Below are 136296 nucleotides of genomic sequence, written 5' to 3' on the forward strand. Positions count from 1 at the left end.
CCACCACAACTCCACAGTATATTTACCTTTTTAAGAAGCTGCCAAACTGTTTCCCAAAGTGGTTATACCATTTTACAACCTCACCAGCAGTGTATGAGCATTCCACTTGCTCAGCATCCTCACCAACACCTGCTAAGGTCAGTCTTTTTCACTTGGACCATTCTAGCAAGTGTGTAGTGGCATCTCACTGTGGTTAGTTAATTAGTTAATTTAGGGGTGCCAGGAACAAAGATCACCAGCTGCCCAAATACCAAAAGGTTATACTTCCAAAATCTCTTGAGGTTGATTCCACACGCAGAACAATCCAGTTGTCCCTTTTCCATTGTTTCTTAATTTGTATTTTACTAATAACTATGACGTTGAGCATTCATGTGCTAATTAACCTTCTACAAATCTTTGATGAAATAACTGTTAACATCTTTTGGTCATTTAAAATGTATTGGTCTTGTTATGGAGTTGTAAGAGCTCTTTATGTGTTATGGATACAAGTGCTTTATCAGATAGAAGTTTTAGAAATACTATACCACAGTCTGTGGCTTGCCTTTTAATTAACAGTGTCTTCTTGAAGAGCATCAAATTTATTGTTTCTTTTTCATGTTTTTTTCTCTATTTTCACTTTTTTTTCTAGTTTTATCATTCTACCTCTCACATTTAAGTCTTCTGAGTTAATTTTGTATATGATATGAGGTAAGGGTCAGTTTTTTGTTTGTTTTGGCATATGGCTATCCAACTGTTCCAACACCATTTATCTAAAAGATTATCCTTTCCCCAGCGAGTTTCCTTAGCAACATTAATTGATCATATATGTATGAATCTATACATGCACTCTATCCTTTCCCATTGATCTACAGATCAATCTGCTAATATCATTACTTGTAGCTTTAAAGTAAGTCTTGAAAGCAGAGCATAAGTTCTTTTGTTCATTTTCAAAATTATTTTGGGCTATTCTAGGTCCTTTGCTCTTCCTTTGCTCTTAGAATTAGCTTGTCAATTACTAAAGAAAAAAAATCTGTTGGCACTTTGATTGGGATTGCATTCAATCTATAGATTCTCTCTTTGCAGGAGGTTTTTTTTTTCCCAGAAGGTTTTTTTTCTCAATTAGCTGCTGGTTATTTCAGGAGTGTGTTCAACTCACCACTAGGCCCATCTTAACAACCTAGAACAAGACAAGTTTCATGGCAGTGCATGGGAGTTGCTACTCTTTACAGACCTTGTGAACTTACACACCTCTGGCCTTTGCTCACCTCCTTCCCTACTTAGGTCTCCTGGGCTCACCCTCAGCTCAAATGTTACCCCTTCTCTGAAGCCATTTCTAATTCATCCCAGATCCTGACTGAATCATTGACTTGTCTGGGACTCACGCTACTCTGTCCTCATCTCCCTCCCAGACACACAGAACTTTAAATAACCATCTCACTTTGGGTAGTCATTACTGTTTATGCCTCTCTCCCTGATAGAACTCTTCCAGGGAAGGAACATGTTTTATCTTGGCACTCCTTTTTAAAATTAAACTTACTTTGAGATAACTACAGATTCATATGCAGTTTTAAGAAATAATACAGACATCTCATGTACCCTTTGCCCAGTTTCCACCAATGGTAATATGTTAAAAAAAAAAAAAAACGTCAGTGCAATATCACAAGCAGAAAATAGACACTGATACAATCCATGGATCTTACATTTCCCCAGTTTTACCTGTACGCATGTGTGTAGTTGGGTGTAGCTAAGGATGTCTCTTTACTACTCAGACCTTAACAGTGATTTTCTTTTCTTAGCTTCTACTATGTATACAAGGTTAATACTCTGGAGGTCACAATGTCATTGGTGTTGGAAACTGACGTTCTGACTGTAAGGTAGTAAATGCGGGGTGTTTATTAGAACCTAGAAGAACCTACTCCAGTTTTTTTTGGCTGGAGGGATGGGGAGAGTAGGGGAATGGGGAAGGGTGTAGGGAAAGGCTTTGATGAGGTGAGGACCTGCCACTCGCAGGTGCTCACTCAATGTATTAAACTTAAGGTTGAAGCCAGCGTTATTTTCCACGTAGCCTTATGCAAATCCTCACATCCTGAACGATTATCTTGACGTTCACTTGGCAGACGGAAAATTTAAGGCTTAGAGCCCTTAAATTTTGGTCATGCAGTTCGTTAGTGTACACAGCCCAAATACTATGACTCCAAAGCCCAGTGCTCTCTCCCTCTGATGGTGGTACACGTGCACAGATCCTTGCCACGTATGCCTTATCCCTATTTGGAATTCTGCCCGCAAACTTCTTTCTGTTTTCCTGGCTGTAAATTCTGACTAGACGACACAGCTGAGCTCAGCCCACTTACGACCGCCAAGCACCCGGGGGCCTAGCGCTCGTCACGCTCCGCCCCCGAGCGCGGCTGCAAGGGCGCATGCGCACACTGGCAGCGGTTGTGCGCAGGACTCAGCCCCATATGCGAGGGGCGGGGCCGGAAGTAATTCTACCGTCTCCGGTTGCTAAGAGACGGAGCTTCCACAAGCCAGACGGGTTCTCAGGCTTCTTTTCCTCCCTTTCTCCGTTTCATCGTCTCCGAATCCTGTCATTATGGCGGACTCAGAAACTGACGGCCTGCGGAGCACCTTTCCCTCTTACATGGCGGAGGGCGAGCGGCTCTATCTATGCGGGGAGTTCGCTAAAGCCGCCCATAGCTTCAGCAACGTGAGTCGTGCTCTGAACCTGTCAGCGACCCATCACTGAGGTCCTGATGATGCCTGGACGACCCTATTGTTTCCATTATTCTATTGTTACTACTTGATGCACTACTGTCACAGATAAGCCCCTATTTGGCCGTTTTCTACCAATTCCCACTTGTGTTCTGCCTGGTTGTTAACCATCCTCTGAGTTAACAGTGACCTCCTCTTCTACATTTTTTTCTGAGCTTCAGAAAGATTTAATTTTCTCATATAAAAGACTTTCCTGGTCAGATATCAGGGAAGGATAAAGGCTGGTCATGCCTCAAAACCTCATCTCCTGCTTTTTTACTTGAATGTTCCATGATTGACTTGCCTCCTTCCACAAAGCGGCCTGTTTCCCATCGCTGGCCGGGAGACTGGCTGTGAGGCTGCTTTCAGAAGTGAAGTCTCTGGTTCACAGTTGCTTATGGAAGGTGGTCGATCAGTAAATAACTAACATTATAAAATGTAACCTCAGTACAAATCCTAAGGGGAATGAGTGCTGTTTTAGGATACCAGGCATTCTGCCAACTATGGAGGAGGTACTGTTACTACTGTTACTGTTATTACCACTTTATAGATAAGAAAACTGATATAGAAGTTAAATAATGTGAACTAGCAAGTGGCAGAGGAAGGATTCAAACCTGGGCACTGAGACTCCAGTGCTGTGGTGCTGACCACCATACACTACTGTTCTCTCCCAAGTAAGCTATTAGATGTTTTTATAATGATTTCTTTTACAACAGATAGCCCACTTCTTATTACAAATGGGGTGGTGGGATAGCCCTCCAACCAGTCCCAAGACTCCCTCTAAAGTCAAGCTTCTCAACTGCTACCTAGAGTCTTTTGTCCCTTTCAATCACCAACCACACCCTAAAACCAGAAATAATTGATCAGATTGGCCAACAATTAAATTCAGGAGCGCTTCACCCCCCCCCCCCCCCATTCTCCTCTTTCTGCATCAAGTTCCATCCTGGGGAAGCTCAGGTAGAGAGAAAAGAACACCCCGAAGGAATACAGCTTTGAGTGAGAGGTGGCCTTTCTCTATGAAAGAAAGTAGGAAGGTCTTTGACAGGGACAGGTACAGTCTGATGCTTCAGACAATACACTGCAGACTATAGTAATAATCTCCAGCTGAGGAAGAGAGGACATGCGGCAGGGGAAGCATTCTGCTCCCACTTTAGGGCCAAAATCTCAGTTTCAGTTTTCCTGGCATTTTCATCTTAATCCCCTGAAATAGTGATTCATTCTCAATAACTATGTAAAAAGAAAGGGCAAGTGGACCAGATAATGCATTTTGCAGAATGTCCCTAAATCCATTTGGTTAGCCTTTGGAATGCTTAGCCTTTGAGTAGTATTTTGAGTGTGTTGTGCAGCCATTTCAGGTTCATGGTTGAATTTGTTCTGTACCCAACAGCCTAAGATTCTGAGTGCCTGGAGGAATCCCAGACACTCAAGGAAATTCTCACATCTCAACCAATGGCTTCTACAATAGCTTGTGATTTGACCTTGTTGGAGATGAGCCATATGCAGACAGCCTGGTTGACTGAGCAGAGATTGGTGTTGTGCTGCGTTTGGTCTGAAAAGACCCAAAGACCTGTCTGCTGGCCTGCAGAGTCCCCCTGAAACTCTGGCAGAAGGGTTTGGGCTGCTGTGTCCCGTCCTGCTTTGTACCTTGTCCTACCTGATGCCTGTTGACCTGAGTGGTTCCTTTTTCAGGCTCTTCACCTTCAGAATGGAGATAAGAACTGCTTGGTTGCCCGATCCAAGTGCTTTCTCAAGATGGGGGAGTTGGAGAAATCCCTGGCGGATGCTGAGGCTTCACTCCAGGGTGACCCGACTTTCTGCAAGGTGACGTATGGGTGGGGGGACTCACTCTTGCTTTCATCACTGCCATTGCCTGCAGCCGCCTCTGTTTTGCAGTGGTTGAAGACCCAGCCAGGCTGCCTGGAGTTGACTGCCGTTTTCTCTTCATAGGTTACTTGGCTACCTCTCTGCTGCTGTATCCCACTGTTGACCTTCAACCCAGGAACCGACCCTTCTGTTCCCCCACACCTGAGTCCTCTAAGGCCTTGTCTGTTCTCCTCCTTGATTTGACTTCCTTTGATTTCAGGGGATTTTACAAAAGGCTGAGACCCTGTACACCATGGGAGACTTTGAATTTGCCTTGGTGTTCTATCATCGAGGCTACAAGCTGAGGCCTGATCGGGAATTCAAAGTGGGAATTCAGAAAGCCCAGGAAGCCATCAACAACTCAGTGGGAAGTGAGTGACCAGGGGGCCTGTGCCCTTCTCCAGGAAGGCTCTTGGAATCCGTAGGTTTGGAGGAAGGCCTGAGGTCCACTGGGTGAGCAGCCACCACCAGCACTGTAGGGAGTCTTGTGCTGGGATTTGGCTGCTGCCGATTTGGTGGTGGATTAGGAACTGTCCACTGGGAGGACGAGTCTCTGATCCACTGTACTGAGCCCTGCAGCATCCGGTTCTCTTCAAAGCCAGATGAGAAGTGCTGTTTCACTCCCCCTCAAACCAGATGAGTAGGCCTCTTTTTGGCCTGGTGTTGTAGGGTAGAATACAGTCCTGACTCCAGCCTTCCCTGGTCCCTGGCTTCCTTACCATATACACCCCAAGGGCTGGCTCTGCCCATCAGCTTAGTAGTAGGGGTTGGGGTGTGAGATTGGGGAGAGCTTGCCACTGTGGGCAGCGGAGTGTGGAAATGGAGGGGCCCCTGGTGCCCAAGGCCTTCCCTTGTTTGGAAGTCTGGCTGCCATGGCCTTGGGCTGGTGGGGGCTGCTTACCTCCTAGGAGAGCATTGAACCAAACACCCTGTACAATTTGCTTACTAGGCTGGTGCCGAGTCAGCTTTGCTACAACCTCCATGGTCCTCCTGCCAAAGGCAACCATCTGTAATAAAAATATTTGATAGGTTGTGCCTGGGGATCCAGCCGACCTGAGCCCCAGGTTCTGTCTTTGCAGGTCCCTCCTCTATTAAGCTGGAGAACAAAGGAGACTTGTTCTTCTTAAGCAAGCAGGCTGAGGTAAGGGCCTTGGCTCTGACTCCACTTCCCTTGGAGAGCAGAGGCCATACATGCCTGAAGAGCACAGGTCTTAGTGGCCCTCCTGCCCAAGAGCAATGAGCTCCTGCCCAGCACGGACAGTCACGGGATTCTGCCCCAATAGCCGTTCCCAGACCAGACACACTCTGTGGTTCTCAGCCCACAGAAGTCCTGGAGGAGGAGTGTGGGAGCACAGGCTTGGGAGCCTTGAGTGGGTGCTCTGGACTCCTTGTTGAGGCTCTGTTGGGTATTGCTCCACCTTTGCAGCGTATGCAAGCCCAGCAGAAGCCACATCCCGTGAGACAGCTCTTACACCACCCCAAGACAAAGTCCAAGCGGAAGAGTTCACTTAAGAGTGAGAAGATTGTCTGCCAGCTCCTGGGCGAGCTCTACGTGGACAAGGAGTATCTGGAGAAGCTCTTGTTGGATGAAGGTTTCAGATACTTTGTTTGCCTCAGGGAACTTGGGGCAAAGGAAATCTGGGTGGATGCTTAATGCATGAGCCAGAGGCAAAGCCTTTCATGATACGATGTTGACAATAGGTTTTGCTAGCATTCTTATTTTATAGATGAGGAAACCGAGGCACAGAGGTTAAGTAACCCAGTGACATGGCTCTCAGATTTGAATCCAGGAGCTCCAGTTTCAGAAAGAGTGCTCTTAAGTGCTGTAGTACCCTGGGAGGGAATGCCAGAAATCTGGGTTTCTTTACCACCGTGGTCCCCAAAGGAGCATCCCCTGAGCCTTCAACCTGTACAGAGGGCAATGGAATCCAGCTTGGAGGTGCTAGAAGGGGAATCCTAGGATAGTAGAACTAGAAAGAGAAATGGGGAGGGTATAGCTCAGTGGTAGAGCGCGTGCTTAGCATGCATGAGGTCCTGGGTTCAATCCCCAGTTCCTCCATTAAAAAAAAAATTTTAAATAAACCTAGTTACCTCCCCCCCCCCAATTTTTTTTTAAATTACAAAATAAAAATAAAGAGAGACCCTGAATGGGGAGTAACTTGTCCAAGGTGATGAGCGAGTTGGTGGTAGAGTTGACAGCAGAGCCTAGGCCTCCTAACCTCCAGTCCAACATGGGTGATGGGGGTATTGCCATTAGCTCTTAAGCCTGAGCAGGGATCCCCCTCGAATCAAATGCCTTTTCTCCAGTACTTGACTTCCCAAAGCCATCTGCATGGTTCCCCCCTGGTCTGTGTCTCAGGAGTGATTTCACTGCTGTCAAGTCTCCTCCGTAACAGGCCTGAGCACTTCCCTCCCTGCAGAGGAGCTTCTGTAGAGAGAAGAGGTGGCCTGAATATTACCCATGTGGCCTTGCAGCTTTGCTCCAGCTCTAACCCCTGGTGGAGTGGGCAAGCAGAGCTCAGGCACGCCCCTCCGACTCCGAGCCTACACTGGCCCACTTGGCACCTGGGGAATCACTTGGCACTGGCAACCTGAACCAGGTTGTGCACACTCAGTCTCCTCTGAGGACACAGCTTGAAACAAGGGAGACTGAAGGGCTGGAGACTTTTCAGAAAGCTGCCCCTTCTGCTAGCTCCTCATGTCTTGCCGTAAGGGGCCTCTGCACTAAGTGCCTGAAAGAGGGGCTCTGGCCTCATCTGGACCCAGATAGACCCACTCTCCCACCCACGTGCTCTTGCTTTCATCACTGTTTCCGCAATTCCAGGCAGAGGTCCCCATAGGGGGACCCCGAGCCAAGAGGAGGCGACCCTTAGATGCCTGTTTTGGTTGGTTCTTCCCCACACTTTTCCCCACAGACCTGATCAAAGGCACCATCAAGCGTGGCCTGACTGTGGAGGACTTCATCATGATGGGCATCAACTACCTGGACATGCGCAGTGACTTCTGGAGGCAGCAGAAGCCCATCTACGCCAGGGAGCGGGACCGGAAGCTGATGCAAGAGAAGTGGTTGCGGGACCACAAACGCCGTCCGTCGCAGACAGCCCGCTACATCCTGAAGAGCCTGGAGGACATTGACGTGTGTAGGTGGTGGTCTCAAGAGAACGGAGCCGTGGCCAGGTGGGGACGAAGCCACGTAGTAGCCTGAGCCCCTGGCTTCGCTGGACTGGGGACAGTCTCTTGGGGGGGCAGTAGGCTCACCTGTTAGCCAGGAGGAGGCTGCACTCACCTCCACATCCCTTCTTTCGCCTTCCCAGTGCTGACCAGCGGCAGTGCTGAAGGCAGCCTTCAAAAAGCTGAGAAAGTGCTGAAGAAGGTGCTGGAATGGAACAAAGAAGAGGTGCCCAACAAGGATGAGCTGGTGGGAAACTTGTACAGCTGCATTGGGAATGCCCAGATTGAGATGGGGCAGATGGTGGCAGCCCTGCAGAGCCACAAGAAGGACCTGGAGATCGCCAAGGAACAGTGAGTGCCTTCAAGTGCTTGCAAGGCCAAGCAGCCAAGGCCCGTGGGCCTCCAGAGGCCAGGGGCTGGGGCTTCATCTCCACCTTTTGCCAGGGCTGCTGGTGGCTGAACTCCCATTTTCTGCCCTGAGTGTCTGAGGTGGATTCCCCTGCAGGGAGGAACCACCTGCCCAGGACAAGGGCAAACCTAGGCTGTCAGCTTTTTTGCCACGAAGAGAAAGGTAGTGGCCCCAGACGCCAAAAAGCTCCCAGTGGTTTGGCTCTTAGGGATATTGTTTTTTGAACAACTTTTCTGTGGTATAATTTTTATACAGTACACTACACATATTTCAAATATACAATTTGATGAATTTTCATAAATGTATACATCTATGAAACCACTACCAAAATCAAGATAGCTAACATTTCCATCATTCTCCAAGAGGTGTAAATTTCAAAATCCCAATTTATCCTTCCTACCCCCTTAACCCCCTGGTAACCATAAGTTTGTTTTCTATGTCTGTGAGTCTATTTCTGTTTTGTAAATAAGTTTATAATGTGTCTTTTTTTTTTTTTTTGGAGTGATGTCTATTTAGGTCTTCTGAACATTTTTTGACTGAGTTGTTTTTTTTTTTATATTAAGCTGTATGAGCCATTTGTATATTTTGGAAATTAGTCCCTTGTCAGTCGCATCATTTGCAAATATTTTCTCCCATTTTGTAGGTTGTCTTTTTGTTTTGTTGATGGTATCCCTAGCTGTGCAAAAGCTTTTAAGTTTAATTAGGTCCCATTTGTTTACTTTTGCTTTTATTTCCATTACTCTAGGAGCTGGTTTGAAAAAAATATTTTTATATTGATACAACATTGTAAACTGACTATAACTCAATAAAAAAGAAGAAAAAATATTTTTATGGTTTATGTCAAAGAGTGTTCTGCCTGTTTTCCTCTAGGAGTTTTATAGTATCTGGTCTTACATTTAGGTCTTTAATCCATTTTGAGTTTATTTTTGTATATGGTGTTAGAGAATGTTCTAATTTCAGTCTTTAATAGGTAGCTGTCCAGTTTTCCCAGCACCACTTATTGAAGAGACTGTCTTCTCTCCATTGTATAATCTTGCTTCCTTTATTGTAGATTAATTTACCATAAGTGCATGGGTTTATTTCTGGACTTCCTATCCTGTTCCATTGATCTATGTGTCTGTTTTTGTGCCAGTACCATATTGTTTTGATTACTGTAGCTTTGTAGTACAGTCTGAAGTCAGGGAGCATGATTCCCCTGGCTCTGTTCTTCTTTTTCAAGATTGTTTTGGCTATTCAGGGTCTTTTGTGTTTCCATACAAATTTTAATATTTTTTGTTCCAGCTCTGTGAAAAATGTCGTTGGTAATTTGATAGAGACTGTGTTGAATCCATATATTGCCTTGGGTAGTATGGCCATTTTAACAATATTGATTCTTCCAATCCAAGAACATGGTGTATCTTTCCATCTGTTTATGTCATTTTCAACGTCTTTCATCAGTGTCTTATACTTTTCAGAGTACAGGTCTTTTGCCTCCTTGGGTAGGTTTATTCCTAGGTATTTTATTCTTTTTGGTGCAATGGTAAATTAGATTGTTTCCTTAATTTCTTTTTCTGCTATTTTGTTGTTAGTGTATAGAAATGCAGCTGGTTTCTGTGTATTAATTTTGTATCCTGCAACTTTATCAAATTCATTGATTAGCTCTAGTAGTTTTCTGGTAGCTTCTTTAGGGTTTTCTATGTATAGTATCGTGTCATCTGCAAAAAATGACAGTTTTATTTCTTCGTTTCCAATTTGGATTCCTTTTATTTCTTTTTCTTCTCTGATTGCTATGGCTAGGACTTCCGAAACTGTGTTGAATAAAAGTGGCAAGAGTGGGCATCCTTGTCTTGTTCCTGATCTTAGAAGAAATACTTTCAGCTTTTCACCATTGAGTGATGTTTTCTGTGGGGTTGTCATATATGATCTTTATTATGTTAAGGTATGTTCCATCTATGTCCATTTTCTGGAGAGTTTTTTTTTAATCATAAATGGATGTTGAATTTTATCAAAAGCTTTTTCTGCATCTATTGAGATGATCATGTGGTTTTTATTCTTCAATTTGTTAATGTGGTGTATCACATCGATTGATTTGCAGATGCTGAAAAAATCCTTGCATCCCTGGGATAAATCCCACTTGATCATGGTGTTTGATCCTTGTAATGCATTGTTGGAATTGATTTCTAGTATTTTGTTGAGGATTTTTGCATCTATATTCATAAGTGATATTGGCCTATAATTTTTTGGTGTGATATCTTTGTCTGATTTTGGTATCAGGGTGATGGTGGCCTCATAGAGTTAGGAAGTGTTCCTTCATCTGAAATTTCTTGAAATAGTTTTTGAAGGATAGGTGTTAACTCTTCTCTGAATATTTGGTAGAGTTTACCTGTGAATCTGTCTGGTCCTGGACTTTTGTTTGTGGAGAGTTTTTAAGCTACTGGTGCAATTTCAGTACTGGTAATTGGTCTATTCATAGTTTCTATTTCTTCCTAATTCAGTCTTGGCAAATTGTACCTTTCTAAGAAATTGTCCATTTCTTCTAGGTTGTCCTTTACATTGGCCTATAGTTGCTCCTAGTAGCCTCTTATGATCCCTTGTATTTCTGTGGTGTCAGTTGTAACTTCTCCTTTTTCACTTTCAGATTTTATTCATTTGGGCCCTCTCCCTTTTTTTCTTGATGAGTCTGACTAAAAGTTTATCAATTTTGTTTATCTTTTCAAAGAACCAGCTTTTAGTTTCATTGATCTTTTCTGTTGTTTTCTTAGTCTCTATTTCATTTATTTCTGCTTTAATCTTTATGATTTCTTTTATTCTACTAACTGTGGGTTTTGTTTATTTCTCTAGTTGCTTTAAGTGTAAGGTTAGGTTGTTTATTTGAGATTTTTCTTGTTTCCTGAGGTAAGCTTGTATTACTGTAAACTTCCCTCTTAGAACTGCTTTTGCTGTGTCCCAGAGGTTTGGGATTGTTGTGTTTTCATTTTCATTTGTCTCAAAGTATTTTTTGATTTCTTCTTTGATTTCTTCAGTGATCCGTTGACTGTTTAATAGCATATTGTTTATATTTTCTCCTATTCTGTAGATTGTCTTTTTTGTTTTGCTTATGGTTTCCTTTGCTGTGCAAAAGCTTGTGTTTAACTAGGTCCCATTTGTTTATTTTTGCTTTTATTTCTATTGCCTGGGTAGACTGCCCTAGGAGAACTTTGCTAAGATTTATGTCAGATAATATTTTGCCTATGCTTTCCTCTAAGAGGTTTTTGGTGTCTTGTCTTATGTTTAAGTCATTAACCATTTTGAGTTTATTTTTGTGTATGGTGTGAAAGAGTGTTCTAAATACATTGATTTACATGTGGCTGTCCAGCTTTCCCAGCACCACTGGTCAAAGAGACTGTCTTTTCTCCATTGTATATTCTTGCCTCCTTTGTTGAAGATCAATTGACCATAGGTGTGTGAGTTGATTGCTTGACTCTGTATTTTGTTCCATTGGTCTATATGTCTGTTTTTGTGCCAATACCATACTGTTTTGATTACTGTAGCTTTGTAGTATTATCTGAAGTCTGGTTTTGTTCTGTTTCCTTAGGATTGCTCTGGCAATTCTGGATCTTTTGTGATTCCATATAAATTTTAGGATCATTTTTCTAGTTCTGTGGAAAAATATCCTGGGTAATTTGATAGGGATTGCATTAAATCTATAGATTGCTTTGGGCAGTATGGCCATTTTAACAATATTAATTCTTCCAATCCAAGAACATGGGAGATTTCTCCTTTTATGTCTGTTAACAGTTGTCATATATATTGAAGTGCTTCTATGTTGGGTGCATATATATTTACAGTTGTTATATCTTTTTCTTGGATTGATCCCTTGAGCATTATGTACTGTTCTTCTTTGTCTCTTGTAACAGTCTTTATTTAAAATCTATTTTGTGTGATATAACTATTGCTACTACAGCTTTCTTTTGGTTTCTGTTTGCATGGAATATCTTTTTTCCATCCCTTCACTTTCATCTTGTATGTGTCTTTAGCTCTGAAGTGTGACTCTTGTAGACAGCATGTAATGGGTCTTGTTTTTGTATACATTCAGCCAGTCTATGACTTTTGGTTGGAGCATTTAATCCATTTACATTTAAGGTAATCATCAATGTATATGTTCTTATTGCCATTTTGTTAATTATTTTGGGTTTGTTTTTGTAAGTCTTTTCTCTCTCTCTCTCTCTCTCTCTCTCTCTTTTGATTCTCTTTTGGTTTGATGACTGTATAGTTACACTGATTTGTGGTAACCATGAGGTTTTTGTGTAGAAGTCTATGTATATATACACACACACACATACATACATAATTTAAGTTGCTGATCTCTTAATTTCAGATGCTTTGTAGATACCCTTCATTTGTACTCTCCTCCTCTCACGATTACTTTTCTTGTTTCTATTTGTGGCCTTTTATTTTTATACCTAGAGAAGTTCTTTTAATTTGTTGTAAAGCTGTTTTGGTGGTGTTGAATTCTTTTAGCTTTCGTTTATCTGTGAAGCTTTTGATTTCTCCATCAAATCTGAATGAGAGCCTTGCTGGATAGAGTATTCTTGGTTATAAATTTTTCCCTTTCATCACTTTAAATATATCGTGCCACTCTCTTCTGGCCTTTAGAGTTTCTGTTGAAAAATCAGCTAATAACCTTATGGGAGTTCCCTTATAAGCTTGTTGCTTTTCTCTTGCTGATTTTAATATTTCTCCTTATTTTTAATTTTTGTTATTTTGATTACTGTGTGCCTTGGTGTGTTCCTCTTTGGGTTAATCCTATGTGGAACTCTGCACTTCCTGGACTTCAGTGACTGTTTCCTTTCCCAAGTTAGGGAAGTTTTCAGCTATTATCTCTTCAAATATTTTCTCAGGTCCTTTCTTTCTCTCTTCTCTTTCTGGGACCCCTATAATGCAAATATTAGCGTGCTTCATGTTGTCCCAGTGGTCTTTTAAACTATCCTCATTTCTTTTTCTTTTCATTCTTTTTTCTGTTATGCAGTAGTGATTTCCACTACTCTGCCTTCTAGCTCACTGATCCATTGTTCTGCCTCATTTAGTGTATTCTTGGTTCCTTCTAGTGTTATTATTCATTTCAGTGATTTTATTCTTCAACTCTGTTTGGGTATTTATATTTTCCAACTCTTTGCTTAAAACTTCACTCTGTGCATCTATGATCCTACTGAGTTTCTCAACATCTTTAGAATCATTACTCTAAACTCTTTCTTGGATAGATTGCCTCTCTCCTCATCACTTATTTCTTCTTTTGGGATTTTATATTGTGCCTTTGCCTGGAATATATTCTTCTTCTGGCTCATATTGTCTAAATTTCTGTTTGTATTTTTAGGTAGGTTAGTTATGTTTCTCGACCTTGGAGAAGTATCCCTGTATAGGAGACGTCATACACATCCCAGCCGTGTGCTCCTCTCTTGTCACCAAAGAGCCAGGGTCCAGCCTGTCCCAGGGTAGAGTCTGGCCTGTGTTTGTGGATTCCTTCCACAGGCTTTGGGATTATTGTTTTCTTACTTCTGATATCTGCTCCCTGGTGAATGAGGCTGATCTAGAGTCTTGTGCAGGTTTCCTGGCAGGAGGAGTTGGTGCCTGCCCACTGCTGGGTGGAACTTAGTCCTGGCCCTCTGGTTGGTAAGGCCTTGTCTAGCGGCATATCTAGAGGTGGCTTTGGGCTCAGGAAGTCTGTTGATGGGTGAGGCTGCATTCCTTCCCCAGTATGTTGTTTGGCCTGAGGCTTCCCAGCACTTAAGCCTACAGGCTGTTGGGTGGGGCTAGACCTTGGTGCTAATAACCCAAGCAAGATGTCAGCCTCCAGGAAAGCTCATGTAGATGAACATTCCTGGAATGTCTGAATGTCCGCCACCAGCTTTTATGTCTCCAGGGTAAGCCACAGCTGCCCCCTACCTCCCTAGAAGACCTTCCAAAACCAGCAGGCAGATCTGGCCCAGGTTCCTATGAAATCACTGCCTCTGTCCTTGGACCTGGCACATGCAAGATTCTGTGTGCACTTCCCAGGAGAGTGAAGTCTCTGTTTCCTCTAGTCCTGTGGGGCTCCTGGAGCTAAGCCCAGCTGGCTTTCAAACCAGATGTTCTGGAGTCTCCTCCTCCTAATGTCGGAACCCCAGGCTAGGGAGCCTGATGTGGGGCTCAGAACTCTCACTCCAGTGGGAGGGCCTCTGCAACTTAAATTTTTAAGTTCTGGGGGTATGGGGCCTGGTTATATCATGAGCACACCCCTCCTACTGTCTCGCTCTGGTTCCCTCTTTATGTTTCCAGTTGAAGATCTTTTTTGCTAGGTTCCAGTCTTATTTTTTCCAATGGTTATTTAGCAGTCGGTTGCAGTTTTGCAGTCATGAGGGGAAGTGAGCTCATGGTCCTATTCCTCCTCCATCTTAACCAGAATTTGGGATGTTTTTATTCTTATATCATCTGAACAAACATTTATCAGCCCCAGACATGCCAGATGCTGCTAGCATTGGGAACATGATAGTGACCAGACACAAGGCTCCTTTCCCTGCAGATGGGAAACAAAAAGGGACATGGCTAATAAGTCACAACTGTGATAAGTGAGGAGAAAGTACAGGACCCGGTGCTGTGAGAAGTGTATTCCAGGAGGACTTGACTGGGTGTTGAGGGACACACTTGGCCTGTGGGAGGGCTGTGAGGTGGGCAGCAGGAAGTTTAAGGCTGGAAAAAATATTTTCAGGGGAAGAATGGCCAAGAGGAGGCTGGCCAAGTGGGTAGGGGGTTGGATCCCCTCAGACACCATGGTGCTGACCAAGAGCATGGGCCTTGGAATTGTACCTCCCAGCTGTGGGGCCTTAGGCAAAACACTTAACCACTCTCAGCTTCAGTGTCTTCTCTGTCAAATGGGCATCACAATAGCCCCTGCCCAACAGAGTGGAAGGGAGGATGATGTACAGAAATACATATAAATAAATACAAATAAATACATATTACTATTGTAATATCAACTCTCACAGGAACCAACTCTTCCCAAGACTCAATGGTCCCTCTCAGAGGTACCATCACTTTCTGGGCACCCTGGTTCTAACCTTTGGGGTCATTCCTGACTTTCTCTTGTCTGTTCTACTCACCCCACTGTTCTGAGCCCCACCAGTCCCCAATCATCCCATTTCCCCTCACAGGTCAGCACTTGCCTCTCCCTGCCTCCAGCTGCTCCCATACATCACCTCCAGAGACACGCTGCTTTTCACCTGTCAACTCTCCTACCCCTGCTGACACACAGGCCTTGGCCCTTCATTGCCTGCAGGTTAAAACCAAATGCCTTTGCTTGACACTCAAGGCTGTCTCTGAACCCACTTCTACACAGCCCTCTGATGTCAGTCTGCCACTTACGTCGAACTGTATTTCCTGAACACGCCTGCCTTTTGTGCTCTCCTCCTCCCTCTTCTGAGCCTTACAAGCTGTCCATTCCCAGTTCATTTCCCAACCTGCCTCCACCGTGCTGAGTAGGAGTCTCACATACTGGCCGTTCAGAAGTAGAAAACAAACAACTGGCTTTGGAGACCAGACCTGACTTTGATTCCTGGCTTTGGCACTTAGAAGCTGTGTGGATTTAAGTTGCTCACCTACTCAGTTTCCTGATGTCTAAAGAAGGTGTAATACTGACTTATGGGGCTTTTGAGGATTAAGTAAGATATGTCTTCATAGTACTTTAAATCCAACCATCTCCCATGCCTAAAAGACATATAAGGCTTTACTTCTTGCAGAACTCCCTTCCAAGCTCCAGACCTGCATACCAATAGATTCCAAGGCATTTCCACTTGAATGTCCCACAGGAACCCCAAATTTAACATGTCCAGAATGGATTCCCTTATCTTCCTTCTGAACCTCTTGCTTCAGAGTTCCCTATGTGTGAAGATGGCACTGTTGGCCACTCAGTCCCCAAGGAGGAGCCCAGGTGGCTTACCAGACACCTCCCTTCCCTCACTGCTCATGCCAGCCTGCCGTGTCCTGTCCCTGCCTCCTCCTACCTGTCTCCTAGAGTACCTTCCCTTCTCTGCGTCCCTCCCACAGCTCAGTCCACACCTTCCTCACTTTTTGCCTGTTTCCTGCAGCCTGGTTTTCCTGCTGCCCAGCTGGCCTTTCTGTGCAAAACAAATCCAGTGATTGGGTTATAGTTCCAGCACCTGGGACTGGCTTTCTTGGGCCCTTGGGCATCCTGTGCCCTGGCCAATACCTCGCGGCTCTGCCCCTGCCTCGCCTTTTCTTTTGCCAGCTCTTTCTTCATCAGTTCCCTCCTACACATCCATCAAAACTTAAGTGCTTTTCTTGGAGGAAGGCTTCCATGTGTCCCAGAGTGATTTAGCCATCCCTCATCCTTGCCCCCTCCCCGCACTCCACGCTTATCTTGTCGGACCTGTTAGGTTTATTAACTTTTAGACTCTTTCCCTTCCCAGCACCTACCACATAATAGGCATGAAATGAATGTGTGCTAAGTTGGTGTTAAGTAAACAGAGGTGTCCCTTAAACCACGTTAGTTCCTTTTTAACATCCACAAATGAGTCTCCAGTGTTACCTGTGAGTTCAGCGGGCCCCATGTGATCCCTCAATGGAATCAGCCCCGCCCTGCCCGCCCCGCATCCCAAAGCCTACCATCCTTCAAGGTGCGGGTCAAATTCCGACTTGTCTGAATAGCTTCTCCAGTGACCCCAGCCCTCATTCCTTTCTCGGAATGTGCTACAGGTGATTTGATTGCATGCTTTCTCAGTCCCATTTTTGTTACCTTAGTACATATTATGGTTATGAATACATTAACATATTTCAGCTTGTTTATTCACACCATAACAGGGGCAGCAGACAGCAGAGCAGCAAGTGCAAAGTATGGCCAAGGAGCCAAAGAGAGAGGAGCTGAGGGGGCCTCAGAAAGGAGGGGGAGACAAAGGGACTAGGGACTGGAAGAGCTGCAGGCAGTGTGGCAAGACCCGGGCCAGGACCTGTGGGGAGTGGGAGGACAGGAGGCCATGCTGAGGACAGACTGTAGCCTGGAAGTGATGAGGGCCAGTGAGGAGTTTGCTTTCACATAAGTCTACAGTGTTGTACTTGATCCAGAGCTGTGTGGTGCTGAGAGCTGAACTTGACCTTCTCCCCCCACCTTCCCCCACCACCAATACCACACCCCCCTCACTCCCCTGGGGCCATGTTGAGCTGTGTCCTCCTGGCCCCTTTTCAATGGATTTACCTACCTATATATGTACATATACACATACATAGGATTTTTTAAACAAAAGCAGCTCATTTCTGGGTTTTGTTGTTGTCTTTTTTAAAGGCTGTGTTTTGGAAAGCAATGTCTCCCTCTTTGAATGGTTTTGTAGAAAGGTATTTCAGCATGCACTGTAGCTGATGTTTGCCATCACACACAGAGCTGTGGTGAGACTCAGCAGATGTGTATGATTTTTCCTGGGGGTAGAGGAATGGCTGGGTCAGATTTGCATTTTAGAAAGGCAGGTCCGGCCAGTGTGGGGAGAATGAATCAGGAGAACTTCATGGAAACCACAGAAGTGTGCCGCAGGGTTACTGGGGCTGCTGGGCAAAGAGGAAATGGGGAAGGTTGCCTGGGGAGGGAGAATGAGGGGGACGCTGGTGGAGGGAGCTGGGGGTTGGGGAGGGTTTTCTTGTTTTACTTGTTGGGAAGATTTTTTTTTTTAAGCAGAGATCAGAATGTGTGTGTGGTGGAGGTAGAGAACTGGTATGGGGGAGCAGTTGTTTTTTCTTTATGGAAATATCTTGATCTCTTTTCTGATGACATAAATAGTGAAAAAAAATTTAAGTAATATAGATAAATTAAAAGTGTCCCTCCTACTCTCATTTTCCTTGGGTAATCATTGTTACTAGTTAGACTTAACCTTCTTTATTTCTTTTAAAAATGCCCACTTATATTATTTTTTTGGTGGTTTAAAACAACATATTTATTCTCTTACAGCTCTGAGGGTTGGCAGTCAGAAGGCAATTTCACTATCAAGGTATCGGTAGGGCCACACTTTCTCCAGAGGCTCAGGGGAATCTGTTTCCTTGTCTTCTCCAAATTCTAGCACTGCATTTATTGCTCCCCTGGGCCCATGGCCCCTTCCTCCGTCGTCAAAGCTTTGCACACAGCTTCCTGCTTCAGGCTTGCGTATTCACCTTTTTTTTTAAATTGAGGTGTAGTCAGTTTACAATGTTGTGTCAGTTTCTGGGGTACAGTATAATGTTTCCGTCATACAAATACACACATACATTCTTTTTCATTATAGGTTACTACAAGACACTGAATATAGTTCCCTGTGCTGTACAGCAGAAACGTTGTTAATGCTGGAGAAGGTGTGGAGAAAAGGGAACCCTCCTACACTGTTGGTGGGAATGTAGTTTGCTGCAGCCGTTATGGAAAACACTATGGAGATTCCTCAAAAAACTAAAACTAAACGTACCATGTGATTCAGCAATCCCAATCCTGGGCATATATCTGGAGGGAACTCTAATTAAAAAGGATACATGCACCCCAGTGTTCATAGCAGCACTATATACAATAGCCACATATTCACTTTTACCACAAATAGGGCAATAGACATCGTATGTGCTCCCATAATCTGACTTTTTAACTTAATATATCAGGGGTTTTTGCCGTACACAAAAATTGCACTGATAACTTTCAGATTGTTTCCACCGTTATAAACAGCACTTTAATGAGTGTTCTTGTCACATTATCTTCTGGCAGTAAATTCTTAGAAAGGGAGTTGGTGGACCAAAGGGGTTATCTTTGCAAGCTGTTGCCTGTTTGCCCCCGAGAAAGGTCCCAAGAATGTCCGTTTCTGGCCACAGGGCACAAGAGGGCCTGTGTACCACAGCCTTGCCAGCCTGGGCATCGTCCCTCCACCTGGCCCCTGTCTTTGCATTCTTTCCAGTTTCCATGGTGCCTAGAATGGCCTTGTCTTGCTTCTTCCCCACAGTGATCTTCCTGATGCCAAGTCGAGGGCCCTGGACAACATTGGCAGGGTTTTTGCCCGAGTTGGGAAATTCCAGCAAGCCATTGACACGTAAGTGACCTGGTACAGCTCCTTCCCCACCCTGGGGCCAGGACATCCCACCCTCCCACTGGACTCCCAGCCTGGGGCCTGGATGCCAGGCAAAGAGGCAGAGAAGACTCCAGTTTGGCTCCTGGCTCTGCTGGGTGGCCATGGACCAGCCACTTCATAAACCCTGGGGCTCATCATTTAGAGTAACTAATAGAATACCTGGGGCTCTTGCTGGGTGGATGAATTACGGAGCCTGTCTCCTGGAAATTCTCACTCTGCAGGTTTGGGTTGGAGCTCAGGAATCTGTTTTGTTTTGTTTTAATTTTATTTAATTTTTTGTTGTTGTTGTTACTGAGGGGAGGTAATTAGATCTACTTATTTATTTATCTTTAGAGGAGGTACTGGGGATCGAACCCAGGACCACGTGCACGCTAAGCATGAGCTCTACCACTGAGCTATACCTTCCCCCTCAGGAATCTGTTTTTTAACAGGTGCTCCAGGTGATCCTTACCTTTGGGCAAGTTCAGGAGTGGGTGGCCCATTGACTTCTGGGAGCTCCTCTGAGGTTCTTCTGTGATTCTGTGCAGTCATGTCAGGTTACTGGGAATGGAGACTGAGCTCTCCGGATGGCTTAACCTCTGGACTTTTAATAGCTAGCTCTGGGGCTGGTGACTTGCTCCAGAGTGATGATTCAGCCCCAGGGAAACTCTGGGGAGGGGTTGGTCCGGAGACTGGACTGCAATGGACACAGCCAGCTCCTTGGGCCCACTGGCTTAGCGCACAGAGAAATTGTTCTGCAGGCCTCGTTGCTTGATTGAAATAGACTTGTTCGCCACAACCTTCTGCTCCATGTCATTTGGCTTCCCAAATGGCTCCTGGTATCTATGTGCCAAAAGGCAGAGGAGTGTGAGAGTTCACCTACCCACTCGTATCTTCTTATAATAGAATGTATTACAATAAACATGTGTTCCATGAAAAAAATGTTAATCTGGAAAATACAGAAAAGTAGAAGAGTCTTCAGTCCCACCACCTAAAGACAAATACTAATTCTAATCTCACTCTTATTTTCATTGGTATTTTGTTTTATCATTCCAATCTTTCTTCGGTGTTGATGTTCTCTTATATGTGCTCAACAGTATTCTTGGTTTGTTTGTTTGCTTTGTGTAGGACTTTATACACAAGCATCTTAATTGAACTGCAGAATAATTATAAAAGTAGAAATAATTGGTATTTTCTCTATTTTGCAAATGAGGAAATTGAAACTCAGAATTGCTTAGCAATACTCTTAAACGTTATTTTTATGTGATTTCAAATGCTATTTTTAAAATTTTGATGTGTAGTTGATTTACAGTGTTAGTTTCAGGTGTACAGCAAAGGGATTCAGTTAGACATATGCATACATATTTTTTTTTCAGATTCTTTTCCATTATATGTTATTACAAGAAATTGAATACAGTTCCCTGTGCTATACAGTAGGTCCTTGTTGTTTTTCTATTTTATATATACTAATGTGTATCTATTAATCCCCTAACTCCTAATTTATCTCTCCCCTCCCCTGTCTTTCCCCTTTGGCAACCATAGTTTGTTTTCTATGTCCATGAGTCTATTTCTGGTTTGTAAGTAAAAAGTATGTCATTTTTTTTAGATTCCACATATAAATTATTTCATATGCTATTTGTCTTTCTATATCTGACTTACTTCACTTAATATGATCATCTGTAGGTCCATCCATGTTGCTGCAAATGACATTATTTCATTTTTTAAGGCTGAGTAATATTCCATGGTATATTCAAGTGCTGTTTTATAAACATTATTTTCAACTGTTGTATCAAAGCCAGTCCCATAGATGTACCAGAATAGCTTTGGTTAATAGTTTAAAAATACATTAATGTGGGTTATCGCCACCCCTGAATCTTAAAGAACTGGTAGTTGGAGAACAGTTTTGATTCTGCACCCAGTAGGAAGCCAGGCCTCCTGTGGCCCAGGGCAGGGGCTGAGTGGAAGAAGCTGAGCCTGGTATGTCATGTCTTCAGGTGGGAAGAGAAGATCCCTCTGGCCAAAACCACCCTGGAGAAGACCTGGCTGTTCCATGAGATTGGCCGTTGCTACTTGGAGCTGGACCAGGCCTGGCAGGCCCAGAATTATGGCGAGAAGTCCCAGCAGTATGCCGAGGAAGAAGGGGACATCGAGTGGCAGCTGAACGCCAGCATTCTGGTGGCACAGGCACAAGGTATGGGCTCAGTGAGTCCCACCCTACCTTCATCCTATGGGCTAAACTTACCTCCCAAGGTGTCCTTGCCCAGATGAATTCTGATTCTGAGGGGTTAAACCCCCGCATTTTGACCAGTGCAAAATAGTGCCTACTTTAAGCTAAGCTAAGTTAGGGCTTGGGGGTCCCCAAGAGCTGCCCTGCCCTTGAGGATCTTGGCCACAGACCAGCACAGCATAGTGTTGTCATCAAAACATCTCTACCACTCTGGCCTTGGTACACTATGCGCATGCTGGCATTTCATCACTATGCCAGGCAATGATGTAGGCATTATTGTCCCCATTTTCTAGAAGGGAAAAACTGAGGCTCTGAGTGATTCAGCAGATTGCCCCAGGTCACCTGAGGGAACTTTTTAGAGTGATGGAAATGTTCTAAAACGGGGTTGTGGTGATCACTAAAATCACTGAATTGTATACCTACAAATGGGTGCCTTTTATACTGTGAATTACATCTCAATGAAGTTGTTAAAAAAAAATAAAACAGCAAGGGGCAGTGGGTGAGGAGAAACAGATGGAACAGGATTGGTGATATTTTGGTAACTGTTGAAGCTGGGTGATGAGTAATGGAGTTTCTTGATACTGTTCTTTCTATTGTTCTGTGTATTTGAAATAGTCCATGATACAAAGTTAAGAAAGAAATGGCTCCAGGTCACAATAACAGGTAAGCAGTGGAGCTGGGATTAGAACCCAGATCTGTCTGACTCTGGAGCTTGGGCTTGGGCTCACTGTACTAAGCTGCCCGCCGCAGGCATAGGCTGTCCCCAGTCAGGGAGGAAGTGTGACAGGTGCTCTAATCAGGGGCCTCACCTTTTTTTTTTCATTTGGGGGGAGATAATTAGGTTTTGTTTAGGTACTAGGGACTGAACCCGGGACCTTGTGCATGCTAGGCACGCACTCTACCACTGAGCTGTACCCATCATCCCCGCAGGGGCCTCACCATTCATTCACTTATTCACACCACAGATGCTTACTTGGCAATTTCCAGGCACCAAGTTGGATGTACAGCAGGGAGCAAAACTGATAACTATTTCCTGCGCTCACATCTGAGGGAGAACTTTGAAGCAGAAACTTTTACTTATTTTAGTTTTTTAAACACCTTTATTGTGGTATGTTTCCTGTACAGTAAAATACACATATTTCAGATGTACAATTTGATGAATTTTGATAGGTATATACACCCATGAAACCACCACCACAATCAAGATAGCTAACATTTCTTTCACTCCCCTGGAGGTGCAATTTTCAGATTCCTAATTTATCCTTTCCCACCCTGTTTAACCCCTGGTAACCATAAGTTTGTTCTGTGTCTGTGGGTCTGTTTCTGTTTTGTAGATAAGTTCATTTGTATCCTTTTTTTATAGATTCCACATATAAGCAATATCATATGGCACTTTTCTTTCTTTCTGACTTACTTCACTTAGAATGATGATCTCCAGGTACATCCGTGTTGCTGCAAATGGCATTATTTTGTCCTTTTTTATGGCTGTGTGGCATTCCATTTTGTCTGAGTGAGTGTGTGTGTGTATGTGTGAGTGTATGTGTACACCAAATCTTCTTTATCTTGTCATCTGTCCAGGGACATTTGGGTTGTTTACATGTCTTGGTTATTATAAATAGTGCTGCTGTGAACATTGGGGTGCATGTATGTTTTTTAATTATATTTTTCTCTGGATATATGCCCAGGAATGGGATTGCTGGATAATATGGTAAGTCTGTTTTTAGTTTTTTTAAGGAACCTCTGTACTGTTTTCCATAGTGGCTGCACCAATTTACATTCCCACCAACAGTGTAGGAGGGTTCCTTTTTCTCCACACCCTCTCCAGCATTTATTGTTCGTGGCTTTTTAATGATGGCTATTCTGACTGGTGTGAGGTGATATCTCATTGTAGTTTTGATTTGCATTTCTCTAACAATTAATGATGTTGAGCATCTTTTCATGTTCTTGTTGGCCATCTGGATGTTTTTTTGAGAGATGTCTATTTAAGTCTTCTGCCCATTTTTGATTGAATTACTTGGTTTTTTTATATTAAGGTGTGTGAGCTGTTTGTATATTTTGGAAATTAATCCCTTGTCGGTCGCATCATCTGCAAATATTTTCTCCCATTCTGTAGGTTGTCATCTTGTTTTGATGATGGTATCCTTAGCTTTGCAAAAACTTTTAAGTTCAATTTCATCCCATTTGTTGATTTTTGCTTTCATTTCCATTACTCTAGGAGCTGGTTCAAAAAATATATTGCTGTGATTTATGTCCAAGAGTGTTCTGCCTGTTTTCCTCTAGGAGTTTTATAGTATCTGGCTTTACATTAGGTCTTTAATCCATTTTGAGTTTATTTTTGTATATGGTGTTAGAGAATGTTCTAATTTCAGTCTTTAATAGGTAGCTGTCCAGTTTTCCCAGCACCACTTATTGAAGAGACTGTCTTCTCTCCATTGTATAATCTTGCCTCCTTTGTCATAGATTAATTGATCATACATGCATGGGTTTATTTCTGGACTTTCTATCCTGTTCCATTGATCTATGTGTCTGTATTTGTGCCAGTACCATATTGTTTTGATTACTGTAGCTTTGTAGTACAGTCTGAAGTCAGGGAGCACAATTCTCTTTGTTCTGTTCTTTTTTTTCAAGATTGTTTTGGCTATTCAGGGTCTTTTGTGTTTCCCTACAAATTTTAACATTTTTTGTTCCAGCTCTGTGAAAAATGTCATTGGTAATTTGATAGGAATTGCATTGAATCTGTATATTGCCTTAGGTAGTATGGCCATTTTAACAATATTGATTATTCCAATCTAAGAACATGGTATTTCTTTTCATTTGTTTATTCAATTTCTTTCATCAGTGTCTTACACTTTTCACAGTGCAGGACTTTTGCCTTCTTGGGTAGGTTTATTTTTAGGTATTTTATTCTTTTTGGTGTGATGGTAAATTAGATTGTTTCCTTAATTTCTTTTTCTGCTATTTTGTTGTTAGTGTATAAAAATGCAACTTATTTCTGTGTATTAATTTTGTATCCTGCAACTTTACCAAATTCATTGATGAACTATAGTAGTTTTCTGGTAGCTTCTTTAGGGTTTTCTACGTATAGTATCATGTCATCTGCAAACAGTGACAATTTTACTTCTTCGCGTCCAATTTGGATTCCTTTTATTTCTTTCTTTGATTGCTATGGCTGGGACTTCCAAAGCTATATTGAAATAAAAGTGGCAAGAGTGGGCATCCTTGTCTTGTTCCTGATCTTAAAGGAAATGCTTTCAGCTGAAGTAGAAACTTTCAGACTGTGAAGGCACTAGCTGTTCCAAGAGCTGAGGGCAGAACTTTCCAACCAAAGGAGCCACGTTTAGGGAGGTGGGCAGGAGTCTGGCTGATTTAAGAAGCTGAAGGAGACCTGTGTGAGCTGGAGCTCCTGGGGGCAGGAAAGTCTGGAAGGAGAAGGCTAGTGAGGAGTCAGGCCCACAGGGCCTCAGGGGCCTAGTTAGAAATCATAGATTCTTTCCTAAAAACCTACAGAAACCCCCTTGAAAGCTTCAAAGTGGGGAAGACGTGGTTACTGTAGCTTTTCCCAGAACTCTTTTCCATTCTTAGGAAGGTAATCCTAGAAGTTGAAGGAGAGGCGTTTGGTACGTCTCAGCATTGATGCTGTCCTGAGTCTTCTCAGGTCCTGAGGGCCCCTAGAGAACCAGGCCATTCACTGCCCATCTCAGTTTTCCCACTCTAGGGTGGGAAAATCCAACGTGGCACTGGGGAACCACTTGCTTCTAGAGCCAGCACAGCAAAGCAGGCAGATCTTGGGCTCTGTGCCCTCCTAGCAAGTGCCACTCTGAGCCTCAGTTTCATCCTCTGTAAATAGGGAAGATTATAGTATGTCCCTAGAGGTTTGGTGTGAAGAAGGTAATACCTAAGTGTGTCAGCACTTAGAACAGGAAGTAGTATATAGTGAGTGCTCCAGAAATGCTCATTTCTTCCTTCCTGCCCCCTCATCAACTTCCCATAAGTGTTTCTAACAATGATAAGAAACAATTCCTTGGAAAAGCCAATTTATGGCTCAACAAAAATGTGGAAGTAAATGAGTGGATTTGTGGATGCAGAGGGAAGAAAGAAGAGGAAAGCAGCTCCCAGAAAGAAGATAACTTGGAGGTTACGGATTCAGTTAAAAACGAAAGGAATGATCTTTAACGTTTCCCTTGAATCAGTGTTATAACTCCTCTGCAGACCTGCAGTGTCAGAATGACAACAACTGACGTTTGTTCAAGGTGGTCTCTGAGTGAACACTGTGACTCTCCTTTTCAAATGTATATTTGAAAAAAAATGTATATTGATCTCATTTACTGTTACTCCACATACTTTCAGGAACAGGTAGAATTACTTTTTGCATTTTTGTATTTATTTTTATTGAGGTATAGTCAGTTATGTGTCAATTTCTTGTGTACAGCATAATGTTTCAGTCATACATATATATACATATGTTCGTTTTCATATTCTTTTTCATTGTACGTCACTACAAGATACTGAATATAGTTCCCTTTGCTACATAGAAGAAATTTGTTTTTTAGCTTTTTGCAGTTTGACTTACAGACACTTTCCCCAGGGATCCCAGAGCAGTTCTTGGGAGGGAGTGGATCTTGGGGTACTCAGTTGTAAGAGGGAGCAGCGGTGTGAGGAATGGGGTGTATGGGGTTTCCAGCCCCTGGCAAGAGAGCACTTCCTCCTTCCTTCCTGAAATGAAGCTCTTTTCAAAGGCAGGCGGTCAGTCCATCAGGCCAGCATCCCTGGCCCAGCCCCAGCAGTAAACAGTCGGTTGGGTGAGTGAGCACAGACTGTGTTCAGATTGTGCCAATGTGGGCACTGATGTCCCAGCCGCTGGCCCACAGTCACATCCAGCCCTACAATATTTTGTTTGGTCTCCGTGGTATTCTTAAGAAATCCGAGTGAATACTTAAGAAATATGGATTTCCTCTTCTGGAACAATCTAAAGATGGGGTGGGAGGGAGTTGATGTTGGCACAGGCCCCTCGCCTAGACCCCCTTCCTTCCCTGACCCCTTTGCACCTGAAGTCTAAGGCTCAGTTTCCCTGGTGCTGGTCCTTGGTGGAGAGACAGCCCAGGAATGTCTAGAAGTGGCGATGCTGGGCAGCCCAGTGATGCCACCCAAGGCCCAGGGATGCTCCGGAGGATCCCCTGGTACCTGCAGGGTGGCCTATCATACAACACAGTGTTACAATCTACCTGTGCTGTGTCCCCCCCACCGCTCTTCAGTGAAGCTGAGAGACTTCGAGTCAGCCGTGAACAACTTCGAGAAGGCCCTGGAGAGAGCGAAGCTGGTTCATAACAACGAGGCGCAGCAGGCCATCATCAGTGTGAGCCTCCCCTCCCCCACTCCACCCCCACCATCACCGCTCTGCTCAGCCATCTATGGGCGGAGGTGGGGGGGCCTGGGCCCCTCAGCCAGGGGCTTTTATCACCTCCAGCCGCAGGGCACAGTCTATGTACGGCAGTGGCTTTCCAATGTCTGTTACTGCCAGCAGTTTATAGAGCAAACCAATACACATATTTTTATTTAAAATAGACAAAAAAAGGTTTTACAAAGCATATTTACCTCTACGATGTACACCGATATTTCCTATTCTATTCTATTTTCTGTTTTATTTCATGCTGGCTGAGATCTCCCCGATTAATTTTAGGACTTAGAGTTTGAAAATTGCCAGCACCTCCTTAGGAGACAACATGAAATCTGTGTGGTTGCCTCTCACTTGCCCAGAACTGGGTCAGTCAGCTGCTAGCCACCTGGGGTTAGAGTAAAAGGAATAGTGAAAGGAGTTAAAAGTAAGTAAAATATACAGGGCAGTTCCTCAGTCACCCTAGCCAATGTTCAAGTGCTCAATAGCCATGGGTGGCCTCTGGGTACCACGTGGTGCAGATCCAGAGTCTTCTATCACTGTCCCAAAGGTGACGACTGTGGTCCTGGCTCTCAGGAAACCTGGTGTCAGCAGGAAGTTTAAACACAAGCCCCTTGTTCACAACCAGTGCTATGGGGACTAGGGGAGCCAGAGTGAGAACCCCAGTGGGCAGCAGGGCAGGGCCGTTCTCATCCAGGAGGGTTTGAGGTCACCTTGGAGGCTGGGCAGAGTTTTGAAAGTTGGAGGCAGAGAGAAGTGCCTGTCAGGCCATACGGTCCCACAGCCCTGAGTGGCTTCTCATGGGACCAGGTCCCTGACATTTCATCCTCCTGGCTTATCATCTCCAGGCTGGAAGGTGTACAGGGCTCAGAGACACTGCACAAGAACATCTGGGCCCAGTGGTCCAGACCCAGCAGATGGTTCCCAAGGCCAGTGGTGCCCTGCCCCGTGCAAGTCGTGGGGAGGGCTGCTATGAAGAGGTCAGGGTTGCTCTCAGGATGCTCACGGGCTGAGTTCCAGATCCCCGGGGACCCTGCAGACACCCTGGCAGCCCCTCTGAAGGCGAGCCAGCCCCGAGCCCCATCCACACCTGTGGTGTGTGGCTGAGTCCCCTCCATGGCTTGCTGCCTGGCTGAGGGTTTAGGGGCTTGCTTTGTCTCTTTACATTGGCTGAAGCCAAGAGGAGCTTTAGGTAGAAAGGTGGGAATCAGTAGACAGACACAAATCCCTATACCTGCCTGAACCCGAGGGAAATGAGTTTGAGTTACCTGCAGCTGTGTATCTCTCATACCACTTAGTGTGTGAATTCCAAGTCCATAGTGTCAGTTAACCTCAGGGCAGGAGTCTTCAGAGGAACCAGGAGAAAGAGGAGGGGCGAGCAGGGGGTGGGAGGCACAGAGCCCGGCCTCCTGGGGTTGGGGCTTGGGTGAGGAAAGGACAGGTATGGATGTCACCCAGGGTTAAGCGAGTTCACTAGCTCCTCTGCCACTCACAGGCCTTGGACGATGCCAACAAGGGCATCATCGAAGAGCTGAAGAAAACCGACTACAAGGAGATACTCAAATATAAGGAGAAAGGTGAGTTCCTGGAGCCCCGAAGACGGCAGCTTCACAATCTATCTTCTGCTCCCCTCCCGTCTGTCCTCGCAGCACTTTCCTTGGCTCCTCGCACCGAACGTTCTGATTACTGTGCCGCCAGCAGCTCCAGCCTTTCCCGCAGTCAGGAGAGAGAGGCTGTCCACCCGTGGTGGGGTCAGAACCCACGCAGCCTGCCCTGAGAGCCTCCTCCCATATTTCTTCAATCGGTTCGTCAGATACTTGTTGAGCGCTTGTCACGCGCCAGGAGTGTGTGAGATCTGAGGGAGCCAGAAGCTTGGCCCCTGCCCTGGAGAAGTCCACAGCCCAGGGGGAAGGCCAGACAATTAGAATTGCCAGGACCCGGGTCTCCTGCACCCGCGCCTGCTGAGCAGGGGGTGGCGCTCTGCCGCGAGGGCCCACACGGGGGCGTTCCCAGTTCTCTGGGGAGGTAGGGAACCCTTCAGAGAGGGACAGTCATCTGCTTTCGGCCCCAGAAGATGCCCAAGTGTTTCCCAAGTATGAGGTGGAAGGTGGAGGGCATTTCCAGCGAGGATTAGCAGGAGCAAAGACGGAGGCAGTGTGACAGTAGCTTACCCAGGGAGGGGCACTTAACGGCTTGCCAGACACTGGGTTAAGCATCAGACAGGATAACCTCACTCGATCCTCACCACCATCGGAGGTAGGTACTGTTTGGCAGGGGGGCCCTGAAGCCCTATTGATCTGCCCAGGTCACACAGACTCGAGCCACACCCTCCCAGGCTCCAGGCTGCTGCTCTTTGGGGCCAGCGGTGGGGCGCTTCGGGGCGGGGGCAGAGGGCCTGGAGATGGGCTAAGCCACAGAGGCGGCTCTCTCACAGCTGTGCTCTTGCTGGCCAGTCTAGCCTTACCACCTTCTTTCTCCCAATGGATCCAAGGAGTAAAGAGGAGTTTGATCCTTCCCTGGCTCTAGGCTGTCTGACTGGCTCCTGTGAAAGGAATGAGGAAGAGGAAGTAGCTGAGATCCCGGGCCCCAGAGGGGTGGGGGTGTCGAGAGAAACTGATCTCCATTCAGTGCTTCCTGTGTGCCATGCACTCTTCTAAGCTTTATAGGTACCGACTCATCTGATCCCTCCAAGAGCACTATGAAATAAGTATTATATGCTGGACTTTAAGGCAGTTGGAGGCAGAGGGGTTAAAGGCTCACTCACAGTGGTTTTCAGTCTCTGGAACTCATGCTTTCCCCCTGGTTCTACACTGTTTCTCTCTGCCCCCTCCGTGGGGGCCCTCACTCCAGCCATATCACAGTGAAGGGGAGCTAGGGCTGGGGCTCCGGGCTCCTGGGAGGACAGAACCTCTTCCAGGCACCAAGGCTGAAGCCCTCTTGGATCCAGGCACAGACGGAATCTGGGTGTGGGACTCCTGGGCTCCTCAGCAGCCAGGTGACAGCCCTTTATTATGCAGTTCCTACCTGTGTGGTGGCTGGATCCCCTAAGAGATCTGTCTCTGCCCCCACATGCCCTTGGAGCTGCTCTCGGAAGCCACAGGAGCAATAATGTGAAGAGACATAGCAGGGAAACAGGAAATGGCAGATGCTCCAAGCAGCCTCCCTCCCTTGGCTGTGCTGGGCACTTCCCTAGCCTGACAGCAGGTGGCAGCATTGCATGTGTCTTCACGGCCAAGTGGTGGCCTTTCCCTGCTCTGAACCCAGAGCCCTGGTACAGGTCTTAGAAACAAGGGCTTCCAGGAAGACAACGTGGGGGAGACCCAGGAGGGGATTGGTAACTTCTCTCTGTAGCTGGTAAAAATAAGGAGCAAGGATCCCTTGGGTTGTAAAATAGCTCTCCATCTGAACTTCCAGGTAACAAGTCTGCTCACGTTTTTACAGGGAAACTCCCAATAGATGATGAATGTGTTTCCCAGGGACAAGGAGAAATGCAGAATGAGGATGCTGGAGAAGAGAAACCCCTGTCCTTTCCCAGCACCTGTGCTAGTTCTTGTAGGGAAAAAGAAAGCATGTGGTCTGGGGGCTGACTGGGTTCAGATCCTGGCTCTGTCAATTATTTACTTGCAGTGTGACCATTGTGTGTGATTTCTCTTTTAAGATTCTCAGATCCCTGGACTGCAAACTCAAATCATTAACACTATGCAATTTTATGACGACTGAATGGTATAATCTATGCCGCTCACACGGTGCTGGGAACACGGCTGGCACTCACTAAATGATGATTCCCTTTCTCTTTTTGGAAAGGCATGCTGTCTCTTAGAAGCACAGGCCCCCACAGGCTGGGGTTCCCCAGGCCCAGAGACAAACTTTTACCTTTCTTCCCTCCTTTCCCTTGTTTTTCAGAAGATGCCACTGTGTTGGATAGTACAGCAGTGATGGCAAAGGAGAAAGAAACAACGAGGGTGAAAGATGAACCTGAAAAGGTGATGAAGCAGTGGGAAGCAGAGCAAATCGAGAGTGAGAAAGAGATCGAAGATGACTTGTCTAAGGAAACTCTGGGGATCACAGCTGGTAGACAAGAAGAAGATAGGCAGAGAGGAGAAACAGAAAAAGCCAGCTCCTTAAGGAGAACAGAAGAGGCAATGATGGGGAGACATTCAGGAGACATTGCCAAAAGACAGCCTGGAGAAGTAGGTGTAAGATTGGGAGAAGGAGGCAAGAAACTATCAGAAGTGAGCAGAAGGGAATCAGGAGATATTTGTAGGAGGCCTTCAGAACTGGACCAAAAGCCCTCAGAAGAATTAAGCACAAACGAATCGGAAGGACTTGAGAAGAGACTTTCAGAAACCGGCAGAAGAGAGTCAGAAGAACTTGGGAAAACAGAATCGGGAGAAATAGGAGAAATGGAAAAAACAGAAAATACTGAAAAAATGGAAAAAGATGAAAGGGAAGGTGAATGAAGCCATCATTACTAAGCATTAGGATCAGGGGGCTGGTGTTCACAGGGACCATGGAGAGATCTTATTAAACTGGAACTTCAAGCTGAGATTTGTCTCCAAAAGGAAGAAATGTGGACTGGGCCCCACAGATCGATCTCCATCTCTATTACTGTTTTCCCTTTAAATATGCATCTTTCAGTCTTACAAACACTGAGTCTGTCATTTTGCCTCCTCACCCCCATCCATTCTTAGAAGAGGCTTAGAGAATGAATGAGCAGGCATGGGGTACTACTTTCCAAGCAGAACTCTGCCCTTACTCTGATTCGGTGAGAAGCACGCAGACCCCCAAACAAAGCCTGACCTAGAGTGTGACCAAAGTGGTTCTCTCCCCCAGGCCTTGTCCAAGGTCCTCATGAAAGAAATGAGCATGGTGCTAAGAGGAAAGGGTTTGAGGAGACTGAAGAAACAGGTGAGCTCCAAAGAACCCAGAAAGCTTAAAGCGGGGAGGAAAGAGAAGGAAAGAAGCCTGGGAGTAGAGGTATGTGTGTCCAGCTGCTGGCCATTGGTTCGTCCTGCTGAGTACCTGCTGTGTGCAGGGCACTGTGGGAGGCTGTCTGGAAGAAATAAAGATGGTTCGGCCTCAGCCATCACACAGTGAGGGAGACCTACTTGTAAACCCTTAAGCCTTGAAAGCAGAATGAAGTGTATGCAGTCCCTGGTGGAACTCTAGGAGCCCGGAGGGAGATGTCTGCCCAAGAACGGAGCAGCCGGGAGTAGGAGCTGCGGCTGGACACCCCTGCGCCACAGTGGAGCCGTACAGTCAAGTAAACCAGGCTCCCCAAGCTTGTTTCCTCCTTGGTATAAGGAGTACCTGCCTCAGGGATTGATGTGAGGATTATATGGGTGCTTAGCACAGCACCTGGTACACAGGAAGCTCCAGAAAATCCGCCCCAGCTTTTAGTGTCCTCACTGAGGAGGCGACTGAGCAGCTGCCTCAGTGGATGAGTTAGGATTTTACTACATTATTCATCCGCCCTTTGGCCATTGCCATCCTAGTCCCATCTCCATAATTCCTAGAAGGGTTGAGACTGGTGGAACAGAGTCTGACTTTAGGCTGGGACTGGGCTGAACTAGAGGGAGGCAAATGAGGTATTTCTGGTGCAACCTTTAACGAACGCAGGGCCAAAAACTCAGTAAGCAAGAGAAACAATACTTTAATGCGATATTGTAAAAAATAAAAAAATTAATGCAAAGACATGATGAGTAAAATATCAAACCTTAGATTTCAACTTTGCACTTGCATGCCTCTCGCCTCAACCTAGTCTCCGCGCAGGTCTGGGGAAGGGTGGCTGCCTTCCTCTTTAAGGCGTTCATTATTAACTCATACAAGAAAAATGAAGCCGCACAAGCCCTCCTCTTCATAACCCCGAGCCCTGGCCGTCGCACAGATGCTTCGAAAGACAGGCGGACGCACCTGCGGGACGCACGGCGGCTCCCTCCCCTCGCTAAGGCAGTTTCGGGTTTCGATCCGCCGCGCCTGCGCAGAGGGTACCCACGCACCCACCCGCGCGCGCTCCGCCCCCGGCCTATGTAAAGCGGCCCCGTGAGGGTTCGCGCCACCGCTAGGCTCCGTGTCCCTCCGCGCAGGCGGGCGGCCCCGGAGAGCTAGTGCTGCGAAGGCGGCGACGGCGGCGCCCCCTCCTCATCATGGTGAGCAGGCGCTGGAAGGCGGGAGGGGAGGTAGCGGACCGGGCCCCGGGTAGCACCTTAATAGAAAACGGCAGTACTGCGGGGTTTGGGGGGAGGAAGTGGCATGCAAATGAGGACCCGAGGGTCCGGAGTGGAGTTGGGGCTTTCTTGGCAGTCCGGCCCTGTCCTGAGGTAGGAGTAACGCGGGGAGAGTGGGGACGGCACTAGAGGAAGGGAACTGGGCTGCAGAAGCTGCTGTCTCGGGGCAGACCCCGGTAGCAAGTGGGTCGGGGCAGCGCACTATGGGCCCCGCGCTGGGCGAGCATTCGACGCCCTCCTCCTCCCAGGGCCTACTCTGAGAAAACTACAGCTGAGCTCTCAGAGTGCTAGAGGGAGGTGGAGCTTCTCGGTTAGCGAAGGCAGTTTACAGTAAAAACTGTTATTGCTTGTGGCTTTTAGCAGGCAGGAAGACGACTGGCTCAGAGAGGTGCTGCTGACACACAGCAAAGAGGTGGGCAGAGCTACAGTCTGGACGCAGGTGCCCTGTATCGCCAGGTCCTGGGGCAGGCACAAAGACCACGACTTTGTGGGGGGCCTGGGACAGAGGAGGAGGTGGCAGGCATGGTGAATGAGCCCTTTGTTTGGCGCTCTCCTGCCCTGCCCCCCAACAGCCCTTCTGTGGGACCATTGTCCCCCCATCCCAGACAAGAGAGTATTATCTGTTGCTGGCATTGTTGGGGGAAGGGAGGCTTTGGGTAACCCTTCTCTACCCCCACCTTCCTCTGCACACTCAGAGCCAGGGCAGCTGTGGCTTTGCCCAGACACAGAGCCCCCCACCTCCAAAGGGATCATTCTTAATAGGTGACAGGAATATAAAGTTAGGATCTGCCCCTAGGACTGCAGGCTTCAGGCCCTCCTCTGCCTCACTTCCAGCACAGTTTCCCTTTCAAGGGGGCAGTAGTGGGTGATCCTTGAGGTTACAGCTCTCACTAGAGGAAAGAAAGCGTTTAGAGCAGCTCAGACCAGCATCCCTCTCCATCCTGCACAACTAGAAGCTGTCAGGTCACAAGGACCAAGAAGAGGAGGTCCAGCACTCCACAGCTTGGGAAGACACCCACAGCACTGGGGGTACCTGTAACTCAGAGCCAAGTGCCCCGAGCAGGGGTTCCTGGTTAGAACGAGGCCTGAGACAAGGGGGCAAGGCTGGCAGGGTGGCCCAGAGGGACCTGGCTGACATCTGTCTTCCCCTCCCCACACAGAATAGAGGCTTCTCCCGAAAGAGCCAAACGTTCCTGCCCAAGATCTTCTTCCGAAAAATGTCATCCTCAGGGGCCAAGGACAAGCCAGAGCTGCAGTTTCCCTTCCTGCAGGACGAGGAGACGGTGGCCACACTGCAGGAGTGCAAGACACTCTTCATCCTGCGTGGCCTGCCTGGGAGTGGCAAGTCCACGCTGGCCCGGGTCATCGTGGACAGGTACCGGGATGGCACCAAGATGGTGTCGGCCGACGCTTACAAGATCACTCCCGGCTCTCGGGCAGCCTTCTCTGAGGAGTACAAGCAGCTGGACGAGGACCTGGCTGCCTACTGCCGCCGGGACATCCGAGTCCTCGTGCTGGATGACACCAACCATGAGCGGGAGCGGCTGGAGCAGCTCTTTGAAATGGCTGACCAGTACCAGTACCAGGTGGTGCTGGTGGAGCCCAAGACAGCGTGGCGGCTGGACTGTGCCCAGCTCAAGGAGAAGAACCAGTGGCAGCTGTCGGCCGACGACCTGAAGAAGCTGAAGCCTGGGCTGGAGAAGGACTTCCTGCCACTCTACTTCGGCTGGTTCCTGACCAAGAAGAGTTCTGAGAGTCTCCGCAAAGCCGGCCAAACCTTCCTGGAAGAGCTGGGCAACCATAAGGCCTTCAAGAAGGAGCTACGACACTGTAGGTGGTGGGCTGGGGGCAGTTAGCCTGGTTCATAAGCTCCCCTTGCTGGGCATAGGGTGATGCATGCACAGGGCCATTGTTCTTAAGGCACTGAGGGGCGGGCAGGTGAGGCTCACCTGGTCCCTCCCAGCAGAGGCAGCCTTGGCTGGTGACACTCAGTGGGAAATGGGAGAAGCGTTTGCCAGGTACCTTCCCTCTCACTGCACCCTTCCTTCTGCCCTCCTCTCCCCACTGCCCTCTCCCAGCCTGGATCTAAACCACTGACCCCGTCTTAGCAGTGGGAAAAACAAATCACGTAGCATCATCACCATTTCATGGAACCTTGGAGGGAGAACCTGACCCAATATTTTCAAACTCATTTTTAGCAGCAGAAGTCATTTTCTAAAATAAAATGTGCTGTGGGATCCTAAGCTGCAAAACAGTTGTAACTAGGACTGTTGTGACACCACTGGGGATGGTTCCCAGGCCTGGGGCTACCCAGCGCACCTCCTGTGGCATCCCACAGCTCCAGAGAACAGTCTCGCCGTCCAGCCCCTCGTTTTGCAGATGGAAAAACGCCCAGGAGGGGTGTGGGGTTTTCCCAAAGCCGTAGTGAGAGCCCTGGGCTCTGTCACCTCTAGCAGGGGTTTCCCATGTTGGGCTGGACCAGAGTTCTTTCCTGGCAAGGGCGGCTTGCTCCAGTGAGAGGTTAGGTTTGGGGTAGGGAAGGACCCTGGTGACCCTTGTTCTCCAGTGGTCTGTTGGGGATGTTATCACTCACTAACCCATTCATTCTTTTAACCCATTCCTAGTTCCCCCTGATTTTAGACTGTCTTTATAGTTGAAATATCCCCATCTGTGTCTTTGTGTTGTTTGGAGGTAATTTGTGCCTATGTTAGAGAACTATTTTCTCAGCTCCTAAAACTTGGATGCTGGGATCCAGAGAACCGTTGTGCCTGCCTGGGAGGCAGGTGTGAGCCTTCTACCTATGACAGAAGCACCCGAGGCAGGGCTCCTGGTTAGAGCTGGTTCTGCCCTGGAGAGTGACGGCCTCTTGAAGCTGCTTTTACCATTAAAAACTGGAACCTTTCTGCCCAGGATACAGTGAGAGAAATGTAATGGGCCGTGAACAAGGGCTGCCTTGAGTAGAGGTCTCCCTCCCCTGTGGAGGGTGAGACATCCTCACAGGGACTCAACTCTGGGAGTAAACAGGAAAAACCCAGTGATTCTGAAGCTAGCCACAAGGCTTGGAGTGTGGAAATTGAAATTGCAGATACCCCAAGTCTCGTCGAAACTACCAGCCACCTAATATCATCCCATTATCTCCCAAGACCCTTCCTGCACCAGGCCCATCATGGCTCTCATTCACCAAGCCTGCAAGATACCTACGAATACAGTGACCAGGTAGCTTCTTGTCCAAGTGGCCTAAGCAAAATGGGACATGATGAATAGTTTACCTGGGTGGTCCTGGGAAAACTGGGGTGTGTGGTCACCCTACTTGTTTGATTGACAGATAAGGGTCAATCACTTGCCCCAGGTCACATGGCTTGGAAGTGGGCTGGATGTTAATTACGCTCTTTCTGGCTCCTTCCATTTTACCACATAGTTTCCCACTTCTTCTTTCTACCCCATTTTTCATGACCTGCTTCTCCTTTTTTCGGATGTGTTGCTGGTGAAGTACAGATTTCCTTGGCTTATACTGCCTACTGTTAAAAGTGCCTTAGTTTTCAGGTCTGGGGAAGAAATGTAAAAATCTGCAGAACATAAAGCAGGGAATTTAAACAAACACCTTTTTATAGCTCCACAGTTGCTATTAGTTTGATCAACGAATGAATGGTAGTGGGTTCCTCAATTGTAGTGGATTGCAAATGTATGCTTGGTGTCCACTTTTTTCCTCTGGCTCTCCAGTGGTCTTGGTGATAGATGTTGCAATGTCCTCTTCTGCCCTGACTGCCCCACTCTCTCTCCCTGCAGTTGTCTCTGGAGATGAGCCCAGGGAGAAGATTGAACTCGTCACCTACTTTGGGAAGAGACCCCCGGGTGTGCTGCACTGCACAACCAAGTTCTGTGACTACGGGAAGGCCGCTGGGGCAGACGAGTACACCCAGCAGGATGTGAGTGCTCCCAAGGGACACCTGACTGAGGTGGGGAGAGGACGGGGTCTTCTGGAGATGGTACCGGCAGAAACTAGACAGCCTCAGGAAAAACAGCATCTCTTGGCCAGCTCGTGCTTCTGCAGGCTTAGTGGTACAGACCTCAGCTGCCCTCTCCGGGCCGCCTGGCAGTGCCGCCAGCCTTCAGTCATCACCAGGCCCCGCCCACCAATGCCTTTTCCTTCTGCAGATTTGTGGAGAATGTTGGTGGGCAGCAGCTCCTACTCTGGTTTCTCTAAGCCTGTTCCAAAGGCTAGGAGTTCCTTGCTCCAGGGGGCCTGGTGATCTGAGGACCCTCTTCCCAGTCTGAGGCCTTGGCCTTGCCCTGGAGTGGGAAATGTCGAGGGACAAGGGAGGCTTATTGGCTTTGAAGGTCCCAGATCTTCCCCTGCCACACAGCCCTTGTCTTCTCATAGCCTCTGACATGGGATCATTAACCACCAGGCCTGGTGCCCCGGTGGGCCTGGCTGACTCCAGCCTCCTTCAGGTCACCTTCTTAGCAAAGCTGTCCCTGACCCTCCACCTCCCCAACTTCTGTGCCTAGGTTAATGCAGCCATTTTACTTGTTTGTTCACTGGTCTCCTTTCACGTGAAAGGAAGCTACCGGAGGGCAGCAGTTTTTACCAGCAGTATCCCTAGCACCCGCCACAGCTGCCTGAATGAATACACTGACGCTTTGCTTTCACTACCAGCTCTAACCACACATCACTTAGCAATACTTATTAAGCACCTGTTATGCGCTAGGCAGTCTGTGTTGGGACAAGGAGTTGTGAACAAAATAGCTTTTGCTTTTATGAGCTTTTATGGTTTGATGGGAGAGATGGGCTTTCTCAGAGAATCGGGTATGATGTGAGCCAAAGTGTATGGAGCAGATTTGGACCAAAGGCATTTATCTCTGACCTCAACCACCCTCCAGGATATTGCCTGGATACCAAGGTGGCTTTTACCAGGTGAGCCGAGTAGCAGTGACAAAACAGCACTTGCCAGGCGCCTGTCGCTTTTCTAAACTGTTCTGCTGGGCCCTCCTTTAGCCCTTGTGCTGAGGTAAGTTCTGGCATCAGCCCCATCTTCCAGGTGAATAAGCCCTGCAGCTAGTGGGTGGGGAGCCCGGTCCTGAGCTCAGGAAGCCTGGCATCTCACCCCTGCTGTCTGGTCTCTTTGGCATCTTCACTTTTTCAAGTAGCCTGGTCAGTGTCAGTGGAAGGATGTCCTCCAAGCACCTGCCCATGGGTTGTGCATGTTTGCAAGCTCTGCCTGGTGGCAGTTGCTGTCCCTCTCAACATTGCCACCTCTAGCTGAGTCCTCTCGTCCTCTCTCTGTAGGTGGTGAAGAAGTCTTATAGCAAGGCCTTCACATTGACCATCTCTGCCCTTTTCGTGACACCCAAGACGACAGGAGCCCGAGTGGAGCTGAGTGAGCAGGAGCTGGCCTTGTGGCCAAACGACGTGGACAAGCTGTCCCCTTCTGACAGCCTGCCGCGGGGCAGCCGTGCGCACATCACCCTGGGCTGCTCGGGTGACGTGGAGGCTGTGCAGACGGGCATTGACCTGCTAGAGATTGTGCGGCAGGAGAAGGGGGGCAACCGTGGTGAGGAGGTGGGCGAGCTAAGCCGGGGCAAGCTCTACTCCTTGGGCAGCGGGCGCTGGCTGCTGAGCCTGGCTAAAAAGATGGAGGTCAGGGCCATCTTCACTGGATACTACGGGAAGGGCAAGGCTGTACCCACACGCGGTGGCCGCAAGGGTGGCGCCTTTCAGTCCTGCACCATCATCTGAGTGTCTGGGTAGCTGAGTGCCCCTCACTCTTTATAAGGGAAGGGGGAGGAAAGGGAAGCACCCCTCTGCTTGATCTTTGTTTCATGATTTTTTTTTTTACTCAAAGTTAACCTTCCTGTAACTTTTTAAAAACTTGTAAAAATAACTGCTCCTCTTTCCCTGCCCACACTCTTCCCCTCTTAATGCTCAAGCTCGCAACACAAGGGGGTGGTAGGTGCCCTTCAGGAACCAGGACCAAAGCTGACGAGGCTGGGCCTGGAACAGAGCCACGACCCCGAGCCCCACTTCCATTACCACTCCCCCAGGCCCACCGCCCTGCGCAGAGCTGACTAGTGCAGGGAGACACCGCGGTACTGCATGTTATGCACAGGGTGGTCACCATGGCCATGGAAGACTAGTGATGCATTTGAGAGGGGAGGATCCCTGGGCTTAGAGCCCATTTCCTAAATCAGTGTAGCCCCAGGAAGCCTACAGCTGTTTACCAGGGTACAAAAGGGGTTTACCTCTCACCTTTGGTCCTAAGTGCCTGTCCCCACCTCCTCACACTGTAACTAGGTAACAGTTTGGTAACTAGGGAGGAAAACAATAAGCAGCAGCCACATCCCAGGCTGGCTACAGGTCTCACCCCAGGAAGGGCCTGGGCTGCCATCCTTGCAGCGGTGCAGCTCTGCTGTGTGGATGGGGAGATCAAGGCCAGAGACAGTGCCTCGGTGGGAAAGCTTCAGTCTCGCTGTCTGCCCAGCCCCTTGCCTCCTTGGTACCGCTAGAGGACTCTGTGCCTCTGCTAAAGGGGGCTGGTAGGTACTAAGAGTCAATGCAGTAGACCCTGGCTGTTATGGGCCAAGCCCCACCCGGTGCCTCTGGGAAGGGTTTTTAACATTGCTACATGTGCTGTGGTTCCTGGGGTGCCCTCCACTGCCCTCTGCTCAGTAACAGGGCCTTGCTAATCGGGTTGTCACTCGACAGAAGTGCCTGGGATTTAAGTCACTATCCTGGCTTTGCCCAACCTCGGCAACTTGTAAGACTGATAATGAAATAAATCATGTTAATCCTAGCTGTGTGCAGTCTCTCTCACCCTTCTGTGCCCAGCTCAGTCTTCCCTGGGGCGAGGGCAGGGTGCATTAGGACTGCCTTTGTCCCCCAGCTTGGGGCCATCGGTCCTGTCTCCCCTCTGCGGGCTGGGCACAGCTGTGGTGAGGTTGGGCAGCTGAACAGTGTTGGCTTTCATAAGGAGGCAGAAGGGAGAGAGGCTGGTCTTAGATGCACACAGACAGTGGGGGTTGGCTGGGAATGAGGCACAGGGAGCACAAAGCCTGTCATCCCCCAAGAACTGGCCACAGGCCCACAGGTGTGCCCAGCCCAATCCAATCAGACTTCTCGGCAAGACCCCGAGTTCTCTAGGGAAGGCCACCTTCAGGTCAGTGCCGCTTTGAACACAAGGTTAGAGCTGATACTTAAGAATCTCTTCAGGCCAACAGGGGCTTGGACAGCTACATGGGGAACTTCCCAGGCCTAACACAGTCAGCATTTCACCATGGCCTTGGCACTAAAGGGGGAAGACTGGAAAGAAAGGGGCGGGAACTCAGAAGGAAGAGAAATAGTCATCTATTTGGGCCAAGGTTTTCCCCACCCACCTCTACTTACCGAAGCACCAAGTATGCGCTGCAGCTAAAGCCTCAAGTGTCTCTGCCTGGAACTCCTGAGGTCATTCACCACAAACACAAAGCTTGATCTGAATAGCATGACATATGCCACTGCTTCCTGGCCCAGCTTGCCTCCCATGCAGAAAGGGACACCAGTGGAAGAGGCAAGGGGCATTTGCTAAGAGTAGTGTTTCCAACTAAGTAAGCCGGTGTCAGTGCCCAGATCCCTGGGCCCCAGGGGCTGCCTGTCCCACTTGGAAAGCGTCCAAAGGTCTGGGAGGCAGGATTTTGTCCTCAGCTTCATCTCTCTCAAGCAGTGGGAACTGTGGGAACCTGTCTAAACCTCTGAGTTAGCCCAGCCTGACACGTGGGACCCACACATGCCCTGTTAGCTTGGACACATGCAGCTTCCAGTGATTTCTGGTGGCCCCTACTGTAAAATAAGTGTGTTCTCTGAACTCTCTGCCCCATGACTGGCATCAGGCTGGGCCTGGGAGCATCCCCAGGGCCTGCTCAGCACTCAAAAGCTAAACAGGCTGGGGGAGCCAACCAGCCCCAGGTGCCCACACCCATCACGGGGTGTCAGCTACATGCTGGGGGCTCAGCTCTGGCCCACTGACTCTGGAGTGACACAAAGCAGCTGCCAGAGCAAAGTGCCAGAAAGGGTCAAAACATTTTATTCTCTTAATTTTTTTTTCTTTTTTAATAAAGTTAAACAGTAAAACAAGAATTCACAAGCTGCCCGTCCACCCGCTGCCTCCCTCCCCTACCCGCAGTCTTCAGCGCTGGCTCCCTTTCCTTCACCCCACTCACACAGACACAGGGTATCCAACTGAGAAAATGAAACTGCTCTAAGTATGTGGAGACATGATGATGGGAGGAGGTGAACTGTGTCCACATTCGAGGTTAAACTGAGCAAGTCTGCATTTTCTGGGTTCTGGATGGTTTCCTTTCATTAGCCAAATTGAAAAAAGAAATTCCCTGGACCAGATGCTGTAGGGAAAAGAAGGGCTTGTTAGCTGGCTCTCTAAGTTTTCTAGGGACGATCACTTTACCCTGATTATGGAAAGTCTTCAAGGGCTACTTCCAACTCAAACAGAAAAACCTCTAATGGTACCATATAGGCTGGTGGGCCCTTGGCTGTAGAAGGAAGCACGTGAGCAGGCTGTATTTGTGTAGTTCTAACACCTTCACTCTTGCAGAGCAGCTCTGGTACTAGGCAGCCTGGAGACGCCTCCCTAACACTGTGCAGATGTGGCACTAATGTTCCCAAGGCCAGGTGTGCCTGGAAACCTCCCCGTCTCCATCCCCAGCAGCACCTGAGTGGACAGATGTCCTGCTAGACGAGAATTCTGCTGCTTCCACTCATGGGCCCCTCTGACTCCCAAAGTGCTGCCTAACTGGGGAGTCACTGTATTGGCTTATGGTCTGGGAACTAAGGCACACTCACCTTCAAAGCTGAAGCCCCCAGGACCGCCAAAGAAAGCCTTGAAGATATTGTTTGCATCAAAATCTGTGGAGCAAAGTGAGAAGCAGAGAAGGCAGAAAAAGGTGAAAAAATCAGAAGTGTATGAAGAACTTATCAGTGAATATAGGTCTCCTAAGCTTTCCCAGATAGTTATCACGTCCTTCCTTCCCACAAACTTCACAGACGACGGGTGATCCCAACTCCTAGGATGTGTTCTCCTCTTTCCAAGCCTGGTCCCAAAGGAAAGCTTTCTTTGCCTCAACCCACTTCGCTGGGCCGCCTTCTCAACAACTGGAAATGCCATTTGCACTTTATGACATGACTTTCTCCACACTCTGTCTCCCTGTAATGCTGGGGCTGCTATTGAAAAGGCTAAAATTTATCACTTAAATGCTACCAAGACTGTAGGTAAGAATAAGACTTATGGTTTACTGCATCTGTTTGATGCCATGCTCTGTCTACACTGTATCCCAGAAAAAAAGCCATGGTTTATTAAGCATCTTCCAGGTGCCAATCATGGTGCTGGGTACTCTGCATACATTGTATCATTCCCACTTTATACTCAACAAAACCTAAGCAGGGAGCTCAAGTAACTTGCCCAAGATCCCGTGACCAGTGAAAGCAACAGAACCAAACATTCCAACTCCTGTCTGCCTCCAGCGCCGCAGGTCTCATGTCCCCAGCCCAGCCTACCTCCCAAGCTGCATAGAAGGATTTATCTGCACCAGCCGATCCCATAGGCACATGGTGTCAAAAAGTGAATTCTTTGCCTGTGGGTCTGCTCATCTTCCTGGGTCTCCTAGTTCAGTGAATGGCCCTAGCGAGTCAGCTATGCCAAAGCCTCTCAGCTTAGTCCTTTCCCTCTTGCAACACATTCAGCAACCAACTCCTGCTGATTCTAAAACTATCTCCCAATTATGCCTGCCCATCCTCTCCTAGTTACTGTGTCTTCCCTCCTCTCTTCACCCTTTCCAAACCAGCTCTCCCCAATGCCATCGCAAATATATTTCTAGAGCCTAAATTTGGTCCGTAGCTCCCCTACTTAACTCCCTTCAACAGCTATTTATAGCTCTTCTCAACTGCTGGGCAGAGCAATGTTTATTACTGGTAAACCTAGGTTTTTAAAACACACACGTACATCCCCTGAACTGGAGAGGTCAGAATTATCTATATAGCATCATCAATCTTATTTTAAATTCCAACAGATTTTCTCAGTGGAAGAGAAAAGGCAGGCATTAGAGGCAGTGGTCTGAGAACTGTGCATAGTTCGGGGCTTCTTTTATTTCCAACTGAGCTCACAGCAAGCAATGCTCACAGCTGTGCTTCATGTCACTCTAAATCTTCTGGGGAAACTGAAGCCTGTGAGGGCTTACAGGAATGTCTGAGATGCATAAATAATCACTCAGCAAACACTTTGCAGTGGGAGAAAAAAGAACTTCCAGCCAAAAGGAAAACCTTCTATTCCTTCCTCTAGCCACTAAGGCCTGCCAAGGTCTGACCCAGCAACTGTGTGGCCCTCACCACCCCGTGCCTGGAGCACCCTCTTTCCTCCTAGCCTGTGCCCCTTGTAACTCCTCAAAGGTGCTATGCTTTCCTGCACATCCAAGCCCTTGTTAGCACGTGCCTCCTTGGCCCCCACTCTGCACCCTGGGCACCTGCTATGCTTAATTGCCCTCGTTGGACTCTGTATCTATTAGACCATGGGTCAGATTTGGCCTGTGGGCTAGAGTTTGCAAACCCCTGGACTGCGGGTTCCTGGAGGTCAGGGAACCTGTCTGATTCATGTTTGTTATTTTCTGCACCTATCACAGTACCTCACATTTCAAGGCACTCATCAAGGTGCACTCTACAAATTGCTGTACATCATACACTGGCTGATCACGTAAAACTCCTTGTGGAGTGTCTTTAGAAAAAAAAATGCCAACATTTCACAGCTGTCGGATTCACCCCAGGCTGCCACTACTTGCTGCCAACTCACCACCCATGTTCATGCCCTCTTCATCCAGGTCCTGTCCACTGTCATAGCGAGTCTTTTTCTTGGGGTCAGAGAGAATGGTAAAAGCTTCTCCGACTTCTTTGAACTTTTTCTCCTCTTCCTTCTGAACTTCAGCACTAGCTCCACTGTGCCGATCTAGAGGGAGTACAGGAAGAATTCTGTCTCAAGAAAACCTTACATCTGATTTCAGAATTTGGTACTTCCCCAAATTTGGAAGGTACAGAACTTAGCAACACCTTATTCCAGCTGAAGAGCCTCTCTGAGGCCTTCACACTAGACTGAGCTTGGCAGCTCTACCTGGCTTATCTCCCCACCTGGATGGTGCATCAAGGCCCGTTTCCGATAAGCTTTCTTGATCTCGTCCTCAGAGGCATTCTTGTCTACTCCAAGAATCTTGTAGTAATCTTTCCTCTTACTCTTCTTCAGTTCCATCTGTGCATTTTTTAGGAGCTGTTTGTGTTCTAGAGGAAGATATCTAGTGTCAATGAACAAGTCTGATTCTGGCTTCCCCTACCAGGTCCCAGCCCTGAAGCCCTGAAGTTAGAAGCCTTGTTAACCGTATCAGGGGCTTTTATGGTGTTTTCTTCTGGAGGTTAAAAAAAAATCTACTCATACTTAGGCTCTTCACATCAGCCTCATCACACAGAAGAAGTGAAAGTGACAGGGAGGATGAAGGACCAGAAAACAGGTGCCTTGTCACACACTCGAGATCTCTGTTCACTTCTTCCTGGCTGGTGATCAAATAAGCTCCAGGTACATCCCTGAACCAAACTACTCCTGTGTCTAGTTTTAGGACTTACAAGTCAGACCACACGGTTCCCTGAGAAACATGCTCTCAAACTTCGTTACCTTTTGTTTTCTCCGTCTGATATACTTTTTCATAGTCCCGTACTGCTTCTTCATACTGTTCTGTGTCCATGTAACTGAGAAGGAAATACAGGTGGTACAGTGACATAAACACCAACGGCTTCAGTATCACTCCAGGGGAAGAAGCATGGCTCAAGCAAGAGACACACTTTTGGTTGAGATGCTTCATGAAACAGGAGTCCTTAAGCTAGCAGTGACAAAAATTAACCTCCAGTTTCTCAGGAAAAAAGAAACAGGTCTCATGCCACTTGCACCTAACCAGCAAAGCGATACTCTGCTCTGAGTAGAAAGCAATCAAAGGGAGAAAAAGCTCCTTCTGATTTCACTCAGAGCCATCGAGAGGCATCTGGACTGCCTTAGGAGAGACGATGTGAAGGCACCTACTTGATTACTTGTGATTACAACACAGGAGAAAAATTATGAAGTTAGATCAATGGATACGGAAGAGCTTTGAAAGCCAGAGTGCAATCAACATGCTGGGCTAGCTCCAACCCAGAAGAGAAGTGGGATCAGTGAGCCACTAGAAGGATCAAGTTCAAGGCGGTGGCTGCTGGCAAATGCTTTCATTAAGACTAATCAATCTGAGAGATGTGGGTTAGTGAGACAGAAAAGGAGATTCTAAACAGAGGCTTGCTCCTATTTCCATAGCACAGAAGAGAGAGGTCCCGGCCCAAGAAGAGAGGAAACCAGTGTGACAGGCTGATCGCCAACCTTTTAAGTGTCTCTTCCACAGAAGTAAAGTGGCATTTTCCTGATAGTATCACTGGCTCCAAGACTGGCCTACAGATTAAACAGACTGTGGTAGCGGTTCCAGAGACAAGCCACCATCAGCTGGGGATGGGAAACGACCACAAAGTGCAGCCAGCCCCTGCACAACAGAATTCAGTTTACTACGCTGCTGCTACACAAGCCCACCTTTGCAAACGTCACAGAGCCCCACCAGGCTTAGAGGCCAGGGCAAGGCGAGTGTTACTGATACGGCTGGCAAAAGAGAAGCCCAACATTATAGGTATCTCTGCTTTTCTGGCCACATCTTGATTTATGACTTTAAAAAATGGTGGCAAATCAATGCTGCATATACAGAGCACAAGTGCTACTCTAGGAGCGCAGAGAACCCATTTACAGGATGGAATATAACATAAACAGAAGTAAAACTGATGGCTATGGGTGTAGAATGATCTGACAACCAACCAACCTCGATGGACCTCCAGGCCTTTACAATTAATGTATCAAACAAGCCTGTATTACAGTGATTTGCATTTTTATCTCACACTTTTAAAATTCAAGAACACCCTTACATTAAAATAATTTTTTTAAATTGAAGAAGTAGAAAAGTAAGTAGAGCTTTAGAGAAAATGGGAAACTCCAGTCCATGATGAGAGATGTAGCAAAAGTCTGGCCCCTCCCCACCTTTCGGGGTAAGCTGAGGCAGACTAGGGCAGCAGTCAGCCTCTGGTAAGGCTTTGGCTTGAACTAATCTCCAGGACGTCTTGCCAATCCCAGGTGCTTGAGTGGCCTGTTGCCAAGTCCTCAGCCAACTGTGCCAAACAGTGCATGCTGTCCCCTGTGGCAGGATCTCATGGCAGAGCCACTCAGAGGACAGTTCTGTTTCAGCCACAAAGATAAGTAGTTGTCTGATCAAAGCAATTCATGATTATTGTTTATTGCACACACATGAAAAATATAATACTCCAACGCATTACCCTCCTAACAAATGAAGGATTTTTTGTTTTCTCCCCACTCCGTTTAAACACTGCTGTGTTCCAATAAGCTGATATAGTATCATGTATCTAGCCACCACGTCCCCACTAGACATTCAGGTGATTCTTTTTTGTTATTAAAGATAACACCGCAGTAAACACATACAGCATTTTGTGTCTGTTAATATAAGCCTTTAGCTGGGTCAAAGGGTACTCTTTTGTCTTCTAAAGCTTCCGTGTTTGTCTGCAAGTGGTTTGCAAAGAGATGACTGACAGCTGGTCTCAAAGAATCTGTAGTATCATTCTACATAGTTTCTGTTTGACAGACTTAGTCATCTACGTAGAAATTCACTTGAAAAAAATAAAAGCACTAGACACGGGTAGTTTTCCTACTTTTTTAAAAACATGGATAATTTTGGGAAAACTAAATGGGAGGTGGACTATGCTCTGGACCACTGATGAGACTAGGGAGCTGAAGGAACTACGGGCTCATCAGGTGTCACCATAGCACCTGCTCTTTGGCTGTAAGGTTTCCCGACAAGGAATGGAATGGGTGCTGGAGAACCGGTATCATACTTTAGGAACTTTAAAGACAAGATGTTCTTCTTTGTCTGGGAAATAATCTGAAATAAGAAAAAATGCATTTTGGAGAGAGGTCTTTCCTAGCCCTTGCTAAGGTTCCTGTCTGGAGAAAAGTGGTAGGTTCAAGAGTAAGATGAACAAGTGCGCTGGGGAGCACCTGACTCGGAAAGCAAATCTGAGCACTAGATCTAGGCAGGCATGTCCTGGCTCATGCATCACCTGTCAGACAAGGATACTTCAAAAGGGGCTTCCTCATACTGCTGGGAGGCTGAGCCAGATTAAATCTCTTCCTACCGTAAGACTGTCTTCCCTAAACCAGAAAAACAGGATAAGCACAACTCTCAACTATCTCCAAGAGATACTTTTACTTTTTCCTCTTCCAAGCACCATATATTCATTCAACAAAACACTAAGTGAGTACCTACTGTGTGCCAAGCACTGTGCCAAGTTAGAGCAAAAGTGTACAATACAAAATAAAATCTCCAAAGGAAATGGATTTAAACTTTAACAAATGGAATTTGGGTCAGGCATCAGAGGAAACTTACTGACCGTGAGGGCCGTAAGACACAGGCATGGGAGACTGAGGGAGCTTGTGCAATCTCCTCCGCTGGAGGTCTATAAAGATAGCCTAGGGCTGGAACAATCCCACCTAGAGGCAGGGGGAAGGACCAAATGACCTCACAACATCCCTGGGTCTGCTCCATCATCTATAATGCAATTCCCCTGGTAGGCCAGCAGCAACTCCCTCTTCCCCCCACCTACAAGAGGCACTTACCACTGAGCTCTTCTCAAGTAGGCTTTTATGTAAGTGTCATCGAGCTTCACTGCATTTGTGCAGTCTTCTATTGCATCATCTAGTTTCCTAAGCTTCAGGAGAGAGAGAGCAGTCATACTTCACATCTTGGGTGATTGAGGGAGCCCAGAAGCTGTGGGCATGGCTTCAAAATTCTGAGAGGATGAGTCATGCTGGACCCCTAACTACCACACTCATTCTTAGTCCTGGGAAAGCCAGTATCTCCAAATTCAAAACTGACTTATTTTCTAGTTTTTTTTGGGGGGGGGGTTAATTAGGTTTATTTATTTATTTAGTGGAGGTATTGGGGACTGGACCCAGGATCGCCTGCATGTTAAGCATGCACTCTTCTACTGAGCTATACCCTTTCCTCTATTTTCTAATGATGGAAGCCAGGCACACTTATTTGCAAAAATAAACTACCTCTACCATTCCAGGTTAGTGCCTAACCAAGACATGGAAGTAGTAAGGGTGGTTCTTATCCTCTGTTCTTCTAGAGGCCAACTAGAGGGATCAGAATTATTGTGACTTTTTTTTAACTACTATGGCTCTGCAAGAGCAAGGAGCCTATTCTTGTTTCTTATGGTTGTGGAGGACAGCAGTGGGCACTCAGGACATTTTCAACTGAGCGTGGTGACCATGAGTTATGCTGGAGACAGAAACTAAGTTTGCCTCATACTCTAATTTCCTCCAAATCACTCCTTAAAAAAAAAACAAAAACAAACAAACAAACAAAAAAAACACGCACATAGGCAAAAAGTAGCAATACTTAAAATGCTTTAAAAATTGTCCCAAAGCCTCTAGCCATTCTCTTACTGGAAGAAAGGATCTTGAGGAAGAACAGGTGGGAATGTCCTTCCAAATTGTCCCTCAAGTGCCCCTAAATTGCAGAGAAAAATAAAAGCTTGTCTCTCAGAGGGAAGTTCCTAAAAAGCTGAAATATCAACTGTTTCTCTTCTCATCTGGTTTACTCTCACTGGGCAAATTTCCCAAGACCTCTTTGTTGTCCCTTAAACATATCTCCATAGGCCCCAAGACCCAGACCAAGTGCTTACCTTGGAATTAACCGTACCCCGATTACAGTAGAGTTTAGCATTTGTTTTTATATTGTTGGGGTCTATCCTCAGGGCTTCTGTGTACAGTTCATATGCTAGCTTGTAATTTCCTTCTTTAAATGCTTTATTCCCATCTTCTTTCTTTGCTTTAAGTGCTTTGGCATTCTACAGAGAAAAGCAGGCAGAGGTCAGTTCACATCCAGAAAGCCTCAGACAACTACACAGAGAGGCCAAAGTCTATTTTCAACTTCTTAGATCCCAGTAGTTTAGCATCACATAGCCCCTACCCTGCCCAACCCCACCACCTGGGCTATTTGTTGCTCGCTGGTGCTTCCTACAGAGTGGACAGGGGAAACCAAGACTTACAAAGGAATACCAATGAGACTTATGTTACCCAAGGTTTACCTTCACTCCCCAGGATAAGCATTACTATCTTTTCTTCACTGAAGGAAGGAAAAAATAAAAAACACACTCAGATGTTAAAGGATCTGACTCTACGTGATCACAGTTACCGTTAGGCATATAAAAATTGTCCTGAAATAATTTCTAATGAAAGGACCAAACATCCTGACAAAGCGGGAAGAAGTGCTATCGCATTCCTTGTGATTCCAAAACCTTCCACCCTAACTCTCTTTAAGGCTCAAAAAAGCAGCTTTCTTTCCTTCCCAGATCTGGCACCTAGAACTTACTCTGCAAGCAACGCAGGCCTTCTCGTGGTCAGGAGCCATCCTGAGAGCCTGTACAAAAAACTGAACCGCCTTCTCAATACAATCTTCATAATAAAGGCAAAGACCTCGTACATACAGAGCATCTGCATTGGTGGAATCCATTCGTAAAATGTCACTGCAACAGCCAGAAAGGGGCACATTCAGCTATGGTTTGAATCTCCCCACCATTACTATCATTTAGCCAGTTTTTTTCTTGACCACGTGCCTAATATGGAAAGTATCCAAAGGAAGACAGATTTCTAAGAGCTCTTCCCAGCCCATCCCTGAATAAATCACTTTTATTTATTTTTACACACTTCTTGTGCCATGCAATCTTTATTAGAATAGGGGTTGGTAAATACAGCCCACAGGGCCAAATCCTACCTGCTGCTGGTTTTTGTAAATAAAGTGTTATTGAAACTCAACCATCCCGTTCATTTATCTATAATCTATGGCTGCTTTTACACTATAGTGACAGAGTTGAATTACTGTTAATGGGGACCATATGGCCCGTAAAGCCCAAAATTTTGTATCCAGCCCTTTATAGTTTGCAAACCCCTTGGGTACAGAGAAAACAATACTTAAAAAACAAAAAACAAAAAATTCATGTATCTGTTCCTTCACATACAGCTCAAGTACCTACTGTATTACTGTATGTACCCTTGGGTTTTGGACCTGGTCTAACCTTTGGCTTTAAGTCCCAAGAAAGTCTGATCACCCTGGATGGCCTACCTACAGGACTATGTGGCAACTCCTGTTGTAGAGAGCTGCCAGACAGCATTCGTCCAGTGGTATCCAGAATTTAATGAAGAACTAGCCTGACTTCATACCTGGCCACAGACTGTGCTTCTGGATAACGACCCAGCATTGCTAAACATTCTGCTTTGAGGATTTTGAAGCGATGGCAGGCAGGGGCAAATTCTAGGGCACGGTCCATGCAGAAAACAACCTAAGTGGGAAAAAAAGAAAGCAAATAAGGGTTTTTGTTTTTTTTTCTTGCTGCTCTAGGTACCAATTTTTTTTTTTAAATTGAAGTACAGCTGATTTAAAAGCAAATAAAGTTCTTTATCCTGGTCTTCGCTTTAGTCTGGTCACAGGCAACAGGCAGATTGAAAGTAATATCAGAGTTTAAGACTATACCTAATTCATTTGATTAAACCACTGAAATGAAACCAGCTGATCCAGATAATAATGACAGCAAACACTTCATGAATACTTTATACATTAATCTATTTAATGCTTATAACAATTTTATTAAGTAGGTAGTATCACTACCCTTATTTTACTGATAAGAAAACTAGAGATTAAGTAACTTGTTCAAGGTCACCAAAGCCAGCAAGTGGTAGAAACAGGATTCGATATTGTTCAATTCAATCTAAGACTCCAGAGCCCATAACCTTAATCACAATGGTAAGGTGCCTCCACAGGGAATCACACCAATAGTGAATGTGATCAAAACTCACATTCTTCTAGTACAAATACTATCATTTTCTACTTTGCATAATCCATCATGCTAAGCCTAGTAAGACAAGGAATACCAAAAAGAACCCAATAAAGAATCACTGCTCCCAATATTACTGAAATTGCTCACAGTTCCCTCCTACCCATGAAGCTCATGTCTCACTGAGTACCTTGGTAATCACTCTTCCATTTCCATTTCAGTATAAAAATATACCAATAAAATAGTTCATTTTCAATGGTCCCAAACTATATAAACCAAAAAGCAAGTCACACACACACATACACACACATGGCTGGGATTATTTCAATCTTTCAGCTTCATAAAGGCTCTCCATATATTCCTGTTTTTTCTGAGTTGTTCTCTGAACTTTCACTTTTGGTTTATCTGCTATCCCTCGGAGATTCTTCCTGAACCATATTCTCCTCCAAGAATAACAGACCCAACTTCAAAATCTGGAGTTAAGGGACACCCGTTCCTTCTTGAGAATCTAGCCATGGGGATTAGGAAGAGATGAAGTCTGAAAACTTGGAAGCAGAAATAACTCAAAGTTCATCCACAGAAGACTAGTTAGGTAATGTAGACATTCATATGATGGAATCCTATGTGGATCTAAAATGGAATGAAGACACTCTCCATACACTAATATGAAAAACTTGTAAGGCCTATTGAGTGAAAAAGCACAAGGTATAGAACTTTGTATAGTGTATTACCTTTCATGCAAAAAGAAAATTAAGCATCCACATTTGTATATGCTTATTTATGTAGAACAAAACTGTGGCAGGAAATGGAAGAAATGAGGACAGTGGTTACCCTAGGGGGCAGAGAGAAGACAAGTTTAGGGAAGCACTTATCACTATTTGTTTATACTTATTAGCTTTTGAGGCAAGAATAGCACCTATTCAAAATTTAAATTTAAAATTTAAGAATATGGGGAAGCAGGTTAACACCACGAAGTGTTGCACTGGGAAGACCTTCCACAATATCAAGATTAGTGGTGGGGACGCCTCTCCTTTAATGGCACAGGTTACTGCCCTGGAAGTTCTAGAGCAATATGAAAATTCAGGTGTTGTGTAGGGTAGCCATGGTGCTAACTTTTCCCCCCAGTTAGAAAGAAAAGTAATTGGGTGGTGAGCAGTCAGTTAAAATGTCAGCAGCCACACCCTGCTGCCTTCACAAGGTTCTGTATGGAGATGGTTCGGCTCATGGTGGGGAGTGTCAGTTGGAACCTTAGTGCTTCACTTCCCGCCCCCCACCTCCCCATGACTATGGACAGCTGCAGGCAAAGAAGATCTTTGTTTCCTCCAAGTTCATCTGTTTCCCTTGCCAGGATCATAATTCTTCATTTGTGACATCACCATGTACTACAGTGGGGAGGGGCTGGGATGTCACAAACAGAGGATTCAGTCACAAACTGGGGATTCTGGCTCCAGAATGGGCAAGAAAGAAAAGAAATCCAAAAGACCACCTTTCAAGACAAAGCTTTTGCCTATGTAAACCTCAGAAAACGTGACAGGACACAGAAGTGCTTTTCAAACACACATACATAAAAACAAAGCAAAACAAAACTTATGAATCACACTACAAAGCCACTGTGGTTATTAAAACCAATGGACAGAGGAGGGATGCTAATAAGTTAATGCTGGGACTCTACATAAGCTAATCAGATATATTTATTACCAAATAAAAGACCATTACAGTATGGGACCTAAGAATGATACTTAACTGTACCCTCTTATCAAACATTTGAGTATCTGCTACAGAAAGCACTGAGCAAATTCCCACATACGAAGTGACAACTCCATTCCTTGACTGATACACTTATTTTAAGTGATCCTGAAAACTGATCCTTATCAGTGGGCCAGTGACACCCCCTTTTGAAACTCTAGTGAAAGCTACTTCCTACTTCCCAGTACCATCTAAAGAAGGGAATCAGGAATTACACAGACGAGGAGTAACCACTACAAAGATCTAGAAAGATATATGGAACTTTTATACCTTTCCCATGTTTCACACAGGCCAATCCCTTTGGCACGTACATTTCCCACGTACTATCGCACAGCTCCATAGAGGACAGTAGTGTGCTTTTGTAGCAAGGCCTAATGTCAAAACGGTAGTGATGAAAGGTTATGTACACTATCCAAAAATGTAAAAGAGGTCTCTTTCTTTTTTTGATTTATCGCTCCATCCAGTTCACACAAAGCAGGAGTTAAAGCTAATTCTCATTATTCTAATAAAAACAGGTTAGCCAAATCTAACATTTAATTCCAACTGGCTTTTTCCTTCTACTACTACTACTAACCCCACACTTTGAGGCTACCACCTTGTATCAGAAACAGGAACTAACTCAAATAACAAACTTGTATTTGTTTTTCATTATAAAGTGAAATATAATTAAGAAAAAAAGCACCTTAGCAAAAAAAAAAAAATTAATGCTGTTGATGATGTGGAGCAACAGGAATGCTCGTTCATTGATGGTGGGAATACAAAATGATACAGCCACTGTGGGAGACGGTTCAGTCGTTTCTTGCAAAATGTAACATACTTTTACCATACAATCAAGCAATTGCACTTCTTGGTGTTAACCTCAAAGAGTTCAAATTTATGTCCACACAAAAACCTGCAAGTGGATGTTTACAGCAGCTTTATAATTACCCAAAACTTGATTTTAACAAATGTACCTCTGGTGGGGGAACGCTGATAATGGGGGAGGCCATGCATGTGTGAGGCAGGGGACATATGGGAAATCTACCTCCCTCTCAATTTTGCTGTGAAACTAAAACTATTTAGAAAACAAAAACAAAACCAAATAAAAGTCTTAAAAAAAAAAAGTAAAAGAAAAAGTCAAAGCCAAATAAAAGTGATAATTTACTATTCTAGCTCTTCTGTACCACACTATTCTTCTAATCATTTCAAACACACACACACACACACACACACACACACACACACGGAACTTTGTGAGAAAGGACAGATGAAATTTCCTCATAGCTGTACTTTACCTTCCGAAAATCCCGCTTCTCAAAATCCGTTTCTGCTATTTTCTCATATTCTATGACTGCATTAGCATTCTTGAACTATACCAGAAAATCAGATAAGAGAAAGTTTTAATGAAGTTGTAGATTCAACAACCACAAAAACCAACAAGGCCTTGTGAATTTGCTGTATCAAAAAAATCAGAGCCACAGACTTTTCACACATCAAGTTGGTGAAGATGTAGCTGAGACTCCTTAGCAGAAATCAACCTTCACCCTCAATTTGAACTTAAAGTCAGAAACATACAAGTCACAACTCGATATACAAAGTAAAAGGCACCGTTAGGGGTTGAGCAGAAGTTCTGAGATTCTCACTAAAACTCATCCAGGAGTAAATTGGGTATATGTAAAGATGGAACTAAATTTGAACTAAATCTGAATTTACTCAACATTTTTAACCTCACTCAAATCAGTTCTTTGACACATCTGCTCATCTCAGAAACCCTCCAGTTTTTGCAGATTTCCAAAGCTGTAAATCATATTCAAAACTCCTTTTACAGATAAGGAAGCTGAGTTTCAGAGAGACTATGAGACTTGCATACAGTCACCCAGGTGTGACTGACGGTAGAAGTGAGACAAGATCTCAGTTCTGACTCTCAAGTCCCTATTCCTCTCAAATATACCACAGACTCTTTCAATACAGCCAGGACCAGACCCATACCTCCTGCTGTGCCTGAGCATTTTTGTGATCCAGCTCTAGGGCCCTCTGGAAACTACGACATGCTGCCATGGCATTCCCTAGAGATAGGTGGCATTTGCCTTCTCTTAGATGTCCCTAGAGGAAACACAAAGAGGGAAGAAAAGGAGCATGATTGGCCAAGCAGAGAGAAATCAACAACAGCAACAAATACCCACACAAAACCAGCAAAGGATGCAAATGGCCAGAGCAGCAGTTCTCAACCAGGGGTGATTCTGTCCTCCATGGGACACTTAGCAATGTTAGAGATAATTTTGGTTGTCACAACTGGGAAGGGAGGGGGTGCTACTCCAATCTAATGGTTAAAGGCCAGGGATGCTGCTAAAAATGTCCTACAATACATAGGACAGCCCCCTGCAATAAAGAAGTATCTGGCCCACAAAGTTAACTGTGTCAAGATTGAGAAACCTTGGGCTAGAAGCACTCAACTACAGCAACTCAATGCACCCCTCCGCCTCCAAGAGCCCCATCACATACCCGGACAAAACTGTCATCCAACCTCACTGACTGCTGTGCGTCTCCAAGAGCTTCCCGGAACCTTCCAAGCATCATCAAAGTGGCTGCTCGATTCCCATAATAGCTAGCATTTTTAGGACATTTATCTACAGGAAAGGCAGAATAATGTAAAAGTTTAGCATGGGTCACCACTTCAAAACCACAGGGGCCAACTCCCTCAGAACTATATCAAAGCACTCAAACGTTAATAGGAATGATGACATACTCTCTGTAAAAGGCCATGGCCAAATGTTTGACTACTTGCACAAATGGACAGGAGCAATGGTGCAACCAATTTAAAGAGAAAAGTTATTTAAAAATAACTCATACTCAGCTTTAAGGTGCACTGATTATCTTTTGAGGGGTCAGCATATTTATCTTCTTAATGATTTGTGTTTTATGTAATAAGATATGAAAATGAATTTGCATTTGTTGAGTTAGGGGTAGGGAGCCTGTAAGCGAGTTAGGTGAGAAAAATGCTGACACAGGATTAAAATATGCTGGCAGATCATGAGCACGGAGGTAGCTAAAATTTGTTAATATCTACAGACTATTTTCTAAGACAGTAAGTGAAGTGGCGATGACTGAGATGCATTTACATGGGTATCTTTTTGCCGCATTATCTGGAATTTCTGGAATTGCCTTTAACTTGCCAAATGAAGAACCACCTGCTTGAGCTAGAAAAAGTTATCGCTCATGAGGTCATTAAGCCCAAAAGAGTTCACACAGTAAGTTATTAACCCACTAAGCAAAAAGATACTTCTTACAAAGGAGCTAATTATAATAGTATTTGGCAAATTATTTTCCAGCATATTACTTCTCACCTATGGCTTTTGTATAATAGTTATAAGCTTCATTGTAATCTTTCTTGGCATAGTATGCATTTCCTTGTTCCTTGAAAGACTCTGCTTCTCTGAAAAGGAAAGAGAAAGAGAAAGAGAAAGTTACCATACCTAGGGAATAACCTCTGTAATCTCATGGGAGCAATCTCTGGTCTAGAGCTCCCGTATACTGAGCTGAAAGTTAATGTGATACCTGAAGGGATTTATAGATTTGTTCGATGGGCTGATGGACCAAAAGGAAGTGCTAATGAAAGAATCCACATTCTTCAGATGCTATTTTTTGTCACTTAGATACATTCAAACTAAATCACGAAACTTCTCTCATGTTGCCTGACTTTCCTCACTTCTCCCACCTGTGGTCATTCCCCATAGGATAGGCACATTTAGACATTCTCTCACAGAGACGGAATTTTTGTATTTATTTTCTTTCCACTGTGTCACAACTTCAGCCTCTTTAGCAAACTTACAAAAAAAAAAATCAGTTAAAGGTAATTCCATTCAAGGGCAATTGATTTCTCAACATGAAATGAGTCATATTCTTGGAGTTTTAATGATTTATTCTCTTGAAAACTGGGTACTGCATTTGTCACTGGAAGGACAAGCACAGCAGAAGCAGGTGGCAAAGGTGTTAAAAGCACAGCACACTGGTGTTTAAGACAGAGGATGGAGCTGAGTGACAGCAGAGACAAGAACTTAGATGACAGGGACATACAAGATACAGGTTGCCAGTGCCATGCTCTAAGAAGTACCCATCTACTGGTGCTTTCTCTGCCCATCACATCTATGTGGATACTTGTTGCCCCCTCTACCATCCTTCTAGTACCCTGTATAACCACCAAATGGGTAATATCAAGAATTATTTTTTTTTGCCCTACCCCAAAATTCATTTTTTGAAGCTATGCCATGAGACAAACTGTACTTTCCAAAAGGAACAATGTTATATAATTGGGAATTATATTGCTGAACAAGGAACTAGAATCAAATCAGGTATGACCAACAATGTCTTAAAGAACAACAAGCTTATATAACCTCTATCAAAGATACCCCCAAATCAGTCTAACGACCAATTTGAGTGAAAAAGATGAATCCTTTACCCAAATGATTACTGCAACAAAATTAAGTATCTGAGTACTTCTGTTTTAAGGAATAATCTTTCTTTTTCTGTCCTCTACACATGCTAAAAAGAACCTAGTTCAAGGGCTGCATGGAGTGGGGACAAAGGTGCACAGTTCCTAACTTTGGTGATGGTCTAGGAATTTACAGCTTGATTCCATGGATACTGGCACTGGGGAAATTTGTGATGTTATTTACTTAATGTATTTTAAACTACAAACTGGCAAAGCTGCCCTCCTTTTCTTAAGGCAAGCTCCCTTTCCATTCTTCTCCATCACTGTCCTGGCAAGCTCTACTAACATGAAAAGTCTGCTGGCAGAAAGGAGAAGGAAGATAGGAATGACCTATAAATGTTGACAGATTTGAATAATTTTATACCAACTATCATAATGTTGTAAAGAGACCCTCTGCTATTAAAAGTTCTCAAGAAGGAAAAAAAATTCTCAAGAATCCCCCAACTGCAAGACTTATAAGACCAAGTGCAATCTTTCTACAAGGTGAACACCATCTTGTAACCCTAAATTAAGCCAAGCACTATAAAAACTATGAAGAACCTACCCTTTAAGAGGAGAGATGCCAGAAGATTTAAAGAAAGGGCTTCCTCAACCTGGATGTCAAAGGCTGAGTCAAACCACAATGAAGAAACAGAGGAGTAAGTTCAAAGGAAACATTAGGTCCAAATTGTACCCAAGAAAATCAAGTCTTCTCTTCAGTCGGCTAGTGACCAAGACCACACAAATCCTTGAGGAAAACCGAAGGCATCGAGGCACCTGGACAGATGTTGTGCCAGCAATATAAAGCTTGTTAGTCAAGGTAAAACATTCTGTAGAGCTACAGAAAGGTACACTATCTTATCATGTGCCTGTTTTTCAAAGAGGAAATTAAGGCTTAAAGGTTAAAAACTCGCCTGAGATCAGGATGTCGACCCATACCTGTGAGATCCCAGAGCTGCACACTGTCTACTAAGTTAAGCTCCACCTCTAAGGCTCACCTCTATTTTCTAAGACTTTAAGAATTAATCTGTACTGCTAACAACAGAATCCGGCAATGAATATGAACTTCTTTCAACTAAGACACAAAATAGCTCCAGGGTATAAATTCCAACTCCAGAACCACATTCTGGATTTAATCAAGCCAAATGGCATTCCTAACAATCAGTCTTAGAGAGAGCAGGGCTCCTTTCTCTTTAAGATCCAAGACCTAGTGAACTGGACTTTGCCTCCCCCAAGAAATGCATTTCATTTTAGTAAATGGTGAGTAGATTCCATTCTAGAGCAAACAAAGCGAGTAATGTAGAGTCAGCCCACAGCAGAAAGAACAAGAAGAATTGTGTTGTGACAAGTTACCATGTTTTTAACTTCACACTGCACAGCATCAGGCCAGAATTAGCTATTCCCACACAACTGCCTCATGAAAAGGACTTATTTTCATAGAAACATGGTTGATTAACAGCTGCCTAAACAATAGGCACTTAGTGCTTTTAGACTGAATGCTTTTTTTTTTTTTTTTTGCCTCCAGGTCCAATGCCCAAAGTGGAGTCCCTCCTTCATTTTCAACCTCCCCACCAAATACACGACAAGCTTTAACCAATGGGCCTGACCCTGCGAGACCAGCCGAGGAAAGAGTGGATCTTTGGAATCCAGCATGGCAGCAGCAAGAACTGAACAAGGCTGCATCAGGAACAATTCCAGGGTCAAATCCATTCAAGTCCTGCCTGGGAGTCTGAGAAAGGGCTGAAGCTTGTTCAAGTTGCCTTTACAGCAAAGGGAGTGAAGGATGAGATGTCAAAGGCGTGGGACTGGAAAAGAAGGAGAAGAGCTGGTTAACACTGGAGTTGAGGGCAATCTGGCAGTGGCATCTGTCACTCCACTCACTGCTAGGGTCAATTCATTTAAGAACCAAGTGAGGTTACAACATGTATCTAAAACACATCAGTACTGAGAAAGGAAGAATTAGGATTAATTGGATTCTCCTGGACCAGTTGAAAAAGGAAAGCATTCCAAAAGGAACTAAATTAAACTACAGATTATTTTCTATGGCCACAAAAAAAATTCAGACTAGACCCTGAAATATAATACCCCATCAAAACATAGACTTGGCTGTAACTGACCTGATGGTGCTATTAACAGGTACACTGTACCTCTAGGACATTTTCAAAATTTCAGAACACTTGCAAAGATCTTCACAACCTTCTGAAGTTATGATGGTAATATCACGTGTCCTCCAACAGAGGAACATTAGTGAGGCACCCAAGATAGCTGCACAGGTTTCCTCACCCCATGTTTTTTCCACTAGATTCTGTTAATAGTAAGGTTTTTAGATTAAAACCAATTTATCTAGTTCTCCACCCAAATCTTGCATAACTCCAAGCAGAATAAGCTTCCCCTCTCTGATTCACCAAGAGATGGTGGGAATGACTCTACCTCCACCTTTCTAGTCCTTTCACCTTAATAGCCAGCAACAAATTCTTGTGAAAACAGCTACTGAACAGTTTTCCAAAAACTCTGCCCTCTTTGTATGTATGATGGGAGGGTCATTATACATACATCATGTCCCACAATAGGATCAGCGCTAGAGGGCCAGGCCGGCCTTCCCTCTGACAGACGTAGGTAAGGAGAGCACATCCTCTTGCTCTGCTTTGCTATTTTAAAATGTATTTATTTTTCAGAAATAATCTCATCAATTACAAAGCTGCAGTATGAAAGCCTGCTCTTCTAACATTACATGTGTGTTAAAACTCTGCATATCCTCTGATCAAGCAGTTTTATTCTCTCTCCCAATTTGGCATTCGTTCATCACAGATGCTAATTACACCAACAAATGCTGCCTAGGGACTCATTTGGTATCACACAGGTCTCAGCAGGGCTCAGCATCATGTGATCAAATCAGACAACTCGGGCTTATGATCTCTAGCCAACTCTGCACATTTACAGCTCAGCTAAATTGAAAACACATTAAAACACCATGAGTGACATCGCAACATGCCCCAAATTAGATGCTCTACATAAAAACTTCCATTTTTCTCTTAAATACTTTCAAGTTGAATATTTAGGCAGTATCTTTGCCTTAGGGCAACTAGTCTATCTTCTAGCAATTAAAGAGGTATTTAGAAACTTTAGTCAGCTTTCACTAATGCAGGATTCACTGGGGGGTAGTTTTTTAATACATCTCAACATGACTGGGTTCCCTCTGGAATTACTTCACAAACATATTTGTAAAATACCATTTTTAGATTTATTCTACCTCAGTGCATGAAAAATAAAGACTAACATGGTTTCATCTTTCTACATTTTCAACCTAGGAAATACTAATTAGATTTCTGAATGACCAGGGGAAAAAAAAAACAGTGGTTTTATTTCAAGCATTTGGCTAGAATAATGTATTTTTAATAAAGCTCAGCTCTTCCAATAGCCATTAATAATAGTTTAAATCAAAACAGATGTAGCAGTTTGAATGAGGTCTTCTCCCCGCTTTTTCTTTGCATTTTCTTGATGTATTTTGCTACTCCAGAAGTGGGAGAAAAATCTAGCTTTGCTAAAATTACAACGCAGGACTAAATGATTTCTTCTGTTAGAGTAGATGAGTGTTTGGGGCCTCGGATGTGGAGACTTTTTATTGGCAGGAAGAACCTTAGAGAAAGATATCTTTCCTTTTTCTACTCTCAGGCTTTTAATAATAATACTTCATACTGCCAATGAGTATTCTTTATACATTCCTATTATATTTACTATTCCAAAACGTCACCCTTACTCTCTTGTATTCAGTCAAATTTACTAGCTGCTTGTTGATCTAGAAATGTCCTCCACCCTTCAGAATTTACGGGATCTTTGCCAGTCTTAGAGTAGAAATTCCTTCCTCCTTCCCACAGTCCGAAACCACTTGTCCCCAAAGGCATGTCATAGGGCCTGTTTCATGTTGTACTCTCTCTGACCTTCATGAGAGTAAAGTAAAAGGAACCCAGGAGCCTTTTATTCCATCTTACCAAATGCATACTATTCTGTTTCTTTCTTTTTTATCCTCCAACCAATCTAACAATTTAAGTTTCACATGACCTGGAACAATTCCACAGATAGTGTGCTTGTTAAATGCAAGGTGCTATATGCTTAGCACAAATAAAGGCTTCATAATGGTCCACAGGAAACGGAGGGTGGGCTCTATCCAGCTGCTACCTGTTGGTAACGGTGGGCTACTCAGCTTCCTTTACCCAATTTTCTATAGAACAGACAGCTGCTTTCATTTAAAAGCCCAATTAAAACACCTGCCCTCTCTGCAAAAAGAGGAGATGAAGATGAAGAAAATACATCAGTTCAAATTGTTCTCTGCTGGGACATTCAGGGGGAAGCCTCAATGGAGGCAGAGCCAGAAGAGACGAAGAGGTGCCAAGCGGAGTCACGGATACCAACTGCACAAGGCAGTAGCACTCTCTGCTGCTCGAGTAGGGAAGGACACCAGGCATCACACTGGAGTTGGCTGTCTTATTCAGTGGGGGAAAAAAAAGCAAGCAACCAATCAGTCCAGATGAAAATTCCAGCATTGCAGGCAGGAGGATATTCACACGGAAATACTGGCTTCAACTATTAAAAACTTACACTAACTTAATTTACACTTGAGTGGGAGATGGTACAATCTGTGGCATCTACCTAACCTTCATTTACCCCTGGGGAGAGGAGACCCAACCATAAAGTTGCTTCTGAGAAATAAGCTTCTCAGAGGCCACTCTGAGGACACAAGTCACTGGCTTTTCAGCATTAGCCATAGGCTTGTTTTCATAATATGTCCCCAAACCCACCATTTTCTATCCCTTGGTTTCTTATTCTGTGACAACTCCCACTATGCTCATGGGGACACCAGCACTCATCAAAAATCTAAAATTGAGGAACTGTAGTTAAGAAAAAGGCTGCTTTCTGAGTTGGGTTTTTTTTTTTTTGGCGGCGGGGACCAGAGTCAGGAGTTTACTATCAACTGTTATTTTGCTTCTGAAGTTCTCCTGGTTCCCCAGTTCACCAGGGGGTCGACATCTCAGAGCAAACTGCCTGAGGAAGAACTCTCAGGACAGAAATTCGAACAATAAAGAGAGGGTCCTGCTTGTGTCACACACCATCCCCCAAGAGCTTAATATTAAATTACAATCAGAAGAGATAGTTGACACTTACATTTCACAATCTGTCTTCCCCACACAAAGTCATGCACCGACAGAATATTAGATCTCAGAATCAGACTTTAAAATTCAAATATCCCTCCTCATGTTACCATTCTCTCATGTTCCTGTTCTTACTGCTGAAATTCAGACAGTTTAAAAGAATACCTGGAACGACCTCTAAGTAACTTCCACATCACTCAGCACTGCAGAAAGGGAGAACATTAGTGGAGTAAGGGAGAAATGGGCTCTCAGAGGGACTTTGCATCAGACCACAAGGCACCTAGGCAGCCGCCGACCACTGTTCTCCAATCTTCTAAAGTCCTAGAGAAAGAAAGCAAAGGCAAGTGCCCAGTACTCAGCTTTTAAAAACTTGAAATACTAGCTTCAATAACTAAACCAATCCCTGATTGGCTGGAATGTACAATAAGGCTGGGCTTTAAGCCAATCAGAGTTCTGGTCGTTGGAAATGAACTAGACACTAGAGAAACTGCCATTTCATTCAAACTGCTCAATTTACCTGGCTTTGGTTAATACGTGGATGTGTACTAAAGCAGCAAGGAACAGAGAGATCCTTTCTCTGTACTCTACTTTTGCTCCAGCAATGATTACTTAATAATTTTTCCCCTTGTTACTGTCAGGGTTCAATCAATTAATTTGCTGGTATTCAAGACTGTATTCCTAGGTTTATCCCTTCCTTAATCATGATGTTTTTTGTCCCACGTCCCATTTCTTCATCTCTGAGCCAACACTTAAAGTACACCAAAATGAAAATGAAAATGAAACCTGAGAGCAGTGTTTATCACTGACTTGGGTTCAAGATCAAAAATAAATTCCCATTCAGCTTGCAGGCTTTCTCTAGCTGCCTGCCCTGGAACTTCAAGAGAAAGTTTAGGAAAATGACACAACATTGTAAACTGACTATAACTCAATTTAAAAAAAAAAGAGAGAAAGTTTAGGGGGTCAAATGCCTAAGAATTTGAAACAGGGTGGGGAAGAAGAGGGGAGGAAAGGCATCCATACCCACAAGCTCTTCAGTTAAGACCACAAACTCCAAAATGTCCTGAGAAGCTGTATTAAACGGAACTACAGCAGACCCTGGGATATGGATTCAGGGTTCAGTGCTTCCCACCAAGAATACAGACAGAGAAATAAAAGGCAAAATCCACAAAGAGTTTACAATACCTAAGGACTAAGAAAGGGTCTAATAATAATTGTTCTTACTTGCGTCCATCAGGAAAACAGATACTGAGAAGTTAAGACTATCAGCTCAAGGCATCAGGTAAGGATGTTCTGGCTCCTAAGTTGATGGCTCAGGTTGGTTTACAGCTCACTGTCCAGTCATGCCAGGTATATATGCTGAGCCACAGAAGTGCTTCCTCTACTGATGAGCAACTTGAAACCCTTCGATTTTACCATCATAAAGACCACCTACGAAGACCAAACTGTTCCCGAACCCAGGAAATGGGACCAGAGAGCCTGCACTCAAGACAGGCATTCATGTATTAGGCAAAGCAATCAGCAACTTCCCAGGAAAATGTAAGGCCTTAAACAAGCTGTAATGTAAAAACCTCTGAAATTTAGCTCTCTGGCTCCCCAAGCAGTTTTATCTATTCTGGTGAGCAAAGAGAAATAATAATATTCATGTACAGAAGAACCCTGATCTATTTTGGAGTGCCAACCGATACATCTTTTATTTTAGCCTCTCAGCTGCTATGAGGGAAAAAGAACTTTGTCAGAGTGAAAGGCAAAAAAACTGAAGTCCACTTCTTTCTCTCTAGAGATGCCTTGAAAGCTCCTCTCATTTTGCCCCCAGTGGGACTGTAATAGTTCAGCAGCAGCAGCAGCAGCAGCAGCAGCAGCAGCAGGATGCCTGCCTTTGCGCCAAGATGCAAGGAAGGACTCCTTGCTTGCCTTCACAAAAACAACCCAAGAGACCCATCAACTCCCGTGTCCCCAAGTGAACTGGTAGCAGCACTGTAACGAGAGACACAAACTTAGCCAAATGACTAACCAAGTCAGATAGTAAAGGGCAAATATGCCTATCCCTGCCCTCTGCTGGGGCTACACTGGAGGATTCCGGAATATCTGAAAAATGTATAACCACCTTCCTCCAAAACTTCTAAATCACCACCCAATTTTCAGCATTGGAAAGCTACACATAAACAAGGCTTTTTCTTATTAACAGAGCCCAATGTTTACCTTCCTAAGGACGCCTTATATGGCAGGAAGTCAAACTGTGACTTTTTTTTATTTCACTATATTTTCTTTTTGATTTGTTCACATAACTACTACATAATAAGCATTTGTTTAATGATGTCTAAAAGAAACCTATATAAATATATTTAGTATATAAGTATTTTATAAGATGGATTTTTCATAGTTAAATTTGTAGGTTTTTTTCTCCTTAGTGGTAGATAAAACAACCATGCATTTTACAATCAATGACATCATAAATTCCATGAAATAAGGCAATTAACGTAAGTCAATATCCTCCCTTGAATATTCTGTTATACTGCTACTAAATATCATGTTTTTGTGTGACTGTGTGATGTGCTCACCTGTTTTATGTTTTTTATGACAGAATATCCTCTAAGGCTGTGAGGTTTTTTTTAAGGAAAAGGATTTACTTTATATAGGGGCTCTGAAATGAAACTCAAATTAGGGACAGTCCCTATGTCAGAGATTTATACCGAGTAGAGTGAGTTTATTTCAAATTACAAATAGCCCCGGTCCCTATTTATAGCACAAAGAACCACTTGCACTCCTTCCAAACACAGGTAAAGTAAATCCTTACAACTAATTTAGGCTCTGTCTGCATTGGGAGGAGTTTTACTTCCCATTTTGCAGTTCCTTAATAATGCTGATGATGCTTACTTCTATATACCTGGACAGAACTAGTTTGTGAAAACTCAAAACTAAGAACAGATTTTGACTCTGGTTTCTTGCCTTCTCTGATATCCCAGGACCTACTACACTTTGTCAGCCAATGGCAAGAACGTGGGACACTAGCTGCAGTAACTACCCTTAAGCTTGACAACTATTATTTCTGCACCCACTGAGTACCTCGTTTCAAACTCGGATGGTAAACAAAAACAAGAACAAAAACAAACCCTCAGGATCCTGATTTTAGATCTCATGAACTAATCACCACCTCAAATCACCCAGACTGAAGCCACAGTGGGCTTGGTATAAAGACATGAAATACGTGGGATGGAGACTGAGGGAACTGTAGTCAATTAACCTGCAGTTGATACAGAAAGGGCTGCAAACTTCCAGAACCGTTTCGTTAATTCGCTTCAGGATTAGGACAAGTATGACTACCTACAACTGTGTTCCAATCCCACTTCCAATAACCTGCCTTAGCTGTAGCCAGAATCCAGAGTGTTCTCGAAAACCACTCACTCAGCAGCTCCCTTGGCTAGTCCAGACTGGCAATCTCGAGCCACTGCGGCTGCCCAGCAGCGTCAACAACGCCCAAGCAGCTGTCCTCCTCCTTGCTGCTTAACTTAAACAGTCCTGGGGAAAATGAGGATCTTAGGAAGGATGGAAGGAGAGCGTCTGACGTATAGAGCACAAGACAAGCCCCTCACCCTTCTTTCTCTATCATCTTCGACTTCTGGGGTAACCGGGGGAGGGGGGACATGACCAGGTCAATAATGAAAACATAACAATCACCTCAGATTCAGACTAATGCCCGCTGGGGTATAATGATGGAGAAAAAGGGGTGAGGAGAGCAAGGGCTTTGGAGACGCAAAGTGCTAACAGACAACACTGTACAGAAGTTAACAAGAGAAGGAGGGGGTCGGGGGCGATGTAAGAAGCCGTCATCATCGCCGCGCCGCCTCCCCCACCCCGCAACAGGCCTCCGAGATCCCCTCAGAGACCCGGCCTCTACAATAAGGACGACCTTCCTCTCTGCTGGTGAACAAGGCAGTGCCTCAGCTCCACAGTCAGGCGGAAGCGGCAGGGGAGGGCCGACCTCCGAGAGCGCCCCTTCAGGGGGTCCATCCGGACTCGATCTCAGCTGGTGTGTGTTGGGGGGGGGGGGGCTCGGAGGGCGGGGCATCCCCTCAACAGGGCTGCACAACAGCAAGAACAGCGTTCCCGGAGCCACAGAGCTGAAGCTCGCCCCTTCTCCCACCCTGCTACTCAGTTACCTCTTCGCTTCCTCGTCGTCCAGCAGCTGTGGCTCGGTCGCCGCCATTACCACATCGCACTCCGCGGCAGCCGCCATCTTACCGCCGGGACCAGAGAGCCGGGTGGGAGGCCGGCCGCGAAGAGCACTTCCGGTCGGAGCATCGAGCAGTTCGGCGGCACTGCGCCCAGAGGGGCTCCCTCGGGCCCGCCTACCAGCGAGAGGCTCTGCTTGAGGCCAGAGCGGCCTCCCGGCCCCGGAGGTCCACAGAGGTCTCAGTGCCGGGGCGGGGGCCCAGGGACGGTTCCTGTGCGTAGGGGGCGCCACTTTACCCGTGGGTCGAAAGGAGGGGTGTAGGAGGGTGTCGCCGCTCTAGTCTTTGGCTTGCCTCAGTATTTTGAGAGCCTCGTTGCCATAACAACTTTCAAATCCTAAAAAGTCTCCTGTGAGGCTCAGGGGAGGGTGAGTTGGCCAGAGACTCGATGACCCAGGACTCTAGAGGGGAAGAGCTCCCCCACTGCTACCTTCCCGACCTTGGAGTGTGTCTACAGCTTCCTCCCACGAAAGGCAAGAAGAGACACTTTAAGTCCAGTTTCCCCAGCATTCATCGGCACCTGGAAGCCCTGCCCAACCAAGCCAGGGGAACGCAGGGCGTCTTCACACTGTACCTTTCATCCCCTCTGGATCTCCAAGCACCATCTGGTTCATCACCCTAATGACGCTGACCCTTTTATGAGACTGCTTTCATGTCAGCCGCCCGGGAGTGCCATCTCAGCATTAAGCCTAGGAAGGGTGGCACGGGGCCCCAGACCCTGCCCTGAAGTTTATAAGGCAGCTCGCAGGGTGAGGTCCCTGCTCCATAGTGTCCCCAATGCTGCCAACCCTCATATAAACTCCCTGCTCAGCACGCTTGTCTTGCAGAATGTAGTCTGCATTGGGAACTCAGGAGAGGGCAAGGACACAGCCTAATCATCTTCGTTGTATTTCCGTTCACCTGAACAAATCATATTTGTGGATTTAAATTAAATTGGTGTTTTCTGAGGTTAAATTTTTACAGTCAAAAGGTACTGAAATAAGTAGGGACTTTAAAAAGAATTTACCCCCCTTCTCTGGTAAAACAGTTTGTGCCATTGTCCACTGGCTGCTTGCATGGTCCCTGCTTATCACAGTGCTGAGGGAGCTGAAACCACACCTACCACCAGGTAGCAGAGGATGGGAGAGGCTCGGAGGTTGGAAGAGAAAAGTCATTCATTCAGCCAGTCATTCAACACCCTCTCCAAAGTGCCTACTCTGTGCTAGGTTGGGAAGGGACAGACTCAGACCATCTGCCCTGCCTGCCAGTGGCTCACAGTCTACAGTCTAATGCAGGAGGTGCACCTGTCTTTGACTATCCTCCCACTTCATGTTCTCTGCATCTAAGACTCCCTGCATCACCAAGTCTTGCTGATTCGCCTACCAAATGTCTTCCAAATCTGTCTCCTTTCCACCCCAATTTAGGCTCTCGTTTTTTAACTAATACTACTATAGTCTCCTAACTAACTCCAAGTTTCATCTCTCTCCAATCTTCACTCTTCTACCAGAGTGACCTTCTTAAAAGCAAAAACTGATCATGTCACTTCGCTGGCATAAAACCAACCAATGGCTTTCCACTGCTGTTAGGATACAGTTTGATCTCTTTGGCCTACACACGACCTTTGATTATTTGGCTCCTTTCTACCATCAACACTGAACCCAAATACTTGTAGTTCCAGAAAATACCATGACTCTTGCTGTCTCTCCTCCACCCTTTCCTCCCATACCCTTCAAACCTCAACACTGACATGATGTGCTCCAGAAAGGTTCCACGGAGAACGTGATGCCCACTGCCCCCAAGTTAAATGCCCGTTGGTTGTGCTCCTATAGCACCTCTGTAATAGCTCTCACCATGTTGTACTGTAATCGTTGGTGTAGATGTCTAGCTCCTCTACTTGGTGACGTTCTAATGGGCAGCTACCGAGTCTAGTTCGTCCGCTGTTTCTCTGCACGTGGTCCTGCACCTGGCACAGAGTAGGCGCCCAGAAGACATTGGATGAATAAAAGATTGAATAAATTGTTACTGTACAGTAGTAGCCTTTAGAGAAAGAAAATTTGGGCATCTGAGACACCAGAACAGCTCCCAGCACGTCCGGGAGCCTAGAACCCTGTGCCCTGGCAACCAACCAGCCTACGTCCCGGCCGTCATCTCCCGCCGGCCTCTGGGGGCGCTGTGCGACCGGCGCCCGCCCTCCGCCGCCGGAACTGGTCTTGCGAGATGGAAGCTGCGGGGCGGGGCCAGACGGAGCCTGGACGGACCCCGAGGAAGATCCACCCGCGGTCCTGGCGCGCCTCTAGGAGCCCGGCCGGGCTATTGCGAGAGCCCCGGGAGGTACGGAGCTGGGAGGCCTGGAGCGACCACTGTGTCCGGGACGCTTTATGTGGCAGGATTCTGATTCCCTCTGGGGAGCCCATTTGTGGGAAATCTGTGCCGGAGGCCGGTCTGGCACCCTCTTGGGGTATCGCTTAATTGCGGGGCTCGCTATATGGGGCCCTTCGCGGGGAGGGTTTCTGTACCAAAAGTTTCCTCTGGAGAGGCTTCTGTTTGGGATCCCTTTGGGGCGTGATCTCTGCTCTCTGGGGAATCTTTGGGGCTCCCTCTGGAAAGCCTGTGTTTGGGGTGCGTTCGAGGAGGTCTCTGGGACCTCTTTGGAGAAGGGGTTTCTGTGCCTGCTCATCTGGGTCTGTCAGTCCAAAGGCAGCCAAAATCTTCTCTTTTCCAAAGCATTTTTCTCTTAGATTCTTTCACTTTCTTGTATGATGTTCTTCATTTTAGCCATAGACTTCACTGGGAACTGGAGGGAACTAGTTGTCCAGATAAGCCATACAGAAAAGTAAAATTTCCTTAACTGCTCAGTCTCCCCAAGAAGAGTGGCATAAGACAAGAGTCACACAAAATAACATTCCTGCTTATCTCCATGGGGTCATGGTCAAAGAGAGGAAGCTGAACCAGAGCTCCCTTCAGCAACTGGTCCTCCACATCCTGGGCACAGAAAGGAACCTGGCGAGTGGTTCCTTTAAACCAGCAACTCTCTTTCTCCTTTACAGCAACATGTCCTGAGCCCCTGCCCTGTGCCAGTTACTGGCCGTGTACTGGGAATAAGATGAAGAAGAGATGGCTCACTGTCCGGTAGTAGGCATAAACGTATCACTTCAGTACACCCTGACTAGGGTAGGGGACCGTGCTGAATTGTTGAAGCTTACGCATTCAGTTCAGAACCTGGGCCCTCAGTTAAGGGAAGTCTCCCTTCTGCTTTGATTCCTCCTCACCCATTGTGCTTCTGTTCTTCAAGGTTGAAGCCTAAGCATGGGGAAGAGCTGCAAGGTGGTCGTGTGTGGCCAGGCATCTGTGGGCAAAACGTCAATTCTGGAGCAGCTTCTATACGGAAACCATGTAGTGGGTGAGTGTTGCTGGGGGTGGGGCATGGTGGAAGAAATTGAAGAATGAGGGAAAGATTTGATCACAACACGAAAAGACTAAAAGCTGCTCCTAGTGGTTATTACACTCCAAAGAGTCAAGTTAACTTCGTGATCTCAATCCTACAGCACTGAAGAAATCTGGACAGAGGCAACCCAATATCTGAGATAGGAAGGAAAAACTCCCAAGTCACACTGGGCTTAGCATGGTATCTGTGTGGGGTTAAATCTGTTCCCCAAATCATTCTAGTCCTGCTGGACTCGCAGTCTCTGGGCCCCTCATCTCAACCCTGACATTCCATTCTCCCTATCTGGTTAGCCTGTTAGAATATACTCAGTCACTCATACTTCCCATCTCCTTCCTCCCCAGAAACAAGTGTTCTCATTCTGTCCTAGGTTCTGAGATGATTGAAACTCAGGAGGACATCTATGTGGGCTCCATTGAGACCGACCGGGGGGTGCGGGAGCAGGTGCGTTTCTACGACACCCGGGGGCTCCGAGATGGGGCCGAGTTGCCCCGGCACTGCTTTTCCTGCACTGATGGCTATGTCCTGGTCTACAGCACGGACAGCCGAGAGTCCTTTCAGCGGGTGGAGCTGCTTAAGAAGGAGATTGACAAATCCAAGGACAAGAAGGAGGTGTGTGTGTGTGTGCGTGAACCCCGGTAATAAGAGAAAGTGGGCCCTGGGCTGGCTTGGGGAGGCCTGCAACGGCTCTGGTTTTCGCTCATTTGCTAGGAGGTAGATTTGGGGATGGAGGGCACTGGAGGCAGCTCAAGAGGCTTAGTTTAAGAGGTCCCTGACCTAACATATGAAGTCCCCACTAGTCTTTCTCTGTAACTGTTCTGTGCTCTTGGCTGTGAAGATTCTTCTGTTCTCAGATCCCCCTTGAAGCTGCAGGCATTCTGAGAGTGCTTCCTTGCCAGTTACTTAGCCAGCAATTAACTGATTGCTAGTAAGGCTCAGACATGGGTGACACAGGCCCTGTAATGGAACTCCTGGAGGGGAGCCAGATGGAGGCCAGAATTTGAACAGAGGAAGGAGAGGAAAAAGCACCCATCTCCCTCTCCCCCATGCACAGTTTCTGATACAGGAAGAGATGAGACATCAGCCATCAAGGCTTTCCCTCTCCCAGGACTCCAGGGTGGTCCTGTGATGGCCCTCACACCCATTCCTGAGGTCTCTGATACAGCCAGAGGCCTCGACTCTCTCTCTTCCCCAGGTCACCATCGTGGTCCTCGGCAACAAGTGTGACCTACAGGAGCAGCGACGTGTAGACCCTGATGTGGCTCAGCACTGGGCCAAGTCAGAGAAGGTGAAGCTGTGGGAGGTGTCAGTGGCTGACCGCCGCTCCCTGCTGGAGCCTTTCATCTACTTGGCCAGCAAGATGACCCAGCCCCAGAGCAAGTCGGCCTTCCCACTCAGCCGCAAGAACAAGGGCAGCGGCTCCTTGGATGGCTGAAGAGCTGCCAGCCCTGGAAGATGGGCTGAGAGGAAAGGGGGGGTGAGGCAAGCTGTCCTCAGTCTTGGGGGGAGCCCCCCACTCGGCCAGGCAGCTGGGCTGTCCCAGGCTCAAGTCACTTTTCCCTCTCAACCCCAGGAAGTGCAAATAGTCTAGGTTAGCGCCCTGCACCCCCCACCAAGCTCCCATCATAGCTGCCCTGCTGTGATGGGGGCGATTGTGGGTCACTGTCCCTGCCACCTGCCCTGGACAGGAAGCAGAGCTACTATGCAGGGGTGCCCAGTCGAGGGTCTTGTTCCTGTCACAGGGCTCCCACACCTCTGGGAGCCAGTCTCACACACACATACACACTCACTCACTCACACACTCAGTCACCAGCCTGGACTCTAGAGGAAGGGCATCAGGTATCCTGTGTGTGCGCGTGTAGATGTGCACATGTGCACGTGTGTGCGTGCTGGCGTTGGGGCCGCCTCCTCACCCAACACCGTGACCTCTCTCCCATCCTGTCCTTGGCCTGAAGAAGCTGGCCTCCTGGGAAGTGTGATTTTCTGTTTGAACTCTTCCCCTAGTTGTTTTGCTTCCTCTTCCTGCTCAGAGAGCATTTCATTGGTTGAGGCGGAATAGGATGATGACTGGGCTGGGAGTCACCAGCTGGCTTTGTGACACTGTGAGGCCTTGCCCCTCTCGGGGCTTCAGTTTTCTCATCTGTCAGGCGACAGCAGTTGCTTAGATGACCTACATCCTCTCCAGCCCTGTGGTTGTATAATGCCCACAGTCGGGCGCTGCAACTGTACCCTTAGCTTCTCCCTCTTCAAGGTGCTACACCTCCAGCCCTGGAGGCTGGGACACTGCTCTCCCTCAACCACCAGGGGGCAGGAGTGCACTCCCCGCCCTCGTTGCCAGAGTGACCGGCTGCCCAGTGCCCCATCAGCAGACCTCACAGCCCCGGGGACTGGTCTTCACCCCTTCCTGTGGTTGTTTTCAGCGGATAGCTGGACTTCTATTTATAAATTACCTGTTTATATGCCTGCTGCCATAGTGAAGGCTGGACAAGGTGCTCTTCCAGCCCTTCCTTCTTACCTCAGATGCCTGAACAGAACAAGGCAAAACAGTAGCGGCTTCTCAGGAGCTGACAGATGTGTCTGGGTTCAGAAGGGTGGTTACACTTTCAACACGCTATCAGGTGAGCTTGTAACCCACAACTTCCTGTGCCCACTTCATGCTTCTAATGTGCACACCTAGCATAGGTGAGACACTATACCCAGGTGCCCTCTAGCACATGCCCCTTCTCCCTGAGACAGGAGAGGTGAGCAGGGGCAGGTGGTCCAGGCTGGGCAAGCTGAGTTAGGGCACATACACAGGCTTGGGCTTAAATTCATTTATTGATGCGTTGGACACAATAAAACCACAACTGTTATCAAAAAGTACCCCCCTTTTTGTTGTTCTCCCATTGGAAATATCTTAGAAAAAAGATACACGTGGATACTGGCAAAGTCCCATATTGTTGAGTGAGGGCAGCACTGCTGGGGTGGGATGGAGGTGGTGACATCGACAGCATGAAAATGGGTCTTGAGTGGATCCAACTGGATCCCAACACTCGGCTTCACAGTGAGGGGGCCTGGGGTGCTGGTTGTGGGGGAAGCTGAATTGAGTGCTAGGGGCCAGTTTGGGGCGAGGAGCTGGAGGAGAAAGCTCTCCCTTTGGGAGTCCTAGGGAGATTGGGTGTTTGCTAGGTCCATGGGAGGGAGACCCAGGGCCACCCCCTTTCTGCCCCCTATCCCCCCCGCTGCTGAGAGCCAGAGTTCAGGAGGAATCCATGAGAGGCTAACAAAGGAGAACTTTTGTGGGACTGTTCATTTCTTCTGCTGAAACTGGGCCCAGCCAGAACATGACTGTCACCTACCTCTATGCTAGCCCCTTCCTGTCAGAGCAAATGAAACCCCCAGAAGCTTTTGACCCCAGCCCCCTGCCTTGGCTTTGCCCACTTAATGCTGCTCCCTTTCTCCTCCACGGTCTCCTCCACGTCCCCATGGTCACCTTGTCCAGGCAGCCTTCAACCCACTCCAGCTTGAGACCCCTCCCTCATCTCCAGTGATTCCCTGGAGATTCCAGTGATTGGGAGGGCCTCCCCAACAGGGTAGGGGAATAGAGGTCACAGACTTGTCCTCAGGAGAGAAGATTCCTTGGGCCTCTGGCCCTGTAGGTAATAGGTCTTGAGTTGGGAGGTGAGAGCACCATGGGGCTGGGGCTAGGATTTTGCATAGCTCTTTGGATTTCTCAGTTTGCTCCCCCTAAGTCAGAATAAGAAGTACAGGGGAGCCCAGGACTAGCCCTAGAAGCCTGGGGGAGGGAGGGTGAGGATGGATGGTCCTTGGGCCAGGGGCATATTAGGTCAATCCCGGGTACAGACGGAGTGAAGGGCAGCTGCTCTTAGTATTAGCCCAGCTCCGCCTAGATTGGGCAGGATTCCCTAGGCTGTGAAAGGTAGTCTCCTGTGGGATGTAGGGAACCGAGGTGTTTCAGGGAGGTGGGGGAGAACGATGGCTGGGAAATCAGCCCTGGGCTCCCCAGGGTGGCTAGTAGGGGGCAAAGACGATGGGTCCTGTGGCAGGGCGGATAGCTCCTGCTGGGGTGCGAAACAGAGCTGGGCCCAGGATCGGAGTTGGGAAGAGGGTGGTGGCTGCTGTGGGGGCAGGCCGGAGAGCAAGGGGCCCTGGCAGGGCACAGATGGCCGCTGCCGCTGCGGTAGGGATTGGGCTGGGCAGGAAGCGGGCTGCCAGTGTCTTGGTGAGTTGCTTCTGCAAGGCCAGCTTAGACTGCAAAGAAAAGAGAGGAATGGACACAGTCTCTGACCCCAGGAAAATCCCAATCCCTCCCTGGGCCCCATCCTTGGGCTTTCTGCTGTAGGAAAAACGTGACTTTCAGGATTCCAAATCTAAATCCTCCTCCCTTCCCACCCCCAAACATTCATTCCAAAGGGCTTTCTCCACCACCTGTCTTCCTGCCCCCGAGGGAGGAGAATCTTAGGATGGGCAAAGTTCGGAGGCTGTGGGGAGTGGGGGTGGAGATGGTCTCTAGGAGATGCATGCCCACCCTTTGCCCTTGCCCCTGAGATAACCACCTGGGCCCACCTCCCCGGAAATTTTTCTGGGCAGATCCCAAAAACCCAACCCCAGCTCTTTTCCTGCCCAGGCAGCCTCGAAGAGGGGTGGCTTCCTTCCTGCCCCGCCTCCCAGCCCCCCAGCTGGCCCTCCCTTCCAGCCTCCCCTTGCCCCACTGGACCTGGATCCCAGCTCTGTTGTCTGGAGACAGATACCTTGAGGATACTCACAGCCAGCGCTGCATGCTTATGCAGCTTGCTGTGCTGGCTGGAGGGCTTGGGGGGCTTCCCGGCCAGGCGGTCCTTGTGCCTCCTGCTGCTCAGGTGCTAATGGACAGACAGACAGACTGGGAAGGAGATGAGGAACCCAAGGACCCCCAAACTACCCTGTCATCCTCACCTAGCTCACCTTTCCTCTACCCACAATTCACACACTGAATGCACATCACCCCAGAGTGAGACCTGGCCTTTGCCCTCCAGAAGCCCACTGTCCCTCTAGCCTTGTGCCTCCTGCTCCATCTGCTCCCCGCTCTGCTCCACCCACCTTCTCCCCTCAGGCTCCCTCCTCCTTGCCTGGCACCGGGCCCACCCCTGGCCCCTGCTCCAACCCCAATCCCGGCCTTACTGGTCCCACCTGCTTGAGTTGGGTCTCTGAATTGACCTGGAGCTGACAGAGATCACAGTGAAAAGGGGGTTTCGGACCCTGCCGTCCCCCCTGGCCACCCGTCACTCTCTTAGTCTTGTGTCCAGCTCCTCCCCGGGGCACTGCACGGCCCCGGCTCCTGCGGGGAGTGCCCCGCTGACCTTCCACCATCCACCGGTGCTTGGCTCCTGGAGGGAGGAAGGAAGACAGCTTGTCAGCACCAAAGAGGGGCCACAAGGGCCACAGAGACCCCCGTCAAACCAGGTCAGTTCGGCTGTCTCTGTAAGCCTCCAGGCTGCTCTGTACATACACCCACTCCAGCCACAAGAGGTTTCTCTTTCCCGCAGAAAGGTCTTCCCAGCTGCTCTCATTTCATGCCAGGTTTCTCCAAGGAAGGCCTCCTTGCAAAGCAGCTGATTGGCTTCCCTTTGGCTCTCATCCCAATCCCTTCCCTCCAGGTCTGACCCAAGGAGAGATGGAGGGGGTGTCTCCTGTCTTCTGTGGTGACTCTCCAGTTTTTGCTGCCTCAGACTTCTCTTCCCGATTCTCCCTCCACAAGTGTTAGCAGAAAGACCCGAAACGCCCAATCACAGCTGAGCAAGCGCCTCTGTCACCAAGCCCTGGAGCCAAGTGCCCAAAAGCTCTAGCCTGCCTACATCTGGTGAGGGGCACCCCCTCCCCTGGATGGCAGCTGGTGCGGCGCTAACCTGTGTTGTGAGCCTGCAGCTGGGAGGCGGAGTTCACTGTCACCTTACACGTGGGGCAGTACAGGCGCCCCTTCTCGCTCCTGCCTTCCCCACTCACACCGCTTCCCACCGCAGCCGCCGCCGGTTCAGGCCCTGGCGCCTCTCTCCCAGGCTCTGGGGAGCAGGGTGGGCAAGAGGAAGAGGAGGAAGAGGAGGCAGCATCCAAGAGGTCTGAGTGGGCCAGCTCTTCCCCGGGCGTGGGGTATGGACTCAGGGGTGGCTGGAGTTCGGGGCCAGGAGGAGAGGCTGCAGGAACTGCTGGGGAGATAGAAGGCATCGGGGAAGAGCGTGAGGCCCAAGATGCTTCTCAAGACCATGATATGAAGCACAGACACACTGGGGGTGGCATTGCAAAGTAGAAGGGTCCCTGGTGTAGGGATGATCAGCACTGAATTCCAGACTCCACTCTCCCACCAATTCACTTGGGCCTAATCTAAGTTTTTCCACCTGAAATCATAAAGTTGGACAGTGGTCTCAGAGAGCCCACCCAGCCCTGCTAATCTGTAGTTATTAGCTAACTATTAAATAAGTAGAAGTCACCAGAAAGATGAACAAGAATATTCATGGAGCATTATTCATAATAGCATAAAACTGGAAACTGTCCAAAATGTTCACCAACAGGAGACTAATAAAAAGAGTTAAAGGGTCATGCAATGGTGTACTATGCAGCAATGAAGAAGGACAAAGTACTTCTACATGCAAAAAACGAGGGAGAAGTCAGATGCAAAACCTGTATACTACAGATCAACTTAACAACAGGGTTACATTCCAATAAACCCATTATGAGTTGAAAATATCCTAAGTTGAAAATGCATGTAATACACCTAACCTAAACAAGAACAAAAAACAAATAAAAGAAAAATAATTTTTTAATTAAAAAAAATACACCTAAGTGGGAGAGGGTATAGCTCAATTGGTAGAGTGCATGCTTAGCATGCACGAGGTTGTGGGTTCAATCCCCAGTACCTCCATTAAGAAAATAAATAAATAAACCTAAATACCTCCCCCCTCAAAAAAATTTTTTTAAAATCTCAATTAACCATAAAAAAATACTCCTAACTGAACATCAGAGCTTGGCCCAGCCTACCTTAAATGTGCTCAGAACACCAAAGTTAGCCCACAGTTGAGCAAAATCATCCAATGCAAAGGCTATTTATTATAATAAAGTACTGTATATTTCATGTCATGTATTGAGTACTGTGCCGAAAGGGAAGAACAGATTGGTTGCATGGGTACAGAATGGTTGTAAGTAGGTCAGTCCTTTACCCTTGTGGTCATGTGGCTGCCACTGCCCAGCATCACAAAAGAGTATGCACCATAAGTTGCTAGCCCAGAAAGATAAAAATTCAGAGGGGAGAGTATAGCTCAGTGGTAGGGTGCATGCCTAGCATGCACAAGGTCCCGGGTTCAATCCTCAGTATCTCCATTAAAAATAAATAAATAAACCTAATTACCTCCCTTCTCCCCAACTAAAATAAAAAAAGGAAAGGTCAAAATTCAAAAGTGAAGTACAGTTTTTACCGAATGTTAAGTTAGGGACCATCTGTATATCGTTAACCAAAATCAGGTGAAACTGATCTCTGGCGAGAAAAGTCATTATCATGGTTACTCTGGGGGAGGGGTATAGGTGGTTGAAGGGTGTCACCCCAAACTCACATCCATCTGGAACCTCCGAATGTGATCTTATTTGGAAATAGGGTCTTTGCTGATGTATTTAGTTAAGATGGGATCATACTGGCCTAGGGTGGGCACCAATCCAATGACTGGCATCCTTGTAAGATGATTCTGTGAAGACCCAGAGACACTAGGGAATGTGACATGAAGGTGGAGACGGAGATTGGAGTGATGAATGTCAGGGATCAAGGATCGCCAGCAACTGCAAGAAGCTAGGAGAGCAGAATGGAACAGATTCTTCCTCTGCACCCTCAGAAGGAAACAACCCCTTAACACCTTGTTTCAAACTTCTGACATCCAGAACTGTGAGAAAATACATTTCTGTTGTTTTCAGCCATCCAGTTTGTGGTCATTAATTATGGCAGCCCTAGGAAGCTAACACAACAAGGTAGTGACAGGAGTAGGGGCAAGAAGGGGCTTATGGAGTGATGGTGACATATTTCTTCAACTCGGCAGGCTTCAGACTGGAAAATCCATGGAGCACTATACTTGTGACATGTGCCTTTTTCTGTACGTAAGGAATACTCCAACACAAACAAGAATAATAATCAGGAGAAATCGCTCAACCCCTTGTCGGAAACCAGATTTGGAGTTGGGCCGGGGAGAAAAGTTCAGGACTGACCTTTGCTCTGTGGCTCCTCAGGGGCTCCATTGGCTGGAGTCGGGGTTGGGGACACCAGTGTCCCATCTTGGGCCAGGGTTTGTGGCCTCTGCTTGCTCTTGGCGGCTTCAACAGCCTTGAGTTTTCTGGCATGTTTGTGGCCTTTGTAATGTGCTTCAGCCTGGTTCTGGGGAGGGGAGGGCATGGGGTCGTCATTCATCTGCTGTATACCTGCCCTATCCATGAGCTGGCACTGGGCAGGGAGCAGGTCAGAGTGAGGCAGGCCTCCGGCCACACAGGGTGAATCCTTGTCATTTACCATCGTCATCACAGCATGTGCGTGGCCCCGAGGTTTACAGAAGGTGTTCTCATACATGAACTCCCAGGCAAGCAGCCTCTGTCTTCAAATTCTGCCTCAGTCGTTTGTTAGCTGTGCATCTTTGAGCAAGTCACCTCACCTCTCTGAGCCTCAGTCCCCTCACTCGTAAACTTTGGGATGATTATACTGACTTCACAGGATTGTGAGAATCAAAATGAGACCATGAATGACAAGGGCCTTGTACAAACAGTAGGTGCTCAGTGAACGTTAGTTGCCAAGTTCATAAATGCACAAGTGGAAAAACAGAGCAGCCCACACTTTAGGGATCATGCCTCCCAGATCGTTCATCCCTTTGTACGTTTTATTCAACAATAGTCATGGAGCATTTGCTATTTGTCAGGCACTGTGCTGGGCCCAGCATATGAAAGATGATATGGTTCCTCCCTCAGAGTGAAATCTCTCTATCCATCCAGCTCTGGCACAACTCAGGTTACCCGAAAATCTGGAGGAAACCCCCAAATCTGGCCTGTCCACTAGGGGTCCCTGCTTGTTTCCAAATGTAGGAAAAACAGGCCCCTGTGGCCCCTCCCTGGACCCTTTGACCAGAGCAGGTCTGCTGAGATCATCTCCCCAACTCCAGAGTTGCCTGGACAGAAGGTAAACCTTCCCTAGGAGATCAGAATGAGGCTCCTCCAATCTCTGGCGGCAGGCCGTGGTAGAAAGTTTGAGGACTGTGGGGTCAGCCAGGCCTGGGTTCAAATCCCAGCTCTGCTACTTACCAGCTGTGTGGCCTTAGGCAAGTTGCTTAACCTGTGAGGCTCAGTTTCCTTATCTGAAAAGTGAGGATGATGATAGCACTTCTATCCATCTCACAGATGTATCATAAGAGCTAATTAAGAGGATGGGCGTGAACACATTCTGTAAACTCTCAGGTACATTAAGAACTCAGCTCCAGACCAGGAGCTGATGGTGGCTTCTGGGACCCAGAGAAGGGAGGACAGCCTTCTCCCTTGAAGAAGGGTCCCAAACACAGGAGAGAGGCAGAGGGGAGGGCAATGGAATCCCAGGGGGATGGGACGGGACAGGGCGGAGGAATCTGGAGAGAGAAGAGGATGAGATGGATAAAGGACCAGTAGCGGTTCTTCTGCAACCAGAGACAGAAAATATGGAGCGCAGGCCCTTTCCCTCCAGGAAAGACCCGGGAAGCCCAGTCTCCAGCCTACTCCCTGCCCAGCCTCCCAACGAGCCTGTCCCCACTACACCCTCTCACCGCTGAGTTGAACCTCAGGTGACAGATGTTACAGGAAATGAAGAGCTTCTTCTTCAGAGGGGAGGGGACCCCAAATGTGTGGCTGATGACAGCTTTCTGGACCGGGTCCATCTGTGAAGGGGGTGGGAGGGCACAGTAACTTTGGGGCCAGCTCAGTACAAACTGCCAAAAACTAAAGACTATTGAGGAGGGCGGAGGTCAGCCCACATGAAGAAATGTCCCATCTCTGTGGACCTTAGACACAGAAAAAGAAACTGCCTCTTTCCTAGCCAGGAACTTTCTCTGTCAGCCTGGGCTTCTGCTTGAAGGCAGGGGGATGGCCAGGGTGACCTCTGTGATCTTAAGAAACAGACCCATGTCCTGGTGATCACATTGGCATCTCTTGCTGCCCCTCTTGGTTTTTTTTTTTCCCCCTCATTCACAAGAATCACAACTATTGGGGCAGAGCTGGGGACAGGGAGAAGCAGGGAAGGGACAAAAAGTCCCTCTGTTGGAATTTCCCCTCCCATAATCCATCCTCATGTTGGACCTGTGGGCTGGAGGAGATAAAGCTTATCTTATCAGCTCTGCCACTGTCTCAGGGCCTGAGAGGGAGAGGGAGAGTCATGGCCAGGGCAGGGTGGAGGCCAGGAAGGGGCAAGTGGCAGCAAGTGGATGCCAGAGGGTTCCCTGAGAAGTAGGGTCATTTCTCTGGAATATTAATTCATATGATTTTTTCTTTTCCTCATTTTAAATAAGTTTTTTTTTTCTTCTATCAAACCAAGCCTTTATGTTCCCTTTTCTCAGGGGTTGGGTTGTTGGGCCCAAAGCAGAAGCTGTCTGGGCTTGCTTGTCAAGAGGAACTTTCCAAGCCTTCCTGAGAGGAGAGAACAGAGGCTTTGAGATGAAAGCATGGTTTCAGAAACTCCCCTGAGAACAGAAAGAGGTTCTAACCCTCACAACACCCAGGGCTGGGGGCTGGGGTGGGCAGGGCGAGTGGAAGACAGGACTTCAGAGGAGGACGGCCTGCAGGGCCCCCAGAGAGGAGGACAACAGCGGGCTGACCTGCTCTTGAGGGACTCTGTGCCTGAGCAGTGAGCTTGTTAGCAAGTGACAGCAGGGACCGAAGACCAGAGGACCCTCTCCAAATGTCTCAGGCTCCTCAGACCTCTTTACAACACCGGAGGGTAGGAAGGAAGGAAGGGGCTCCCCAGGGTGACTGAGATGGAACTTACTGCCATCCTGTCAGGATGGGGTGGAGCACCTCGATGGTTACACTTGATTTTTTTAACTTTTTAAGAAGGGGGACATACTTTACAGCTCACATAGTGAAGTAAAATTCATGCTTACTTCACTTATTCACAAACACACACACACACACACACACACACACACGGAAATGCATGTTTCCATGTCTACAGACTAGTCGGCAGACACACAGCACATAAGCTTACAAGCAGTTACAAATGACAGAGACAAGCAGAAAGATCCACGCTCCCATGCACACCAGTGGCACATGTCCACAGACAAACTGACAGTCACACAAAGCACACAACACACTCACTCAGAGGCCAGATACACACCAAACAAGTACACAGTCAACACAGAGACACAAAAAACCTCTCAGATACACAGGCACAGACACTAATTACAGACTCTTACCCAAGCACAAAGAGTTTACAGACACACATGCAAACTCACATCCACAAATGACACGCAAAGTCCTACAGAGACACAAACTAAAACAGAAAGACACACCCAAGTACACACAGACACACACAGATCACCCACAGACATCCCTATACAAAAACCTCATGTGAAGCCTGCAGTTCACAGGCCCTCCAGGCCCAGCAGTTGTTACGGGGGCTGGGGGTGGGGGACACCATCCTCCAACCCTGGCCTGAGGGAGATCTGAGCCCAGGGGTCCCCATTTGGGGAGCACCTAGTCACTCTGAGGGATGTTGCTTCTGAGAGCCAGCCCCTCTGATCCCATTTTCCACTTTCCCTGCCCACCCCCCCAAGCTTGGCTGCATGCCCCCACTCGCCAGTCCGGCCATACCGTGCTGAAGTTGGGGAAGAGACTGAGCGGGGCGGCGCCATTGAAGTGGAAGGCGAGCAAGTGCTTGAAGTCCAGCGGGGGCTGCAGAGGCCTGGTGGGCAGGGGCAGGGAGGCCAGCAGGGGGCTGGGGGCACCGGAGGCTGGGCCTGCTGCAGGAGAAGAAGGGCAGGGTCTGAAATGGGGAGCCACAGGGCTCACTCCTCCCTCCACAGCCAAAACAAGAGGCTGCTGGGCTTCTTGGATGTGGAGCCAGGGCAGGAACTTCTGTCTCCCTCATGACAAAGGAGTCCTGGCCAAGCCCAGGGCGATGACAGCCCATTTCTGTGCCTCTTCTCTCCACAACTGGGGAAGCAGAAGCATGGAGTCCACAGTTCCAGGCTCCCAGCCCAGAAGGATGCCCCTCCCTCCGCAACTAAAGGGCAGCATAACAGCCCAAATGAACCCGAGGGGAGTCAGGCCAATGGAGTCAGGGTGGGGCCCTGACACACACACCACCATGGAGACTGCACGATGCACTGGGATTCCACTTTATTGCAAATTAAACCCAAATGCAGGCCTGGGGAAAGACCAGCCCCGTCCTCTCTCACTAAATATCCCCCTCCAGATCTCCACATCATTCACAGTGAGGGCTAACAGAGGGGAGAGGAAACCCACTGGAATCTGAAGGGGTGTGTCCCCCAGCTCTGGTGAGGCCCCAACTGCTTCCCCCAGGAGGCCAAGTGCCCTCCAACATCCCTGGGTCAGGCCTGAGGCAGGTCCTGGGAGTCTGCTGGTCCAGCCCTGTGGTTTTACAGTCTTTGGTCTTAAAGGTCTGAGGCAAGGGCAGGGGAAGGCTAGGAACTTGTGAGGAAGAAAAGAATTAGAAATAAATTCAGTCCGTTTAGGACTTTTTTAGACCCCGACATTGCAAAACCAAAATCCTTTTAGATTTTGTGTGTTAACACTATGAAAGATAGGACAAACCTATTTTACATTTATAGACATATGTGTCTATATCCAAGGCCATATACAGAAAAGCCTCAGGAAGCCTGTTGGTGGGGAGGGCACCACTACTTCCCTTGAATTGTTAGCTTGTGCACAGAGAGGGTGTTGTGCTGTGTGTGAAAAACAAGGCAGTCACCTGCTTTTCAGCCATACCTGAAGAGAAGCTGCTAGGAGGGCGGCTAACAGCCAAGGACCCATTCTCCTTTCCCTTAACCCCTCAATTGCGGAGACCCAGTCTTTCTCCCTCCTGCCAAGACCCCTCAGCTTTTCTAGGGCCAAAACTTGAGCTGAGTTCAGAAAGGAAAGGGTGAGCTACTCCCCACCAAACTCTGGACAGGTCAGGAATGATATTTAGGGTGCCCCAGAACCTAGCATCTCTGCCCACTGGCCCTAGTCCCCAGGCCTGGGCCCTCCTCCACAGCCCACGGGGTTGGGTTAGTACTCAGCGTGGGGCAGAGGAAGCTCAGGGAAGGTGGGTGGGAGGCTACAGTTAGCAGGTCAGCTTGGGTGCAGCCTGATCAAGTCAGGTTTGGCCTTTAGAGTGCCCAGGGCCCTGGGCTGGCTTGGGGGAGGAGAGGAGGCCGCCCTCACGTAAGCTGCGACCCCAGCAACCCCTCGCCCCACCCACTCTCTAGGAGCTCCACCGCCAGCGCAAAGTCAAACTCGTGCAGCGGAGGCCCATCCACCGCGATCTTCACCGCGGGGCCGCCCCGGCCTTCTCCGGCCCCGCCCGGCCCCCACCACCGCAGCTCCCGGCTGCGGCCGACCTTGTCCAGGAGGCCAGCACCAGCAGGCAGCGCCAAGGCCAGGGCGGCGAGGGCGGCGAAGTCGGGGAAGAGCTCGTGCAGTTCCGAGCGCGCGCAGGCCAGCTTGGCGCACAGGGCCCGCGGGCCGAGCCGCCCCAGGCTGCACACCACGCGCTTGAAGAGCACAAAGTCGCCCAGCGCCCGCTGGCGGACCACGGCCGGGGCGAAGGCGCGCAGCAGGACGCGCAGCGCCCCCTCGCCGTGCGCGCCCAGCTCCTCGGGCGCCTGCGGGTAGCGGCGGGGGTCGAAGATCACCGCGAAGGCGGCCACGGCTTCCAGCGATGGCCCAGGGTAGGAGTCCCGCAGCCCTCTCCGCATGGAGTCCAGGAAGGCCCCCCGCAGCCGCTCCAAGCCCTGGACTGCAGCCTCGGAGTAGCCGACCAGCTCCACGCCGCGGTAGGTGCAGCGCCCACGGCTCAAGTCGGGGCTGGAGGACGCCAGTTCCTGCAGGAAGCCCTGGAGGCGCGCCCCGCCCGAGTGGCGCTGCGCTTGGAGGGAGGCTGCAGCTGCCATCACCAGAGGCTGTAGCAAGGCCAAGTCCGGCTCTTCTGGCTGCAGGACAAGGTTGAGCTTCTGCATGGAGGGCAGAGCATCCAGCAGGAGGTGGGTGAAGGCCACGAAGGTGAACTGGCGCAGGGCAAGAGCCAGTGCCCTGGCTGTAGGCGAGGCTGGGGCAGAGGCCTCCAGTGTGGGCACCAGACAAGGCCAAGCCTCAGCCACTGCTTCCACCACAGGCAGCAGGGAGGCCCAGGGAACTGGCCGTGGTCCTGCCAAGTCGATAGCTGCAAGGTCCAGTGCTGCCCGGAGCTCAGGGACCACGTGGGAACTGGGGCCACCGTGGAGGCGGAATAGGGCATCCAGGACACTTTCATATTCACCTAGGTAGGCAGGGGGCTTGGGATCTGTTCGGCCGGGAAGGCAGTGTAGCTCAGTGAGCAGTGGGCAGGTGGCCCGGAGCTGTGGGCTCACACTCCCCAGGCAGTCACTGGGGAGGCTTGAATTGAGCCAGGCCAGCTTGGATGTAGACACACCAAAAGCCTGCAGGATGTCCAGGAGTTGGCCAGCAGTGGCCTCGCCTTCCTGTAGCTCCACACTGCCCAGGAAGGTGGTGGCAGGCAGACCATCACAGGGGGACACTGAAGTGGCAAACAAGGCCAGACTGTGGGACTCAGGCCAGTCCTTGGTCTCGTCCAACACCAGCCCCACATATGGGGATGCCTTCAGGCGCTGGCAGGCCTCTGTGTGCAAGACACTGGCCATGGCCACCTGGGACAGCCAGGGAGAGAAAGGGAGGGAGGACAGAGTTAGGCTTGTCCTGAGAAGGGGAGGCAGGCAGGATGGGGTGATAGAGCACAGGCCTTGGGGTCAGAAAGATTTAGGGACTAATCCTAGCTTTGCCACTTACTGGCTGTGTGATCTTGGGCAAATCATTTCACCTCTCTGTTCATATCTATTTCTTCAACTCTCAAACCAGGTTAATATCTGCCCACAATCTCCCCAAAAGGTTGCTGTGGATGATCGATGTAATTTTTTGTTGTTGTGCTTATAAATGTAAAAATGCTTTAGAAATCATAAAGATTCTACAGCATTGTGTGTGTGTGTGTGTGTGTGTGTGTTTCTACAGCATTGCCCAGTCTTCCTTATTCCTGGGGGGGCGGGGGGGGGTCTCCCTCCACTCTGCTGCCCAGGGATTAACTGATATAGACACGTTCACTCCTGACTCCTGACCCATTACACAGGGCCCCAGCTGTGTGCTATTCGTCTGTTTGCCATCTCTCTAGGATGAGATCCAACTCCCCCACCGCCACCCCAGCTCCCAAGACTCATACAGCCAGTTCCTAAGACAGAGCTGTAAAGTGCCTGCCCCTAGGGGCCACATAGGGGATATTGAGCTTGCAGTGGGCCAGGGATAAAGGGAATGGGGAAGCCCCTGCCCGGCTCTCCAAATCCAACACTTTATGACCTTGCTTTTCAGTAGAAGGCAAAAATCCACATTTTTATATGTAATCTCTTGTAGTTTTTTTAACTTCGAGACTAATTTTTCAAAATCACTGTGAAAATCAACAAAACACATCTGTGGGCCAATCAAGCCCGCAGGCCACCAGTTTGCCACCTCTGGCCTAGGTATTGAGGGGAGTGTCCCTGAGCCTCCTCACTGTTGGGCGCACAGCAGCTGGCCCGGGGCCTGATACTAGTATGCCCTCAGTGAAGGCTCTGATGGGTGAAGGTGTGAATGAAGTGCTTTGGCCACTGCCCGGGGGCCTGGCATGCTGGTGCTGTGCCCATATGGCTCCATGTCCTCCCTCCCCAAGCCCTCCCCCACACCCCTGGCTGCCACCCACCTGCATGTCCCTCACCCTCCTGGGGCTGTAGTAATCACCGTGCTCCGTGCCCAGCAGCGCCTGGCACAGGTTGAACCTCTGTAGCTCAAGCAGGGCAGAGCAGCGGTCGTCCGGCACGTCCTCCTTGGCCATGCAGTACACTGTGGTCAGCACGGCCACTTTGGCAGGATCCACTTCCACCTTGATGCCCTTGGAGGTGGGGGTGGGTGCCAGGCCTGGGCAGGCCCCTCCGCCCTCAGCCGGGCCCTCGAAAGTGGGCTGGCCCTGGTTGACGGCCAGAGCCTGGCGGTGAGCCCCCGAGGTCACATGGCGCAGCAGGGCGTGGCGCTGGAAGTTGTCGGTGCCCACGGTGAACGCATTCTCGGCTTTGCCGTGCTTGTTCCGCACCAGGGCCTGGCGGCACTCAAGGCAAAACATCAGCTTCCGCTCGTAGTCAAAGTCCAGCCATGGGAACTCCTCTTTCCAGTGCTCATTGAAGTAACGCTTGCACTTCTTGTTGGAGTTGGAAGCCTCTCCGGCTGGTTTCTTCCCTGGGGGCACCATTCCTGCTGGAGGAATGGCAGGGCACCACCAAACCCCACCCAAATGCTCTTGCCCCCAGCCTCCCCTACACACCGAGTCACCTCCTTTGACAAAGGGAGTTGGTGGGGAGGCAGGACGAGGGCAGCCCACCAGGCTAATGGGGACCATCCATCTAACTTAGCCAGGAAAGTTTATTTCTGCTCCGCCGGTGGGAGACTGGGGATGAAAGAGACAAGGGAGAGGTGTTAGGGGGCCACTGGGGGTTCACACTGCCCACAGAGCATACCCTGGACGAGGGATGGACTGAAACCAATGCAGAAGGGCTACTGGGAGTGGGCCATAGAGTGCTATCCAAAGTTGGGATATTTGGGAGCCCCAGCCCCCTCTAAGGGTCTCCCTCCATCTGGGACAAGCCATCAATTGCTTTGATTGCTGAAGCACATCAGAACTCAGAGCTGGAAAGACGGCACCTCCACATTTTATAGGTGGGGGGATCTGTCCTGGAAACAGATAGTGGTTCTCAGGGCTCATGAAGAACTCGTGGCTGAGCCAGGACTAATTCTCAGACCTCCTGACTCCTCTCTCAAAGGATAACCGGTCCCACCAGGCCATAGTCATTTGTGTCATCAGAAGGAAGTTAGCACAAAGCTGAGGTCCTGGAGCCACAGGACTGAGGAATGAAATTTGTCTTCTGTGGAGCTCCCTTCCCTAAACACAGGCATGGGCACACTCACTCACACACCAGCTGTGTGGTTCTGGGAAGGGTAGCCCAGAGGTGGGGGCTGGGTTCCAGGCTGAAGGCAGCCAGCTGGTTGCCTCCACTTCTCTCACTTGGCCACCACACCAGGCGCGAGGTGAGGATGAGCAGGTCAGGACCACGCCACGTCCAGCTGATGGCCAAGGCCTGCCAGCTCTGCCTCCTAATCATCTCTCACACCTGTCCCTTCCTCTTGGTGCTTACCGACAACAACAGCGGGAACTGCCATTTATTTACTGCGCTTGAACTGAACCAGGCCCTGCGCTAAGTACTGCAGTGACTCCATTAGGAGACTGAGATTATACTTGCAAGTCCCCTTGGAGGGGGCTATCGTCCTCAGTTTGGACAGGAGGAAACTGAATCTCAGGGACTTGCCCAAGGTTTCCCAAGCGATAAGTGGCTGAGGCAGAATTAGAACCCAAGTCCTCCTGACCCCGTGGGCCATGCTGAGACCCTGGCCTGCACCATTTCACTTGGATCATGTAGTGGTCTCTACCCCTGTAGTCATTCCCCGGAATTTGTCCCTCGCTCAGCAACCAGAGAAAGACCACACACAGATCCAACTATGCCCCTCCCTTGCTTCCACTTCTTCAGTGGTGTCCTGTTGCCTAAGTCTATATACCTCACCATGAGACAGCAGGGCCCCCAACCCCAGCCTCTGGATATCTCCAGAGCCTCCCCACTCCTGTCTGCTCAGCCAACTCCGAGGGCTTACCATGCCCCACCCACATTACTGTTGTTTTTGCTCCTACCTCCATCCTCCGTGCCTGGGACTTCCTCTCCCTCCTCTTTCCCTCATCATTTCCCATTCATTCCTGGAGAGCTGCTCAGGCATCCCCTCTGCCACCCTGATCCCCCACAACCTGGGCTGGTACCTGTCCTCTAGTCTCCCATAATTCCCTGTGTATGAGTCTTCATAATATGACATGGTGAATGCAGGGGTGCTCTAGGTATCTCTGCACTTGGTTCCTGGAAGGCCAAGATCACATTTGTTCATTTTTATACCTCTAAGTCCCTGTACAGAGCTGGGCACACAAATGGCTCTCAGCAAAAGCTGCTTATTTAAAAGAATGAAAGATTCATCTTGGCTATATGAAAGAACTTCCTGTTTCTGAGGCTGTTGGTTTAGATGATTCTAGACTGTCTGTCTCGCTGTCTCTCCCACCTGATACCACATTCAGCACCCTGTGCGGAACCTGGCACTTCGTGCAAGGTAAAACAAAGGCAGATGAGTAGAATTCCAGGGGCAGCCCATTCAGGCTAAGGAAAAGCACTCCATGTTGCTGGATGTGGGTGCAACTCGTTGGTCCTCTTCCCCTGGACTCTAAGTGGCAATTGATAATGCTCATCACACCCTCCTGAAACACACATTTCTCTTGCCTTCCAAGACCCCACATCCTCTGGTTTTCCTTGCCCTCATCAGTCACTCCTCTGATGTCATCTCATCCTCTTCTTCCCACTCTCAAACTGTCCAAAGAGTTCAAAACCATCTCTGCTGGCCACTCCTCTGGGGACCACACCTCTCCATCCAACTGCCTTCCTGGCTTGTCTAAACAGATCTCTTTTGGATCTGTCCCTACAAAATATGCTCCTCTTCCAGTCTCCCTGGTTCCAGAAACAGCCCATCCTCCCACCTAGGTGCTCTGGCCAGAAACCTGCCCCTCCAACCCCCACTCTTTTCCGCATCCAGGACCTGATCCATCCACAGGTCCTGTTGATTCTACCTCCACAATGTACCTCTAACTCATCCCTTCTCTCCATGCCACTGCCACCATCCTTGTCCAGGTCACCTTCATAATCTTGCTTAGACTATGGCAGTTGCTTCCTGATGGCATTCTGGGTCTCCACTCTAACCCCTCTCTTGGGTAAGAGACCTCCAATAGCTGGAGGGGGCTTTTTAAAACATACTGCTTAAAATCCCTCTATGATGGCCCATTGCACCGAGGCCAGTGCCAGAATCCCTGGACTGCCAAGTGCCCAGGCACTGCTGACCTCTCTGGGAGCCACTTGCTCCTCCCTCCCCTTCCAGCGACTCTGGCCTTTTCTGTTCCTCCACAGTGCCAGGTTCCCATCCCCAGGATCTCTGCACATGCTGTACCTTCTAGAATGTACCTATCCTCCCTCCCAACACTTTGCCTATTCCACTTCCCCTCTGGTCTTAGCATAGCAGTCCCCTCTTCAGGGGAGGCTTCTCCAATTATCCTTTTCCAGCAAGTCCCCTTCTTTTTTCTGTCATTACTCCTTGTTTGGGCTCTCCATCGCACTCCCCACAATTTACAAATCTGCAGATCTATTGCTTGTACGCACCCTCTCCCTCTTTCTCACACACATGCAAATTCCCTGATGGCAGGAAAGGTAACTTATTCCTATCTGGGCCCCAGAGACCCTTCAGCCTGGCACCCAGCAGGTGCTCCACAAAATATGAGAAGTAAATGAGTAAGGAAACATGAGTTCTCAGGCAGAGAGAGCAGTGGAGTGGGCCCCTGGGCACCCGCTGGGTGGCTAAAACAGCTGCCTTTGACATCCTTTCCTCCCAAGATCCCAAGATTCTGTGACCCAAAGGATCTTAGAATGGAGAGGAGGTGCAAAGCCAAGGGAATACCCTTCTGGAAGTCTGTCAGATCCTTTCCCGTCCCTGGAACCTGCCCCAATCTGTGTAGGGATAAAATGACTATGAGACGTAGGATGTTTTTGAGAAAAGAACAAAAGAGTAGGCAGGGAGGAGGCACGGGAAGATGGAGATTCTGAAACTGCACTGTCCGCTAGTGTGTGCAGTTAATTTAAAACATGAAGCTGTTTAAAATTAATCAGAATTTTAAAAATTCGTAAAATCGTTTCCTCAGTCACACTAGCCACATTTAAAAGTTCTCAGTGATCACGTGTAGCTAGTGGCTACTGTATTAGACCGCCCAGACAGGGAATATATACATTATCCCAGAAAGTTCTATTGAACAGCCTGCTCTAAAAGACCCGGCAAAAGCTACTGACGTTCCTCCACCTGAACCTGAGGGAACCAGGCTGGGTGGGGCGGGATATAAGTAAGACATGACTAAATGACCAAGGCTGACCAGGAGGCTGTACCTGTTGCAGACCTAGGTGCCTCATATCTCCACACCCCAGCGGGCTGGATGGGAGCCAGGACAACTTGAGGGGCCCCTGGGGCGATTGTGCCTTGGTTCGCCATCCTCACTCCACCCCTGCACCTGAGCCTTAAACAGAGTATTTATTTGGTCTCAGGATGTGGTCCTCAGTCCTCTCACCAGGCTCCTTTGGGCTCCTTTCTTTCAGGACCCCATTAAGAGGAGTCCAAGTTCCAGGCAGGGTAGGGGCAGGTGCCTCCCTCCCCTGGCAGCCTGGGGAGGTCGTGGTTCCCTCCACACTCCCGCCCATCTTCCCGCGGCCAGGATGCGGAGCGCTGGGGAACTTCCTTGAGGGGCGAGTGGTGGAGGAGCCCTCGGGTGAGTCCAGTGGGTCCCGCCCGCCTGGTGCCCCCAACCCCCATAGCGGGCCCCCTGCCCGGAGCCTCCGGGAGGGGGCGCCCCGCCCGGCCCGGGTACCCGCCCCGCCCGCACACACTCACGGAGACTCGGGAGCCACCATCTTGAGCGGTGGACGCTCTGGCCGCAGTCTCCTTGGGCTCCACTGAGCGACAGCAGCCACTAGCGGTAACCGGGACGAAAAGGCACCAGCGGCGGCGCGGGCCGGGGTAGCGGACCGGCCGCGCCCACCTGACACCCCGCTCCGGCCCAGCGGGCGCTCAGCCTGGTGTCGTCACTCTCACCCTCCCTGCCCCATGCACTGCAGCAGGAGCGACTCAGGTTAGACCACAGGAAGGCTGCTCCCGGCCAGCGGGAGGGACAGGAGTCATTCATCACCACGAGTTCCTAGAGGAGCTCACAGGTGAGAGACAAACAGGTGGAGCGCTATGGAGGCTCCACTCTGGGAAGTGCTCCAAGAGTGACGAACAAAATGCTCTGGGATCACAGGGGAGCTGGCTTTTAGCTGAAGGTCATCAGCTGGAGAGACAATTAGGTTTCACAAAAGGGTCAGTGAAATTTTAGCAGGGATTGGGCATGCCAGCAGGGGGAATGGCAGAGCTATTGGCAACCATCATGAAGTTCAGAATCAATGCAGGTTCTCGACGGTCAAGACAGAGCAGAGGCATGGAAGGCTCTACAGTGAATGCTGGGGATTTGGACCCTCTGACCTAGTGGGGAACCTCAGGAGGTGGCTGAGCTGGGAAGTCCATGTTTTCATCAAATGAGTAACGGAGATGACATAAACGGGGTGGGCAGTAGGAATGACCTCTTCCTAGAACTCTCAGATGCACAGGAGACCCTCACACCTGTGTGGGTTCCCTGCAGGAGAAATGTGGGGTTTTGGTACCTGCGCCCTCCCAGACCTGGATGCCTGCAGTGGAGCTCCAGTGACATTGAACTCTGAGGCCTTGAGCTGAACACTCAGCCTCAGTTTCCTCACCTGTGAAGTAGGAATTACAGGCAGGTGAGGAGGAAAGGGCAGGACAGGAGTGGGTCTGAGGACCAAAGGAGGTGCTCGGTGTGGAGGCCGTTTGAAGAGGGGGAGCCAGGGCACTTGGTGGCCCAGTCTCCCCTTCCAGTCAGCACAGAGCCACCCAGAAATGCCTTCCAGCCCTTGCACGATTGGGTATACTCCTCCCCCACTCCAGGCCTAGGGCACACGTTGAGGTCAGGGACTCTCCAGTGGCTGCCGGGAGCTCCCTCCCAACACCCTTCACACAGCTGGCTCTGTGCTGCCCACCATCTGCCTCCGACATTCTCTGTGAACCCTGGCCCCCAGGGCCGAGGAGATGATACATGAGTCCCCGCACATGCACACACGTGTGGCTGCTTGGCTTGTGAGTACACTCAAATGAAGGGAGACACCGCAGCCCCCACACCTACCCTAGGATGGCATCACCCAGCCTGACAGGTCTAGAATCCGCACCCACAAAAGGGTCAGATGTGTGTGTGGGGGGTCTTCTCTGATGACATCTTGTAGCAGAACAGCCACACTAGCTGATATCTCAGAGCAATCCCTCCCCACCCCTGGCCAGGGGTCTACAGCTGGGACCCACAGCTCATTGGATGGATGCCTCCAGAGGGTGAGTTGTGGCTCTGATCAAACAGGAACACACAGACGGAGTGTCAAGAAGCTACCCACAGGGGTCCAACCGAGACTGAGGCAGGGGCACAGAGCAGGTGTCTCATGAAATCACATCACCCTGCCTACCGCCCAAGAGAGAAAATCTGGAGAAACTACGTCCTGTTTGTTTTGCCATCACTGGGAAAGACACGCATGGAGGATTACAGGGACACACACCCTGAGGTCCACAGGCACTCACACAGATAGTGACAGGCACAGACGCCAAGGCACACACTTAGACGCATCTCCCCATGGTGAGACTCTCACACTGACGTGTGCGTGTATGGAGGTGGTACCCATGTGGAGACAGATACCCCTGCTGGCCAAGCGGTGGGCACAGAGGCCACGCACGCGCATGCACGTACACAGACAGGCAAGATCAACAAAGACACCCTCAGATCATACATACCCAGAGGGACAGACACGTGAGGACAGGCGGACTCCTGCAGATACTGACAATACCAAACAACAGGCATGCAGCGGCACACACTACCACAAAGACAGGTGCAGATACACAAAAACCCACGTACAGAAACGCACACCCCTTACACAATTAAGTGCATCTGGCATACACACAAGCTCATGGAGCCAAACCCAGAGTCCCCCACCCTGGGCCGCCCGCCACAAGTCATAGGGGCAGATGGCAGGGTCCTGCCCGGGGCATGTGTGCGTGCACACACACACCTCAAATAGTGAAGTTGCCATTTCTATCACAGATAAAACTGTGAAGAAAGCAGGAGTCCAAGAGGGAGAGAGAGCCAAAGGCAGGGAATGAGAGGTTGAACCAAGACCCTAGCTTGCCCACCACCCAGTAGGCTGAGGATCCCTCCCCATATTCTCCAGCGCCCCTAACCACTTCTGGGCTGGCCAGCACCATGTGGGAGACTCTTGCCCTCCCCGTGCCAGAGGGAGACCCCCAAGCACAGTCACTAGAGAAACTGCATCCAGCCCCACTGACTCCAGCCTTTGCCTCTGTGGAGAGGAATCCCCCAAATACTTAAAGGGTAATGATTGTTTCCCTCAAAAAGGACCAGGCAACTCCTGTGTGGGGAGGTGCACCAGGAGACCATGAATAAAGCACGGGGAGGGGGGGCATCAATGTTGACCCCAGTGCAGCGGCTGAACCTCAGCAGGAGCCTCCCTGCCCCTGCAATCTGCTTGGCCCTCTCTTTTTCTCTGCGGCATTAAGAACTCCTTCTTCAGCCCTCTCCCCTGCTCCTCCAGGCAGCCCCTTAGAGGCAGTTGAAGATATGATTTGATAAAAGGAACCTTTGTAGCAGGCTCCGCCGATGACGCACACCTGCCCCAAATTGCAGCTGCCTCCTTCCTGCAGGGTGGACCTCCAGATCCCCAACCATTCCTGCCACCATGGCCCCACCTGGTTCCCAGCCAGAGTGGGGGCTCCCCCTGCCCAGCCCTGGACTTGGGAAAAGGTACCAAGAGGCAGCTGGCTACTAGAGCCTCTAAACAGACAACTTTGGGGGGCCGACAACAGGAGGGAAAGGATAGGGCAGGGGAGAGGGGAGAAGCCCACCCTTATCTTTAAGCCCCCTCCCCACCCCCCAGCTCAGGCGTCCTCAGCACTCACCCAAGAGCATCCTCTGCCTTTGGAGGCACCGCTGAGCGCAGAGTGAGGAGCAAATGAAACCCAGCCAGAGAGTGACAGAGGGAAGGGGTGGGGGATGCGAGGGACACGAGGGGAGGGCGCGAGGGAGGGACTCCTGCTTCTGCTGGAAAACTGAGGTTCCTGGGCCCTGTCTCCCCTCACCAGGAAGGAGCTGCTTGTTCCCTGGTTTCCCCATCCCAACCACCAGTGGAAAGAACAGGGCACTTCATTCCGCATGTCAGGGGACATACACACAAAAGGGGACAGAGGGAGGGTGTCAGGGGGCCTAGTGCCTCTTCTACTGAAGCGAAGAGTTGACCCTGCCCACAGAGGCCTCCAGGAAAGGAGGTGCTTCCAGTCCCTTCCCTTCCTGCCAGAAAGTTCTTGCTGCTGAACTTTGAAGCCCTTCCTCAGGGCTGGCTGCTGCAGGAGCCCCCGTTCTCCTGTCCGGCCTGACTTACCCTCTGCCCACACTCATCTCCTTTTATTTCCCTCCTTTCGCTGCAGGGGAAATTGAGGCTCAGAGAGGCATTACCAGTTCATCCCAGAATGTTGGCCATGGTGATGGGGGAGGGGAGCCCAGGCGGCTTGCTGCCGCTCAGTTCAGTACCTGGACGGTTGGACCTGCTACCTGGGCACTGCCAGGAACAGGGTGGGGGCAGTGTCTTCTGATCAGCTAGAACTTCTGACATCCCTCGCCTTCCCACACCCTTCCTTCCCCTCCCCACTCATCTTTTCTCTCCTCATTTTGCTCCTTCCTCCCCCTCCTCTTCCTGAAACCTGCCCCCCACAACTCACCTGAGCACCTGGTGCCTGCGGTGGGGGGTGGAATGCAGGGGAGGAGACAGCCAACCTACAGCTGGATCCAGTCTCGTATTCCAAGCCAGGTCCCAGCGCTAGCCCCCCACCCCCTCAGCATCCTGTCTCCATCAGACAATAACCTGTAATCTCTGGAGCAGCCAGGACTCAAGCTGCAAAGAAGGTCTGTCTGGGGAGGGGCTGGCAGCAGCAGCAGCTCCTGAAAACAGGTTTGTTAGGAAGAGGCTCTAGGGGGAAGGACTAGCTGGTATGGGGAGAGGAAGGAAACACAAGCCCAGAGCTAATTAACCCACCCAGAGACACAGACGAAATCTTTGTCCTCTGTGGGGGCAGGGATCTGAGCTAAACCCCCTAATTCTCCACCTAGACGGCCTTGCCTTTCCCAGGTGGTCCCTGTGGGGAGGTGCTGACAGTCAGGTTCACACCTGGGGGAGGGGGGATGTGATGGCTGTCCAGGGAGAGTGAGGGCATTTCCTTCAGCTGCCACCAAAGGAGAACAGCAGCAAAAACTTCTCAGTGGTCTTGGGGCATCCAAGGTGAAACAGGCACCCAAAGGCCTCAGGATGGGTTTAAGGGGAGCACTGAGGAGGAACTAGCAACCCAGGGAGATACTGAAGCCATGGGGGGACAGGCTGGAGGGCTTCCAGGGCCTCCTGGTGGGACTGAAATTAATCCATCTGCGGGGAGTGGGGGGTGAGGAGCTCATCAAGCCAGTGACTCAGGCATGACCCAAGCTCAAGGTCTTTGATCTCTGGGGCTCAGAATGCAGCCAGAGGCTTCCGCAGTCAAAGCCTTAGAGAGAAGACGGAGGGACTGATCAAACAGGGGCTTGGGGACGTCTGAGGGCGCAGGGCAGGGACCGCCTCCACTTGCCACTCTGATGTCTTCCTGTCCCCAAAGGCATGTGGATGTCTGGTCTTGCCCTGAAATCCATTACAGTCTGACTCCATCTCTGTTTTTCTGTCCCCCTTGGTGTCTACCTTGCACTCCCCACCCCAAGGCCCCTCTGGCCATGTTGGTAAGCCAGAAATTAAGTTATTCCTGAAATCCCCTTTTCTCCCCTCTGGTGTCATGTTGCAGTGATGGGGGATGGGGGTGAGCCCTGAACTGGATGGCTGGATCAGTCCTGCCAAGAGACAGGGGGTGGAACCAGCTGGATTTAGGGAGCTCCCCTCCTGGTACCTAGCCAGCCTAGGCCTAGCAGGAGATGGCTGGCATCTCCCCATTTTTCACTTGAGGACATCAAGGGATGGGTGCTGAGCACTTGAGTTGTCTGTCCTGGGAGCTGGTCTGCCTCCTCTGGGCCATCTCTCCTCCCCATTCCTAAAACATTAAGGCTCGATCTCTATTCATGTATGCTGCTCTCCTCAGCAGCAAGTCAGGAGGGCATGTAAGGTAAGACTTAGAGTCAGAAATGCTGGGATCTGAACCCAGCTGTGTGGCCTTAGGTCTGTTACTTACACTCCCTGAGCTCCAGTATCTCAGTTTCTACAGTGAGAGCTGAATGCCAATCATCTACACCCTGGGCTGGCTGAGTGAGGAGGGGATGCTGTGCTGCGCGTGGAAGTGCTTTGCAAACAGTTCATCTCCTAAGCTCATGCTCAACTTGGCACTGGGGGTAGGTAGGTCATGGCTATTTGCCCCTCAAGATCGAGGTCCAGGTGTCGCCCAAGCCCTGTGCTAGTTCAACATCCTCACTAGAGGTTGGAGGTAGGAGGGTTGAGCCAGCAAACCTTTCTCTCTGCAGATGTTCAAGAACTTCCTAAAACTGCTTAGTGGTGTATGTGTGTGGGGAGTGCACATGCATGATGGTCAATAGGGTCATTGATTTCAGCCATATTGGAGCGGGGGTTCCTTGTGCCCACCCCCCACCGTGGGAGGAGAAGGCGGGGGGAGGGGTGAAAGATGGCTCGAGACATTCCTGAGATGAAAGGGCCTGCAGGAGGGGATGGGGAAGGATGGGTTCCTGCTGTTGTCCCATCCTGCACCCCTTCCCAGGTGTTCCAGGCTCACTCAGGGTGGGGAGCTGGGTGAGGCTGAGTAAGGAGGCCTCTGACCCAGGCATTGGCTTGGCGAGGAAGCTCAGAGCAGGGAGAGTCCCACCCCCATAGCTCCCTCCCATGGACAGATCCTCCAGAGAGGATCCCGCCTCACTGCCTAGGAGCGCCTGTCACTGTGCAAGGCACCAGCCCCACAGACCTTTAATCAGAGTGACAGCTCCAGGAGGGAGAGAGGAGCCTCGAACGGGCGTGACTGGGCTGCCCCACCCCCACCCGTCAGCACCCTCCCAGGGAACGGGGGCCCTCCTGGCTGATCTCAGGGGTCCAGGAACAAAGCAGTGTGTTAAGGGCTCCTCACACTTCACCTCAAGCCTCCTGAAAGTAGGTGACTCTCTCCATTGCTGGTGGCTGGAGGCTGCCCTAGTCAGCCACCCCCTCAGGGCTTTCTGCTCCAGCCCGGTCCCCTCCACAGCTGATAGAGGCCTACAGCATGGCTGAGGTCCCCACCCCCCACCCCCAGGCAGTGGCTAGCATCTTCCTGCTGTGGGCTGCTTCTCCCGCCCTCAGCTCTCAGACAGCCAAGGAGACAAGAGGAGGAGGGTAGGTGCTGAGGGTGGGGGTCATGGCCTGAAGTAGTTTTAAAGATAACCAGGCCAAAGATGGAACACAGGTTCTCCCCTGAAGCCCCAGGATTCCAGGGTTCCCAGAAATCAGCCCTGCTCTAGCCACAGCCATCACTCCCCTGTGCTCCCACAATGCCGCCCACTCCTCTTACTTAGCATGGCGATGGGAAAAGTCTGGCCCTGTGACTGTCTGCTCCTTTAGATTGTGAGTGCCCAGCACTACTCATTTGCAGAATCCTGGCATCCTGTGCGGCGCCAGCACAGGGCTAGAGGTGGGGTGATGGATGGACCAATGGTTGGAGGGACCATGACTTATCAGGTCCTGGTTAACACTCTGAAGAGGAGCACTAGGCATCATGTCTCCTGGTGACCCCCAAACCTACCCGTACTCGGGGGATGAGGACTGCGAGAAAAGGGAAGCTGAGTGAAGGAGGACCTCCATCCCCATCCCTCTGGGCAGCCTGTCTCTGGCCACTGGCATCTGGTGCTGTGGTCTTTTTTCTCACCCCATCTGCTCTCGCCACACTGAGATGGTGGGTGGGGAAAGAAAGAAGAGGGCTTGTACCACAGACTCACCACCCAGAAGGAGGGCCTGAAGAGGCCATGGTAGAGGGGAGCGGGGGTGGGCCAGCACCCTCTGGCCATAGGAATGGCCTTCGCCACCCATCACTGCCCTCCAGCCCTGCTTCCCTCTCAGTGTCCCCTTTCTGATAATGGAACCGCCCATCACAGCATCCCCTAAGCTAGAGTAATCCTTGGGACCTCCCTCCCCATCGGCCCCCATATCCCACCAGTCACCAAGCCCTGCCGGTTCTGCTATAGAAAAGGCCCCAGAATCCATTTACCCCATCCCACCCACTTCCTTCACATGTACCCCTAAGTCTTACCCTTCCCCCTCACCCAAGACCTCTAAAATACTAATACTCCTGCTCAAAACACTTCAGGGATGCCCATCACCTTTCAGGACAAAGGCCAGACACCCAGCCTGGCTTCGAGGACCTTAAAGGCAGCTCCACACCTGCCACACGCCCATTCCCACCCTCTGCTCCGGGAAAGGCTTGACTTCAGACCTTGGTGCATTTGCTCTAGCGGGGATTCCCTCTCCCTCACCAAGAGCTAACTTCAGTGTCACTTCTCTGAAACGTTCCCTGACTTCTGTCAATTCACCTCTCCCTCTGACTTCTCAAAGCGCCCTGGCCCCACCTCTGCAAAGTCCGTCGCTACCTTGGACAAACCCGCCTGCGTGTAGCTATTTAGACAGCTCTTCCCTAACAGGCAGCTCTGCTGCTTTTTAAAAACACAAATTCCCAGACAAATGCTGTATGTTCTCACTCATATGCAGAATCTGAAAAAAGCAGAACTCATAGAAACAGCGAGTAGAGTGGTGGATGCCAGGGGCTGGGAGATGGGGGAAGTGGGGAGACATTGGTCAGAGGGTACAAACTCCTAGATACGTAAGACCTAGGGATCTAACGCATGGCTTGGTGACTGTAATTAACAATACTGCATTATATACTTGAAAGTTGTTAGGAGAGTAGATCTTAACTATCATCACTACACACACACAAAATCGTCATTATGTGAGGGGATGGAAGTATTAACTACCTTTACTGTGGTAATCATTCTGCAGTATATCCGTGTATCGAATCATTGCATTGTACACCTTAAACTTGCATTTCTTAAATGTCAGTAAGATCTTAATAAAGCGCAATAAAGAAAAAATAAAAATACAAATCCCCAAAACAGCAGCTTGCACATAGTAAGTTGTCTATAAGTATTTGATGAATTCATGAGTGATTTTTGAACTCAGACACACACACACACACACACACACACACACACTCCAGAAACATCCACACAGTCCCATATGCTCTTATTCAGAGTCACACCCTGGGGTCCAGCCCCGAGGGCTCAGGTTGGGGAGGTGGTACCGGCTAATGCATCCCCTGTTTTGCTCATGCAGTGACCTCTGACTGCCATGTCCCTTCTCCTCTCACTCCTGTTCCAAAGCTCAGTGCGCCCCGTCCCTCAGGAGGCCTTTTGTGTCCCTAGGTAGAATCGCCCTTCCTCCTTTGTACTCCTGGAGACATGTCCCACGTGGCACCCATGGCACTTATCTGCTCCTTTCATGTGTATCTCAGCCTTAAAGACCGATTCAATCTCAAGGGATGGGGTAGTGAGGAGTAAGGCTGGAACTTACTGGTCTCCAGGCCCCAGTACAGGTGGGTCAGGGGGAAACAGAGAGTGCCCAGTGAACATTTGCTAAAACAAGAGGCAGCCCTCAAGAGCTCAGAGTGGGTGGAGGGTACAGCTCAGTGGTAGAATGCATGTTTAGCATGCACGAGGTCCTGGGTTCAAGCCCCAGTACCTCCATTAGAAACAAAAAATATCTAATTACCTCCCCCTCAAAAAATCAAAGGAAAAAAAAAAAAAGAGTTCAGAGTCTGACCTTCTGGCAAAGCTACCAACCTGGGCTGCAGGATGTGATTCTGGTGGCCGCCCCCAGGAACCAGGCGGAAGTTCCGGCCCTTTCCACCTCCCACCCCGGGCCTGGCTCTGAACCTGTTTCCCCCGCCAACCAGCAGCCTGCCTTATCCGCAGCTTTCCCATGATCCTATGTGCCTGTCGGCTGGAATCATCCTCACGAATCCATTCACCCACTTCTCTAGAGATCTGCCTGGCAGCCAGCGTGCCCCTTCAATGCTTGCAGCCAAACCTCTACAGAGTCACCCCAGCCAGGGAGAGGCCGAAATCCTGGCCAGGAGTCCAGCAGCTAAAGAGAGGGGGGCTTCCCTCCTCTTCCCCTGACCATCTCTGAGCCCTCAGTGGGAGCATGTATACTTAGCTGACCCTGGACTTCAGAGACCAGAGCAGGAGCCCAGGACCCTCTGCAGGCCAGGCCCTTATCTAAAAGATTATCTCTGTCAGGGGACTCCAAGCTGGAGAAATGCTGCTTAGGGGTCCTGGTCCCAAAATACCCCACAGCGGGGAGCCCCAGATCCAAAAAGACCTCAGACCCTGAGAGACTCCATAGAAGGTTGTCCCAGATGCAAAGCAAAACTTGACAGAATTTGGGGGACTTCTGACCCTAAGATCCCAGTGAGGGTACCCCAGACCCAAAGACCCCCACGGAGAGCAGCCACAGGCCTGGAGCCCCTCTCCAGGGCCCAGAACCAAGTTTGTGGGAGCAGTGCCCCTCCACACTGACCTGGCCCTGCAGGCGTCTTCCCCAGGCTGAGCTGCCGCAGCCGCCTCTGGTGGGCCCGCCCCCCGCAGTGCACTTGGGCCTGGGCCGCGGAGTTCAGCTGGATGTTGCAGACGTCACAGAGGGTGTACGAGGGCCGTTTTCTTTCCCTCTTGGGCTTCGGGGGTTCTGGGGGCCGAGGTGGGCACTCAGCAGCTCCAGATACCGGGGGCTCCTTCTCAGCAGGGGGAGATGGGCTCAGTGGTCGCTTCATACCTGAGGGAAACAGTAAAAAAAGGCCAGTGTGGAGAGGACATAGAAAGGAGAAAGGGCCTGGGCCAGAGATGCCGGGGCCTGTATTCCGGCTGAAACTCCCCAGCTTTCTGAAAGCCCCAACCCGAAAGGGACCAAAAGGGAGCATAATGGGGGTCTATTTCAGACAAAGCAGCTTTAAAATGTGGAAATATCTGGAAGAATGGCAGAGGTGTCTACACACTGGGAGGCCAACGCCTGAGGACTCAGAGCAGAGCGCTCAGAGGGAGGGGACTGGGGTCTTGGAGACTAGGGGGGCGCTGAGGGAGGGGCAGCAGCAAGGTTAGTGGAGTCACATTTGAGGGGAGCCAGAGCCCTGTTCTCAGCCCCAAGGCAGGTGCTGACCATCCTGGGACAGGCAGGCTTGTGGTGCCTGCTGGAGACACAGTAGCCTCTGGCTAGAGAGGTGATTGCAGAGACCCAACCTCCCTGTGCCCAGGGCCAGTGACATTCACAAAGGGTGACAGTGTGTGAAGCCATCCCCACCCCTGCCCCACATGACTCCAGATGCCCCCTGCTGTGTTGGCCACCCAGGCTACAACACTTCATGTTTTCAGGAGAAACCTGGGCCCTGCTGCCTGAGTTGCTGAACACAGCCCACTTCACACACACACACACACACACACACACACACACACACACACACACACCACCCTGGCCCTGCAGAGCATGCACATCACCCCTTCAGGCCCCTCCCCTTCTCCTTCCTGACTCACTCCTCTGAGCCTTTCCCACCTGACTTCTCTGGTTCTATTCTGCCCAATGACCTTTCTCAGGCTGAACTCTGTTCATTTTCACTTCCTTCCTGAATCTATGTGCATGCTTCCTGTCTCTGCTTCAGACTGGGGACTTCCTGTGTCCCCATCACCAGGACAGAGAATTCTTCAGGTCAGGGATTGTGTCTCTCATTCAGACTGAGGGAGCCTCAAGGCTAGGGCCTGAGTGAGGTGTGACTGAATCTGTTTGTCTTGTTACGGGCTGAATTGTGTCCCCCCCCAAATTCATATGTTGAAGTCCTAACTCCTGGTACCTCAGAATGTGATTGTATTTGGAGAGAGGCTCTTTAAAGAGGTAATTAAGTTAAAACAAAGCCATTAGGGTGGGCCCCAATCTAATATGATTGATATCCTTAAAAGAAGAGGGAATTTTAGTGGGGGGAGGGTATAGCTCACTGGTAGAGCATATGCTTAGCAAGCACAAGGTCCTGGGCTCAATCTCCAGGACCTCCATTGAAAACAAACAAACAGACAAACAAACCTAATCCTCCCCCCCAAAAAACAACAACATAAGAAGAGAAAATTTGGCCACAGCTACAGAGAGAAGCCACACGTGAGAAGATACAGGGAGAAGACGTCCACCTATAAACAAAGGAACAAGGCCTCAGGGGAAACGAACCTTCCCAACTCCTGGAGCCCAAGCGACTCTCCTCCAGCATTGTGAGAAAGCACATTTCCAGTGTTTAAGCCACTCAGTCTGTGGTACTTTGTTATGATAACCCAAGCAAATCCAAGACATTTCCTGTGTCTTCAGACTTGTGTTCATTTTGTAAATTACACCATAACGTTCCCATATGGCCACACATCTAGTAATGGAGCCCCTATCTGAATAAGGAGAATTAATTTCTCAAGTTCACTCTCAAGAGTCCTGCCTGTAGTCCCTGGACCCCGCCCCCTGCTGTCAGCTGCTTATTGTTTTTGTGGGCAATGGTCCCCTATAAGGGCCTGTCATTATGTGTGTGGAGACTGCGCATGAAGGAATACAGGGGCACTGTGATCAAGAGCACAGGCTCTATACTGACTCACACTTGGCTTCAAATCTCAGCTCTGCCACTGACCGACCTGAGCCTCAGTCCCCTCATCTGTAGATCTGTAAAATGGGGGTGATGAGTAACAGTTCCCAAGTCATAAGTACACGGTGAGGATGAGACAATCTATATAAAACACCACTCAGGGGCCTATAAAAGGCAGCTATTATTAGTCCAGGGTGTGTCTGTGTTTGTGAGTGGAGTCACCCTGTCTGTCACCCTGTGTGTCTGTCCTGGTGAACCTGGGTCACTGTGAGTGTCGCAGTTACCCCATAGTTTGCTGAGGTGACTCTGTGTGCAGGTCACAGTGTGGCTGTCATGGCGGGGGGTGTCACTGTGCCCATCTCATGAAATGAGATTGTCCCAGAACATCTGAGACTTGATGTGTGTTATGAGTTGAACTGTGTCCCCTCCTCCCAAAAGTCATATGTTGAAATCCTAACCCCCAGCAGTTCAGCATATGAAATGCAACCTTATTTGGAAATAAGGCCATTGTAGGTGCTATTAGTTAGGTTAAGATGAGGCCATGCTGGAGTAGGGTGGGCCCCTAGTCCTACACGACTGGCATTCTTATAAAAGGGGAATATTTGGACAGAATCGTGAACCCAGGGAGAACAACATGTGAAGATGAAGGCGAGATAAGGGGCTGCTTCTATAGGCCAAGGAATGCTAAAGATTGCCGGCAAACCACCAGAAGTTACGGGAGAGGCCTGGAACAGACCTCCCCACAGCCCTCAGAAGGAACTAACCCTGATGACAGCTTGATCTTGAACTTCTAGCCTCCATAACTGTGAGACAATACATTTCTGGTTTTTGGCCATCTGGTTTGTAGTACTTTGTTAGGGCAGCCCTCGAAAGCGAATATGCCGAGGGACTGACCCTTGTGCAGTCCTAGGAGACTAGTGATTTGAAGGCCCAGCACTCGGCCCAGTTTGGCTGCAATGCAGTACCAGAGGTAGCCTCCAGACGGCGCAGAGAGCATCTAGTGGGAAGATAAGAGGTGGAACTCAGTACCCCATCCACCCAGAGGACCCCACTCCTCCACTCTCCTGAGGCAACTTGGCTTCCCCTCTGAGCCATGCCAAGCTCCTGGGCCCCATTTCTGGGGCCCAGGGGACAGCTCTGCCACAGAGGAACAGTGGAAAGTCACTCCATCAACTTCTGAGGTTCTGCACGCTCTCACCTCTAGATGGAGGTCATCACGCTATTCTCCTGCCTTTACAAGTCCCCCCACTCTCCCAGCAGGAAAGAGGAGCAGGAAGAAAGTACCAGGTACACGTTTTGGAGGGGCTCCCGGGGCCAGGGGGAAAAGGCTTCGGGGGAATGGGATTTTCCTGGCCGTGCCAAGGAGGGCTGCCTGCCCCACCAGCAAGGGGACCGGGGTATTTTGAGATCTCAGTGCAATGTATGACAGGCAGGCCCAGGACATGGCTCAAGAGAGCAGACAAATATCTGCCACAGGGCTAATTAAACCCCCATGATATACAGCCTCTGGGCTCACAGGGCCTGCCTGGATTCCAGGGCTAATTGTGTCCCCTGAGCCAGGGTGCTGGGCCTGCTGCAGCCTGTCCTCCCTAATCTAGCCTGCCAGCTGTCCTCTCCGGGGCTACACCACTCCAACTCAGCTACGGCTCCCAGCCAGGAAATGTGGAGGGGTGGGCAAGTTTTAGGGCACAGACAGGTTGGTCTAACCCCTGCTGTGAGCATCAAGAGGTCAGCACACCCTGTGCTGGCCCCTATTCAGAACCAGCATGACTCACCCTCTCTGGACCTACATTTGGACGGGACATGCTCTCTTCTCTCCACAGAACAGGAATTGATTCCTGGAGCAGAGGAGAGGACTTGCTTCAAAGTACATGGAAGGACAGTGCAAGAGCTGCTTCTGGACGCTTCCCTGCCTTCCTCTCTACCACCCAGCTGCCCAGGCCACCTCTTCTCTGTAATGACAACCCTGTTTCCTGAGAGCTTACTGTGTGCCAGGTACTTTACATACTGGAGGTAGGCACCAGCATTCACCTTTTATCCCACTTCATAGATTAGAGAACAAGCCTTGGGAGGTTTCGTGGCCGGACCTAAACTTACACTTGTCTGTCCCTGCAGCCCAAGTCCTTAATCACTGCCCTGCCCCCCTTCTCCTTAAAGCCTGCTGAGCCCTGATTTGAACTGCTGGGTGGGATAGGGAGCTACAGATGCAGAGAAAGTCTCCTGGGGAGGCTCAGGGCTGCCTGACCCCTATCAGTCCCTAATGCCAGGCAGGGAGGTGCCACACCCTGGGTAGGAAGAGTGGGGGCCAAAGCCAGAGAGGCTGGGAAGAAGTGTGACAAAAGGGGGAGAACTGAGCTAAACATGGGAAAAGACCAGGTGGAAGCATAGAAAAAGAACATGCCTGTACCCAGGTGTCTGTGATTTACACGGGAAGCAGGTAAGGCTCTCTCTGGTCTCACCTTCCCTGAGAGATGGGCGGAGGCTGCAGCAGGGAGGGCAGGGCTGGGCCTGGGAGGGAGCCACCCATTTGAAGACAGGCTCACCCCAGCACTGGAGAACTGATGGAAGCCAGGGTTGTTGTCTGCCTGTCTGTGTGTCTGTTCATGTGGAGCTAGATGGGGTTGGAGAGAGGGAGCCCTCAGGTGGGGTCCCGGGGCCTATTTCCACCCCTTTTTTGCTGAGTGACAATGGACTTTGGGGTCCTGGCTTTCAGTGGAGTCCCTGGGCACTGCAGTGGGGTGAGAGTCTCTAGAATGGATAGAAAGAACTTTGGAGGCCACAAGTGCAGAGCCGGGAGTTGTTTCAGCTGCAGCCTGGGGAAGGGGGTCCTCAGAAAAGAGCTGCTTTTGCCAAAGAGTTAACAGGAGAGAAAGGTTCTAGCTAGGCCTGTCCCAAGCCTTTGGCAGGGAATGAAGGGCTCCCTCACCAAATCCTTAATGAGCCCAATTACACTCTGGTATTTTCCCCCAGGTCTGCCAACTTCTACCCTGCTGCCTCCCAGAGCCAGGTCCCAGGTCCTGCCTCTGAGAAGGGAGCCTGGCTGGCTGGCCAACCTTGGGCCAGTCCCTGCCCCTCTGGGCTTCAGTTTCCTATCTTTAAAGAGAGGGGTTGGGCTAATCTCTTCGGTCCTTTGCAGGTGGTGTTGCAGTGGCAACACAGAGCAGCTGCCTCTAAGATTGGGGTGGGAGGGGAAGCCAAACTGTATTTGTCTGTTTCACCCATGGGAGGAAGGTGGGCTGGGGATAGAGAACTGCCCTGTGCCGAGCGCCCGTTGCCTTCTGGGCACTGTACAAATATTGCCTCCCATAACCCTTATGACAACCCTGTGAGACTTTACAAATGAGGAAACTGAGGCTCAGAGCTGAAAAGAGAGGCAGGTGAGAAGGGCCAGTTCTGTCCCATCCTATGATGCACAAGGGTGGGGGATGGGGCACTTCTTGTCACTCACAGGCTCATGAGCAGGAGTGTGGGATCGTGTCTGGAAGAAGAGAAGCCTCATCTGTTCTTGTCCTAATGGAATGTGAGCCTTCCTGGGCCTGGCTGTCCCCTCAATGTCCCCAAGGAGCCACCACCAAGCATTTTAGTCTCTCTCCCCTGCCACCTCCCATCTCCCAAGGCTGACACTTTGCAGGTCAAGGAAGTGCAACAACCCCATTCAGTGAGTGGCCACCACAGAGTGGCACCCCTCCCCCAGCCATCCTGTAGCTCAGAGAGCCAGACTCCCCAGAGGAGTCAGAGACCCCCACCTAGAGGAGTGGGATGGCCTGAGTGGGGACAGGCATGCCAACCTCCAGCCCACACATGCCTGCTTTGCCGGAGTAGGAGGCCCTGGGGCTGGGCAACAGCTGGTCCAGGTATCAGGTGCTGGGTGGAGTGTCCACTGGGCAAACCAAGGCAGCCATGTCTATTTTCCCATCCAAAGTGGTGACAGAGGAAGTCACCTTTCCCTGGGGACTGCTAGGTGCTGGGGATTTCAGGAGTGAGCTGGCTGAGAGGTGCTAAAAGTCAACACTCCATCTCCAAGGAAGGGAGAGAGAGGGCATGGGAGGTGAGGGAGAGCAATGGTCCAGGGATGAGGTCACCATCCCCCACCGCTTCTCCTCCCCTAGTCTGTCCTCACCTGCTATTGGTTGGGAGTCCCAGAGGGCCTCCTTCCCTCCTGACACTCCCAAAGATAAGGGCTGCCTCTCCTGGACACTGAGACTCCCCTGAAAAACCCTCAGGCCACCCTCAGGAAGGAAGTCCTTCTTGCTATCTAGGCCGCATCCCTCCTCGCAGGGTCCACAGTGGCAACACAGAGCAGCTGCCCCTAAGGTGGTGGTAGTGGGGTGTTAACCTCAGTATCCCCTGTCCTAGCTTCTGCTGCCACACAAGGCCTAGGAACCTGCCTTGTTGTGCAGGAGACCCCCACACACACCCTGCCCAGGACCCTGGCATAGTTCAGCCTCACCCACAGCCTGTTCTCCCAGCCCCACTCCCCATAAGACTGAACAGTAGCTCCCCCATAGCATGAAGCCATTCTCCCCATCATGATGGCCCCACCATCAGGACTTCCAAGCTGGAGTGGAGCAAATGAGTCCTGGAGGCCAGAGGGAGGAGGGTTGAGAGGTCCTGGAACTGTTTAGAGTTGTGGATGGGAGACAGAATGCTGCCTCCCTCTCAGGCCAAGACGGCCAACTTCTGCCCATGAGGAGAGAGGAGGCATTCTGCTCAAAGGGGGAGGGGCAGGCAAGAAGGCCTCCAGTGACTGAATGACAGAGATGGGGCCAGGGTGGCAAGTGTATTCTTTGCACCCCCCAAAAAGACAACAGAGCTCCCATTCCCCGCACCTTCCATTCTATTTTATCCCAGAGGCTGGTGGGAGTGGTGGGGGTTGATTTTTGGAGTCTCTAAACAACTTAGACAAAGAAGGTGGGTTATTTGGTCGAGTCCCCTGTCTGCAGAGAATGGTCCCCTCCTTAAGATGGGAGACTCACCGTCTCTGCCCCGTGGTCCCCAGCCTCCCGTCTCCTACCTACTGGGAGCTGGAAGTTCTTCTGGCCATCACCCTTGTTGTCCCCCCTCCCAATCTCGGTTTCCGGTTAAGTTGCCATTCTTGTCTCCCATCTTCCCCCAGCACAAGGCGGGGCAGGGTCCTCGCCGCTGTCCCCAGCCTTACAGAGCCACCTATACCCTACCCCCGCGCTGGCCCCCTCGGGCGCTCAGCCACAGCGGCGCATCGGTCTGGGATGGGGAGCCAGGAGTGCGGTCCCACAGCCGGCGCCCGCGCCTACCTGAAGGGCGCTCCCGACCGGAGCGTGGCCGCATCCAGCCCCCCGCGGCCACGCGGAGCGATCCGGATTCTCGGCTCCGGGTGGTGCGCGGTGGGTGAGTCCCCGGCCCGCGCGTCCCGGGGCAGCCGCCGCGTCTCTGGAGCCCGCCCCTGGGCGGCCCGCGGGGAGCAGGTGCCAGGAGCCGCGCCGCCCTGAGCGGAGCGCAGGCGAGCGGTCTGGGAGAGGCGCTGCGCCCTGGGATCCCTGGGAAGGAGCTGAGGGAAGATCCGTGGGCTCTCCTGGCGGCAGGGCTGGGCCTATCGGTGAGTATCCTCCTTACCCCTGGCCGACCAGTCCTGAGTGCCCTTTCCCTCCAAGGGGTCCCAAAGCTCAGGAGAGGGGACCCCCAAAGTGGCCACCTCCCACTGGCCTGCTGTGACCTTCCTTATCCCTTTGTAAACTGGCCTTTCTTTGGTGGGAGAAACTCAGGAAGAAGGAGGAAGCTGATATTCACCGAGCACCTACTCGGTACTAGGAAGGATGGCATTCAATCCTCTTTTCAGCTCAGCCCAAACTGGTTTGATTCCCATTTTACAGACCAGGATGTGAAAGACTGGGGTGTTAAGTAACTGGTCCAAAGTCACTCGGGAGGTGAGCACCAAATGGGAGACTTCAAGTTGTCCTGAGGTCAGGGGGTCAAACCAGGCCAACGGGCCTGCTGGCGGAACATCACTGGTGTGTGTGGCTGGGGGTCATTCCTGATTCCTCCCAGGAATGTGCAGTAGGGGCACAAAGCAGGAGCATGAAGCCAAACAGAGGAGGGCAGGAGGCAGGGGCTGGTAGCATGGCTTCCTAATGGCACCTGTCAGCTTTCCATTACTGGGGAGTCCCAAAGAAAGGAGATAGAAATGGCTCTTGTCTCCAAAGAAGATGTATCAGTGCTGTTCACCCCACCTTATGCTCCAGGCAGACTTCATGTCCTTCCAGAGAGGAGGTCCCACCATGGGGAGCCCCGGCAATGCCTCACCTGCTCCCTCCCAGTACTTCTTGGTTCTCACACCTACCAACTCACTCCCTTCTTGTCTCTGCCTCTGATGTTCCCTCATGCTGGAACTCTCCCCTCATCTTCCTCATTTCCTTGTCGCTCAGGCCTCAGCTCCATTGTCACCTTCCCAGACCCCATCTCCTCAGCCCCATTATTCTTTATCCCAGCCCCTGGTTAATCTCCTTGTTAGCACATCTCCCAAGATGTGACGCCTTTGCCTGGGCACTTACCTGTCTCCACCATGGGGGCAGGGCCTTTATTTCCCACGTATCGGAAGCACCAGCACAAAGCTTGATGCATACCTAATAAATGCTTGATAAAGAGTTGTTGAATGAATGTATGAATTCATTTCCACTCTAAGAGTAAATCCACATTAAAGCATGTACTTTAAATATGTGAGTTGTACAGTATGTGACTTATATCTCAATAAAGTGGTCACTAAAATCAATCATTCCAGGGTGGGGCTGAGAGTCATGTGTACCTTGCCATCCCCCAGCACACCCATCCTCTAAGTCGATCCAGGCACATCTCTCTCTGTCACAGTCTACATCCTGTGACTGTCCGTGGGACCTGCAGTTGCTCAGACTTGGAAAGCATCTTAGAGGTCATCCTGTCCCTTTTATAACTTGTCCCTGACAAGTTACCCTCTGGCCTCTGCTTGAACATGCCAAAGTCCAGGGCGCTCACTGCCTCACCAGATAGCCCGTTCCATTGCTGGGTAGTTCTCAAGGATAGAAAGCTCATCAATACGGGGGGCTGAAAGCTGCTTTCCTATAAGGCTCATGCACGGGTCCTACTTCTGCTCCCAGCAATGCAGAAAACGCCCGCTTCCCCTCCCACAGCCAGCCGAATGTAGCTGGCAGCTTCTCCCTCAGGGGTCTCTTCTCCCAGCGAAAGGGACCCATTTCCCTCAACTGTTCTTCTCCTGACATGGCTACCTCCTCCAGGAAGCTCCTCCTACATGCTCCTAGGGGATCTTGTATGGGACCCTAAAACTGCATTTATCACACTGTGTTGAACTGTGTCCCCCAAACCCTGTCCCAGGCACCCCACTGTGCTAAGTGGGCTAGTTCTGGGCCTTTATTCATTCCCTTCTGCCCAGTACTTTGCTTGGTGACCAAGTGACCTGAATTGTGCAACTTGTTTCAAATTTTTATGATCCCACTCACATCCCTCTTACACTTATTTAGGCTTTCAACATCTTCCTTAGAACAGAACAAGGGAGACCAGAGACCTCCCCAATCCTCGATCCAGTCCTTTATTAATGCCACCCACCCTTTAACTTTTCAAAAAAAAATTTTTATTTTCTTTCGCCCCTTGTCTTTAATTAACTATTTTAAGGGTATTTCTTTTTCCTTTTTGGTAGGGGGAGGTAATTAGCTTTATTTACTTATTAATTTTTAATGGAGGTGCTGGGGATCGAACCCAGGAGCTTGTGCATGCTAAGCACACTCTCTATCACTGAGCCCAACCACTCTCCTACTTTCCTGCCCTCTTCAGACAGCTCTGTCTAGAGCTGAGGGTCCGTGAAACCTCCCATGTCTATTGTCATGTGATATGCTGGCAAGTTCAGCCTCCCCATCTAGTCACCCAGAAAGTGATTCCTTGAACTGTGAGCACCAGACCTTATGTTTAGGCTGGCTGGCTCTCCTGTTCTGCCCAGCCTGTTGAAATCATTCAGCAGGACCACAGGTGCCAGCTTAGTGCCACCGCAAAGACATGGCTTCACCTAGATACATGGGAATAACACACCCCCGAACTCCAAGCCTGCACACGGACAAAACGCTGCCGTTAGCTGTGGGCCTTCTGTTTTCCAGGCCTTTCCCACAGCTTCATGCATCCACTTTATCCTCCCAACAGCCCTGAAAGGTCAGCATTCCTCTCCCTCCTCACTTTGAGGATAAGAAAAGGGAGGCTCTGAGAGGTTAGTTCACCTGCCCAAGGCCACACAGCTAGAAAGAGGTAAAGTTGAAGCCCATCTGGTCCAAACTCTAGGCTGTCTCTCGTCTATGTCATGGTGCCTCTAAAGTCCTTATCCCAATGTGCCTAGTGACTTTTTCCCCATAAAGGTGGGGTGAGGAGGAAGAGAGCAGAAAACCTCATCCTGGTCATGAGAGCTGGAGGTGCCAGCTGGTTCTGGCGCTCCCTTTCCCACCTACCACTCATCCAAGGAGGGATTCAGGCCCTGAGTTATCGCCCTCCCCTCTCCTCAGCCAGAAAATGACCCTTAGTCTAAATAAAGCCACTGAGTCTCTAGTTGGGCCACTCAGTTCTCCCTGCTGCCCAGTCTCATCCCATTATCTCCTCTTCCTGTGTTTTGTCTGTGATCAATCCCCAGCCCTCGGATGATGCCTAGCACGTCAAAGGCAACCAATACATATTGCTGGATTCGAGGAATGAACCAGCTCTCCCTGTGGGCACAAGAAATGGATCAGACTCCTTGCTCTGGCTGTGTGGGCTGAGGCAAGTTACTTTCCTTCTCTGAGCTTCAGTTTCTTTGTCTGTAAAATAGGGCAATTAATACATAACAGCATCACAGAGGGTGATGTGAGATCATCCCTGCAGAGTGCCTGACTTAATCTGTGCCTAATTAATAATATGGCATCATTAATGAGGTGTTATGGTCGCCACTTTAGAGACGGAGCACTGAGGCTCTGAGTGGTGAAGGGACTTACATAACCCACAGCACCAGCTTGGAAGTGGCCCATACAGAACAGGAGCAGGGTGTGTCTGGCCTCAAGGTTGTGCCCTTTTCCCTGCCCCATAGAGCCTTCCCTGTGTGCTCAATAAATAGAATCCTTACCTCAAAGATATGAGATGGTTCTACTAATCGTTCCTACTAATAACACCAAGGGCCACAGCTGAGGCAAAGCCTGTAGCAAAGGGGATCAGGAAAGGAGCCAAAGACCCCTGCCCAGCCAGCAGCTTCTATTTCACTCACGGCCCCACCTGGGGTTGGGGGTGCAAGAATAGTTCTAGGCCCCCGAGTTCCAGGAAGCGGGGAGAAGCCCCAAACTCAGGTGGACCAGCCCCGTCCGTCACAGATCCTTTCTGTACCCACTGAAAGAGGAGAATCCCTAATGGCTTAAACGAGTCCACCAAGATTCCTCCGCCGACAGGGCCAGCCTTTTGCCTCCTAAAATAGCCCAGAGCCACCATGTGCCCAGGGCGGCTCCCCACTGGTTGCAAATCCCCCTGAAATTAAATCCCCATCCTGCCCTGAGCAGGACGGCACCACCTCCTGCCGCCACTGAGCTCTATGGCTGGCCAGGCTCCCCTCCGGTGGAAACCAGGACAGTCGTCCTTCACGGTGACCGAGACATAAATCCCCAAATAATGAGACAGGCGCTGGGAACACAGAACCAGACACAGTGCTAATTGGTTTACTTCTGGGCAGGCGTGATGTGGAGACAACAGCAACAGAACTCGGTTTCCCAGCTGGGAAAATGGGGTGGGGGGAGGTGATGACCTCCTGGGTCCCTGGTTTTCTGTGCCCTCTGACTGGCCTCACACCCAGAATCACCAGCGGCCCCTTCCTAGAACATTAACTTCTTAGACATAAAAGGGAAGGCTTGTGGTCCCCTGTCCAGGTCTTGAGGTAGGGAGGCCCAAATCATCCCTATCGTGATCTAGAAACACCTCTTTCCACTAAAAACAAAACAAAACACAAAACCAAGAGGCTGAGCCGACCTCAACATGCATGACGATGGGGATGGGGAGGCCGGGAGGACCCTGAGCAGTTCCCACCTCCCCCAGCTCCTCCTGTGAGGCTGGTAATGGATTCTTGGACGGAGCATGAGGTCCTCAGTTTGCAGTAATCAGGATGAGATTATCACATTAAACTTTAAAAGTCTTTGCTCAAAAAGAAGCAGCAGCAGCTGACACCCTTGACTCCCCCAGCCTGGCCACTGTCACCCTCTCCTGGACCACAGCCAGAGGAGCTCCGGATACGGGCCACACAGAGGCTCCACTGCCCCGGTCTAAGGCAGAGGAATGGACAGGATGACCCTTCCAGGCCTGTGCTGCTTCTGAGTTGAGGTGAGGCAGAGGCAGAGGAGCCAGGGGGAGAGGGGTAAGTGTGGGTCTGTCAGAGTAATTTGAGGGGCTCACAAGAAGTGGAGTAACTTGGAATCAGGCAGATATGCACTTGCATACAACTCTGCTGCTTATGAACCTCTGCCTGGGAACATGCCCCTTTTTGCCACACCTCAGTTTCCCCACCTGTGAAATGGGGATAACAATAGCAATAACTGACAATAACTCCCCAGACCCAAGGCTGACAGCTGAGAAGATAAAACAGGATAACAAATAGAAAAATACCCTGCATGCTGTAAAGAGCCATTGTCATGAGGGATGACATCCTTAGCAGGAGAGACAGTAATAAAACCTCAGAAAGAACTTCCTCACAGCTGTGCAATGGAAACTAACAGGGCAAAAAGAGAGTGAAGACAAACGGGCCTAGGTGGAACCCCCAAAACTTCACCAACGATCTCCTCTCCCCATGCAGGGTGCTCCTCCCCATATTCAGACTAGATCCCTCCCCACCTGCCCATCACCTTGCTGCCCAAGGCTGCCAGCCTGTCCCCTGTCTTTCCCAGCCCAGAACTATATCCAACTTGTGTTTATTGCCAATGCAACAGAAATTATTTCAACCTCCTCATCCAGCTTGGCAAAACTGCCTGGGTTGTGTAGGAGAGGCTGGAGCTAGAGGAGAAAAGACTGAGAACTGGGGTGCCCCAGCAGGGATGGCCCCCTCCCCAGAATATTCATCACAATAGCAGCAGTCTAGAAGGCAGTCAGCTTACTGGGGGGACTTCCCCATAATGCCCCATGGCAGGAAGGAAAGGCTGAAGGCCTAGGGGTCCTCACTGAGACCTTGGCTACCTTCCCTCTTACTTAAAGAGCTGCATTCAGAAGAGGCCGGGAGAGGCCCTGACTACCAGCCAGGATCAACCCTGTGGAAATTAAGATCTTTTGAGCCTCCCCAATCCACCCTTCATTTCCTGATGCTTTTATTAGGTTAGTTTGTCCAGCAGAATCCTCCCACCCCACTAGACCTTGAGGTCCTCTCCTCTTCCTCCATGTAAGTAACTGAACTTAACCCATACTCAGAAGGATGGAGGCAGGGGGAGGCTGAGGATGACCTTGAGAATCAGGGTTCACCTGGGGCAGGAGGGAGAGGAGGGCCTCCAAGCCCACTGGCTGAGGGCGATGGTGGGGTGGCCACAGTCCACCTTGCTGGCCAGGGGGCAGCTACTGACCACATCAAGCAGTCCTCCTCTCAAATCAGTCCAGTGGGTGGAATCACACAGCCTTTTCAGGCTGTGAAGGAGGCCTTTCAAAACCAGCGGTGAGGTTCCAAGAAACGCCCCGGGGATGGGCTGTGTCAACATGCCCCACGTCTCCGGCCAGCCCTCCGTTCAGCCTCCAGGCTGCCAGGCTGCTTCCCACAGCAGGGCTGCCCAAAGGCCTTGGCTGGGAGGCAGTGCGGGTCCCAGGATGGAGCCTGGGCTCTGGAGCTATCAGAACTTGGGCAAGTCGCTTCACCTATCTGACCTGTAAAATGAGCCCAATAGTATCTGCCTCGTGGGGCTGTAGGGAGAAGTAAGAGATGATGTACAGTGTCTCCCTTCATGTCTGACACAGAGTAGGCGCGCGATAAACTCACTCAACAGACATTCGTTGAATACCTACTATATGCCAGGCCCTCCATTCTATGCCCAGGGGATCCAGCAGTGAACAAAAGTCCTAAGTGACCCTTGTGGAGCTTACAGTCCAGGGGGATGGTCAGCTCAATAGGCAGATAAACACACAAGGTCAGGGAGGACAATTGGCCAGGGAAGGCCTCCTTGAGGACCTCGCTGACATGAGGGACAAGCCTGCTTGAGGGTCCTCAACTGTGGCTGCTCTCTGGAATCACCTAGGTTGCTTTGAAAATTATGCTGGGGGCCCCTCCCCAGAGACTCTGACCAGGTTGATCTGGGGTGAGGCCTGAGCACTGGGACTTTTCAATTCGGCCCAGGTGATTCTGATGGGCAGCCAAGGCTGAGAAGCTCTCGCCCTGCAGTTTTCCCAAGTGCCTGGTCACGTGAGCATCACCTGGCAGCTTGGCAGGCATCCTGGGCTGGCCTCCAACCCCAGAGGTTGGGATTCAGGGGCTGGGGCGAGGCTCGGCATCCGCCTTTTTAACAAGCACCCAGGTGACTGTGAAGAGCCGACAGGCCTAGAGATGTGCCTAGAAGAGTAAGTTCCAGCTCAGAGCTTGGCACTCAGAGCACTTCATGTCCTGTCCAGGGTCACACCCACACTGAACCACCTGCTGCTTTGGACCAGCTGGATCCACCTCTTTGACCTCAGCCTGGGAAGCCCCACCTTCCTTTCTCAGCCAGTCAAGTTCTGTGCGTGCTCCTAGGCTTACCAGGGTGCCTGAAGGTCCCCACCGCTGTGGGCTTGGGCTCTGTTTCCCCACCACCCTCATTCTGTTCCATGTCCCTGCGTCATGTCCAGCCAGACCCTGGGCTTCTGGGGGGCGGGGCTGGCTCTTCCAACCACGTGGCACCAAGCCTGGCACCCCACAGGTATGACTCGTCTAGTTGAAGGAATACCAAATCTACCCCAGCCTCTGCTGGGCACAGCTGCTCCCACAACTGGGCCAAAGGTGGCAGGGTTGTGACCTGCTCCTGGAGATCCCTGCTCCGCCCTCTTCTCCTGTCCTGGATCTTTGCTCCCAGGACTCCTCCCATGGAGTCTGATTTCTCTCCCTCCCTGCATTCTTAGCCCTGCCCTAGGAGCCAGGCCCTGGGGTGGGAGATGTTGCACAGTTATGTTCCCTGAGGCAGAGGTGCTCCAGAACCCCCTTCTATCCCTGCTGAAGAATTAGGTTTCCCCCACCCCCACCCTGCCACCACCCCTTGCTTCAGCTGCCTGGCTTAAGGGGTGCTCACCCCTTCCTTTAGGGAAGCAGCATAGCATAGCTATATCCCACAATGGGTTCAAATCCTACCTCTGCCACTTCCCAACTGTGTGACCTGGGCCACCTCTGTGCCACAGTTTCCCCATCTGTAAGATAAGGGTAAACAATACCTCTCTTAGAGGGTTGTTATGGGGATTAAATGAGTCAATATTTGTACAGTGTTTAGCAAACAGGTACTTGGTAATCACTATACGTGTTTGTTAAATAATGTTTAAAAATATATGATTCTAGGAAGATGATGCTTTAGTCAATCAAAAAAATGGGTCCTGACGATGTGCTAGGTCTGGGAGGCTGGGATTAAGAGTCCGCTTATCAGGCGAGGAGACTGAGGGCCAAGGAAAGGAAGTGACTTGCCCCAGGTGACACCCAGATCTTTAAGCTTTCTCTCTTCAAGCACCCCAAGGCCCACCTCCCTCACTCCTTGGGCGCCTGGCCTGGCCTAGGTGAGCTCCATGCCCTGTACTGACAGAGGGCCCTTTGTATTTCTCCCCAGGGTCACACCCAGAGCTCAGAGCCATGGGCCAGACAAGTGCCTTGTGTCTGGGTCTGCTTCACCGCCAGGTCTGTGGTCGCCCTGGCTGCTCCAGCCACGTGCTCTGGGTGGGTGGATCTGAGGACCACCCCACCATCTCTCCAAGTTCCCCACCCCAAACTCAGCAGGGCATCCCTGCCCCTCCCTCGCCAAATTCAGCCAGGAGACAGACTGAGAGGGAGCCCCAAGGAAAATACCCTAGTTCTTGGTCTCCACCTTGTGTAAACTTCAAGTGGCCAGATTCTGGGGTGCCTGGGGCCTCAGAGGAAGGGAGGGGCAGGAGCTGAGGGTATAGGGAGTGACATGGAGGTGGGGAAGGCTGTGCTGGGATCTGAGGAGTGGGATGGGATTACCCTACTTTCCACCTCCCTAATCTTCGGTCTCTTCACCTCTTTACCACCTGGATTGGCACAACAGCCTCCTCACCAGCCTCCCTGCCTTCACTTTTCCATGCCCTCCCACTCTCTATTCTTTTCACAGCTAGAGGAGCCTTTTTATTTTTATTTTTATTTTTAATTTTTATTTTTTTGAGGAGCCTTTTAAAAAGGCAAATCTGATCTTGTCACTCTCCTGCCTAAAACCTCCAAAGGCTTCTCCTTCACTTTAGGATAATCCTTCCCAAGCCTGGAAGATCTGGCCCCTACCCACCTCCCCAAAAACCTCTGTCCTCTGAAACCCATGATCCCACCCACAGATTAGCTAAGATATAAATGCAACTCTCCACCTAAGACTATGGCTGGTAGAATAACACTGGTAACAGCTAGAACCAGATACAAGAAAACTCGTTATTGACTAAAATGGACCCAAGTAACCAATCTTGACCACAAATCTAAATCTTCCAAAATTATAGGGGTTTACTCAGTCAATCACACAATGGCAGAGACTAGATCATTGTCAAATTGATCAGTGAATCAAATCTCGGCAGCAAAATCTATACGGAATTGATACTGGTGAAAATAATGTTAGAAAAATTAAAATAGAAATGGAGGGGGGGGAAAATTGTTTAATGGTACCATAGAGGAAAAAAACTGAAAAAAAAAAAACAACTGACCAAGGAATTAAGTTGGATGAACAGAGTTCCAACTGGAAAACACTTTCTAAAAAAGTCTTCAGTGTTGGTATGTTTTGGTTGAAAATGTTTGCATTCAAAATATCCTTGGGGTCAGAATGTCCAGGTCAAAAGATCCTGTGCCCCTTGGATCCGTTTTTGTACCACTCCCTGCCTTGCTTCTGATACTCTGGCCACACTGGGCTCTTTCTCTCCCTGGAGCACAGCAAGCTCTCCCTCACCTTGGAGGTTCTCAAAGCCTGTCCTCTCTGCCTGCAGCATTCTTTTCCTCCTGGTCCCTCACGGTTGATGCTGAAATACTGCGAGACGCCCTCCCTCCTTGCCCTCCTTAAGGTAGATTTCCTCCTGCCTCTTCCTGTGCTCTTTAATCCTCCCTGTCTTTTTCCTCCTTGAATTCCCAGGGAAGGGCCTAGCAAATATAACACATAGTAGATGCTCAATAAATATGTGTTGAATGAATGAATAAATCAGTGTCACTGGGGTGAGAGGGTGGGGCAATGGGTTAGGACTTATGAGGGCCCCTGGGAGAGGAACAAGACAGGGCAGAGACACAGTTTTCCACCTCTATCCTCCCTTACTCATAACACCAAGTTCAAGAGAAGCCCATTCAGCAGAAAAGAGGAGACAGTACCAGTCCTGCTTCATTTCTACCCCTTGCCCAGTTTCCCAAGGTCCAAGCCCATGTGCCAATTGGCTACCTGCACATTCCCCCCACCAAGCTGGGCTGCATGACCTCCCCCCCACATAGGCCTGGCTCCCACATTTGATTGCTGGCCAGGCTATTTGGGGAAACTTCCTGATCCCCACTCTGGCCTCTCTGCCCCCACATCTCATCCTCCAGCCCCGGAATAGCTGTCCCCAACCTCAACCTAGGGACAGCCGCGTTCCCAATTAGCACCCAGATGGTTGAAACCCTCTCTAAAAGCTTCTCATGTCCCTCTCCCCTCAGGAAGCTGCTAACTAGGACAGCAGATCTCAGAATGAGGTCACCAGAATGCTACCTGCTCCGACACCCCCTTCCCAGCCAGAGACATGGTGGGGACCAGGAATCTTCATCACAGCCCGTGAAGATGGAGGAGACATGGGTGAGGGTGAGACGCAGGGAGAGCTGAGAACTGGTTGCAGTCTGGCTCCTTTTTTGCCCATAGAGCAGCTCTAGGGGATGAGGAGTCCGGGGCTCGAGTCCAATTCTGCCTGGATGGGGATTTCATTATCTCTCCAGGTGCTCAGAGGGCAGGAGGCAGTAGTTCTGTACACAGGACAGTACCACACAAAATCCAGGGCTAGGGGCTCGGGGTATAGCTCAGTGGCAGAGTATGTGCTTGGTGTGCATGAGGTCCTGAGTTCAACCCATTAAGGGGGAAAAAAATAAAAATAAATTTTTAAACCTAAAATTCAGGTATAGAAAGATCCTAGGGGTCCCAGGGAGATCAATCTTGGGAGGGGTCCCAAACCCATCAGAGAATTATTCCCTGAAGTCTTATTCCATTGCCTGTGAGGGTGGGCAGGTGGGCAGACTTCTCCCACAACCCATGTGTTCCCACTTTGGGAACCCCCAGAGAACCCAGGGGGTCCAGTTCCCAAAATCTTCTCAGGGTATTTCCCCCACCCAGGTGAGGAATGGGGTAGGGTGAAGGGGTGCAGCTCATAGCTCCCTACCCTGCCTGTCCAATGGGAGAGGGTCGCTGGCATCAGATGTAGGAATCAACAGACCTGAGGTCAGGAGTGTAGAGAGAAGTCTGGGGCCTGGAAATGTAAGAGAGGCATGGTGGGGCAGGGGTGGCTGGGAAGGGCAGTGAGGGCAGTGGGAGCAGAGAAGGGCCTTGCCTGGGCATCTGAAGTGGGGGGAAACATACCTATGGAGTCAGTCCTCACCCCACCCAGCGAAACCTTAGTCAAATAAACAAACAGCCAACACAGCCGCTCCTGTACAAGAAGCCATGGCAGTGAGGGGAGGCCCCAGAAGTGCAGAGGCCCGGGGGAGAGAGCAGGGACGCTGTTTGAACAGGTCCTGCGGCCCATGGGCAGTTGGCGGAAATGTTTGGAACAGGGAGGGAAGCACAGTGGCAGTTTGGACCAGGAAGCTGGAGCTGGGGTGAGTGTGTTGAACTTGGCAGCTTCGATGAAAAAGAAAAGTGTCCAATCAGCCCCGCTCTGGTCAATGCCTCTTGTGAGGTAGACTCCTAGTCCGCAACAACTTTCCCTGAACTCAAGGTCACACACAAGGGGCTCTCTGCCTCTTTACTCTGAAGCCCCGGCCCTGCTTCCATATCTGTCCTCCTGGGCCTTGTCATGGAAGAAGACTGAGTGTTTCAGTCTGGAGCCAAAGCCCCCAGATTCTCAAGTTCTCAGTGTAGAAGCTGGGGCGGGTGGACCAGCATCCATCCTCTCCAGAACCCAATATTCCTCCTCCAACCTGGCAGTGGAGGGGCCAGAAGTGATGACAGTGCCTGGAGATGCTCTGTCACCTTCTTCTGCACACTTAGGGACATTTGGCTGCCCTGTTCCCTGGGACGCCTCACAAGAGTAAGACAGAGGTTGGAGAGACACACACTCAGAGGCAGAGATGGAGAGCAGTAAAGACGGAAACACAGGCACAGAAAGATGAACGAGTGAGACGCCACACTATCAGAGACACAGACTGAGTGAGGAAATGTGTGTATGTGACAGAGACTGAGACTGGAGGGCAGAGACACACACAGAAAAAGACAGAGAGACTGAGAGAAAGACAGAGACAGAGACAGATACACAGAGAAAGAAGAAGAGGAATAAAGGACAAGAGAAAGACACAGAAAAAGAGAGATGGAAAATGTCAGGCATGGGAGTAGGGGAATGGCTGAGCAGAGAGCACATGGGACACAAGGACAGACACACTTACAGGCTGAGAGGCAGAAAGAGGCTCCCAGAACTACACAGGGACCTGGAGACTCTCCCTCCGACCCGTGGGGGAGCAGAGGGGCCGAACGCCGAGCCCGGAGGGGTGTGTGGGGAGCCCCAGGAGAGCAGCGCTGTTGCCTCCTGTCCCCACTGCCGAACCCCTGCAGGCATCTGGCCCCCCGCCACCCACAAGCAAGCCAAGCTTTGGCCACTGGAACTGGTGGGTCACCCAAGGTGAATGAAAAGTCACTTAGAGGGGAGAGAGAATGTGAACCACAGTGAAGGCAAAGGGTGTGGCAGAGCGCATGCGCATGCGTCAGGCTGGGTCCACCGGGGAAGCCGGACCTGGATCGCACTGGAAGCCATGAACAGAGGTGCACAACTGTGTACAGCAACGTCTGTGAGTTAGTGTAGCTGGGCATGCTGGCCTGGGTGTGAGTGTCTGGGTGTGAGTATGTGTGTCCAGTTCCATCCAGCACCTCACAGCGCTAATGAGGCCAAGCCAGTAGGTTTGATTCTCAAGCAGCCCCATCAGAAGTCAGTGAGTCAGAGAGGGACACAAAAAGGCCACGTGTCTCCTCTTCTGAACAGACGGTGTGTCCAGGTGCCACGGGGCACTCAACTCCAGTCAGAACCAATGTGCTATTCATTCCCGCCAGGAATGAATCCCACCGTGGCCTAGCCAGCTGGCCCCCACACTCTTCCTCATCCAAAGCCCAAGATCCAAACTTACGGTAGGCCCCACATTACAGATACTGGCACTCTTCCTGGCTGCAGGCACAGCTCCCTCTGAGAAGAGCAGCTGGAGAAATGGTGGGGTCCAGCGCTGATCTTCCCCCAGTCTAACTTCCATCCCTCTTGCTGCTGCAGCCTCATCCAACTCCCCCCCTGCCCCTTAGGTCCAGTGAGTGCCCATACCCTCCCCACACTCAGGAGATAAGCAACCTCTCTCCCACTCATCCTTTCCCTCTTAAGCATCACAGGACATTTTTTAAATGTCCCAATTTGAGCTCGGAGAATGAGGTCAGCAAGTCCATGGGGGGACTGCTTGTCAGTGACAGCTGACAGTCTTCATTTCACCTTGAAACTCCTTCTTGGTCCAAGTGGCTGTGTCCTAAGCTCCGTTTTACAGGGGTGCTACTATATTGGGGGACAGAGAGAGCAGGAAGGGAATTTACCAAATAGCAGCTTTGGTAACAGATGCTACCAGGCAGATGCATTTGCAGGGCCTGGAGCAGGAGGACAAATAGGGCCCATCTACCCATGTCTAAATATTTAAAAGTTATACATCAAGCTAATAAACTGTTAATGAAAATATGTTCTAACCTCCCACTTTGACCAGTACACTTTCATCATGACCTGGAAGACCAGTTTCCAATTTAGAGTTCTCTGACTCCTGGGAGTTTTACAGGAGAACAACTCGGTATAGAGAGAGACAGCTCCATGCCCACCCTGGCCCCGGGCAGCAGCCCCCTTCCTCCTGCCAGCTCCTTTTGCCCTGCAAGGGACTCATGCATGGAGGTGGACACCCAGCCTCATCTCACATCCTGCTTCCATCTTCATGCCCTGCAAACAGCTCCCCTTAGCCATCTTCAGATGTCCTTCAGGTCTAGGGCTGACAAACTAGTGTTATGACCTGCTCTGAGGAGAACAGGCCCAGGGAAGGGGCCGACATGGGCAGGGAGCAAAAGAGCGACCTTCCAGGCAGGGACCTCTGGAGTCACAGGTACGGGAAATGTGGTCTTGAAGGGGATGCCCAGGCTCATTCCCTTGGCCCTGCTGACTCCTCCTCACCCCACAGGGAGAGGGATGGCCAGAGGAGGGCTAGAGCAGAGCCCTTGAAAGCACCCAGCTAGGGCACAGGCACCCCCTCCCTTGCCCAGGTTTAAGGGTACTTACTAGATCCAGCAGCCTCCAGAGCTCGGGCCAGGGACTGAAGCTGTCTTTCCATTGGAGGGCAGCTGGGACAATTCCTAAACGGGACTTTCAGTCACTTGTATTATTTATCTTCCTGGAAAAATTGAGTGCGGCTTGATCTCAACTTGTGGATTTCTGAACATGGAGAGGGCCAGGAGGTGATGACAACGGGTCCTTTTTTTTTTTTTTTTGGTTGAGTCTCTAAGCCAGTTTGTTTTCCTGAGGCATAGCCCTCCCCAAGTGGGCTCCTGCTGCCACTGGTCACTGCCCTGCTGGGACCCCTCTCCTCACCCTGGAGACAAAAAACAGGGTGACTAAGAGAGAAGGTCCAGTTGAGATCCAGGGACCAGCAGGGCTGGGTGGGTGGGGGTGTGGTGGTGGTTAAGGGCACTGCTCTCTCTGGCCAAGTTTAAAAAAGAACTTTCAACCCCACCCCTCCCCTCCACAGATCGGCTTTGCTGTCCTACACATGAGGGGACACTTGTTGAGCCCTTACCAGGTGCCAGGCACCATGCTAAGCGCTCTGTGTGCATATTCTTATTTAATCCTTGCAGCCACCCTATGAGGTGGGTTCTATTTTACCCCCATTTTACAGGTGGAGAAGCAAACTCAGAGATGAAGTCACTCGCCCAGGGTCACACAGTAAATAGAGGTGAGAGACCCTAAGTCTGACTGACTCCCAAGCCCCTACTCTTTCCACTATAGCATATTGCCTCCCAGGAGCAAGAAGCTGGCACAGAAGCAGGAGGAATGAAGGTCAGATACAAGAAAGAACTTCCTGATAATGATGGTGTCTGAGGTGGGAAGAGACCATGGAATGGGGAAACTAGACCCATCCAGGAAACCCTCCCACCTGAGTTGGATGTATGTCTGTCTGCGGGCTCGTGGTGATCTCTAGAAAGTCCGTGGGATCCTGGCTGGATCCAGATGGTAGCATCCTGACCTCCATGCATTCTACAATCTGGGGTCCTCTGCTCTATCCCAACCCAGCACCACAGCCCAAAGTCTGACTCTCCTTTATGGCTCAGAGTTCTGAGCTGTCATATCTGAGCTGTCAGCCCAGGACCTCCTCTCCCAAAAAGTCTTCCTTGAGGTCCTAGGAGGCAGGACCGCTTTCCTACAGCCTAAATCCCAACACAGAGAGTGCAAATGCACCCCACATCTACAATAAGCCCACTTCTGTGATCACCTCCCCCATCTGGCTGTGGGACATAGACACAGAAAAGATCTACTCAGTCCCTAGGCTCTCTGGGTTCCCCAGTCCATCTGGACCAGCCCCTGCTCCCTTATCCCCCTCACTTCCCCACATCTGTATCCAGGGTGTAAGACAATGATGCAGGTGCCCTGGGGTGCACCAGAAAACCCAAGCTCCAGCTCAGCTATGCAGTGGCTCTTACCTCATTTCCCCAAAAAACAGAAGTCGTTTGGGCCACTCCATCACCCCCTAAAGGGTCGGGGGGGTGGGTGTAGGGTGCTGCACTGGATAAAGCACGGGGCACGCTGAGTCAGTGAGGTTCCTTACCAGGAGCCCTGCTGTCACAACTTGCTGTCCTCCAGAAATTTGCGAGCCTAAGGCCCGGCTCTGCCCTTTCCCATCCCTCGGATCCCGCCCCGGCTCCAAGTATAGCCAGCTGAGACCCACTAAACTTCTCCAGAGTTTAGTTCCACCCGCCACCTAGATGCCCAGCGTGCGTGGAGCCAAAAGGGATGTCCTCACTGCCCCTTGGGGTTCCCTAGTTTTGAGACTAGGGCACAGGACAGGTGGAGTGGGCTGCCTTGTTCTCTCGCGCTGCCCTCGAGGTCCTCAGCGTGGACCAGCCCGCGTCGCTGACTTACCTGCGGGGCAGAGACGAGCCCGCCGCGGCCACCTGCTCTCACCGCGCTCCGGAGTGCAGCGGCTTCGCGCTTGCAGAGGAGGGGGCGGGGCCAGGGACAGGGGCGGGGCCTGGGGGAGCCGCGGCCGAGCGCCTCCTTGAGTCTCAGCCGGTGGGGTGGGAAGGCTTATTCAGGTGGGCAGAAAGTGGAGGAGCATCCGGGCCACTAGGGAGGCTCTGGAACTCTGGCTTTTCTGAGGACTGGGAGTTAGGATGCCTGGGTCCTGAGGACCTCATAAAGGGCACTCCTTCAGGCAGCCTTGCCAAGGTGCCCTGGCGGCATCGGCTCCATGTGAAGACTCCCTCATATGAAGAAGCAAGCCCGGGAACCCCTCCTCGCCTGCGTTCCCCCTTCCATCTGAGCTCAAGAAAGCTCTCTCAGCTTGGCAATATGGGTGTGAGATAGGACACCTCCTCTAAAGCTAGGGTCCCCCATTCAAAGGTCAGCATTGTAAGGGCTCAGGCCCCTGAGAAGACCATTAGGTGCCCAGGACATCTTTATCCTCAGTCCATCTCTCTCCCAGCAGCATAGCAACCCCCCCCCCCCAACTCCCAATGCCAGCTCAGGTCCCTCAGCTGTCACTGTTTAGCCCTGGAATGATAGGAGTCCGGACTTCGTGCTTCCAGCCACATTCAAGGCCATTGAGCTTAACACCCCTGGGCCCCTGCCCTCCTCTCTCTGCCCCTAGTCGCTAATTTTATTGACCTGTAAAAGGCATGTTGCTGGCAGGGGACATAACAACTGAAAGTGAAGTGGGGAGCAGATGGGCAGAAGAAGGGGCCCCCGGAGGCAGAGATCGAACAGGAGGGAGGAGAAGGGTGATTTCTGGAGCCAGGGCCAAGGAACACTGGAGATTAGCAGGAAAAGAGGCCCTAGGAAGGAGGGGTGCACTGCCTGGGGGAGTAGAGGTCATAAAGACTACAAATGGAATTTCAGCCCTCAATCAGACAAGAGGCCGACTGAAGAAAAATGCTGGGAGAAGGGAGCCTGCATCATTTCCTGTCTACCCTTAGGCAGGACCAGGGGTATAGCTGGAGGGAAGGAAGTTAGATGGCAGGAAGGACTGCCATCCTGCTCTCAAATCTCTGCCCTAGCCCCCTCCCTTCCTCTTGAAGGTGACTCCTGCCTGCTGGGCCTCTTACCACAGAAATAGCCCTTTCCCTGAAGAATCAACCTAGATCTTGCCTTTCTTTTTCTTCCTTTCTTGTTAAAATGAGAACAGAAAATTTAGGCCTTTACAACTTTTCCCACCCCCATGCCTCCCTAAGCCCCATCCCTCAAATCCTGGATCTCAGCCTCTCTCCAGCCCAGGGAAGACAACCTGGAGGTTAGGAAAGGATGGAGAGGGGGCACTGGGGTTGGAGCCTATTATGGGGTGGAGGCAGCAGGAAAGCCTCACGTTCTTGATGGCTCTCAAATTTAGACTTTTTGATGCTCTCTCCAAATAAAAGTTACATGATAGCCTCAAGAGGGTGTTTGAAATTTAAAAAAACCTTTAATCATTAGAATTATAGCACAAAGCAGATCAGTGGATGGGGAAGGGGAGGAGGGAGGATTACACCGGGAACTTTTGAGGGTGATGGCGATGTTCATTATCTTGATTGTGGAGGACCAGACATACATTAACTGTATCAAATTGCACTATGAATACATACAGTTTATGTCAATTATGCCTCAACAAATCTGCTTTTAAAACATCACACATTTTCTATACCAATTTTCCACTTCTTTATCTCTAATTTATGAGGCGTCTCAAAAAAAAAAAAAGAAAGAAAGAAAGAAGTCGCCTTGACAGGGAATGAATTAAGGCCAAAGGAAACTGTGGTGATTCGTAGTACAGCGTGGCCATTCTCCTGCCTCAGTTTCCCCTGCCTGCTGACTCCATCCAGTGCACATGAAGGTGTCTGTGCCGATGTGAGCGGGGTCTGAGGATGAGTTGCATGTGGCTTTCCAGCTGCTTCCACAGTGTGGGAGTCCAAGCCAGCCTGGGTGCCTGATGTTCCTCTGCTACTGGTCAGCCAGGATCCGGACCTGGGAGCTGTTTGACTCTGAAGGGAGGGAGGGACTGGACCCAGGCTTTGCCCAGGAGAAAGCCTGCTGCTGTGGATTCGCCTGCCCCCTACAGGCTGAGTCGGGCACTGCAGTGACAAGGTGGTCAGTCCAGGGAGAGGTCCCCCAGCTTCTTTGCACAGTGCTGCACGTAGTCGAATTCAGGCACGGAGAAGGGCACAAGGGACCATTTCTTGACCTGGACCCGCCCTTGTGGTGTCTCCAGCAGCATGCTACGGACTTTGAGGACTGGCAGCTTCACTGACTTGTAGATCATCTGCAGACCCCAGTTCTGGGGTGGGACAGAGACAGCTGAGTTTGTGTCTCTGTCCTCAGACTGGGCTTCTCTCAAGTTGGGGTCCATGAATGCTGGGCTTTGTCTCCCACCACAGCCTGAGGGTTATCTCCCTTATCACACTGTGGGCTCCCTAAGGCAGGGGTGGAACTCCTCTTCTCAGACTGGGGTCTCCTGGGGCAAGGCTGCCTCCCCCATCCCAGTGACGGCACCCGGATGGCAGAGGCTGGGCCTCCTCTCTCAGACTGAGGACCTCTCAAGACTGGAGCTAAGGGCCATGGCCCCAGCACTTACCTCCCCACAGTTCCTGCAGCTAATGGTACCCCCAGGCCTCCAGTCTTTGAAAACTCTGTTGATGACCACAGGCTTCTGGGAGATGTTGTAGTAGATCCTGGAGAAGAATGGGAGTGGCCACAGTCCTCATGGACCCCACCCCTCCCAGCCCCAGATCTCATGCTCTCTTGCTTGCTGAGCTTCTACCTGGGGCTTAGACCTTTCTGCCTGTCAAGAGGCACAGAGACTTCCCAGGACCAGGAAATCCAATCTTCCTTACCCTCTGCCTGTGCTGCCTCCATGGCACCCACTTCTGCCCAAGTTCAAGCCTCAGCATTACCCACCTGGATGATTTCAACAGTTTCCCAATGGCTCTCCCCTGCCCCATCCTTCCATCCCATCCATCCTTACTTCCAACCCACATCATCCCTCCACCAACTGCCAGAGCGATCCCCTTTAAAATGTAAATCTGATCCTGACATTCCCTTGCACAAAATCCATCCAAGACTCCTCATTGCCTGCAGGATAAAGGCTAAACTTTCAGGCCTGACTTTCAAGGTCCTCCATCCGCTAGTCTGTCTTTCCTCAGAATCTCATCCTTCACCATCCCTTCCACTTAAGCCAACCAGATTACTCCGGCTGCATCGTCCCTGCCTCTACTTATCCCACATTCCAAACCAATCCATCTTTCAAAACCTACTTGAAATGCTCCCTCCTCAAATGAGAGAACCTGTGTGAGGATCCTTGGCACAGTGGCCTGGCACACAGTAGGTGCCTAATAAATACTGAATGAATGGATGGATGGAAGAGGGCAGAGGACAACTAGCCCTTCTTGACATCTTCAAAGTAGGAAAGACCAGGGGCCAGTCTGTGGAGCCAGCATTTGGCGTCCTGAATATCAGCTCTTGCTCCACCACCTAGTGGCTGTGGGAGCCTGGGCAAGTCACTTAGCCTCTCTGAGCCTATTTCCTCCCTTGTAAAATGAGGTGATGATAAAACCTGTCTAATTAGACTATTGTGAAAATGCACACTTGGTACCTGTTAAAATGCTCTTTAACCTCCCAAACCTTCAAAGCACTGTCTGAATGGAAGACATTCTCAATCCCCCATCATACCCCTCCCTCCCATCCTGACAGCCCCTTCCACAGGTCTCACGAGAAGTTGGGGTTCACGTTGACATGGTGGGCACCCTCCACTTTTCGCAGGTCACTCCCATAGCCCACGACCACCATGCAGTTGATGCAGAGGAGCTGCACGTGCTCCGCCAGGAACTTCCGCCGCCGACTCTCCCGCTGGACTGCCTGGGCTGCCCGCTTGACCAAGGCTGCCCGCTGCAGATCCCGGATCTGGGGTGGGATGGGACACTTAGCGTGGCTGGGGCCCGAGAGACCTGACCCTAGGAATGCTCGCAGGGGGACAAAGGGCACCCAGAAGTGACTTTCCTCTACCATCCCTGGAGTTTTTAGAAGCTCTGTGGAAAAAGATGATATGGGGGTGGGGGCAACTGTGTGAGGGAGGCAAGCTTTCTTGCTGAATCTTTACTCCCTCTTTGAAGGGTTTCGTGCAAAGCAGCTTCTTTGAATATAACATGAGGCATCATTAATAATGATGCTGGGACAACAGAAGTAAACAGGGACCATCCTGGACGAGGCTGGATGATGGTGACCCTGCCTCAGGGGAACAGATTTAAGACCTGGTTCTGGGCTCATTTTGTGAATGTCTTTGTTTCCCCCCGACCTGGTTCCAGAAGGGCTATAAGGCTGTTCTCACAGATATACAAAGTATCCGGTGATGAGGATAAATTAAAAGCCCTGGACAACACTTACTCCCAAGGCATTTTGTAGGACAGCCATTGCCTGCCCTGGCAGATCCACCCCTGGCCTCTACCCTTCTCTCCATTCAAACCTTCCCCAAGTGGGCCAGATAAGCCCCCAGAGGAAGGGGGACCTGGGGCGTTTACGTGTGTGCAGTCAGAGACCCTCCAGGCAGAGCACTCTCAGCCCGCTTCCCCACAGGGCACACGGGTTGCCCACAGACCTTGGCCTCGTACTCGGCCTGGTCCATCTCCTGAATGGCAGCCACTGCCCGTTCCATCAGAGTCTCCAGCGCCTCGTTGGTCAGCTCCCGCCGCAGCTCCCGACTGCCTTGGGCTGCCACAAATGAGTATACACTTTGGCTGGCCCGGGCACGGCCCCTTGCCTGGGAAGGGAGAAGAGGGAGAGGCCTGACCAGGGCTGAGGTCCCACACAACATCTTTGAGGGCTGTTTTGGAGAGGGATACTTTGGGTACCTGGACCATGGAGATCTCATTGGTCAGGAGCCCATAGCGCACCACCACATTGCACCGGGGGATGTCCAGTCCCTCCTCTGCCACACTTGTGGCCACCAGAAGGTTCAGGGTACCAGTCCGAAACTTGTGGATCACGTCCAGCTGGTCCCTCTGAGGTAGGGGAAGAGAAAGAGGATGGTAAATGAGGTGGGTTCAGGCCTACCTTTCTGCCAGCCCAGCCTCTCCTGGTTCAGTCCTTTTACTCACAATCTTGGCCCTTTTCCCTAGGAAACTTGAGTCCCCATTTCCATCTCCAAGTACTCCTAGGACCTTTTTCATCTTCCCAGGTGACCATCTAACCCATGTCTCCCTTAGGGACCTCTAAGGGTCCCCCCCCCCCTACTCTAGGAGCTCTCAGGACCCATTCTTCTCCTGCAAGGACCCCAGACCCTGATACTCTGTCCTGAGGACATCACTCACCTCTTTCCCTGCAGACTCCCAAGCTTCTGCCTCTCTTCCCCCAGAGACCCCCCAGACTGGGAGGACCTTCAGCACTGGGGATCTCAGTGTTACCTCTCTCCCCCAGCTCTCTGCCTGGAGATAATCAGTCCCTCAACTCTCTGTGCTGAAGACTCTGTCCACTCCCATTCTCCCCTAGGGACCTCCCCCACCCTCAGCTCCTTTCCCCAAAGCCCACACCTGGGTCATCTGGGTCATCTGAGTGCTCTGGCTGTTGTTCCCAGCCCCAATCAACAGCTGGGCCCTGATGTCCACTGTCTGCAGGCCCGGCTGCTGCTGGAGCCAGAGCAGGAGGGAGTGAGCGCTCTGGCGGGTTCGGGTGAAGATGATGCCCCGAGGGCTGTCAGGGCTCCTGAATTGCTTCTGCAGGATCTGTTCCAGCGCCTCCAGTTTCGGGTTTTCTGGGCCACGAACTGCCAGGCGGGTCAGCTGATTCTTGTGGTCTGCCAGAAAAGCCCAAAACAGAGGCAGAGGACACAGGCGTGGAGGTGGGCAAGGCATGGGCTTGGGGTGGGGGTGGGAGGGACTCACAGAGATCAGATTACAGGAGTCCTAGGAATTAGGATGATACCTCTCCTGCCTAATTCCCCCTGAACAGCACCAAAAGCACATTTCAGGACACCCTCTGCCCACCTAGCCTGAAGGCTGGACAGCCTTACACCAGGGACCCACAGTGTAGCATCCTTTACTCACATACCTTACCCAGCATCCCTCTTCAACCCAGCTACCAGGATGACCATGAACCTTTTCGGGCCAATCTTTGCTACCTGGGACTGACTCAACCTCAGGCCTCTTCAGAAAGATCATTGATCCCCAGCCTGTCCTGAGGCCTCTAGCCTTACATTTCACTCTCTGACCACCTCACTTTCCCAGTTTAAAAGTACCACACATCCCAAAATTTCAAGGACAGTCCCAATTAAATTGTTTAAATTTTTTGTTTGTTTGTTTGTTTGTTTTTTTTTGGAGGGGGCAATTAGGTTTATTTGTGTATTTATTTTTAGAGGAGGTACTGGGGATTGAACCCAGGACCTCGTGCATGCCAAGCATGCACTCTGTCACTTGAGCTATACCCTCCCCTCTGGTTTTTAAAATTTTTGTCAGAAACATTCTTTTTTTTTTTTTTAACTTAGTTTACATCTAGTTTAGAATTAGTTTTACATCTATGCAAAACTTCATAAATGAAGGCATATATCTTTTGTCATATCCACAGCCTTGACTTCTATTAGAAAATTAGGGCTCCGGTACCCTTGTTGGCACCTTTGGCACTCACGTGGGAGCCTGTAACCTGGCTGGCTCCTGACCTCTAGTTCAGTTGCGAGCCTCACCATCAAACAGCGCCAGCAGCCAGCGCTCGGCATGCAGGATCTGGGTCTTAGTGGCGCGCTCCCTGTCGTAGAAATCTCGCAGCGTGGCCAGTGCATCCACCGCGCGGACTGTGTCGTGGATGAGCAGCGCGTCGTTATAGCGACGCAGGTGAAGCATGTATACTCGCTGCTCCTGGAGTCCCGCCTCAGCCGCTGCAGGGGACACGGGGTCTGATTGGCCACGCCCCTCTAGGGCTCCGTCCTGCCTAGACTCCGCCCCCGAAAGGCTCCGCTCAGGCTGGCCAGATCCCAGACAGCCTTTCTCACCAGTCTGGCTCTTCTCCACCACTTGCTGCTCGTACGTCTGAGTCCCGAAGTCTCGTCTCAACTCAGGCATCTCCAGATGGTCGTGGATATGGCCCATGAGCTCCTTCAGCATGTCCCCAAATGGGTCCTGAAGGAGAAGAGTGAGGGTGTGAGGGGATTCCCATACACAGCGCAGGGGATGGGTACCCAGTGGGGTTGCTGATATCCGGGTGAAGCCGCAACACTACTGCGGCACATTCGAGCTGGAGAGGAGGGAGTCCCAGAGGGAGGCTGGCTGGGGTGTGAAGGAGTCCCGGCTGGAGTCCTGCACCCAACTCCCACTCTGTCTGCTCCCTTGACCTCTGGCTTGAGCACAGTGGTGTCTAGTCCTTGTCCAGCCCTGTTCTAGCAGACCCCAGAGAGTGTCTGTTCTGTGGGAGAGAGCTTGGAACAGCGTCAACACAAAGTGCTCAGCTTTATGGTTTGCAGAGCACTCCATGGTGTGCTCGAGCTTTGGAGGGATGCCCCCAGTAGCACTGGAGTTAAACCAAACAGCAGGCTGAGGGCACAGGCTGTGGACATGGGTTGTATCTGCCCCATTTCACAGGAAGGAGAAATGGAAACTGAGAGACAGAAGCAAATAAACTAAAGTCACAGAGCTAGTGAGGGTGGGGGTTAGAGCTCAACCCCAGGTGCCCTAACGTCACACCATACCCCACCCTCGCACCTCAGCCTTCCCCCAACCTCCCATGCACCTGGGTGCGCCTGTGGCAGAGGTCGTACTGTTTGCAGGGCTGGCAGCTGTGCTCCTGCAGCTGGGGGCGGTAGTGCTGGGGTGACATGATGCGCCATGTGTCCAGGTTGGCACAAAGCTGGGGCAACAGAGAGGGGTTCACTGGAATGTGGGGGGGTCTGTGGGGACAATGGGCAGAGCTATGGGGCAGGATGGGCTGAGGCAGGGCCGTTGGGAGTAGGGACTCATGTATTCCACAAATAGCTCTTGCTCACCCTCTCTGTGCCCAATGCTGTTCTAGTTACTGGGGCTACAGAGCATCTTACGTTGGAGTTGGAGAGACAGATGATAAACCAGGAAAGAGTCACAGAACGAGAGAATTTCAGGTGGTGTTAACTAGCTCTAACAAGAATAAAATTAGATGATAGGATAGAGTGCCATGGTGATCAGGGAAGACTCTAAAAAGGTGATACCAAGCTGATCCCTGAATGACAAGAAGAGCCAGACAGGTAAAGTGCCAGGCAAGGGCATTCAGGGCAGAAGAAATGGCAAGTGCAAAGGTGCTGAGGTGAGAACAAGACTGACATGCTCAAGATGAAGGGGAATATAGTGGGAGTGATGGGGAGGGTGCAGGTAGGCAGAGGCTAGATCTGGTGGAACTTTGTAAGTCAGAGTGGAGTTGGGAGATTATTATAAGTGCAATAAGAAGCCATTCAAGGAGGAGGGTACAGCTCAAGTAGTAGAATGCATGCTTAGCACGCATGAGGCATGCATGAGGTCTTGGGTTCAATCCCCAGTACCTCCTCTAAGAATAAACAAACAAACCTAATTTCCTCCCCCACCAAAAAAAAAAAAAAGCCATTCGAGGCTGGAGCTTAGGTGGGGAAGGGACCCAAACCTTGCCTGGGGGAGCCTGGGTAGGGCTGATGGGGATGGGGCAGGGCAGGGCAGACCAGGGAGGTTTCTGGTGGGAGGGTCACAGGGGCCAAGCTGACCTGCAGAACGTGGTGAATGGCCCCATCAAGCGTGGAGGCCCCGCCAGTGCCTGGGGAGGCTGTGAGGCCCAGCACCTGTGGCAGGGGCCGTGTCCTCTGGAGTTTATGCTCCAGATACCGGTTCAGGATGATGTTGTAGACGGAGTCTTTGTGCGTGTGGTGACACTCATCTACCACGAGCAGAGAGAAGGCTGGGGGCACACGGGGGAAGGTTATGATCTACGTTTGCAAAACCCTTCTTCCCATAAGCTTTGTTTCATGTCTTCCCCACAACTCTTCTGAGAATTCTTTCCTCCCTTCACAGCTTGCAGAGAACTGGCCAGGTAGGGATGATTTACCTTCATTTTACAGATTAGGAAACTGAGGCTCAGCTGGGGGAAGGGACTTGCCCAAGATCCTGCACAGTAGCCAGGCCTCTTTCTACTAGGGTGTATGATGGGGTTTGGTGAATGGAGAACCCCTCATCCCATGAAATGTCCCAACACCTTTAGTAGAACAGGTGCCTTGGTTTGGCAGGGAGGGTGCCTCGAGGATGCACGCTTTCTTCGTGCTCAGCCCTCACCGTCCAGCTCCACATGCTCCTCCTCCTCTGGGCTGGTCAGTGCCTGCTGCAGCAGCTCAGCTGTGCAGATGAGCAGGTCATGGCTCCGGGCCAGGTGGCCAAAGCCGGCTCGTAGCCCCATATCCCCGCTCAGGGTCGTAATGGTCCAACGTTGGTCCAGCATGCGTCTGAACTCCTCACAGTGCTGGCTCACCAGATGCACCTGGGGGTGGTGAATGAGATGGGGAGAGGAAGGTGGATTAGGGGCAAGGGGATGAGGGAGGCAAGGTGACCCCCAGGACATGGCTGGGGACTGGAATGGGTGAAAAGACAGGTGAGCTTAGAGACGGCCACAGTTCTAGAGGGTCCTGAGACGCCCCCAAGAAGTTGAGATCCCGCTGAGGGGAGGGCAGACCACTCACCCTGTTGACGAGTACAACCACCTTGGCTCCATCCACAGTCTCTAGATGCCTCTTGGCCACATAAGCAGCTGCCCTGGTCTTCCCAGCACCCGTGGGCAGCCATATGATGATATTCTTGCCCTCCAGGGCAGGCATGATCACCTCCCACTGGTAGGATCGCAACTCCATTCTGGAAATGGCAGGAGCTCAGGCCACTGGCCCTCCTGGCCCTCTCCCAGTCCTGGCTCCTGTCAGAATGGCTCCCCACTTCTGGCCAGCCCAGTCTGGTTAAGGACCTCCCTTTGCCCGGGACTCCATCCCACTTGAGGGAGGTGGGGCAGGGCAACAGAGGGACCAACCGGGAACCTGGTCTGGGCAAGTGGAGAGGCCGAGTACCACAGACACCTGTCTCTTGCTGGCTCGGTTAGCCCAGACGCTGCTGGGCTCTGCTGAGAAGGAAATGGAAACTGAAAGTGAGGGGAGGAGCCAGCCTCGGAGATCAACCTAGGAATCTCCCTTCCCTACCCCTCAGAAAAACATCACGAGCTTCAGAGACCGGGGTGGAGGGGCATTGGGGGTTGGGGAGGTGATGGAGGCAGTGTGGCAGACAGAAATGCTGCTGACAGCAAGGAACCCTTACTTTCTTTCTGGGTCCTGCTAGCCCCTCCCCCAGGAGTGGAATCTTCACCACCTCGTTTCCCCCTATCCTGCCCCTTTTGGAGTCAGCTGTAACCACGTCCAGCCAGGTGAAGGCAGCCAGGTGATTTCTATGCGTGCCACTCCTGGCGTCTGGATCAGGAGCAGCCAGCAGGGAAAAATAAGGGACTGCAGCCTGGCAGGCCCCATCACCCCAGGGGTGTGGGACAGGCATAAGGCTTGCTGGGAAGGGTGGCCCCAGCTTGCAGGCAGTATTAGGGGAACAGGGTCGGCCTATTAAGGCTGGGGATTCTACTGAAGAAATAATCACACAGAGAAAAAACAAAACTTTATTGTTCCCTCCAAGGGATTAATGCCAGGAAATGAATGGTCCCCATGCCCCCCACCCCTGGGGGACAGACAGGGCAGTGCAGGGTGCAGCATGGCCCCTCCAGTCCAGGTTGAACTTCCAACCCCTGAGGCCCCCTCACTCGAGAAAATTGGCAATCCTGCCATTGCGGAAACAGTGACCTGGGCCAGGGCCAGGACTCCAGGACTCTACAGCTTGGAGGCGACCAGGGATAAGGGCCACCAACCACTCTAGAGAGGCTGGGCCCCAGACCCAGGAGACCCCTCCCCAAGGGTGGGACACAGCTGCAGGCCTGGGGGAGCCCGAGGGCCCTTGGCTGGAGAGTCTCACGCAGAGGGGCACCTGGGCACAGGGGCAGCCCAGGAATCAGATGAGAACCCGAGAAGGAGACACTGCAGGTGGATGCCGAGGTCCAAAGCCACTACTTGTCAATGAGCCCGCCCTCCTTGAGCTTAAAGTAGAAGAATTTCTCCAGGGCGCTGGCGCAGCGGCAGTACTCGCTGTCTGGGGGGTTGTACTCGCGGCAGTTGGCAATGACCCGCTGCAGGTCGGCCACAAAGAGCTTCCGGGTCACATAGTAGCGGCTGCGCAGCCTCTCGGTCATGGTCTTCAGGTCTGGGGCAGCGGGAGAGAAGGGCCCGCCTTGCAGAGGCTGCGTGGCCCAGGCAAGGCAGCAGCAGGCGGGGGCAGGGGCAGAGGGAAGGGGTTGCAACGGAGGGTCCTCACCGATGGGGAAGCGGATGACCTCGTAGTAGTCTGGGGCCTCCGACTTCTTCACCGGCTCCATGAAGGGCCAGGCACTGGGGTGGGACTGCAGAGGAGAGCCAAGCTGGGGCTGGGCCACTGTGCCCCCACCCAGCTCGTGACTGTCACCCCCCTACCCACCCTGGGTCAGAAAGCCACAGCCACTGGCACGGGGGCTACCAGAAGGGAGTCTCCCCACCTTGATCTGGGCCAGCAGGTTTTTGAGGGTCGTGTAGAGCTGGTCCGGGTCCTTCAGCTCCTTCCTTCAGGGAGAGAGGCCAAGTCTGAGGCTCCTGGTCCCTCTGCCTCCCCCTCCCCCTCCTCTCCCTCCACACAACTCACCCCTTGTCCTTCCCCAGCGGCTTCCAGCCCGTCTCTCCTGCAAAGTGGGGAGTGGGGAGAACACCCCTAAGAATGCCTGTCCACACCCCTAGCAGTATGCACCCCCTCCCCGGCAAAGACCCTTGCTCACGGATGCCGGGGACGCTCTCCACAGGGATCTGCCTCACACCCTCCTTGAAGCAGCTGAGCCCAGGGTAGAC

General features: G+C 50.0%; 8 protein-coding genes and 1 non-coding gene across 23 annotated transcripts in view; 3 read left to right on the forward strand and 6 right to left on the reverse strand.

The window, feature by feature from the left end:
* Nucleotides 1–212: 212 nt before the first annotated feature.
* On the reverse strand, nt 213–319 carry LOC116158009 (U11 spliceosomal RNA). Its single transcript, XR_004142239.1, has one exon. It is a non-coding gene; the product is annotated as a U11 spliceosomal RNA (small nuclear RNA).
* A 2173-nt stretch (nt 320–2492) lies between these two features.
* Nucleotides 2493–31487, forward strand: ODAD4 (outer dynein arm docking complex subunit 4). 5 transcript variants are annotated; one of them, XM_031468767.2, is made up of 12 exons: nt 2493–2683; nt 4417–4548; nt 4811–4961; nt 5670–5731; nt 6017–6182; nt 7506–7730; nt 7905–8112; nt 19117–19203; nt 21216–21412; nt 26701–26801; nt 28336–28417; nt 30744–31487. In XM_031468767.2, exons 1-12 carry the CDS (start codon nt 2570–2572, stop codon nt 31298–31300), a joined length of 2082 nt encoding a protein of 693 aa, XP_031324627.1. In that variant the 5' UTR covers nt 2493–2569; the 3' UTR covers nt 31301–31487. The 5 variants fall into 5 exon arrangements, with proteins under 5 accessions (XP_031324627.1, XP_031324628.1, XP_064351781.1 ...); XM_064495712.1 differs by lacking the exon at nt 2493–2683 and having other exon boundaries at nt 4484–4548; nt 4675–4961; XM_031468768.2 differs by lacking the exons at nt 26701–26801; nt 28336–28417.
* A 1347-nt stretch (nt 31488–32834) lies between these two features.
* Nucleotides 32835–39858, forward strand: CNP (2',3'-cyclic nucleotide 3' phosphodiesterase). Of its 2 annotated transcripts, XM_031468773.2 has the most exons (5): nt 32861–32989; nt 33428–33479; nt 34228–34897; nt 36854–36993; nt 38355–39858. In XM_031468773.2, the coding sequence occupies exons 3-5, from the start codon at nt 34285–34287 to the stop codon at nt 38802–38804; spliced, it is 1203 nt and encodes a 400-aa protein (XP_031324633.1). In that variant the 5' UTR covers nt 32861–32989; nt 33428–33479; nt 34228–34284; the 3' UTR covers nt 38805–39858. The 2 variants fall into 2 exon arrangements, with proteins under 2 accessions (XP_010980074.1, XP_031324633.1); XM_010981772.3 differs by lacking the exon at nt 33428–33479 and having other exon boundaries at nt 32835–32989.
* A 1243-nt stretch (nt 39859–41101) lies between these two features.
* Nucleotides 41102–67055, reverse strand: DNAJC7 (DnaJ heat shock protein family (Hsp40) member C7). 4 transcript variants are annotated; one of them, XM_031468771.2, is made up of 16 exons: nt 66554–66661; nt 58857–59054; nt 56126–56214; nt 55284–55408; nt 54771–54884; nt 54077–54151; nt 50446–50564; nt 49598–49751; nt 48909–49073; nt 47836–47927; nt 45490–45558; nt 44761–44834; nt 44226–44372; nt 43894–44046; nt 41898–41960; nt 41102–41440 (listed from the first exon to the last, which is right to left on the reverse strand). In XM_031468771.2, the coding sequence occupies exons 4-16, from the start codon at nt 55356–55358 to the stop codon at nt 41403–41405; spliced, it is 1338 nt and encodes a 445-aa protein (XP_031324631.1). In that variant the 5' UTR covers nt 55359–55408; nt 56126–56214; nt 58857–59054; nt 66554–66661; the 3' UTR covers nt 41102–41402. The 4 variants fall into 4 exon arrangements, with proteins under 4 accessions (XP_031324631.1, XP_031324629.2, XP_064351784.1 ...); XM_031468769.2 differs by lacking the exon at nt 58857–59054 and having other exon boundaries at nt 66554–66790; XM_064495714.1 differs by lacking the exons at nt 58857–59054; nt 66554–66661 and adding an exon at nt 62562–62605.
* A 1746-nt stretch (nt 67056–68801) lies between these two features.
* Nucleotides 68802–72908, forward strand: NKIRAS2 (NFKB inhibitor interacting Ras like 2). The gene is made up of 4 exons (XM_010981774.3): nt 68802–68935; nt 69897–70004; nt 70417–70658; nt 71242–72908. Exons 2-4 carry the CDS (start codon nt 69911–69913, stop codon nt 71479–71481), a joined length of 576 nt encoding a protein of 191 aa, XP_010980076.1. The 5' UTR covers nt 68802–68935; nt 69897–69910; the 3' UTR covers nt 71482–72908.
* An 84-nt stretch (nt 72909–72992) lies between these two features.
* On the reverse strand, nt 72993–100952 carry ZNF385C (zinc finger protein 385C). Of its 3 annotated transcripts, none has more exons than XM_031468765.2 (8): nt 100703–100952; nt 81873–82021; nt 79835–79945; nt 78267–78432; nt 75932–76225; nt 75216–75412; nt 74798–74908; nt 72993–74297 (listed from the first exon to the last, which is right to left on the reverse strand). In XM_031468765.2, exons 1-8 carry the CDS (start codon nt 100950–100952, stop codon nt 74058–74060), a joined length of 1518 nt encoding a protein of 505 aa, XP_031324625.2. In that variant the 3' UTR covers nt 72993–74057. The 3 variants fall into 3 exon arrangements, with proteins under 3 accessions (XP_031324625.2, XP_031324623.2, XP_064351788.1); XM_031468763.2 differs by having other exon boundaries at nt 75932–76228; XM_064495718.1 differs by lacking the exon at nt 100703–100952 and having other exon boundaries at nt 81873–81996.
* Nucleotides 82384–90920, reverse strand: C16H17orf113 (chromosome 16 C17orf113 homolog). Of its 2 annotated transcripts, XM_064495715.1 has the most exons (3): nt 90864–90920; nt 86005–86742; nt 82384–84928 (listed from the first exon to the last, which is right to left on the reverse strand). In XM_064495715.1, the coding sequence occupies exons 2-3, from the start codon at nt 86692–86694 to the stop codon at nt 83444–83446; spliced, it is 2175 nt and encodes a 724-aa protein (XP_064351785.1). In that variant the 5' UTR covers nt 86695–86742; nt 90864–90920; the 3' UTR covers nt 82384–83443. The 2 variants fall into 2 exon arrangements, with proteins under 2 accessions (XP_064351785.1, XP_064351787.1); XM_064495717.1 differs by lacking the exon at nt 90864–90920 and having other exon boundaries at nt 86005–90788.
* A 24842-nt stretch (nt 100953–125794) lies between the features above and the next one.
* On the reverse strand, nt 125795–134475 carry DHX58 (DExH-box helicase 58). 3 transcript variants are annotated; one of them, XM_010981775.3, is made up of 13 exons: nt 134364–134475; nt 134026–134194; nt 133625–133826; nt 133063–133253; nt 132090–132206; nt 131356–131482; nt 131050–131241; nt 129905–130167; nt 129227–129376; nt 128974–129135; nt 128092–128282; nt 126958–127054; nt 125795–126660 (listed from the first exon to the last, which is right to left on the reverse strand). In XM_010981775.3, the coding sequence occupies exons 2-13, from the start codon at nt 134191–134193 to the stop codon at nt 126475–126477; spliced, it is 2046 nt and encodes a 681-aa protein (XP_010980077.1). In that variant the 5' UTR covers nt 134194; nt 134364–134475; the 3' UTR covers nt 125795–126474. The 3 variants fall into 3 exon arrangements, with proteins under 3 accessions (XP_010980077.1, XP_064351789.1, XP_031324622.1); XM_064495719.1 differs by having other exon boundaries at nt 134410–134426; XM_031468762.2 differs by lacking the exon at nt 132090–132206 and having other exon boundaries at nt 134026–134459.
* Nucleotides 134476–134974: 499 nt separating this feature from the next.
* Nucleotides 134975–136296, reverse strand: part of KAT2A (lysine acetyltransferase 2A) — a 7547-nt gene continuing 6225 nt past the window's right edge. For both annotated transcript variants that reach the window (XM_064495720.1, XM_031468759.2), the window contains exons 14-18: nt 136227–136296; nt 136097–136133; nt 135954–136017; nt 135737–135821; nt 134975–135625 (exon numbers count right to left, since the gene is read on the reverse strand). The exon at nt 136227–136296 is cut by the window's right edge and continues 45 nt beyond it. In XM_064495720.1, the coding sequence (XP_064351790.1) occupies nt 135432–135625; nt 135737–135821; nt 135954–136017; nt 136097–136133; nt 136227–136296 (450 nt within the window). In that variant the 3' untranslated portion in view covers nt 134975–135431. The remainder of the gene's footprint in view (nt 135626–135736; nt 135822–135953; nt 136018–136096; nt 136134–136226) is intronic.

Source organism: Camelus dromedarius, chromosome 16 (genome assembly GCF_036321535.1).
Source record: "Camelus dromedarius isolate mCamDro1 chromosome 16, mCamDro1.pat, whole genome shotgun sequence".
Classification (NCBI taxonomy): domain Eukaryota; kingdom Metazoa; phylum Chordata; class Mammalia; order Artiodactyla; family Camelidae; genus Camelus; species Camelus dromedarius.

What these genes read in the sequence shown, in the direction of transcription:
- ZNF385C (XM_031468763.2), bottom strand. Translation starts at nt 100,952, where the DNA reads ATGAAGCGACCACTGAGCCCATCTCCCCCTGCTGAGAAGGAGCCCCCG. An exon ending in TGAGGAGCCACAGAGCAAAG is followed by an intron (nt 76,229 to 78,266) that starts GTCAGTCCTGAA and finishes CTATCTCCCCAG; the next exon opens with CAGTTCCTGCAGCCTCTCCT. An exon ending in GCTGCAGGCTCACAACACAG is followed by an intron (nt 75,413 to 75,931) that starts GTTAGCGCCGCA and finishes TCCTCCCTCCAG; the next exon opens with GAGCCAAGCACCGGTGGATG.
- CNP (XM_010981772.3), top strand. An exon ending in CAAGAAGGAGCTACGACACT is followed by an intron (nt 34,898 to 36,853) that starts GTAGGTGGTGGG and finishes CTCTCCCTGCAG; the next exon opens with TTGTCTCTGGAGATGAGCCC. An exon ending in ACGAGTACACCCAGCAGGAT is followed by an intron (nt 36,994 to 38,354) that starts GTGAGTGCTCCC and finishes CTCTCTCTGTAG; the next exon opens with GTGGTGAAGAAGTCTTATAG.
- DNAJC7 (XM_031468769.2), bottom strand. Translation starts at nt 66,630, where the DNA reads ATGGCGGCTGCCGCGGAGTGCGATGTGGTAATGGCGGCGACCGAGCCA. An exon ending in ATGCTCAGGCACAGCAGGAG is followed by an intron (nt 54,152 to 54,770) that starts GTATGGGTCTGG and finishes TTTCTGGTATAG; the next exon opens with TTCAAGAATGCTAATGCAGT. An exon ending in GGGGTACGGTTAATTCCAAG is followed by an intron (nt 47,928 to 48,908) that starts GTAAGCACTTGG and finishes TCTCTCCTGAAG; the next exon opens with CTTAGGAAACTAGATGATGC.
- NKIRAS2 (XM_010981774.3), top strand. Translation starts at nt 69,911, where the DNA reads ATGGGGAAGAGCTGCAAGGTGGTCGTGTGTGGCCAGGCATCTGTGGGC. An exon ending in ATACGGAAACCATGTAGTGG is followed by an intron (nt 70,005 to 70,416) that starts GTGAGTGTTGCT and finishes ATTCTGTCCTAG; the next exon opens with GTTCTGAGATGATTGAAACT. An exon ending in AATCCAAGGACAAGAAGGAG is followed by an intron (nt 70,659 to 71,241) that starts GTGTGTGTGTGT and finishes TCTCTTCCCCAG; the next exon opens with GTCACCATCGTGGTCCTCGG.
- ODAD4 (XM_031468767.2), top strand. Translation starts at nt 2,570, where the DNA reads ATGGCGGACTCAGAAACTGACGGCCTGCGGAGCACCTTTCCCTCTTAC. An exon ending in CTGGAGATCGCCAAGGAACA is followed by an intron (nt 8,113 to 19,116) that starts GTGAGTGCCTTC and finishes TCTTCCCCACAG; the next exon opens with TGATCTTCCTGATGCCAAGT. An exon ending in ACTCAAATATAAGGAGAAAG is followed by an intron (nt 28,418 to 30,743) that starts GTGAGTTCCTGG and finishes CTTGTTTTTCAG; the next exon opens with AAGATGCCACTGTGTTGGAT.
- C16H17orf113 (XM_064495715.1), bottom strand. Translation starts at nt 86,694, where the DNA reads ATGGTCCCCATTAGCCTGGTGGGCTGCCCTCGTCCTGCCTCCCCACCA. An exon ending in GGAGGGTGAGGGACATGCAG is followed by an intron (nt 84,929 to 86,004) that starts GTGGGTGGCAGC and finishes TGGCTGTCCCAG; the next exon opens with GTGGCCATGGCCAGTGTCTT.
- DHX58 (XM_010981775.3), bottom strand. Translation starts at nt 134,193, where the DNA reads ATGGAGTTGCGATCCTACCAGTGGGAGGTGATCATGCCTGCCCTGGAG. An exon ending in TGGTTGTACTCGTCAACAGG is followed by an intron (nt 133,827 to 134,025) that starts GTGAGTGGTCTG and finishes CACCACCCCCAG; the next exon opens with GTGCATCTGGTGAGCCAGCA. An exon ending in AGATGACCCAGATGACCCAG is followed by an intron (nt 129,377 to 129,904) that starts GTGTGGGCTTTG and finishes CCCCTACCTCAG; the next exon opens with AGGGACCAGCTGGACGTGAT.